The sequence below is a fragment of the Gavia stellata genome, chromosome 4 (assembly GCF_030936135.1).
Source record: "Gavia stellata isolate bGavSte3 chromosome 4, bGavSte3.hap2, whole genome shotgun sequence".
NCBI lineage: Eukaryota > Metazoa > Chordata > Aves > Gaviiformes > Gaviidae > Gavia > Gavia stellata.
The window spans coordinates 85622299-85765806 of NC_082597.1; the positions used below are offsets into that span (position 1 = coordinate 85622299).

A 143508-nucleotide genomic window follows, 5' to 3' on the forward strand; every position below is an offset into this window, starting at 1 on the left:
GGAGTCCCCCCAGGGCTCAGTTTTGGGACCGGTCTTGTTTAATGTCTTTATTGATGATCTGGATGAGGGGATAGAGTGCTCCCTCAGCAAGTTTGCAGACGACACCAAGTTGGGAGGGAGTGTTGTTCTGCTTGAGGGTAGGAAGGCTCTGCAGAGGGATCTGGACAGGCTGGATCGATGGGCCGAGGCCAACCGGATGAAGTTCAATAAGGCCAAGTGCCGGGTTCTACACTTCGGCCACAACAACCGCAGGCAACGCTACAGGCTTGGGGATGAGTGGCTGGAAAGCTCCCCCGCAGAAAAGGACCTGGGGGTGTTGATCGACACCCGGCTGAATATGAGACAGCAGTGTGCCCAGGTGGCCAAGAAGGCCAACGGCATCCTGGCCTGTATCAGAAATGGTGTGGCCAGCAGGAGCAGGGAGGTGGTCATGCCTCTGTACTCGGCTCTGGTGAGGCCGCACCTCGAATACTGTGTTCAGTTTTGGGCCCCTCACTACAAGAAGGACATTGAGGTGCTGGAGCGTGTCCAGAGAAGGGCGACAAAGCTGGTGAGGGGTCTGGAGCACAAGTCTGATGAGGAGCGGCTGAGGGAGCTGGGGTTGTTCAGTCTGGAGAAGAGGAGGCTGAGGGGAGACCTCATAGCTCTCTACAACTACCTGAAAGGGGGTTGCAGAGAGGTGGGTGTTGGTCTCTTCTCCCAAGTGACTAGTGACAGGACAAGAGGAAATGGCCTCAAGTTGCGCCAGGGGAGGTTCAGGCTAGATATCAGGAAAAAGTTCTTTACTGAGACAGTAGTGAAACATTGGAATAGGCTGCCCAGGGAGGTGGTTGAGTCACCCTCCCCGGAGGTATTCAAGGAGTGTGTGGATGTGGCATTGTGGGATGTAGCTTAATGGGCATGGAGCTGTGTGGTGTTGGGTGGGTTGGTTTTTGGTGTGTTGTGGTTTGTTGTTGTTGTGTGGTGTGGTTTGTTTGGGTTTTTTTGGTGGTGGTTTTTTTTTGGTTTTTTTTTTTGGGTTTTTTTTTTTTTGGTTGGACTTGATGATCTTACAGGTCTTTTCCAACCTTAGTGATTCTGTGATTCTGTGATTCTGTGAAAAGAAATTCTTCAGTCCTTCTTTACAGCTATCTTCCAGGAGCTTAGGGGCTCTGAAAGAGATGCAGCTGCCTTTTAGAGTCAGACGGCCACCTGGCCAGCCAACCGCTTACCCACATCAGCTTTATCAGCAACAACCTTCCTCTTCACTAAATGCCTGCAGCATTCCTTTAAAAAGTCACCAGCAACCTTTATTCACGTTCCTGGAGAGTAAAGCCGATCCCCACAGACAGCAGTGCCATAAACTGCATCGCACTGACCCATCAGCGCTTCCTCTCTTGCAGCTTTTTCAGCATCTGGGCTGATTTGGCACTTTCTCCCACAAAACTGCCAAAATGGAAGCTCAAATAATGCCAGCTATGGTTATTTTCTTCCCTAGGAGGCAGACACACGTTTTGAAAGTGACTGGACAGACAGCACCAGCCTCATGCTCAGAGCCCACTCACACAGCCCGTGCGTAGCTCACTCGGCAGCTGGAGGGCTGGATCTGCTGGTTGTGACTGCATGGACCTTGACTCCAGCAGGCTACTGATGGCTGAAAGCCTCCTTAACGCATCTCTCAGGCTCCACCCTTCATGCTTTGATGCCATCAAATGCATGAAACAGTGAAGTTCGGGGTCAGGTCTTTTAAATTTAGATTGCAGAAAACCATCGTTCAAGATCTGTAGTCTTCCTGCCTTCTCCAAAAGATACATTTGTTCTCCACATCATATTTGGGATTTCATGGCATCCACGGACCAGAAAAATCTGTATCTCATGGTACGTTTCTATGGCCCCCATGCTCCAGACCAGCTGAAGCTCTGACAGAAGAGGCAGCCCCTCCATCAATAAAGCATGCGTGTGAAGAACTGCAGGTAACACCTGCAGGTAACCTCAGGTGGAGCGCCATGAGTTTCTGCTCCAGTTTGGAAACATCAGAGTAGGTAAATGTTCCTGGAGCCATGAGTAGATGACAGGGTGACTGTGAGCCACAGATATGATACGGGCCAATGCATTCTTGTGTGTCAGGCAAGATATTTCCACAGGGAAGGCAAGCATTGTGCAAAGCCCTGGTGAGAACTCACCTGTACCACTAGGGATATTTCTCATTTCTCGGGTTCGAGAAAGACAAATTGCATCTGGGATGAAGGCAAATACAGACTAAGCAGCTGATGAGAGGTATGGAGGGCCTACAGAAGGAGACGACTAACAGGAGCAAGACAAAGGCTTGAGAGGGCTGCCATCACTTTCACGAAAGGGATCACGGGTGAAGGTCAAAGGAGGAAAAGAGCTACTGAAGTGCACGGAAAAAGACAGTCAAGAACACAAAACAATTTGGGACTTCTTTCCAAGAAGAAGACCTCACCATAAGCAGAGGAGTAGCAACTGTGCCTTGATGCATTGGTAAGGAATGGTGAGGAAATATGCTGCATGCTCTCTACATCTCTGCAGAGTTCATGCAGAGGGAACGGAAAGGCATGTCTATGGTGTAAATGCCCTTCTTTACCTAGTCTGGACGTGCAGATGAATTGAGAGGGACACCCAGCAGCTGTGCCCAGTGCATGGCCACCAAGGGCAGGGACAGCCCTCTGGGCCTCCAGGGCACGGGGATTGCCTCGGGGCCAGCACCCCAAAGGCCTTCCTCCGAAGGGTGCTGGGCAGAGGGGTGGCGGGCGGGGCTGCGCATGGCTTGCCCCGTCGCCCCCACGTCACAAGGCCACCACCTGGCAACGGCGCAGTCACAATGCCCTGGGACAGGATAAAAGGGAGCTGCTGTCCCGCTGCCAGAGGGCAGCCTGAAGAGATCCAAGAGGAAGCCCATGAGGAGACGGTGGAATTACTTGGAGAGGGGGCTGAGGGAGGAAGAGAGGAGGAGGTGGGACAAGGCTGCTGGAGGTTCTCCGCTGCCAGGCCAGCTCCCGACAGGGCCCCCTTCAGAGCCCATCTGATGGATGAAAATCCTGCCTCAGCCTTCAGGGAACAGACACCAGCTGCTCAGGAGATGAGAAGCAGCACCCAGGCCTGGAGGTGCCCAAGGCTCTCAGGCCTTTTCAGCTGGATAAGCAGTGGCAAGACCAAGGGACTGCCTTCTTGAGGAGCACTGCAGAGCTCGCCGTCCTCATCCTCTGCGGAGCCAGTGGCAGCAGCCGTAAGAAATGGGATGCAGAGGTGTTGCCAGGGGTCCCAGTGCTTTGGAGCACCCACTGGTGCCCTGCCGGGCGCGGGAAGGATTTTGCCCGCAGGGTCGATCAGGCCGGGGGGCCTTTGGCCACTGTAGGAAGCCCCTGAGGTGGCTCCAGGTTAAGGGAGAATAGGGCTGGGGCATCTCCTGGGAGGTGTGAGCAGCCTGTGGGAGGAGGAGGCAGGTCTTGCTCACATGCTCAGGGACTAGCCGATCGCCAGCACTGGGGTCAGGAAGGAATTTTCCCCTGGGGCGGATTGGCACCGGTCTCCAGGGGTTTTTTGCCTTCCTCTGCAGCGTTAAGCATGGCCACTTGTCAGGGCTCCTCTCGTCCCTTTTGGCTGGGTCTCTGCCTGCTGCTCATGCACCACGAAGATGGCCTCTCGTGCCCCGCAGCTGGGGGGAGGAAGGCTTTTTTTCCCCCCATGGTGGGCTAGCGAGTGTTCCCGGGGGTTTTTTGCCTTCCTCTGCAGCACAGAGCACCGCCACCTGCCAGGGCTCCTTTGGGCCATTTTGGCTACGTGCCTGCTGCTCCTGCTCCACGAAGGTGGCCCTCGTGCCCCACATCTGGGGGGAGGAATCTCTCTAGACTCCCAGGGCGGGCCCCCAGGGTGGCCCCCAGGGCTTGCTTCTCCTCCTCTGTAGCATTGAGCACAGCCCCTTGGCAGAGCTCCTCCGGGCCCTTTCGCCTCGCTTCTTGCCTGCTGCTCTTGCACCTCCGAGGCGCCACTCCTGCCCTGGCTTGCTCGAGCTCTCTTGCCCAGTGCCACTTTGGAGCGGGAGCGAGCTCTGCCCTTCCCTCGGCTCCATTTCCCCAGGGGCTCTTGCCTGCGCTTGGAAGGGCTCCAGGCTCGCTGCACCATCTGGAGCTGCCACTTTTCAGCTGTCCCGGCGTGCAGGACAAGCGGGCCCGAGAGCGCTTTTCATGCGTCACTGGCCAAGAAGCACAGCGGAGCAGTTTTTGGAAGGTAGAAAGTGTGCTTGTCATCGAGATGTGTCATCCTTTGGAAAATACCCCACGGTACCACACACCTCTTCTTCTTCTTCTTGTCCTTTTGTGTGTGGTCGGGACCGATGCTCATAGTTCAAGTTGTCACTCTTCAGGAACCAGGGACTGCTTGGCCTGTATTCCTGCTGCGACTTTCCGTGGCTCTGTGGCATTCCTTTGCCAGACAGCAAGGGCTGGTTTTTTCAAGCTAAACTGAAGAATGCATCAGCCTGCTCCTGGCTACACACGCGCGTTGTGTTAGCGCTAGTGAGCATTGGCTCTGCAAGGGGTTCAGAAAAAAAACATAAAATCACATAAAACCGCATAATAAACCTTAAAATAACAAACCATAAAATAACATACCATAAAATAAAACAAAGTAAACCAACACAAAGTGAAATAAAAAAACCTAACCTAAACTAAACTAAATTAAAATAAAATAAAAATAAGTAAATTAATATAAAATACATACAGTAAAATAAAAAATATAATAAAATTACATAATAAAATTAAATAAAGTATAAAATAAGGGAAAAAAGCAAAGAAAACGAACGTAAAAGAAGAGAAAATAAAAAGAGAAGAGAAGGGAAGAGAAAAGCGAAGAAAAAAGGAAAAGAAAAAGGAGAGAGGGGAGAAGGGAGAAGGGAGAAGGGAGAGAAAAGAAAAGAAAAGAAAAGAAAAGAAAAGAAAAGAAAAGAAAAGAAAAGAAAAGAAAAGAAAAGAAAAGAAAAGAAAAGAAAAGAAAAGAAAAGAAAAGAAAAGAGAAAAGAAAAGAAAAAAGAAAATATTTCATGGACTGAAATGAAAGAAATGAAACTAAATTAAATGAAATTATGTGAAATGTAATGAAATGAAGTGAAATGAAGTGAAATGACATGAAATGCAATGAAAGAAAGAAATGGAACAGAATGAAAAACTGAAATTAAAGAAATTAGCGAGAAGATAAAATTGAAGAATAAAATGAAAGAATGAAATGAAATGAAATGAAATGAAATAAAAGACTCAAATCATGCCATGAAATGAAATGAAAAAATGAAATACTGAAAGAATTAAATGAGAGAGATAAATGAAAGAATGAAACAAGTTACGTGAAACAATGAAAGGAACTGAAATTAAATAATGAATCGATATGAATAGATGAAATGAGTAAATGAAATGAACTCAAATGAAAAAGTTAAATGAAAAAAATAATGAATGACATGAAATGAAAGAATGAAATGAAATTAAATGAGATTAAATAAAATGTAATAATGAAATGAAATTAAAATGGACAATGAAATGATAGAACAAAATTAAATGAAAGATTAAATTGAAATGAAATAATGAAATGAGAGGAAATGAAAAAATGATAAATAAGGTGAAAGAATGAATCAAATGAATAAATAAAATGAAAGAATGAAAAGAAATTTAAATTAAAGAGAGAAATGAAATTTAAGAATGAAATGAAATGGAAAAAAGTGAAATGATGAAATGAAGGCATGAAAGGAAATGTAATAGTGAAATACTGAAAAAAGGAATTTACTAAAAAAATAAAATGAAAGAATGAAAATAAATGAAAAGATGGAAAATATATGTAAAAATGAAAAATGAAGAAGTATAATGAAATGTAAGAAAAAGAAATTACATAAAACAATGAAATGAAATGAAAAATGAAATGAAAAAATGAAATAAAATGAGAGAATGAATTGAAATGAAAGGATAGAATGAGATGAAGAAATTAAATTAAATAGTTAAGTGAAATAAAATTGAATGAAATGTATTTAAATGAAATGAAATAAAATGGAAGAATTAAAAGACAAACTGAGCTGGAATGAAATAATAAAATGAAATTAAATAATGAAATGAAATAACGAGATGAGATGAAAGAATGCAATGAAATTAAATAAATGATTGAAACAAGAGAATGAATTGAAATGAAAGAAAGTGAAATGAAAGAATGAAATGTATTTATGAAGGAATGAAATGAAATTAAATGAAATGAAATGTATTTATGAAGGAATGAAATGAAATGAAATGAAATGAAATGAAATGAAATGAAATGAAATGAAATGTATTTATGAAGGAATGAAATGAAATGAAATGAAATGAAATGAAGAATGAAATGAAAGAAAGTAATGACAGTATTAAATGGAAGAATAAAATCAAAAAATTGAAAGAAAGAAATAATACAAGTAAATGAAATAATGAAATTGAAAAATGTAATAATGAAATGAAATGAAACTAAATGAAATTAAATTAAATTAAAGAAGAAAATTAAATGAAAGAATTAAATGAAAGAAAATGAAGGAATAAAATGAAAAGAGAAGAAGGAATGAAATCAGATGAAAAAAGGAAATTAAATGACAGAATGAAATGGAATAATGAAAAAATGAAATAATGAAATACAGAAAAAATGAAATTAAATGATACAATACTATGAAATTCAAATTCAAAATGAAAAACAAAATTAAATTCAAGAATGAAATTATATGAAAAAATGAAAGAAGATAAAATGAAGACATGAAAAGAAAGGAAAGAAAAAATGACATTAAATAAAAGAATGAAAGTAAATGAAAAATGAAAAGAAAGAATGACAAAAAATGAATGAAATTAAAAGATGACAAGAATGAAATTAAATAGTGAAATGGAATGGAATGGAATGGAATAAAAGAATGAAATTTTATGAAAGAAGGAAAGAAGATAAAATGAAGAAATGAAAATAAATGAAAGGAAATGAAAGAATGAAATGAAATGAAAGAATGAAATAAAATGAAAGAATTAACATTAAGGATGACCTGAAATGAAAGAAAAAATGTAAGAATGAAATTAAATGAAGCAATTAAAGGAAATAAAATGGAAGACAGAAATACAGTCCAAGAATGAAATGAAATGCAATGGAATGAAATGAAATTAACTGAAATGAAATTAAATGAAAGAATGAAGTGAAAAAATGAAATAAAATTAAATGGAATGGAATTATTAAATGAAATGAAAGAATAAAACAAAAGTATGAAATTAAATGAAAAAATGAAATTAAATAAAGAAATGAGGAAAATATTAAAATGAGGGAATTAAATGAAATGTAAATAATTGTGTGAAATGAAGTGAAATGAAATAAAGTTAAATGAAAAAATGAAAAAATGAAAAGAAACAATGAAGGAAAATAAAATGAAAGAGTGAAAGGAAATTAAGCAAAAGAATGAAATGAAAAATGAAATGAAAGATAGAAAGGAAAGAATGAAATGATGAAATAATGAAGGAATGAAATGAAAAATGAAAGTTTGAAAGGATAGAATGAGATGATGAAATGAAATGAAACTTGAAATAAAATTAAGTGAAACTGAATTAAATGGAATTAATTGAAATGAAATTAAAAAATAAAATGAAAAGCTAAGAAATGAAATGAAAGCATGAAAAGAAGAGCAAGAATGAAATATTCAAATAATAAAAGACATTAATAATGTAATGACGTAAGAATGCAACAATTGAAAGAATGAAATGAAATAATGAAATTAAATTAAACTCTGAAAGAATGAAAGGAAATTATGAATTAGAATGAACTAACACAATTAAATGAAAAGGAAATAAAACCATGGAATGAAATGTAAAAAAAGAAATCATGAACAAAAGGAAAGAATGACATCAGGAAAGGCAATGAAAGAATGAAATGAAATTAAAGAATGAAAGAATGAAATAACAGAAATAATGAAAGAATGAAAGCACAAAAGCATGTAAGAATGACATTAATATATGAAAATAAACGACAAGATGAAATAAATCTAAATTGAAATAAAAAAGACATGAAATGAAATGTAATACTGAAATGAAAGAATGAAATGAAATTAATTGAAATGCAATGAAATTAAATGAAACTAAATTAAATGAATGAATGAAATTAAATGAAAGAATGAAATGGAATGAAAAAATGTTATTAAAGAATGAAATGAAATATAAGAATGAAATATAAGAAATGAAAGAATGAAATGAAAAATGAAAGAATGAAATAGTGACATAAAAAAGAAGCAGAGATGAAAATGAGAAAAAGAAATAATGAAATAAATTTCTTGCTTTTCATTCTTTTATTTTATCCTCTCATTTAATTTCATTTTGTAATTTAATTTCATTTCATTCATCACTTCTTACTTTCATGTTTTTATTTTTTCTTTTTTTTTTCATTTTTTTCGTTTCTTATTGTACTTCATAATTTCATTATTTCAAATGAAAGGAAATAAAAAGACATAACATGAAATGAAAGAATGAAATTAAATGGAAGATTGAAATGAGAATTACATTACAATTGAATTGAAATGAAATGAAATGAAATGAGGAAATAAAAATGAATAATATGGAAGAAGGATATGAAAGCATGAAATTACTTGAAAGAATGAAATGAAAGATTAAATGAAAGAATGAAATGAAATGAAACTTAAAAATGAAATAGTGATATGAAAAAATGAACTAATGACAAAATGAAATGATATAATGAAATAAGGAAATAATGAAATAATGATACAATAAACATGCCTGCTTTATAACTCTTTGTGAGTTGTGTTGTTTCCGCGTGTCAGAAGGAATCGAAATGAAAGAACGAAATGTAAAAATGAAATGAAATAATGAAACAATAAAGGAATAAGAGAATGAAATGAAAAATTACTTGTAATGAAAGAATGAAAAGACTGTATTATATGAAATGAAATGAAATGAAATGAAATTAAATGAAATAAACGAAGAATGGGTTGAAAGACTGAAATACAATGCAATGCAGTGCACTGAAATGGAAAAATTAAAGGAAATTAAATAAAAAATAAAAAATGAAAAGAAAGAAAGCAATGACAGGATTAAATTGAAAAATAAAAAGAATGAAATTAAAAGAATCAAATGAAAGTATTAAATAATGAAATTAAATGAAATAATGAACTTGAAAGAAAAAAAATAAATTAAATTTAAATTAAATTAAATTAAATCATATTAAATGAAACAAAACTAAATGAAATTAAAGACTGATATCAAAGAATGAAGTGAAAAATGAAGGAATTAGTTTAATTGTAATGAAATGTAACGTAATGTAATGGAACTTAATGAAATTAAATTAAATGAAATAATTAAAAAAGGAAATTAAATGAAAGGGAAATTAAAGTAAAGAATGAAGGTAAATAAAAGGCATGAAAATAAATGAAAGAATGAAATGAAAGAATGAAATAAAATGAAAGAAAAAATAAAATGAAAGAATGACATGAAAAATGACACGAAAGAACAAAATGAAATTAAATGAAAAATGAAATTAAAGAATGCAATGAAATGAAATGACATTAAATGAAGTAAAATTAAATATTCAAATGAAATTGAATGGAACAATGAAATGAAATTAAATCAAATCAAATCAAATGCAATGAAATTAAATTAAATTAAGGAATGAAAGGCAATTAAATAAAATTAAAAAGCAAAAGAAAGTAATAAGTATAGTAAATGAAAGACAAAAATGAAAGAATGATAGTATGAAATGAAAGAATGAATTCATGAAATGAAATCATGCGCTGAAATGAAATGAAAAAATGCACTGAAAGGAAATAATGAAATAATGCACTGAACTGAAATTAAACTATATTAAATTAAAACAAAACAAAATTAAATTAAATTAATGAAAGAATGATATCGAAGAATGAAGTGAAAGAATGTAAGAATGAAATTAAAAGTAATTAAATGTATCGTAATGTAATGAAATGAAATACTGAAATGAAATAATTAAAAACTGAAATGAAAGAATGAAATTGAATGAAAAATGAATACAAATGAAATGAAATGGAAAAAATAAAATGAAATTATATTAAATTAAATGAAGGTTGAAATGAAATGAAATGAAATGAAATGAAATGAAATGATGAAATGAGATAAAATCATAAAGTGGAATCATGAAGTGAAAATATGAAATTAAATTAAATTAAATTAAGTGAAATTAAATGAAATTAAAGAATGAATTGAAATGAAAATATTTTATTTCATTATATCATTATTTGATTGTGTTATTTATTTCATTATATCATTACAGTATGTCTTTATTTCATTGTTTCCTTATTTTATTATTCTTTTCATTATTTCTTTTTGTTAGTAGTTCATTTTCTCATGTCACTATTTCATTCTTAAGTTTCATTTCATTTCATGTCATGTCATTTCATGTCATTCCTTCATTTAATTTTTCATTTCTTTCTTTCATTTGATTTCTTTCATTTTTTCTTTCACTCTTTTCATTTTCCATTTTCTTTCATTTTTCATTTCCTTCTTTCATTTCCTTCCATTTCATTAAATTTCATTTTAATCTTTCATGTAATTTGTCATTTCATTCTTTAACCAGGGGTTTTATGGCGTCGTAGGGGAAGATAGGGAGTCAGACATATGCCACCCCTTCGGCGATTTAGAACGTGCAAGAGAAAAGCACCTTAGAGATGACCAGGAAGCGGCCCCAAGGCCCCTTATAAAGACAGAAATAAACGGCGGGGTGTGGAATTTGGATAATGAGGTGGGATTCCTGTGCACCAAGAACCGTTAAGACTGACCTTGCCATCTCCTGTGCGACCCGGGGGAGTGGAGACCCGCCTGCTAACACAGGGTGCAGGTAAGGAGGGGGCCCTGTGGAGGCAGGACAGCCCTGCGTGTGGTCAGCAAAGACAGTAAAATAACAGGAATCTGAGGGGTCCTTTGTTTCTTCAAAAGGCTTCGTGTTTGATAACTGACCTTTGCCTCATTACCGGTGAAATGCATATTACAACTCACACCCCTGCATATGCTAATGAAGATTACAGAGATCATGCTAAACATATATGACTATAGCACTCGTCTCTCCACCCACATCATGCTACACGTCACATTTGGGGGGAACCTCGTAGTTTTTGGGGATGAAAGACGGAGAAAAACGTTGTTGAAGTGGGAGAGAAGAACCTCAATACCTGACAGACCAGTCGACAGTCTTCCTGGGGGAGGGACGCCTCTCTGGGTACACGCTGCGCCTCTCACCCTCTGGGTGACAGTTATCCCCGGGTTCCTGTATTACTGTCAAGTCTGCTAGCAAGACTAACCTTAATTAGTAGCACTGTTGCAGTTAGTGAATTTATCAACAGCAATCTCGAATCTGTTTCTGTTGCTTTCAATAAAATAACTAATCTTGATTTCTGTGCACCTGCTCAGTGCAAGTCCTTTTGCTGGGGCTCTGATAAACGCATCAGTCAAAGTCCCGGGACTCTGACAGACAAATTTTGAAACTACATTCCTTTTAACGCAACACGATGCTGATGAGGAACCGGAAATAACGACCCGCACTGTTCCTTATTCCCCAACTCATGTAGCAAAAATTCAGGAGAAATATTCAAGAGAATCAGGAGAAACAGAGACAGAATATGTGTGGAGAGTCTCGCTTATGGACAGGGATCGCATAATGTTGTCTGAGGAGTTGCCCAGGAGTCACTCAATTATGGACGGAGAATGAGGTTTATGAACACAGGAGGGACTAAGTCTCAGGGAAACCTCTGAAGGGTGGAGGGACAAGGGGAACGGAAACAGCAGCATCCCACAGGCCCCTGTTCCCAAACCCATCAAAGAAGGATGCCGAACACTCGGGATGATAGGAGGCATGCTCTGTGGGCCGAAGGCATTTCAAAAAGGATTCCGAGGGGGTCATGGACAAATTGCCCGTGCCTAACCTGGAGGCATTAATCAGGACATGGAAAGGACTCCAGGAAAGCCAATGGCTCCCTCCTATCCTGAGGAAAAGCCGGAGCCAAACACCCTCTCCAATCCACCGCATAGGGACTTGATCGATTTAAGGGGCCCTGGTTTGGGAAGCTCCCCTTAACCTGTATGCCTGCACAGCCACCGATGCCCATAGAGAGGAGCATAAAATTGACACTCGGTGCGTTATCCCTTCCTTTTAAAACTGGTTCTCGTCGGACTGGGGTTTCTGGGTTTTTTTCTGTTCTCTTTTAGGAGGAAATATCGCAGAAGGTTAGAGAAGACCTACGATCAAACCTATAATGAACAGTGATTGTCAGCATTTGCAGCCGGCGTAGATCGACAGGCTAATAACTGCACTAACTGTAGCTGCTGGCTCGCTGATCTTTGCAGAATGTATATATTGGCACCACGAACGTTGGTTTGGGGGATCCTTTTCCTCTCCCTTACTGCCACAAGCGGCTGGGGAGATGAAGCCGCAAACCTTGCCTGGGAAATGATAAAGGGTTTTATGAGAATATGGGGGCAACCGGATCAAGGAGTATGTATTACTTTACCCCGAGCAGCTGAAGAGGGGCTGAGATTTTTCATGATGCCGGTGAATTTGAGTTTTATTTTGAACATGACTAATGCCACCTCTGTTAATTTTTGGCAAAGAACTGGACGACTGTAAACCCTAATAGCAAGGTACAATGGAAGGGGTAAGCCACTGATGGGAGGTCACATCTATGAAACATGGAAGGAGCCTCCTAATTTGTCTAGGAATGCCACATTAATGAATCTGCTCTGTGATGTTCCCAGGTCTTTGTTTAATGTAACAGTCCTGTCTCCAATAGAAGGATCAAACCCTTTGTTATGATGTGGCAATTTGTCTAGCAGTAATACTAATTTTGAAAACAATAATGGTCAGTATCCATGTAGACCTTATCTGTAGGATCTGATGCTCCATTCTCCGGAATCCTGATCCCTTTGAAGCCAACTATACCACAAAGTGGGAACCAAGTTGGCGCATACAACTCCCCAAGAGAACATAAAGATCTCCAAAAGACAGAACTAATCTGATCTGGGCCTGGTCTGGATCTACTATAATGCAACCACCCCAAGACCCTCAATTCAAACCACCCATTAGGGGGCCACCCAGTCCTCTTTTTAACTGTACCAAGGTAATGACATGTGACACTGGACCTGGAGATCCTCCTGAAACATGGTTTATTAGTAGGCTCAGGACCCTGACCAGAGATATGTGCACCTGTTGGGGATATGCATCAAAAGGGTGGCAAAATCAAGATTCACCTTGTACCACCACCAATAGCTCCTACATTCCCTCAGGTGGCATCCCACATATGCATTGTCCTATAAAGGGAACCCCCCTGGAGACAGAGCCGCAAATAACTGTCGTAAGGTTTGCTGACCATTATAATTGCAAGCCAGCTGTATACACGGCTCCTCTGGGATTGGCTTGGGGATGTTCCGATGGAAAGTTCTATTCGTATTTAACACTGGAAAAACATGCGGGATTGAAGTGTGGTGTTGGAATCCCCTCTTTGTGTCCCTCTAGAGTATTTAGTTTCACATCCCACTGCCACAGAACATGCATAGAACACGGTAATAACCCCACAGCACGGCCCGGGTGGGCGATACACGGAGTTGAGATACCTGACTGTTACACCCCAGGAATGGTAATTTCTTTAATGTTGGAAAACATGTTTATCCCATATCACAGAATCACAGAATCACTACGGTTGGAAAAGACCTGTAAGATCATCAAGTCCAACCTAAAAAAAAAAAAAAAAAAAAAAAACCACCAAAAAAAACAAACAAAAAAAACCCCACAAACAACCCACGCAAGCCAACCACCACACAACAACAACAAGGCACAAGACACCAAAAACCAACCCACCCAACACCACACAGCACCATGTCCATCAAGCTGCATCCCACAATGCCACATCCACACGCTCCTTGAATACCTCCAGGGAGGGTGACTCTACCACCTCCTGGGGCAGCCTATTCCAATGTTTCACTACTCTCTCAGGAAAGAACTTTTTCCTAATATCCAGCCTGAACCTCCCCTGGCGCAACTTGAGGCCATTTCCTCAACTTACCGGATATCTGCTGGAAGTACAACACAGCTGAGAGGAAACAGTCCCGGAGGTTCCTCGAGTGTGTCGAAGATAACTTCCTGACGCAGCTGGTAAGCGAGCCTACAAGGGAAGGTGCCCTGCTTGACCTGCTGTTTACGAACAGAGAGGGTCTGGTGGGAGAAGTGAAGGTCGGAGGCCGGCTGGGGCTTAGCGACCATGAAATGATAGAGTTTGCAATTTTTAGCCAAGTAAGGAGGCGGGTGAGCAATACCGCTACCATGGACTTCCGGAGGGCAGACTTTGCCCTGTTCAGGACACTGGTCGGGAGGGTCCCTTGGGAGACGGTCCTGAAGGGCAAAGGGGCCCAGGAAGGTTGGACCTTCTTCAAGAAGGAAATCTTGAAGGCGCAGGAGCAGGCAGTGCCCCTGTGCCGTAAGAAGAGCCGGCGGGGAAGACGGCCGGCCTGGCTGAACAAGGAGCTTATGCTGAGGCTCGGGGAAAAAAAGAGAACTTACCACCTCTGGAAAAAGGGGCAGGCAAGTGAAGAAGAATACAAGGACCTCGTTAGGTCATGCAGGGAGGGAATTAGGAAGGCGAAAGCCCAGCTAGAGCTCAACCTGGCCACGGTCGTGAGGGACAACAAAAAAAGCTTCTATAAATACATTAACAACATAAAGGGGGCCAAGGAGGATCTCCATCCTCTACTGGATGCGGCGGGGAACATTGTCACGAAGGATGAGGAAAAGGCTGAGGTACTTAATGCCTTCTTCGCCTCAGTCTTTAACAGCCACACCAGGTATCCTCAGGGTATCCGTCTCCCTGAGCTGGATGACAGGGATGGAGAGCAAAATAGGCTCCCCATGATCCAGGAGGAAGCAGTTAACGACCTCCTATGCCACCTGGAGACTCACAAGTCTATGGGGCCTGATGGCATCCACCCAAGGGTGCTGAGGGAGCTGGCGGAGGAGCTTGCCAAGCCGCTCTCCATCATTTATCAACAGTCCTGGTCAACGGGGGAGGTCCCGGATGACTGGAGGCTTGCCAACGTGACGCCCATCTACAAGAAGGGTCAGAAGGAGGATCCGGGGAACTACAGGCCTGTCAGCCTGACCTCGGTGCCGGGGAAGGTTATGGAGAGGCTCATCTTGAGGGCGCTCACAGGACACGTGCAGGATACCCAAGGGATCAGGCCAAGCCAGCACGGGTTCATGAAGGGCAGGTCCTGCTTGACCAACCTGATCTCCTTCTATGACCAGGTGACCCGCCTAGTGGATGAGGGGAAGGCTGTTGATGTTGTCTACCTGGACTTCAGCAAAGCCTTTGACACTGTTCCCCACAGTATTCTCCTAGAGAAGCTGGCGGCCTGTGGTTTAGACAGGTACACTCTTCGCTGGGTAAAAAACTGGCTGGATGGCCGAGCCCAGAGAGTTGTGGTGAATGGGGTGAAATCCAGCTGGCGGCCGGTCACAAGCGGAGTCCCCCCAGGGCTCAGTTTTGGGACCGGTCTTGTTTAATGTCTTTATTGATGATCTGGATGAGGGGATAGAGTGCTCCCTCAGCAAGTTTGCAGACGACACCAAGTTGGGAGGGAGTGTTGTTCTGCTTGAGGGTAGGAAGGCTCTGCAGAGGGATCTGGACAGGCTGGATCGATGGGCCGAGGCCAACCGGATGAAGTTCAATAAGGCCAAGTGCCAGGTTCTACACTTTGGCCACAACAACCGCAGGCAACGCTACAGGCTTGGGGATGAGTGGCTGGAAAGCTCCCCCGCAGAAAAGGACCTGGGGGTGTTGATCGACACCCGGCTGAATATGAGACAGCAGTGTGCCCAGGTGGCCAAGAAGGCCAACGGCATCCTGGCCTGTATCAGAAATGGTGTGGCCAGCAGGAGCAGGGAGGTGGTCATGCCTCTGTACTCGGCTCTGGTGAGGCCGCACCTCGAATCCTGTGTTCAGTTTTGGGCCCCTCACTCCAAGAAGGACATTGAGGTGCTGGAGCGTGTCCAGAGAAGGGCGACAAAGCTGGTGAGGGGTCTGGAGCACAAGTCTGATGAGGAGTGGCTGAGGGAGCTGGGGTTGTTCAGTCTGGAGAAGAGGAGGCTGAGGGGAGACCTCATCGCTCTCTACAACTACCTGAAAGGGGGTTGCAGAGAGGTGGGTGTTGGTCTCTTCTCCCAAGTGACTAGTGACAGGACTAGAGGAAATGGCCTCAAGTTGCGCCAGGGGAGGTTCAGGCTAGATATCAGGAAAAAGTTCTTTACTGAGACAGTAGTGAAACATTGGAATAGGCTGCCCAGGGAGGTGGTTGAGTCACCCTCCCCGGAGGTATTCAAGGAGCGTGTGGATGTGGCATTGTGGGATGTAGCTTAATGGGCATGGAGCTGTGTGGTGTTGGGTGGGTTGGTTTTTGGTGTGTTGTGGTTTGTTGTTGTTGTGTGGTGTGGTTTGTTTGGGTTTTTTTGGTGGTGGTTTTTTTTTGGTTTTTTTTGGGGGGTTTTTTTTTTTTTTGGTTGGACTTGATGATCTTACAGGTCTTTTCCAACCTTAGTGATTCTGTGATTCTGTGATTCTGTGAAAAGAAATTCTTCAGTCCTTCTTTACAGCTATCTTCCAGGAGCTTAGGGGCTCTGAAAGAGATGCAGCTGCCTTTTAGAGTCAGACGGCCACCTGGCCAGCCAACCGCTTACCCACATCAGCTTTATCAGCAACAACCTTCCTCTTCACTAAATGCCTGCAGCATTCCTTTAAAAAGTCACCAGCAACCTTTATTCACGTTCCTGGAGAGTAAAGCCGATCCCCACAGACAGCAGTGCCATAAACTGCATCGCACTGACCCATCAGCGCTTCCTCTCTTGCAGCTTTTTCAGCATCTGGGCTGATTTGGCACTTTCTCCCACAAAACTGCCAAAATGGAAGCTCAAATAATGCCAGCTATGGTTATTTTCTTCCCTAGGAGGCAGACACACGTTTTGAAAGTGACTGGACAGACAGCACCAGCCTCATGCTCAGAGCCCACTCACACAGCCCGTGCGTAGCTCACTCGGCAGCTGGAGGGCTGGATCTGCTGGTTGTGACTGCATGGACCTTGACTCCAGCAGGCTACTGATGGCTGAAAGCCTCCTTAACGCATCTCTCAGGCTCCACCCTTCATGCTTTGATGCCATCAAATGCATGAAACAGTGAAGTTCGGGGTCAGGTCTTTTAAATTTAGATTGCAGAAAACCATCGTTCAAGATCTGTAGTCTTCCTGCCTTCTCCAAAAGATACATTTGTTCTCCACATCATATTTGGGATTTCATGGCATCCACGGACCAGAAAAATCTGTATCTCATGGTACGTTTCTATGGCCCCCATGCTCCAGACCAGCTGAAGCTCTGACAGAAGAGGCAGCCCCTCCATCAATAAAGCATGCGTGTGAAGAACTGCAGGTAACACCTGCAGGTAACCTCAGGTGGAGCGCCATGAGTTTCTGCTCCAGTTTGGAAACATCAGAGTAGGTAAATGTTCCTGGAGCCATGAGTAGATGACAGGGTGGCTGTGAGCCACAGATATGATACGGGCCAATGCATTCTTGTGTGTCAGGCAAGATATTTCCACAGGGAAGGCAAGCATTGTGCAAAGCCCTGGTGAGAACTCACCTGTACCACTAGGGATATTTCTCATTTCTCGGGTTCGAGAAAGACAAATTGCATCTGGGATGAAGGCAAATACAGACTAAGCAGCTGATGAGAGGTATGGACGGCCTACAGAAGGAGACGACTAACAGGAGCAAGACAAAGGCTTGAGAGGGCTGCCATCACTTTCACGAAAGGGATCACGGGTGAAGGTCAAAGGAGGAAAAGAGCTACTGAAGTGCACGGAAAAAGACAGTCAAGAACACAAAACAATTTGGGACTTCTTTCCAAGAAGAAGACCTCACCATAAGCAGAGGAGTAGCAACTGTGCCTTGATGCATTGGTAAGGAATGGTGAGGAAATATGCTGCATGCTCTCTACATCTCTGCAGAGTTCATGCAGAGGGAACGGAAAGGCGTGTCTATGGTGTAAATGCCCTTCTTTACCTAGTCTGGACGTGCAGATGAATTGAGAGGGACACCCAGCAGCTGTGCCCAGTGCATGGCCACCAAGGGCAGGGACAGCCCCCTGGGCCTCCAGGGCACGGGGATTGCCTCGGGGCCAGCACCCCAAAGGCCTTCCTCCAAAGGGTGCTGGGCAGAGGGGGGGGCGGGCGGGGCTGCGCATGGCTTGCCCCGTCGCCCCCACGTCACAAGGCCACCACCTGGCAACGGCGCAGTCACAATGCCCTGGGACAGGATAAAAGGGAGCTGCTGTCCCGCTGCCAGAGGGCAGCCTGAAGAGATCCAAGAGGAAGCCCATGAGGAGACGGTGGAATTACTTGGGGAGGGTGCTGAGGGAGGAAGAGTGGAGGAGGTGGGACAAGGCTGCTGGAGGTTCTCCGCTGCCAGGCCAGCTCCCGACAGGGCCCCCTTCAGAGCCCGTCTGATGGATGAAAATCCTGCCTCAGCCTTCAGGGATCAGACAGCAGCTGCTCAGGAGATGAGAAGAAGCACCAAGGCCTGGAGGTGCCCAAGGCTCTCAGGCCTTTTCAGCTGGATAAGCAGTGGCAAGACCAAGGGACTGCCTCCTTGAGGAGCACTGCAGAGCTCGCCGTCCTCATCCTCTGCGGAGCCAGTGGCAGCAGCTGTAAGAAATGGGATGCAGAGGTGTTGCCAGGGGTCCCAGTGCTTTGGAGCACCCACTGGTGCCCTGCCGGGCGCGGGAAGGATTTTGCCCCCAGGGTCGATCAGGCTGGGGGCCTTTGGCCACTCTAGGAAGCCCCTGAGGTGGCTCCAGGTTAAGGGAGAATAGGGCTGGGGCATCTCCTGGGAGGCGTGAGCAGCCTGTGGGAGGAGGGAGCAGGTCTTGCTCACATGCTCAGGGACTAGCCGATCGCCAGCACTGGGGTCAGGAAGGAATTTTCCCCTGGGATGGATTGGCACCGGTCTCCGGGGGTTTTTTGCCTTCCTCTGCAGCATTGAGCATGGCCACTTGTCAGGGCTCCTCTTGTCCCTTTTGGCTGGGTCTCTGCCTGCTGCTCATGCACCACGAAGATGGCCTCTCGTGCCCCGCAGCTGGGGGGAGGAAGGCTTTTTTTCCCCCATGGTGGGCTAGCGAGTGTTCCCGGGGGTTTTTTGCCTTCCTCTGCAGCACAGAGCACCGCCACCTGCCAGGGTTCCTTTGGGCCATTTTGGCTAGGTGCCTGCTGCTCCTGCTCCACGAAGGTGGCCCTCGTGCCCCGCATCTGGGAGGAGGAATTGCTCTAGACTCCCAGGGTGGCCCCCAGGATGACCCCCGGGGCTTGCTTCTCGTCCTCTGTAGCACTGAGCACAGCCCCTTGGCAGAGCTCCTCCGGGCCCTTTCGGCTCGCTTCTTGCCTGCTGCTCTTGCACCTCCGAGGCGCCACTCCTGCCCTGGCTTTCTCGAGCTCTCTTGCCCAGTGCCACTTTGGAGCGGGAGCGAGCTCTGCTCTTCCCTCGGCTCCATTTCCCCAGGGGTTCTTGCCTGCGCTTGGAAGGGCTCCAGGCTCGCTGCACCATCTGGAGCTGCCACTTTTCAGCTGTCCCGGCGTGCAGGACAAGCGGGCCCGAGAGCGCTTTTCATGCGTCACTGGCCAAGAAGCACAGCGGAGCAGTTTTTGGAAGGTAGAAAGTGTGCTTGTCATCGAGATGTGTCATCCTTTGGAAAATACCCCACGGTACCACACACCTCTTCTTCTTCTTCTTGTCCTTTTGTGTGTGGTCGGGACCGATGCTCATAGTTCAAGTTGTCACTCTTCAGGAACCAGGGACTGCTTGGCCTGTATTCCTGCTGCGACTTTCCGTGGCTCTGTGGCATTCCTTTGCCAGACAGCAAGGGCTGTTTTTTTCAAGCTAAACTGAAGAATGCATCAGCCTGCTCCTGGCTACACATGCACGTTGTGTTAGCGCTAGTGAGCATTGGCTCTGCAAGGGGTTCAGAAAAAAAACATAAAATCACATAAAACCGCATAATAAACCTTAAAATAACAAACCATAAAATAACATACCATAAAATAAAACAAAGCAAAGTAAACCAACACAAAGTGAAATAAAAAAACCTAACCTGAACTAAACTAAATTAAAATAAAATAAAAATAAGTAAATTAATATAAAATACATACAGTAAAATAAAAAATATAATAAAATTACATAATAAAATTAAATAAAGTATAAAATAAGGGAAAAAAGCAAAGAAAACGAACGTAAAAGAAGAGAAAATAAAAAGAGAAGAGAAGGGAAGAGAAAAGCGAAGAAAAAAGGAAAAGAAAAAGGAGAGAGGGGAGAAGGGAGAAGGGAGAAGGGAGAAGGGAGAAGGGAGAAGGGAGAAGGGAGAAGGGAGAAGGGAGAAGGGAGAAGGGAGAAGGGAGAAAAGAAAAGAAAAGAAAAGAAAAGAAAAGAAAAGAAAAGAAAAGAAAAGAAAAGAAAAGAAAAGAAAAGAAAAGAAAAGAAAAGAAAAGAAAAGAAAAGAAAAGAAAAGAAAAGAAAAGAAAAGAAAAGAAAAGAAAAGAGAAAAGAAAAGAAAAGAAAAGAAAAGAAAAGAAAAGAAAAGAAAAGAAAAGAAAAGAAAAGAAAAGAGAAAAGAAAAGAGAAAAGAAAAGAGAAAAGAAGAAAAAAGAAAATATTTCATGGACTGAAATGAAAGAAATGAAACTAAATTAAATGAAATTATGTGAAATGTAATGAAATGAAGTGAAATGAAGTGAAATGACATGAAATGCAATGAAAGAAAGAAATGGAACAGAATGAAAAACTGAAATTAAAGAAATTAGCGAGAAGATAAAATTGAAGAATAAAATGAAAGAATGAAATGAAATGAAATAATGAAATAAAAGACTCAAATCATGCCATGAAATGAAATGAAAAAATGAAATACTGAAAGAATTAAATGAGAGAGATAAATGAAAGAATGAAACAAGTTACGTGAAACAATGAAAGGAACTGAAATTAAATAATGAATCGATATGAATAGATGAAATGAGTAAATGAAATGAACTCAAATGAAAAAATTAAATGAAAAAAATAATGAATGACATGAAATGAAAGAATGAAATGAAATTAAATGAGATTAAATAAAATGTAATAATGAAATGAAATTAAATAAAATGGACAATGAAATGATAGAACAAAATGAAATGAAAGATTAAATTGAAATGAAATAATGAAATGAGAGGAAATGAAAAAATGATAAATAAGGTGAAAGAATGAATCAAATGAATAAATAAAATGAAAGAATGAAAAGAAATTTAAATTAAAGAGAGAAATGAAATTTAAGAATGAAATGAAATGGAAAAAAGTGAAATGATGAAATGAAGGCATGAAAGGAAATGTAATAGTGAAATACTGAAAAAAGGAATTTACTAAAAAAATAAAATGAAAGAATGAAAATAAATGAAAAGATGGAAAATATATGTAAAAATGAAAAATGAAGAAATAATGAAATGTAAGAAAAAGAAATTACATAAAACAATGAAATGAAATGAAAAATGAAATGAAAAAATGAAATAAAATGAGAGAATGGATTGAAATGAAAGGATAGAATGAGATGAAGAAATTAAATTAAATTAAATAGTTAAGTGAAATAAAATTGAATGAAATGTATTTAAATGAAATGAAATAAAATGGAAGAATTAAAAGACAAACTGAGCTGGAATGAAATAATAAAATGAAATTAAATAATGAAATGAAATAACGAGATGAGATGAAAGAATGCAATGAAATTAAATAAATGATTGAAACAAGAGAATGAATTGAAATGAAAGAAAGTGAAATGAAAGAATGAAATGTATTTATGAAGGAATGAAATGAAATTAAATGAAATGAAATGTATTTATGAAGGAATGAAATGAAATGAAATGAAGAATGAAATGAAAGAAAGTAATGACAGTATTAAATGGAAGAATAAAATCAAAGAATTGAAAGAAAGAAATAATACAAGTAAATGAAATAATGAAATTGAAAAATGTAATAATGAAATGAAATGAAACTAAATGAAATTAAATTAAATTAAAGAAGAAAATTAAATGAAAGAATTAAATGAAAGAAAATGAAGGAATAAAATGAAAAGAGAAGAAGGAATGAAATCAGATGGAAAAAGGAAATTAAATGACAGAATGAAATGGAATAATGAAAAAATGAAATAATGAAATACAGAAAAAATGAAATTAAATGATACAATACTATGAAATTCAAATTCAAAATGAAAAACGAAATTAAATTCAAGAATGAAATTATATGAAAAAATGAAAGAAGATAAAATGAAGACATGAAAAGAAAGGAAAGAAAAAATGACATTAAATAAAAGAATGAAAGTAAATGAAAAATGAAAAGAAAGAATGACATAAAAAATGAATGAAATTAAAAGATGACAAGAATGAAATTAAATAGTGGAATGGAATGGAATGGAATGGAATGGAATGGAATGGAATAAAAGAATGAAATTTTATGAAAGAAGGAAAGAAGATAAAATGAAGAAATGAAAATAAATGAAAGGAAATGAAAGAATGAAATGAAATGAAAGAATGAAATAAAATGAAAGAATTAACATTAAGGATGACCTGAAATGAAAGAAAAAATGTAAGAATGAAATTAAATGAAGCAATTAAAGGAAATAAAATGGAAGACAGAAATACAGTCCAAGAATGAAATGAAATGCAATGGAATGAAATGAAATTAACTGAAATGAAATTAAATGAAAGAATGAAGTGAAAAAATGAAATAAAATTAAATGGAATGGAATTATTAAATGAAATGAAAGAATAAAACAAAAGTATGAAATTAAATGAAAAAATGAAATTAAATAAAGAAATGAGGAAAATATTAAAATGAGGGAATTAAATGAAATGTAAATAATTGTGTGAAATGAAGTGAAATGAAATAAAGTTAAATGAAAAAATGAAAAAATGAAAAGAAACAATGAAGGAAAATAAAATGAAAGAGTGAAAGGAAATTAAGCAAAAGAATGAAATGAAAAATGAAATGAAAGATAGAAAGGAAAGAATGAAATGATGAAATAATGAAGGAATGAAATGAAAAATGAAAGTTTGAAAGGATAGAATGAGATGATGAAATGAAATGAAATGAAACATGAAATAAAATTAAGTGAAACTGAATTAAATGGAATTAATTGAAATGAAATAAAAAATAAAATGAAAAGCTAAGAAATGAAATGAAAGCATGAAAAGAAGAGCAAGAATGAAATATTCAAATAATAAAAGACGTTAATAATGTAATGACGTAAGAATGCAACAATTGAAAGAATGAAATGAAATAATGAAATTAAATTAAACTCTGAAAGAATGAAAGGAAATTATGAATTAGAATGAACTAACACAATTAAATGAAAAGGAAATAAAACCATGGAATGAAATGTAAAAAAAGAAATCATGAACAAAAGGAAAGAATGACATCAGGAAAGGCAATGAAAGAATGAAATGAAATTAAAGAATGAAAGAATGAAATAACAGAAATAATGAAAGAATGAAAGCACAAAAGCATGTAAGAATGACATTAATATATGAAAGTAAACGACAAGATGAAATAAATCTAAATTGAAATAAAAAATACATGAAATGAAATGTAATACTGAAATGAAAGAATGAAATGAAATTAATTGAAATGCAATGAAATTAAATGAAACTAAATTAAATGAATGAATGAAATTAAATGAAAGAATGAAATGGAATGAAAAAAATGTTATTAAAGAATGAAATGAAATATAAGAATGAAATATAAGAAATGAAAGAATGAAATGAAAAATGAAAGAATGAAATAGTGACATAAAAAAGAAGCAGAGATGAAAATGAGAAAAAGAAATAATGAAATAAATTTCTTGCTTTTCATTCTTTTATTTTATCCTCTCATTTAATTTCATTTTGTAATTTAATTTCATTTCATTCATCACTTCTTACTTTCATGTTTTTATTTTTTCTTTTTTTTTCATTTTTTTCGTTTCTTATTGTACTTCATAATTTCATTATTTCAAATGAAAGGAAATAAAAAGACATAACATGAAATGAAAGAATGAAATTAAATGGAAGATTGAAATGAGAATTACATTACAATTGAATTGAAATGAAATGAGGAAATAAAAATGAATAATATGGAAGAAGGATATGAAAGCATGAAATTACTTGAAAGAATGAAATGAAAGATTAAATGAAAGAATGAAATGAAATGAAACTTAAAAATGAAATAGTGATATGAAAAAATGAACTAATGACAAAATGAAATGATATAATGAAATAAGGAAATAATGAAATAATGATACAATAAACATGCCTGCTTTATAACTCTTTGTGAGTTGTGTTGTTTCCGCGTGTCAGAAGGAATCGAAATGAAAGAACGAAATGTAAAAATGAAATGAAATAATGAAACAATAAAGGAATAAGAGAATGAAATGAAAAATTACTTGTAATGAAAGAATGAAAAGACTGTATTATATGAAATGAAATGAAATGAAATAAACGAAGAATGGGTTGAAAGACTGAAATACAATGCAATGCAGTGCACTGAAATGGAAAAATTAAAGGAAATTAAATAAAAAATAAAAAATGAAAAGAAAGAAAGCAATGACAGGATTAAATTGAAAAATAAAATGAATGAAATTAAAAGAATCAAATGAAAGTATTAAATAATGAAATTAAATGAAATAATGAACTTGAAAGAAAAAAATAAATTAAATTTAAATTACATTAAATTAAATCATATTAAATGAAACAAAACTAAATGAAATTAAAGACTGATATCAAAGAATGAAGTGAAAAATGAAGGAATTAGTTTAATTGTAATGAAATGTAACGTAATGTAATGGAACTTAATGAAATTAAATTAAATGAAATAATTAAAAAAGGAAATTAAATGAAAGGGAAATTAAAGTAAAGAACGAAGGTAAATAAAAGGCATGAAAATAAATGAAAGAATGAAATGAAAGAATGAAATAAAATGAAAGAAAAAATAAAATGAAAGAATGACATGAAAAATGACACGAAAGAACAAAATGAAATTAAATGAAAAATGAAATTAAAGAATGCAATGAAATGAAATGACATTAAATGAAGTAAAATTAAATATTCAAATGAAATTGAATGGAACAATGAAATGAAATGAAATTAAATCAAATCAAATGCAATGAAATTAAATTAAATTAAGGAATGAAAGGCAATGAAATAAAATTAAAAAGCAAAAGAAAGTAATAAGTATAGTAAATGAAAGACAAAAATGAAAGAATGATAGTATGAAATGAAAGAATGAATTCATGAAATGAAATCATGCGCTGAAATGAAATGAAAAAATGAAATGAAAAAATGAAATGAAAAAATGCACTGAAAGGAAATAATGAAATAATGCACTGAACTGAAATTAAACTATATTAAATTAAAACAAAACAAAATTAAATTAAATTAATGAAAGAATGATATTGAAGAATGAAGTGAAAGAATGTAAGAATGAAATTAAAAGTAATTAAATGTATTGTAATGTAATGTAATGTAATGAAATACTGAAATGAAATAATTAAAAACTGAAATGAAAGAATGAAATTGAATGAAAAATGAATACAAATGAAATGAAATGGAAAAAATAAAATGAAATTATATTAAATTAAATGAAGGTTGAAATGAAATTAAATGAAATGATGAAATGAGATAAAATCATGAAGTGGAATCATGAAGTGAAAATATGAAATTAAATTAAATTAAATTAAGTGAAATTAAATGAAATTAAAGAATGAATTGAAATGAAAATATTTTATTTCATTATATCATTATTTGATTGTGTTATTTATTTCATTATATCATTACAGTATGTCTTTATTTCATTGTTTCCTTATTTTATTATTCTTTTCATTATTTCTTTTTGTTAGTAGTTCATTTTCTCATGTCACTATTTCATTCTTAAGTTTCATTTCATTTCATGTCATGTCATTTCATGTCATTCCTTCATTTAATTTTTCATTTCTTTCTTTCATTTGATTTCTTTCATTTTTTCTTTCACTCTTTTCATTTTCCATTTTCTTTCATTTTTCATTTCCTTCTTTCATTTCCTTCCATTTCATTAAATTTCATTTTAATCTTTCATGTAATTTGTCATTTCATTCTTTAACCAGGGGTTTTATGGCGTCGTAGGGGAAGATAGGGAGTCAGACATATGCCACCCCTTCGGCGATTTAGAACGTGCAAGAGAAAAGCACCTTAGAGATGACCAGGAAGCGGCCCCAAGGCCCCTTATAAAGACAGAAATAAACGGTGGGGTGTGGAATTTGGATAATGAGGTGGGATTCCTGTGCACCAAGAACCGTTAAGACTGACCTTGGCATCTCTTGTGCGACCCGGGGGAGTGGAGACCCGCCTGCTAACACAGGGTGCAGGTAAGGAGGGGGCCCTGTGGAGACAGGACAGCCCTGCTTGTGGTCAGCAAAAACAGTAAAATAACAGGAATCTGAGGGGTCCTTTGTTTCTTCAAAAGGCTTTGTGTTTGATAACTGACCTTTGCCTCATTACCGGTGAAATGCATATTACAACTCACACCCCTGCATATGCTAATGAAGATTACAGAGATCATGCTAAACATATATGACTATAGCACTCGTCTCTCCACCCACATCATGCTACACGTCACATATGGGGGTAACCTCGTAGTTTTTGGGGATGAAAGATGGAGAAAAACGTTGTTGAAGTGGGAGAGAAGAACCTCAATACCTGACAGACCAGTCGACAGTCTTCCTGGGGGAGGGACGCCTCTCTGGGTACACGCTGCGCCTCTCACCCTCTGGGTGACAGTTATCCCCAGGTTCCTGTATTACTGTCAAGTTTGCTAGCAAGACTAAACTTAATTAGTAGCACTATTGCAGTTAGTGAATTTATCAACAGCAATCTCGAATCTGTTTCTGTTGCTTTCAATAAAATAACTAATCTTGATTTCTGTGCACCTGCTCAGTGCAAGTCCTTTTGCTGGGGCTCTGATAAACGCATCAGTCAAACTCCCGGGACTCTGACAGACAAATTTTGAAACTACATTCCTTTTAACGCAACACGATGCTGATGAGGAACCGGAAATAACGACCCGCACTGTTCCTTATTCCCCAACTCATGTAGCAAAAATTCAGGAGAAATATTCAAGAGAATCAGGAGAAACAGAGACAGAATATGTGTGGAGAGTCTCGCTTATGGACAGGGATCGCATAATGTTGTCTGAGGAGTTGCCCAGGAGTCACTCAATTATGGACGGAGAATGAGGTTTATGAACACAGGAGGGACTAAGTCTCAGGGAAACCTCTGAAGGGTGGAGGGACAAGGGGAACGGAAACAGCAGCATCCCACAGGCCCCTGTTCCCAAACCCATCAAAGAAGGATGCCGAACACTCGGGATGATAGGAGGCATGCTCTGTGGGCCGAAGGCACTTCAAAAAGGATTCCGAGGGGGTCATGGACAAATTGCCCGTGCCTAACCTGGAGGCATTAATCAGGACATGGAAAGGACTCCAGGAAAGCCAATGGCTCCCTCCTATCCTGAGGAAAAGCCGGAGCCAAACACCCTCTCCAATCCACCGCATAGGGACTTGATCGATTTAAGGGGCCCTGGTTTGGGAAGCTCCCCTTAACCTGTATGCCTGCACAGCCACCGATGCCCATAGAGAGGAGCATAAAATTGACACTCGGTGCGTTATCCCTTCCTTTTAAAACTGGTTCTCGTCGGACTGGGGTTTCTGGGTTTTTTTCTGTTCTCTTTTAGGAGGAAATATCGCAGAAGGTTAGAGAACACCTACGATCAAACCTATAATGAACAGTGATTGTCAGCATTTGCAGCCGGCGTAGATCGACAGGCTAATAACTGCACTAACTGTAGCTGCTGGCTCGCTGATCTTTGCAGAATGTATATATTGGCACCACGAACGTTGGTTTGGGGGATCCTTTTCCTCTCCCTTACTGCCACAAGCGGCTGGGGAGATGAAGCCGCAAACCTTGCCTGGGAAATGATAAAGGGTTTTATGAGAATATGGGGGCAACCGGATCAAGGAGTATGTATTACTTTACCCCGAGCAGCTGAAGAGGGGCTGAGATTTTTCATGATGCCGGTGAATTTGAGTTTTATTTTGAACATGACTAATGCCACCTCTGTTACATTTTTGGCAAAGAACTGGACGACTGTAAACCCTAATAGCAAGGTACAATGGAAGGGGTAAGCCACTGATGGGAGGTCACATCTATGAAACATGGAAGGAGCCTCCTAATTTGTCTAGGAATGCCACATTAATGAATCTGCTCTGTGATGTTCCCAGGTCTTTGTTTAATGTAACAGTCCTGTCTCCAATAGAAGGATCAAACCCTTTGTTATGATGTGGCAATTTGTCTAGCAGTAATACTAATTTTGAAAACAATAATGGTCAGTATCCATGTAGACCTTATCTGTAGGATCTGATGCTCCATTCTCCGGAATCCTGATCCCTTTGAAGCCAACTATACCACAAAGTGGGAACCAAGTTGGCGCATACAACTCCCCAAGAGAACATAAAGATCTCCAAAAGACAGAACTAATCTGATCTGGGCCTGGTCTGGATCTACTATAATGCAACCACCCCAAGACCCTCAATTCAAACCACCCATTAGGGGGCCACCCAGTCCTCTTTTTAACTGTACCAAGGTGATGACATGTGACACTGGACCTGGAGATCCTCCTGAAACATGGTTTATTAGTAGGCTCAGGACCCTGACCAGAGATATGTGCACCTGTTGGGGATATGCATCAAAAGGGTGGCAAAATCAAGATTCACCTTGTACCACCACCAATAGCTCCTACATTCCCTCAGGTGGCATCCCACATATGCATTGTCCTATAAAGGGAACCCCCCTGGAGACAGAGCCGCAAATAACTGTCGTAAGGTTTGCTGACCATTATAATTGCAAGCCAGCTGTATACACGGCTCCTCTGGGATTGGCTTGGGGATGTTCCGATGGAAAGTTCTATTCGTATTTAACACTGGAAAAACATGCGGGATTGAAGTGTGGTGTTGGAATCCCCTCTTTGTGTCCCTCTAGAGTATTTAGTTTCACATCCCACTGCCACAGAACATGCATAGAACACGGTAATAACCCCACAGCACGGCCCGGGTGGGCGATACACGGAGTTGAGATACCTGACTGTTACACCCCAGGAATGGTAATTTCTTTAATGTTGGAAAACATGTTTATCCCATATCACAGAATCACAGAAGCACTATGGTTGGAAAAGACCTGTAAGATCATCAAGTCCAACCATCAACTAACACCACCATGCCCACTAAACCGTGTCCCACAATGCCACGTCCACATGTTCCTTGAACGCCTCCAGTGAGGGTGACTCCACCACCTCCCTGGGCAGCCTGTTCCAATGCTTCACCACTCTCTCAGGAAAGAAATTATTCCTAATATCCAGCCTAAACATCCCTTGGAACAACTTGAGGTCATTTCCTCTTGTCCTGTCGCTAGTCACTTGGGAGAAGGACCAACACCCACCTCTCTGCAACCTCCTTTCAGGTAGCTGGAGAGAGCAGTAAGGTCTCCCCTCAGCCTCCTCTTCTCCAGACTGAACAACCCCAGCTCCCTCAGCCGCTCTTCATCAGACTTGTGCTCCAGACCCCTCAACAGCTTCATCGCCCTTCTCTGGACACGCTCCAGCACCTCAATGTCCTTCTTGGAGTGAGGGGCCCAAAACTGAACACAGGATTCGAGGTGCGGCCTCACCAGCACCGAGTACAGGGGCACCATCACCTCCCCACTCCTGCTGGCCACACTCTTTCTAATACAGGCCAGGATGCCATTGGCCTCCTTGGCCACCTGGGCACACTGCTGGCTCACATTTAGCCGGCTGTCGATCAACACCCCCAGGTCCTTTTCTGCGGGGCAGCTTTCCAGCCACTCGTCCCCAAGCCTGCAGCGTTGCATGGGGTTGTTGTGACCCAAGTGCAGGACCCAGCACTTGGCCTTGTTGAACCGCATCCAATTGGCCTCGGCCCATCGATCCAGCCTGTCCAGATCCCTCTGCAGAGCCTTCCTACCCTCCAGCAGATCAACACTCCCGCCCAACTTGGTGTCGTCTGCAAACTTGCTGAGGGAGCACTCAATCCCCTCATCCAGATCATTAATAAATATATTAAAAAAGACCAGCCCCAAAACTGAGCCCTGGGGGACTCCGCTTGTGACCGGCCACCAACTGGATTTGACTCCATTCACCACGACACTCTGGGCTCAGTCGATACCTGGCTGTGAGAGGCAATGCCAACACCTCCTTACCAACACCGTCCACGTCCACCACCAGTGCCAGCTCGTATCTCTTCACAGTGTTGGAACACAGGGTGACCTGGCGGAAGAGAAGACCATCAAATACTTCATCGCTCCCAAAAGCCATTGTCCATGTGTGGTGTTCTCCGGTTCTCCTTCCACAGTAAGGAAAAGGAGGATTTTGCCCTAATTCTTCTGCTGGTCCATGTACAGAGCACAGGCTCTGGCAGTAATAGAAGTCTTCTGACAATATCTGCTTTGTTAAATACACCGTGCAGTTATCAGGGTATATGCAAGCTAAATTAAAGCACAATTAGACTAATGCTCTACTCACCACTGTATTAAAATTAAGGGACCAATTTGTAATCTTGACTACAATAGCATAAATCCAGAGGAAATCTGTTGACTTGAACGGAATGAGTTCAGCTTTACGGGGGGGAAGCTGAGAGCAAAACGTGGCCCAGCAGATGCTGTGCAGTTCGCGGCTGCCAGAGCTTTTTCAGTCCCCATTGGACATCGCTGCAGTGAATACAGCTCCTTCTGCTCAACAGGACAGGAGAAATAAGACCAGGAAGAAAGGCAAACTGCTTTATACAATGGCATCTCTCTTTTTAACAGCCACCTTCTGTTCTCATTCTTCCTCTGCCACTTTAAATCAAAGAAATCGCTCTAAGCAGCTCTCAAAAACACAGGAGTGGCTTCTGAACTTGACTGTACGGTACAAGACCTTCCGCTTAGGATTCTGGAAACAAAACGGTGCTCCTTCCATAACGTCCCAGAGTAACCCAGCCAACAAAAGGCTAACGCTAATGCATATATCTTACTCGCATTATGCTAGCAGCACTAAAGCCCTCTCATACATCAGTGAAGCTTCAGCTCCACCTGCTGAAGCATGTATGGCCGGACTCTTCCCATACCTCGATATCCATGACCCCCTGGGAGCGGATGGTCCCTCTGCACAGTGTTATGGTAAATTCGGTTGGCTTGACGTAACCTTGGGCTCCCCTTCTCCAGGATGGGGGAGCGTTGTCTGACATTTGAACAAAACTGGTAACGCTGGGCTCTCCTGAGCCATCCCCAGGAATGCGAAGGGTGAAAGTCATGGGCACCAAGGAGGTGTTAGTGAGGTGACATGCCAAGGTGCGAGGGAAGCCTAGGAAAAAGACACAAATATGAATTTATGCGCCAATTATCCCGTGATTCCTGGTGTGAATATCCTGTTATGATAAAACTGCACCTGGAGGTTAGCTCTTTTCAGTCTGAATTAGAGCTAATTGAGAAGATAAGCAAGGAATTAGTCATCACTTAAGCTCCCTTTTATGCTGATCAGAGATTGCTTCCTCAGCAATGCCCACTCTTAATGATGCCGAACACCAGAATTTCATCTTTCTCTAACTGAGGACTGTTCTCACATGCCCCAAAAGCAGCACTAATTATTTCTCGCTTATGAGCGTGCATCCAGACAGACCATTGATTCTGAAAATTCAGTCCATAAAATTCCCTGTTAACTTCGTGAACACTCCCACAGTTTTCAATACATAAAAGCAGTGTATTGTCATCAAGGAGAAGCTCCAGTAAGAGAAAGGATGGATGCAGTTGGGTACCACAGCACGATGCAAAGCACTCTAATGCAGTTTCTCTAGGCAGCATCCTTAAGGCATCTCCTCTTTTGGGGTAACCAGACTCAGCTCGTGACAACTTGCAGCCCACTTCACAGGAGGCAAGCCTGATGCTTGCTTAGAAATTAGCAGGAACCATGTCTCGCCTTACCTAACAAACGGGGACATCACATCCACGCTGCACACTGGCTTTGGTTACTGCCCGCAAGGGTTTATATCACTTTAGCTTGGATACTTGCTTTTCATAATGGAAAAGCAGTGATACAACCACACCTGGTGGGAATGTGCTGCAGAGACAGGACATCAGCCCACAACCTGCTATGGAGTGGACATCTGGCTTGGCTGGCCAGCTCTGTGAGAAGGAGACATCTCCCATGGCCTGCTTACCAAGTGCTACTTGAAGGCAGGTGGGGAGGAAAACCAACTGCAGACACAGCAGGTAGTTCATCCATGCCCATCGACAGTGACCACTGCCCACCTCCAGCAATTACTCCAGCCAACAAAAAGGACAAACAGACTTCACAATCCCAAAGGAGACCGAAGTCTCCAGATGCAGACAACAGTCAGCAGCAGAGCTAAAAGAAGCAAAAATACAGTAGCTGCCTTCAGCTCAAAAGGCCTTATTAACGAAATCAGATTAAAAGGATGAATCTCCTATTACATAACCGTATATCCACCTGGTGCGTTTCTTGTTTTATTTATTCAAAAGGAAATAAAGAAGTGGCAGAGTGGTGCTGTAGGGAGGGGAGGAAGCAGCTCAGGGAAGGTAATGAGTTTTCTTAGAAAGTCCATGAACAGCATGAAAACACAGAGGCATCCTGGGTGCAGAATGAAAATGGCCCTTCAATCAATCCACAATTGATTTCACATTTCAACTTTATTGCATCTCAGTAAAAAGCCTTTTGTGAGACAGAGATAGAGAACCAGAATCTGCATTTTAATGGAGACGCTCTGGATGCTCAGCCACCAGCTCCATCAGCAGAGCTGGGCTTTCGGCAGGGAAGGAGGAGCCCAGATCTCAGAGGACATCAGTGCCCGATGCCGAGATATTGCTTGGGCATATTACCTGGGAGGTGAGAATTAGGTGCCCTCACAGCACTAATTAACATCTCACACTAAAGTTCAGGTGGGAAAATGGTGTCCTTGCCTTGCAACACGCACATTGACCCAGAGCAGCTACAGGCTAGCATGTGGCTTCAAATCCCTTCTCCTGCAGTCCCATCCCCCGGGCCCTTCTGGGACAAGGACTTTCACAGCCATTCTGCTGCCAAGCATTGGGAGCTTGGGGCTGAACAGACTATGAGGGACATCAGAAAATACTGACTTTCTGTTCCTTTGGTCCTATCTGACCTCATGATGGCACAACACTGCCTAAGCCACCAGCAGCCCTGGTTTTAACACCTTGAAGGCTGCTATGGAGGAACACAAGTGACATGCTCTTATGTGAAGTGCTCTGTTTTGGTAATGCACAGACCTCTCATCCTATGGTCCAAGCCCAGGGCACACTCACTGAAGGACATGTCACCGAAGCGGAGGGAAGGTACACTGAAATGAAAAGTCGGTCCGATGACACAGCCCCTGTGAGAACAAAGACAGGCAGAGAAGGCATTGGTTTGGTTAAAGAGAAATGCAAAGTGTTCAGCTTTCATTACCGCCCGGAAGGATAAACGCTGGTCTCAGAACCACAGTGGGTTTCAAATCAACCCGTCGCCCTTCTGCTCAGCATGGCTTCCATGTGGACAGGAGACAGCCAAAGCAAAGTGGTCAGCAGCTGATAGCTGCTGATGTGCCTTAAGGCACCTTGTCAGGCAGGGTATGCCCCCAAGTTGCTGCTGGCCTGATGAAGGACCCTGAACAAGTGATGGCTCCGTGCCTCAGTTTCCCCATCTGTAACGTGCTGACACAGAGGTCTCCACGCAAAAGTGGACCCATTGTACTAGCTTTGCCAGCTGCAGGTTCTCTGCTTTGGTATTTCTTTGCTGGAACTGGTGTTCCCATGGAGTATATGAACATCTTGTCCTCAGAGCATCTTGATCCATGCAATCATTAGGCATGCAGGATTTGGAGGCATGAAGCCAGGGGAGCTCCCAGACACCCATTGACACAAGAGCAACAACAGTTCTACACAGCGGACAGTTGAATCTTGGGGGAAAGGATCAGCTTGTCACCAGTGCACCAGCTGACACATCCAAGAGCAACACACGTGTCCAACCACCAAACATGGATGTCCTGAAGCCACCATACCCATCCTTAAATTCAGCAGCCAGGCTCCAAACTCCAAAAACTCACCAAAATCCACCGAAATCAGCACTTGGAGCTGCACAACAGTCATTAATTTATTTCATGGCTGATGCCAATTAATGCCAGCTCTGCCTCTTAGTTAAAAATCAAGGACCACAGTGAACGCTGCCTTCTAGTTTTAATCACAGGACTGCCACTGGGTCTGTTCGGCACATCAACAGACCCCAGCATCCCGCAGGAGGGACCTGCGTTCATCCGTGGTGTCCCATTTCCAGCATCCCTTTCTAAACACCAAAGAAACAAGCATTCAGGACCTTGTAAGGTTGGGTTCCTTCCCAAGAAGAATCACCTATGGTTTGGGCATCTTCTGATTGCATAGTTAAAAAGCACTCAAAAACTGACTTTCAGGAGTTTCAATCCAATACTAATTCTCGATTCTTGGAGCTGAAGCAGTTCCTGAGACTAAGTCAGGGAGCAAATCCCTGATGATGATGATGAAGTTCCCTCTCCAAGGACCTCACATAACCAGACCTAACCGCCCAAGCCCTAACACCTTGCTTTGGACACAGCAAAGGGAGCAGGCATGCTTTCTGCCACAGCGCTTGCCACGAGACGATGGAAAACCACCTCCAAACCAACCATGACTGGGGATCACGCTGGGAAACTGCCAAGGATGAGCCTTGCCAGGCAAGCAGAGAAATGATTGCCATTTCTGCTGAGTGCGCCGTATCTGGGCTCAAGGAAGTTAACCTGAATGACTGCCAGAAGGCTTGGGCAAGGAGCCAGCCTGGAGCCCCATGCACCACAGCTGATAATAGTACAGCTTGTGAGAAAACGGGGGAAAAGGCAGTGGTTTTGGCAACTACCGCGTTTTACAGTAGCATTAAATAACGCACTTGTGAAGGGAGATCAGGGTCCTTGCAGAGCATGAAGGATAACACAAGGTGGGAGAGGAACCACTTGAACACTCATCCCCATTCCTTCCTTTGCAGCCCGGTGTCCCACCAGCCAGCTCACCTCCATTCAAAAGAACTGGGAGTTTTTCTCCATGGAGGACTAAATCCAGTGCTTAAAACCTCCCGACGAGGGAGGCTCAGCTTGACCTGGTGGGTGGACATCTCAAAGGCTTTTGAAAAACAAACAGCTTGACTTGTGGGGCTGGAGATAAGGACTGAATAGGGATCCTTGAAACAAAGGCAAGGCAGAAATCAAGGAGGCAGATGACATGTCAGAAGAGTGGACTGCAATGGGAATTACTGCTGAGGGACAGCTGTACGGGAGCAGGCGGGGATGCTGGGGTACCCTCAGATGGGCTGCACAGGAGCCACCAGCCAGCAAGGAGGAATACAAGGATGGGGAAGAAATAAATAAAAAAGGACCAGCAATCCTCTTTCACTGAGACGGACGTGGTTTAGTGGGCATGGTGGTGTTGGGTTGATGATCTTACAGGTCTTTTCCAACCTTAGTGATTCTGTGATGAAGTCTGCACTGAGCTCAGGGCCGTGTTGGCAGAACGGGGCAGAGCGGCCACAGAGAAGGGGAGGACGTGCTGGGCACTGGGAGCCAGGGCATCAGTGGGGAAAAAAGGACCACTTCATCTGGTTGTGGGGAAGCCAGAAGACAACTATCCTGCTGACAGCTCTTTCCTGCCCCAGGAGCAAGGCCATTGCGGGGCAGAGGCAGTGGGCCCTACCCAAGAAAAAAATGTATTCTACCTGTGATAAGCACATCTTTAAAAGTGAAACCTGCCCTTGGCTCAAGGAGAAAGCTGCTTATGCAATAACATCCCGTGACCAATTTGGAGGAGGGACAGAGAAGAATAAATTATTTGATTGTGAAATGTTCCCTCTTGATTTCCAAAAAAAGCAGCACTTTCCCTCCAAACACAAAGCCAATATAATTGGTTCTCTACTGAGGTCAACAGACCTACTCACCACTCTTCTCTTGCAAAGTAATAACCTTGTTGTTCTTTTTTATCCATTTCCCTTACCTTACTGGTAAAATCAACTGCAGACTCCTTTCGTTTCTTTACTACCTTGATCTAGTGCCTCCCCACAGCAGCCGCCCGGGAGGCTGGCTGCCGAGGAGGCACAGCCAGCCGCAAAGCTCCAGAGCACCCAGCATCAGCTTCCCTGCCTACACCACGTTATCCCACCAGCCCATGGTTAAGACTAGCTGGGACAAGTTTGCATGCTGCTGTGCTCCTGAGAAGCGAGCTTGGCCTCTCCTATCATCAGCTTCCCCCTGCCCCCCCCGCCCCCTTCTCCCCTTTGCTCGGTGAGGATTATCTTTTCCAAAGGCACCAACCCATGGGATGATGCCCAAGTCCTTGTGACAGTACTTGCTGCAGAGCTTCCCGTCTCCCGCATCAGCACTTTTCTGGCTGCAGAAAGAAGGTACCATAGCACTCACTGCACAAGAGCCGGGAGGACAGCTTGTCCCAATGCATTAGCATGAGAAATTACATTGAGGCTGCTGCTACCCGTTTCGTATGGCTTATTAACAGAGGATTTCAAAAACACTGCTTCTGGCTGCAGAATCACCCAGGCTGGCCCCTCTCCAAAGCCCTCCTGGCCTTGCTGGGTGTTCAGTGGGACATCCCAGACCATCTACTGCCCAAAGCTGATACCATCACACTGTCTGCCATGGCCCAAGGGGGAATGAGCTACCTGTAGGAAGGAGTCACTTCAGCTCCTGGGTACCCACACAGGGCAGCAGGCATCTCCACACCTTTCCTGTCAAACTTTTTTCCAGCATGTGTAGCCACTTAAAGCCCCAGGGTCCTCACAGAGATGTCAAAGGGTCACAAAAGGAACCTGCTGCTCCTGAATTCGGTGCAAACAGTGTCCTGGAAAGTTACAGAGCCACCCTGCCTCAACCATGAAGGCAAAGCTGCTTCCCAGAGGAACCCAAGACTTCGAAAGTTAAACTGCGTATTGAGAGCAGAGGAGGCATGGTCATCGGTGGCCAGCAGGTCGAGGGAGGTGATTCTGCCCCTCAGCTCTGGTGAGACCCCCCCTGCAGCACTGGGTCCAGCTCTGGGGTCCTTAGCACAACAAGGACATGGACCTTTTCGAGCGGGTCCAGAGGAGGCCACGAAGATGATCAGAGGGATGGAGCACCTCTCCCATGAGGACAGGCTGGGAGAATTGGCCTTGTTCAGGTTGGAGAAGAGAAGGCTCCAGGGAGACCTTATTGCAGCCTTCCAGTACTTCAAGGGGGCTTATAAGAAAGATGGGGAGAGACTTTTTAGCAGGGTCTGTAGTGATAGGACAAGGGGCAATGGTCTTAAACTAAAAAGAGGTCAGATTCAGACTCGATAGAAGGAAGAACTTTTTTACAATGAGCATGGTGAAACACTGGCAGAGGTTGCCCAGACAGGTGGTAGATGCCCCATCCCTGGAAACGTTCCAGGTGAGGTTGGAGGGGGCTCTGAGCAGCCTGATCTAGTTGAAGATGTCCCTGCTTGCTGCAGGGGGGTTGGACTACATGAGCTTTAAAAGGTCCCTTCCAACCCAAACCATTCTATGAGTTCCTCTCGTGGACAATTACACTTTATTTGCTGCTGCAATTGCAAGGTTTAAACTGCAATCAAGGTGAAAAAGCCTTGGCTCTTAGTGTGAGGGTGCTAGGATCTGAGCCAAGACTAAGAGCTTAGACAACCCCTTTTTTCTCTGCTCCATCAAAAAACAAGGTAGGTGGGAGATGATTACCCAGAGATAGCTACAGATGTGCCCACCAAGCTCCTATAATTCTTCTCACCTGATAGTCAAGGTCACAGGCTCAGGGGATCCATTCACACTGAAACTGAACTCTTCAGTGAACTGCCCCAGGATGGTGGAACTGAAGGAGATCCGGATGACCTGGAGCCCATCCGGCAAAATGGTGCTCTCCTGGGGGAGAAAGGTGAAGCAGGAGCCCAGAGCTGTAGCTGGAGGGACCAAGTTGAAGGAAGCATTGATGGCTTCTCTGTTAAACAGGATCGCCTGCAGCAGCAAGAAAGCGAAATGGAAATACATAAGGAATCTTCCTTTCTTACTGAAGGCTGATTTGTTTTCCCGTTAAACAATTAACATTTGTAAAAGGCAGAAGATGCCATGTGCTGCTGCTTGCCAGAAGCCAAAGAAAATGCAACAGGACAAGTTCTGCCTTTGGGGTTTTTTTCATGCAACGCAGTGATAACTTCATCTAAACAGAGTCACGCTGCGTTTATTCCACTGACACAGAGCAGTCCACTTTGACTTGCAGTGCTCAGCATCAGTGAGTTGATTCAGACCCATCCCTAAGAGCAGCGAAGGGCGGTTGCAGCATTACTAGTGCATCATCACACAACTGCTTCTGCTCCAGATGAGCCCGGTCCTGCCAAGGGCAGAACACGTTCAGCTTCTGTTGCAGCCAACAAGTTTATTGCATGTAGAAGGCACCTCAGGCCAGCACTATAACCAACCAAGTGCTCCCCAACTCTGCTACAGCCTAGAATTTAGGTTTCAACTTAGGTTTCTTTTATTTTTTCTTTAATGCGATACTTTCTTAGTCTTTGCTCAAACAGACATGTCAGGAAAGGATGAGCATGAGGTGCATAGCAGCTCCATCTATTCCAAAGAATTTCTCTTTCCTAAAAATTCACAGCCACAACCTAAGATTTTACCATTATTAGAATAAACTGCAAATTTAGAACCAAGCTGTATTTTGTTGAACACTCGAGAGATCTACTGCCTCTAACAAGTGACACAATCCCGCAGCGTTTGTTGAGAGTCAGCTCTTTTCATGTTGGGTAAGAAACACCTGTATCTGCCTGTGAGTACCGGCACGCTGTTAGTCACCAACAAACCTACAGCAAAGCTGTAGAGTTTCTGATTGCTGCAGGGTGAAATCCTGCCATTTCCATGGACTTAGCTATCTGCTTTGAATTTCTTTTCTCTAATTTTTGTCCTTGCAAAACCTGTCAGAAAAACTGAGACAGAAGCATAGAAACATCCCTTGTTTTTCAATTTTGCAGCTGCTTTTGAAAATATTTATGTATTCAAACTCCACAATGGTAACTTGAAAACTACTCTCTCCTCTCATGTGTTTTACACCTTCGTTACAAATTGCACTTAGGGATCCTACACTGAGCTGGGGTTTACCTCCAGTCTAGCTGCTTAGGAAAGCACTAACAGCATGATCTACTTATTCACATTTTCTCAAGTAATGAAAATAATAAATTGATAGAGAGAGAATCAATAAAGTATCAGCATTAAAAATGCACAGACAGCACAAAATTTTGGTAAGAAAACACCTTAATGTGTCCTTCCCTGCCACAGTCAAGGTTTTGAAAGTGTCTGGCATGATGTATTGCCTCATTTTCTACCTCTTGCGCTTGCTCTTTTTTTTTTTTTGGAAGACTTGACACCATTGGGGGGAGGCAAATATATAGAAAGTGCCTTTGCTTTATTTCCCAAAATGCTTTGCTCTTTATAGAGCCAGAGATGCACCAAGTCTGAAGTGTGGTGAGGCACTGGTCAGCGAGGGGAAGCACTCCCAATTTCTTTGCTGGGGACAGCTCTGAGCCAGGAGGCTGCACGGCTTCCCTCCGACTCCCAGGAATCGGTAGGATGCACTTAACTGAAAACTCTTTGCAAGGGACTTGAGTTCAAACACAGTAAATTTGTTCCAGCTGCTTTTTAAGAGCCAGAGTACAAAGGTGCTTTGCATCTAGGGCAGAAACAAAAGCCTCTGGATACTTATCTTCTTGACCCAGTGGTGCTTTCCTGTGTCAAGGGGCTTTTTTGCATGAAGTCTCCCAGCTGACCTCAAATGGAGGTTGCCAAAAAGCAGGGATTAGGACTTCCTAAACATATATACCTTTCAGACCCCATCAAAAGTGTCCAGATTGTGTGAAACCCCCCAAATTTGACTAGTATGTCAAATATTCCCTGCTCACAACTGCCTCAGTTGCCAGAAATCCCACAGGTCCACGAGGCTCAGCGTTGCCCCGGGAGCCATGAGGATCCAGCCCAACCACTGTGAACCCCTCCTGCTCACCTCATAGCTGTGGGCTGATCCAACGAAAACCTTCCCGATGTCCAGCTGGTCAAAGTTGAAGCGGAGCCGGGGCCCTATGCCTTCCCCCTTGATGCGCAGGGGCAGCCTGGTCTCTCGGCCTGGGGAGAGATTGCCGTTTCAGTACAGTAATTCCCTCTGTTGTCCTGGATTTTCCAGCCTGCCTCAATGCTAGTCCCTGACTCCGGGATGGATGGGACCTGCTCTAGATGCTCCAGGAGAAGATACAGGACCCTTCTCGGCCCTCAGGAGATATGCCCTTGGGCTGGTTTCTAATTGCGCACCAACCCCTTGGGCTGGTTTCTAATTTAGCGAACAATTTACACCCTGAAAAAGCGATGCTGAGTTTAAAACGTGATCTCTGATTTTTTTCCCGCGCACTTAGACAAGCTCTGAAATCCATTCAGTGAAGGCACAAAGCTCGTGAAACAGAACTGAAGATAAAAATCCGCCATCTATACTGGAGACGACAGCACAAGAGCAGAGAAGTACGAGCCCAAGCAAGGCGAAGCTCCCTGCTAACGGCCATACGCACATCCGAGTGCTGCCTAGAGCAAGCAGAGCATCTCAGCCACTGCCTGTGCCCAACATACAGCTCCGTACTTGGGTGCCCCAAGGCTCACCTCCTGCAGCAGCGCCTAAATAACACAGGGCTTTACGATCTCCAGAGAGGAGAAGCACTCACCTATTCCCACCACGACACCAGAGCTCAGCTTTGTAAAGACACCTTAGCTGAAGCACGCTGAGCAGTTATGGAAAACCAACCTCCTCACTACTGAGATGAGATAAGTCATAAATATACCGCGAATACACGCATCCCTTGCTGCAAAGACAACCGAGACCGCAAGGCTCATAGCTAAACTTTAAGATGTGCATTTTCATCCATAAGTCTGCTAAGCCGACAGAGTGCAGGGTCTTCCAGTCTGAAGGCTCTTCTGAACCACCGGAGCAGCCCAAAGTGCCTGAATCCTAGCTGGAATTTCAGCTTGGGTCTCCCTGCCATCCCATTCTACTCTGCATGGAAAGCAAGTAGCACAAGGAGGAAGAGAGCACCCCAAAAGTTGTATACAACTTTCACTGTAGCTTTTGTGCAAAAATATTCCTCTTTCCTTCAAGTTCCCCTTGCGCAATGCTCACCGTTTATTGAAGAGTAGGGATTGAAGGTTGCTTTTAGAAAAAAGTCTTCTGCAGAGCTATTCGAGAATGTCCAAAATGACTTTTTATTGGAAAGAGCAGCCCAGGTGTGGCAACACAGCAACTAGATCACAACTTGAAAAAACCTTCCTGGAACAGCCTTTTCAACGATTACTGACTTTTTGATCTTGCAACCATGGGATGAGGATGTTTGATAATGTCCAAAGCCAGAAAGGAAGAGCTAGGGAGCTTTTGCTGAATTCAACATTTTTAGCGTGGATCCAGCCAAAGCCCAGCTGACAGCAACAATGAGAGTTATGTTCCACAGCTCAGGCGTTAACAGAGGGCTGTGTATTTCTATTTCTCAGACAACGTAGAAGAGGCAGTATGGGGTGCTCACTGTCAAAAGAATTCTCGATCTTGCATCACATGTGGCTTCATTTTAAAAACTCTAGGTCTAAGCCATGAAAGCTCTTGGGAAACAGCAAAGATTGCCAAGTGACAAGCTTTTGTCCATGACCTTGCTGAGACACACGTCCCATGGCCACTGTGATGGAAAAATCAGTGGCAGTTCTTCCCCTTCTGCAGTAGGTCCTCATCCTCTCCAGAAGGTCCAGGGAAACCATCCTTTCTTCTACCCCTACACTGAACTTGAAACTCTAGGAAATACCTGAAATTTTGCTCTTCCTCCTTCCAGGTGAACCTCAGAGTGGGCTTTTCCCAAAGGAGGAGCAGCAAACTAAACTACAGGCAGCATTCAGGAGAGCTGAGAGGAAGAAAGAAGAGAGGACATCCTCCTCTTTGCTAGGAGCTGGGGCTTTCAGGAGCATCCAGCCTTTGCCCAAGGCCTGGGTACAGCTGGCCTGTGGCCATGTCATGCTCCCACCATAACATGTCCCAGAGCACACAAACCAAGGGCATGGAGGAGCTACAGCCTCCTCATCCTCAATCCCAAATCCACACCTCGTACGAGAATCTGGATCTCAGGAGGAATAATACCTTGGCACATCATGGAGGGTGTACAATTTGGCACTGCTGCCTTGCTTTCAAGAGGGGTGTAGGTGGCCCAACAGCACAGGACTTGGTTGCCGAAGTCCTTAACTTCTGCTGCTTTATGACACTCAGTTTCTTGTTCACAGAACGTTCCCATGTTTTGTGACTGGTTTTGAATGTGATACTCATCTGACCATGTCACTAAATAGTTTCACGTGATGCAGGACAGATCTCTCACAAGGTAAGGGAGTGATTGTCATTTGGGATTTTGCTTCTCCCTGCAAGAGTGGCTCAGAAAGGAGTTTTGCAAGGTGCAACCCAATACAGTTCTGTGCGCAGACAAACCGAAAAATGAATTTTAGGTGTCTCAGCCCCCCACCATATGCTTCCTTCCAGCACTCACGAGCTCCAGCTTTATTTGCATGAATAACTAAGAAAGTTCATTTTGAGCTTAAATATTTGCCAAGAGCAAATTTCAAACCACTTCTTAACTGCCAGCTTTGCAAGTTGCCCAGTGCTGATTAGTTCCGTAAATGACCTGATCCAGAAGCATCTGCTAAGCAATTTATGGAGGCACCTGCAAAAAAGTGGAGGCCAGCAAAGCCCCTTTCCAGTGGGGCATGAGATCCAGCTGCACAATTCACAGCGCTACACTGGAGGAAAGCTTCCAAATATTCCCTGCGAGGGGCAGGCACACCATCTGCACGTCACGCTCCAAAGGGATGTGTGACTGGCACGCCGCTGTACGAGGAAGGCAGTCATGCTTCTTAGAGGAACCAAGAAGCAAGATTAATTGACTCCCTAGTTAAAGTTCATTGTTTTCCTCTTTAAAGTCTTTTCGCACCCAGGGACCTTGACTCTGGCACAGCTTCCATCCTGACGACACAGTGGAGCAGCTCTGTTTTGTCAGGGATGGGGGGTAGGTGCATCATTTAAATGACCTCCTCAACATCCTTTTCCAAGGAGCCAGTGGAAGAGTTTAGCTCTCCGGAGGGCCCATCAGGGTCTTTCAAAAGCAGGCCCCTCTTTCTAAACACACATCATTTGCCCAGCTCCGTTTCCTGTAACTCCCAGACCAGCTCAAGGCTTGCATGCAAGTAGTTTTCCCATTTCTCTGCAACGAAAAAGCTCTCCTGGCACAACCCCTGGAGATCCCTACAGCAAAGTGATAGACAGCCCCCCATCACCAGAGCAAGAATCCCAGAGCCAGGAGCACAGCACTGAGCAAGGAATCCCTTGGCAGCAACTTCTTAAATCAATCCTTGCCTTCCACAGCTCTAACAACTGCAGCTGGTGGGCAGGAAGACAGTTTGTTAACGCAAGCCCTCTGTAATTACTGTAGGCGGCATTTGCCAAGTAAACCCTGCGCAATTACTGTATAAATAAAAAGCTGTTTCATGACATTTGTGTCTGTCAGCTTGGAGTAGTAAGGAAAGCAACAAAGCAGCTGGGTTAGAGATTTCAGCACCCTCCAAAACGGGAGCCTGGATGCTGGAGGGCCACGGGCCTCGCACCTCTTCCTCTTCCATGGGGAAAACCATCATGTTCCCTGGAGGGAAATCTGACAGCTGTGTCCCACTCAAAAAACACCTTAAGCAGCACCGTGCAGAGACACAGAGGAAGGACAAGGTAACCCGAACCACGCAGCCTGCTGCAAGCATTCCCTGCACCGTGCTAACACAGCAAAGGGATCACCTCTAAAGGGCAAAGATGGTATAACTCGGGTGGGTCAACAACAACTGCCCCCAGAAGAAGACCTGACAGCACTTCTGTAAGACAGGATGAGCATAAAGCTTGTCTAGCAGACTGCTTGGACTCCAATTTCCAGGGAAGGCGTTCACCCTGCTGAGTACAGCAAGGCCTGTGCAATGGTACCCGTATGCACCATAGACTCCGAGCCACGAGGTGACAATTCCCACGCAGGGAGAGAAGCGTGGACTAGCCAGAAGTGATCCTTTCGCAGACACCCCGCGCTCAGCAGGGCTCAGTCACCTGAGGTCTGGCAGCATCTGGGGAGCGGGAGGTGATCCAGGGTCTGGGAGCACATTTGTAACTCAGCTCCTGCTGCCTCAGGAGTCTGATGATGCATCCGTTTAATAAAGACTCATCTGGGAAGTAAATGGTCTATAGGGGCTTAGTGCTCGTCCACAAAAGCTGTTCTGCTGTGTCGTTCTTTGGCATTCACGGGCACCTCACAGCAGAGGAAACGCTGGCAAACCCATGGCATGAAAGCTTATCCCTTCACTGCTTTGGTTGTCTGGGATCAGTGATCCAAGCTCGTAGCCAGACATCCCGAGGGCTGGCCGCGGATAGGAGACCACCTGGAAACCGCAGGGACAGCAGGCATGTGCCAGCCCTGACCTGCTGACCACCCACCCTTCCCAGCAACTACACGAGAACCGAGGGGGCTGGAAGACTATTTGTGCCTTGCTTTCACCGTGGGTAACAGAAGCAGGAGAAAGGAGCTGTACCTGAGATGTCACAGTAGACCGTCTGTTGATAGATTCTGGCTTCTCGGGCTTTAAAGGTCACCTTTATTTCAGCCGAAGAATTTGGCCAGACATCTCCCTCCTAAAACAGAAGCAGACAGCAAACCATTTATCTTCCAACGTTACATGTCTTGTTTTCAAGCCCAGCCCTGTAGCCTATATTTAGAGCATCAGTGAGGAGTAAGGAGCAAGCAACACTTGTCAACAAAATTTGTAAGAGAGTTTGGAAGCAGCTGCAAAAAACTAAGCCCCTTACCTTTACTGGCACCTGGTAGAAGCATTTTGTTAAATTAGGCCTACGACAAAGCAACCAAACTGGCAATCAAACTCCAGCAAATCAAGCAGGATTTCTTCAAAGGTGCTAGCCAGTCTATGGAAAAAGGACCTCTCTCCTGCAGACCTTCCCGTATAGCCCTGTATCACTATGGCTACGTGAACACTTCTGCTCAGATCACAAGAGACTACAGCAGGGAGAAGGGAATAGAAAGAGAACTTCATAAAAAAATGCAGTAAATCCCACTCCCCCATTTTACAGCACACCGAAACGGAGGCACAGCAAGGCTTTCACTCATCACAGAGTCCACCCAGGTTACTGCGGGACTTCCAATGCTCCTCTCAGGGCAGCGAAACCTTCCAGGAGCTCCCCTGGCAGGGCAGCACCATTAGCCCCAGGCTCTCCAAGGAGGTTCCAACATATGGAAGGAATAAGGGCTGAATCCTCATGGCCTGAATGCCCTCAAGTGTTCCGGAGAGATGTGGGAGATATAAACTTTATATTTCTAACTTGGATCATCTACAGGGAGCCTCGGGCTACAAAGCCTATATCCCCTTGAGTGCAGAAGCTGAACTGCCCAGGTTCTCCACCACCCCGGGACACCTGAGGTTTGTGTCAAGGGCAGGCAACAGGGATACCCCTCCTCCCCAGAGTAACATAAAAACCTTTGATAGTCCTCACACCACTCCGGTGGTGTACTAGCCCCAGGAGTGCACGACTACATGCTATTTCATAGTCCAGAGAGCAGCCTCTGCACATGCCCTGGGCTCTCTGCAGGCACTGAGCTCCATACCAAGGGCTGCCCCTCAGAGGAATCCTTTCGGGTCTTCACAGCTTTGGATTAACCTGGTTTGGGATAACAACGCCCACACTTAGCCTGTTCTCAGGGGACACTGCCTCTTGCCACGAAACCGCCTTGTGCAATACCAAGTCTGCTTCGATATCCTTTCTCTCTCTCTTCACCATGGGACCTGTCCCCATTGAACTCTTGCCCCCACCTAACCCCTGTCCCCCTGCCCCCCGTAGCACACACATCTGTAACAGGCACCAGGGAGCTGGACGCTGGCAGAGCCAGCAGCGATACCCTGCCTCCCGCTGCATGCCAGGCCTTGCACCCAGCAGGACATCTCAGATCAGCTCCCAGGGAGAAAACCATGCCCACCTTCATCTTTGAAACCAGCTCGCAGATGAAGGCTGGCAGAGAGCTGGCTACCCCAGCCAGGACTCGCTGTCCAAGGCTCCCTCTGCTTACGGACAAGTGGGCACAGAAGGCAGGAGGGCGATATCGGGGCTTTGCAATCTGCTCCGTCTGCCTGCTGGTCTCCATGTGGGATATGAGACCCTGGTTGTGACACAAAGCCTTAGTTGTCCTGGCCTCCTCCCATTCCTGCATCACCGTTGCTGTCGGAAGGGGAACCGGAGCTGGGTCAGTGCTGGCAGGGCATATATCCGACTCTGGAATTTGATCCTGGCCCAAGATAGCCCAAAGTGAATATCAAAATGGGGAACTGCCACTGCACCAAAAACCACAGCTTCAGCAAGAACCTGGGAGAACACTGCAAGTGCACATCTCCAAACAGCGAGGGAGTGGAAGTGAGTCCCTGCATGCGTTACTCGGAGTGCCCGAGATCCTGGTGGGATGATTTGCTCAATACCACCAAGACCACAGTGATGGCTGCAATGCTGCCGGGATCTCTCTGTACACTGTATAATTAACCAGTGCGGGACGGAGCCTAGAGCTTTGCACCGATGTCATGTCTTCTTTTACAACCTAAACAGACAAACCCCCCTTGCCGGGGAAGATGCCATGCCACGCTCCAGGAAGCCATTCAGTGATGCACCAAGATCCTGACAAGGGACAGATCTCCATACATCTGAGGGGCTGTTGGATCCCAAAGCACAGTCAGATGAGACGTCTCGAAGGCACCAGGAGGAAACAAACCTCCGGACTAGCAATAAAACCCAGCCTTCTGTATGCATCAGCACAGCTCTCTGGAACGATCCTAATGCCGCATCATTACTGGAGCCTTGCGCTCATATCCCCACTCCCAAGCAAACCTGCACCAGCAGTTAATAGATTCAGTCTCTTGGTCTCCCGATACAAAATCGCCATTCGGCAGGATCCAATGTATTTGGGCGGAAACTTTTGGCAGTACGTCCACAGATAGCTTCCCTCTCCTGTCAGTGAAGCTATAAGCCAGATCGTTTGACTCCAAAGGTGGAGGGCAAGAAGAAATAATCAGTTACACTTTATTCTACTATACCATAGCTAAAACAAAGTCTTTCAAGACATAACTATTCTGGGAAATTTCTGTCATTTCTCCCTTCATTACTGATGTATGTTAGACTATCAAACTAGAAAAATACTGTGAGTTATTTCTCCTGGGAAATTAAAATAGGCTGTTGAAGAGGTTCCTCACATTCCTGCTACCCCACAGGGAAGAAAAGAGCTGCTGGTTAAAAGGATATGCTTCACTACCCACCCTTGCAGGCTGATGCTACATGCATAAGAGCCTCGGGACGCCTCAGGAGCCAGCGGTCTGCCTGGGCTAGCATGTTCTCTATAGGATGGCAGTTGAGTCAGAGCACGAAAATCTACCATGGATGCTAACCAGGACAGAAATAAAACATATAGTGCAGCGAACAGGATATTGCAACGCTTCTGGCTTCATGTCAGTCTCAGTCAGGCTGCAACTGGCAGGTGGCAGAAAATACAGACAGTGGCTGTATGGTGATACAGCAAAAAAACTCCAGCTGTCTTACCCTGGCTTTGCTACAGCGTAAAGCAACGTGATACAGGAGGGGATAACACACCATGACTCACAGCTCCAGAAGTGATGTCTATGCAAGAGCCCAATCGTAAATACTTGCAGATCTTATTCCCCACCCCCACCCCCCCCACCCCCCCCCAGGCCCTAAATAATGAGAATCCACTAGATATCCACCAGCCTGAATAAGAAAAAGCGGGTCTTGAACAGCTGGGGATGACCAACTGTTGGCCAAATCCCCTACTTTCTTTTGCAGAGGGGGAAGGCGATCCACGGAATGGAAATCGCTGCTCAAAGCGGACAGAAAACCAAAGGCAGAGCTGGCAAGAGAAGTACCGAAATGACACCCAAAGCGCACCCTGCTAGTTCAGGGCACTTAGGAGAAAGGCAGTGCCAAAGCAAACATCTGCCTCTTCCCATAAATAACTGAACCCCTGGAGATAGTGTCTTCTGCCAAAAACTGAAGTGCTCTGTAGTAACCTTTCATTTGGATGGGGACCAGCTTGGTTCCCCAGCTGAGGTGGAGATTTGCAGGAACAAACAACACAGTTACCTCCCAGCCCAGCCTCTGGATCAACAACACGAGCAGCTTCATAACCTGGACATCTTGAAGACCACTTCCATCAGCTCAGAGCTAACACATGGCACTGAGGAGTCACTACCAAGCAGTCACAGGACAGGTAGGACTTGTCAAGGTCAGCGCAATGGTAACAAATCCTTGCCCTCCCTTTCCTCTGGTTTCCATTTCCAAGGAGTCAGCACCCACGGGTCTGCAATGTGACTTACAGCTAAGCTGTGCTGCGGAGGGTGCAGCAAAAAGCAAGGACCTTCTCCTTTGGTAGCCGCCTGGGCTTCTATCACAGCTGCTTCTGCTGACATAGCATGGGTATTTGCAAAAATAAATTAAACCAAATTCGAGATGCACTCAGAAAGTCAGAGTTGCATAACAGCTTGTTTCCCACAGGCTTGGACGGCTGCTCAAAATGTTCATGGTCACATGGTAATTCCATGTGACCTCTTTTTTGTAATTACTGTCACCAGCAAATTAACCCTATACAGACTGAAGTGACCTGCTGCAGCTTCTACAGATAGCAACACCTGGAAAAAACAGCAGCTAATGGTGCACTTACACAGCAAAGCTTCTGCACAAGCCCCACAAAGCCACCCTGCCCAGAAAGCATCTCCCAGACCACTATCCCTCCATCAGCTTCCTAACCTCTGGAAGCAATTGCTTCCTCCAGTCACTTGTTACAAGGGTTTGATTATTTTTATAGAGTGCTCTCAGACATCACAGGTGATAGGTGGGAAGAAGAGAGCAGCCACTTTGGGCCAGAAGGTCTGTGAGGCAGCAAGGTCCCAGCTTTGGGGGGGCTCTCCAGCACGTTTACACGGCAGTGCAAGAAGGGTGTCTGTCCAAGCTAAATGTTACAGGGCTGTCACTGGAGAGAAGGTTGTGGAAGTCAGTGGCGGTAGATTTGTAGATTCTACATTTGATAAAAAGGAGAAAATACTTGCTATCTTTTGAGGTAAAGACACCCAAATGTCAGGTGGGAGGCAGAAGACAGACATGAGCAAAACTCCGAGCGTGAAACTAATTGTTCCATAAATAATGGAATTAATGGAAATCAAAAGGTTGATAATGCTGGCCAAGACAGAGGGCAGAGACCCATGTAGTAGCCCACTTATATTCAGCCCTGGAGCAAACTGTGTAACATCACCATAGCCATTCAGGAGATGTTTCCACTCAAGACTTGAGGCCAGGCTTCACTTCATGTCTGTACATCATTACATGGAGTACCAGCACGCAGTACTGTGGGCAGCCAGACTTCGGGACCTCACCTTAACATATGTAATGCGTCAAGGGTGGGTCAAGCTAGTTCTGGAGACATACGCCAACTGTAACGAAGCAGGAGCCCGGGGACACACTCCAAAACCAGCTCTAATGCACTGCAGGATGCCCTTCATGCTCAGCTGATCAGCTCCCACCCTCCACAATACTCCTACAGCTCTTACTCTATCTCTTGGTCACACCATGCTGCTGCCAGCTACAGTGGTGTGCAACCGCAGCTGTGCTGACATTGGTGGCTCTTCAGCCTTAGATAGGCTCTAGGAATAACCAAGAAGAGAACACAATCCCCTTCCTTGAAAAAAACCAAGAAATTATTTTCACCTATTTTAAAAAAAGAAGAGGTTGGGCTTATTCTAGGGTTTACTCCACGATGAGAAGGGATTTTGCACTGCTCAGGCAGCAAGCATTCTTTGTCTCAGACCATGCAAATACTCAGAATCAGAGCTCTGGTTAATTGAAGGACATGGGGTTTTGCTTGCATAAACAGAAAAGCAAAGAATGTTCTGTACTTATGTACAATACAACTCAAAAAGACCGTTTAAACCCGCCAGTCTTGTGTCCAGGCTCACAGATGACCCTGGACGGGAGATTCCGACGTGGTGTAAGTCCAGGTTCTACGAAGGGATTGGTATTTCCATGACTAAACTTGGGCTGAGTTTGACCTCCTTTCCACAGAGGACCATTTCATTCTTCAGTCAATATGTGAACTGACAGTGCTCTAATACCCTTTGTTACTCCCCATACAGTATGCATAAAGGTGTGCCCTTACGTATAATAATCGATATCTCTGAACACTAAGAGCATTTATTTATAGCTCAGTAGCTCAGCTTTAGGGAGGCTCTCGCTGCCTGTCAGGAGCCTGCAGTTCAGAAGTGGTTTTTGTAACAAGCTCTCCCAGCCTCACTAGAAACCTGATGTTTTCTCTCAGCACATCAAGGCAGCTGATGCAGGGATCTGCCAAGTGACCTCATTCAGGGAGGAGGAAGAGGAGGAGGAGGGGAGGTTCTCAGCTACAGCTTACCGCCGGCTCAACGGTGAAGATATCATCGGAGAAAAGCATGTAGTCTCCTTGCACCTTTGCCCTCTGGTTCCGGAAGGTGCGGGAGAGAAGGGAAAGGCGTTCTCGGAGAGCGGGGTCCACCATGCATTCCTTGAGGAAGCAATCCGTCCTGTCCTCTTCCTGCCTCTGCAGCCTGCGACACAGTCTGCGGCCACGGGGAGAGACAAACCAAACAGATAATTCAATAAGCAACATATTTGCAGAGACTGCCGGGTAAGTGCAGGGGCAGCAACGCACTCAGGGAGGAACAGCAGCAGCTCAGCAAGGGGCTGACCCCGAGCCATGGGGTCCCAAATGGAACAGATGATCACTTCTTGCTCCCTGGCATGGCAGGTAGTTTTACTCCACACTCACAAGTTAAGAAGAGGTTTTGGAAAGCTAGCAGCCCTCAAGAGAGCCTCCCGGCTCAAAGCCACTGCCACAACTGATGGAGAATCCACCAACCTCAACTGCCTTTTCCCACCATAGAGCTGCTCGGGGGAGGCAGATAAAGATCAAGGAGCACCCGTTGCAGGGCTTCACCAGCAAGGGGAGAAGCAGCTGGGGTTCAGCTGCAGGTTACTAGCATCACTCTTTTCCCTTCCTTTTTGGACCTGTGACGATAAGGAAACAATCTCTGCTCTCTGTTCCCTATACGGCCTTCCACCAGAGAAGCCCAGAGCACTTGACAAGCAAACTAATGAATTCAGGCATCACATCCCCACGGTGAAATTAATGGGTTTATATGCATGCAAACAGAGGCCCTGAGAAAGGAAGGAACTTTGCCCAGCATCACCCCATAAAGAAGTCAGGACAAGCACCTCTGAATCCAAACCCTTCAGTCGAGCCTTGAACCACCTTATTTTTTCCCTTTTTGGCCTTCTCTCCAGAGCTGTGACACCGTTACTCTCTCCCTTACTTGGTAGTTGTAGCAGAAATCATTCTAGTGTTTAAAGATTGCAACCAAGAGATGAGAAGGCAGCACTGCTACAGAGCCGTTGCTTCCAAGCTGGCATATTCCTGTCCCCCCTTCACGCACCAGTCCCCTGGCCATCAGGAACCAGCAGATGACAACACGGTGGGGATGAGCAAAAGGCTCCATATCCAACAAATCGAGGCAGTGTGATATAAACAGGAGAGCGATCATCACCGAGCTAAATTCAAACACAATTAGAAAGGAAATACAGTCATGGATGTTACTAGCTGCACGCAGACAGAGCCTCGGGCAAATGCCGTCACCAGCGCCAAAAATACTTGTTTTGGCTAGCTCCCTGTGGAGAGCGATGGAAATGGTTCTCCGTGGCTGACCTGCAATGCCGCGCATTTGGGAGGCTTCCAGTCACTGAGATGAGCAACCCCCAACTCAACCTCAAGGGACAATAATTCCACCATTAAATCCCAGAAAGTCCTGCAGGAAGGAGACAATCCAGGTCTTTTTGAGTCACATCCCAGTGCAGGGTCCTGCCTTCTCCCATGAAAAAGTCCTCCCTGCTCCAAGACCTCAAAAGCTTCTCTGACACCAGGACAGGACAGTGGCCTTAGAGCTATGACCATCCCTATGACTTCCAAGTAAGGAAGAACAAAACGTCCTGCTCAGACTCTAAGACACAAACTGGCACGAGATCAAATGTAATTGGGAAAGAAAAATAAAAATAATCAGGTTGAAGTCTACTGGGGGGAAACCTGGTTGCTTCTGATGGGAAACAGGATCACTCAGAGTCCAGGCTGAGACAGGCAACTGGGAGAGATGGTAAAGGAATGGTCCAGGGAAGTACCAAGAGAAGGTCACGAGATTTTCTTTCAACACACTGAGCTTGCACAGAAGTCACACACTGTGTAATTAAAAATAGAGAACAGTGGAAAGCTAGTTTTGGCCTTCAAGGCATTTCTGACCTAATTACGTTGAACTTTATTTGCTCAGAAGTCCTTAAAAAGCACTCCACTTTAAGGCAGTTTCCTGATCAGCTATGGGTTCACACTAACTCCTATATACCTACATCCATCCAAGTCTGAAAAGTCACACAGGGTTTCCCTAAATCACCCAAGCTTTGAAGTGTCATTTCCAATTCACCACACCCCCCGCCCCGGGCTGTGTGTGTTTCTCTGCTGCCCAAAATGGGAATTTCAAAGCCTGAGCACAGACACACTTTGAAGAACCTGCCCCATCTCTCGCCACCATGAAGACACAGGTGACTGAAGCCCAAATGCACTTCCAGGTCCTGTGCTGCCCTACCTTCCCTGCAGAACCCTCCACCTCCAAACTCTCCCCAGCCTCGAAAGAAGGGCACAAATACCTCCTTGTGCTGGAAAACTAAGGCAGCGTGAGGCAATTAACACCCTACAGCAGGGTGGCCTCAACTTTCACCCTACCCTGCACATTGCTGGAAAAGGAGCCTGCCACCTTATCAAAACTGGAGTGGAAGAAACTGCAGTGACTATCGTAATAGTTATGTTATCTGCAGCTACATTACGTCCCAGGTAACGAGTGCTGACACTTTCCTCAGCCTCATGGACCCTCTGTAGCCCAGGGATATCTGGACCTCAGTGGTTTGTGCTCCCACAAACCATGAATTTGCTATCCAGTCCTTGCAACCAACCTTTCCTCCCTAAAACATCTTCCTCAGCTGGAGTATGGGTGGAACTGGAATGGGAAGTGCTGAGCTCCATTACCCTGAAGCTCAGTGACACATACCCTGACACTGAGGATGGTTTACTTGTCCTAAACCGTTCAAAAGCACCAACACCCCTGAGGCCACACATCAGTTTTACCCTTGGGCAGCGTATCTTATGGAAACGAATCTTTCAAACGAACCTCAGCTGCCGCTGATCCTCCTCTTCCTGCATAGGAAAAGCCTTCCACTGGAAGTGCGCTATGATTTCACTCTGATTGTGGATGACCACGGATCTCTGGTTTGACAGCGTGAGGTAAGTCTTCTCAACTGCCAAGGAGTCCCTGTCTAGCCTGATGTTGACATCTCCAGCTGCTCCATAAAGGCTTGTGTGAACATCCTCACCTGCAACAAAGCAAAAGGCAGTCTTTGCTCATCTCACTTGCTGATGAAAGTACAAGGAACAGAGCAAATCACAGGTAACAGAAGAAAGCGTTATAGCTTTTAGCTGTATTAGCAGTTCCACGGATCAGTACATTTATCACATCCTGATAGATATATGCATACAGCACAAGGATGTCCTGGACACCACCTTCAGCACCTAACTTCTGGGTGTGTTTGTAGAGGTCTATCCCCAAGGTGACAGCATTTACAGTGAGATTTTTCAGATGTGCCCAGGTGCCCTTTGGGTTGCCATCCCACTCAGGTCACAGGGAATTCTGCATCAAAGTCATTCAGGTGACTCTGAGGAGTCCCACCACGGTCACAGCTTGCCCAGGGTTTCCTGCAGGCAACACCACCAGTGGTGGGTCTCTCCTGAGGATCCCTTGTAACTGACAAGCAAAGATACCTGGGGACATGCAGGCAGAAAAGGGAGGTTCAGAGGAACAAGTGAAGTGACAGCCCACCGCAGGATGGCACGCAGAAGACAACCTCACTGTTGTAGAAGCAGTGCCCTCATTTGCTGTGGGTTTGTGAAGATACGTCAAAACGAGACTGGTGGGGCACAGCCCACACCAACCTGCCCATTGCAGACCTGCAAGCCATTTTTTCAGCCTGGATCCTGTTGCTTATGCCTGAGTGTGCAAGTCTACGCTGAATATTCCCAAGCTGTTCAACAACCAAAGCGAGGACATCTTTGCTTTCCAACTCAGACCAAGCTGAAGAGGAGCGAGCCCCTGGCTGTGCACATCAACTGATTAATGGCTGGAGTCTTGCTGGGGTACCTGCCAGCATTGCACCCTCCAGAACAGACTCCCACCAAAGGCTCCCTCATTTCCAGAGCTTTAAAACCTTCATTCTTCCCAACTATGGAACCTCTGGAAGTCAACTGAGCTCAAACTTCACTACCAAGCCCACTCTTCCTGTTGTGGGTGAGTGTTTCCCAGGTGAGATGCAAACAGCAAACATCAGACATGCTCTCCAGAAACAGCATTTCTAGGGAGTGGTGCTTAAAGCCTCAGAGCCAGCCCCAACTGACAAGCGCAGCAACCCGGCCATGGCCTGGAGAGCATCCCTCTGCAAAGGCAGAGCCTTCTCCTCACTGCAGGGCTTCCAGCAAGGCAGCCAGTGGATGGACCTGCCTTTAAAAGGCTGCCATGCAACAACACAAGGGGAGAGCTGGATGGACTGCTTAAATCCTAAGCCAGGCAACACAGAAGAATCACATTCGTTTGGGGAGTTGGGCTGGGGAATGAGGCAAGACTCACCCTTAAAACAGTAGATCTCTACAGTCATTCATTCATCTCCGCACATGGAGAATTCAGCCTTCATGCCTGTATAAGCCTCAATTTCTTTGCTCTTAAGGGAGTTTGGAGTGGCAGGGATTTGTGGCCAGAGCTGAGTTACGTCGGGAGAAAACCAGCAATGTTTCCAAGGATTGGACAATCTGCCTCCCATAACGGACAATTTAGCATATAAAAATAACTGAAGTTCAGAGGAGTTAGAGGCGGGTATGGTTTATAAGCATTACCTTTCCCCTGTGCTGAATCCTCGGCATACATTGGCAAGCAGATGAGCGAGGACCCAAGAAATGGGAGATAGGCACAGTGCTTTGAGCGTGCACAACACCGGTTTCTGGAAACACGAGCTAATCCTCCACAACCATCAAGACAAACTACTACAAAAGAAACACCATGAAAACTATCATCTCACTGTCTAAACCCATGGCCACGTGGGTCTTGAAGTATTGGGTATAGTTCTGATCTCAAAAAACAAGCTGAAGCGTTTGAAATTAAATAGAGAAGGGCAGAAAGTACAATTAAAAGTATGGAGCAGCTTCTGCATGAAGACTGAATAGGATTCCTCAGCCTAGCAATCATATGGGAGATAGATGGGAGAGGTTTGTAAAAGCATGAATGGCCTGGGAAATGTGAATGAGGAAAGATGTGTCAGGATTTGTCATAAAACAGGAACCTGAGGGCCTGAAATCATGTTATTAGTCAGAAATTACACAGAAGTAGTAGTTCTTTTCCAGGGAATATTCCTTCCTTTGCAACATACTGCCATAGGATGCTGTAGAGGCTAACAGCTATAAATCCAGAGAGCAACCGGACAAATTCTCGGGAGATAAAACCATCAGAAGCTCTTAAACAAAGATGAGAATGAAGCCTCCAGCACAGAAAACTGCTAACTCCAGAGCCCAGGGGAGAGAAAGCATATGCACTGCCTGTTTCTACACGCTTTGCTGAGCATCCCCCGTGACTGCTCTTCTGGAGATGAGCTGGGGATGCAGCCACCCTTACACTCCTGGCCGCAGGCACCAAGGACTCTTTTGAAGGCTGGAGGGCTTGCTGGAGCACCTTCTACCGCAAGGAGAAATATTTGACATCGTGCTGAAGATATAAACCCAGAAATGGCTCGGTAAAGTAGAGCGTGCACAGATGCCGGTGAGTCAGGAAGAAGCCGCAGATCTGTCTGCCAGGCAGATGAACTGACACAGAGAGCAGAGCTGCCAGGGTTGGCCAAGGGCGGCTGCAGACTTCATGTCTTGGGTGCCAAATTAGATGTGACAAGTCATTTAAGACTCTTGGTTGACCAATATATAAGTTTTTTAAAAAAATCTCTCTACTGTAACAGTGATGTAGCACTAGGCATTGCACTTGACAGGGTAATGTCCATGGTGTGTAGTCTGGGATGCTTTGCTGCCGTTAAAGCACATTTACTGAATCTAGATGTATCTGCCCTACCATTATTTACACAACATGATCTTATTACAGGCTGTCAATTCTTTCCTCCTTACACGCTTTTGATACACTTCCTACAGGCAGCAGGACACAGCGCTCACTCTGCAACCCGAACAAAGCAATGCCTAAACTTGAAATTAAAAGCTAGACTTTTTACACAGCAGTAGAGCAGACGCTTTGGGTTGTGCACTCCCGGACGATGCTCTTTGACACAGCAGAAACACCACTGTGTTTTATTCCACCATCCATCTGCATGACTATGGATGCAGGTGTCTTAGCACATCATTACTTTTCACTATGTTGAATCAAGAAATCTAGTATTGGGTCATCCTTCCTGAGGCTTATTCTGCAGGAAAAAATGTTTAAAAAGGGGAATTTACAGAACAGCTAAAACATCTCTCTGAATTCTTCTAATGCTACATGATCATCCCGGTGCAAGAGGAAATAGTTTTCAGAGTAGTACAAATTGTTCTTAAATAGAAAGACAAATTTGGTTTAGCCTGAAAGTGTAGCTCAATGAATGGATGAGCAAACCCTCGAACAAGATTTCAAAACAAATTTTGGGATTTATGAAGAATGCTTTCCTAGTATTCAACAGTAGTACTTTCCTTCATTGATCACTGCTCTAAATATTAGAAAGCTGGTAGCCAGACTGATTAGACCGAATAGAAACAAAACAGCACCCTGCTGTACCTCGCCTTCACTGAGATTATTCTTCCTTTATCCCTGTCACTCTCTCTTTGCTGAATTTGGATTTTAAATCTTTCTAGGAGTGCATGACAGTCAAATTTGGAGTATTTGGGTAGCATGGAAAGCAAGTTCAATTTCATTTGCCCAGTTTGTCAGAAGACTGTGCCTCACTCAGATGACTTCTATGAACGCAGCTGGAGACAGGTCCTGCTGCTTTTTCACTGAAATACCAGAAATGCAGTGAAAGCAGAGCTCGTCACTCAAAAGGGTGTTATTGTACCTCCACATCGATCTGCGATAAGTAATTCTTTTGCTCCCACTACTATCATGCTCAACTCCCTCACCACTGCCAGCACATTCTTGTTTTTCAAACAGCATGCAAAGGACAGCTATTACCACTCCACCAGGCTAAGTGATCTCTGGAAAGCTAGAGAAGTCACCTACAGCTGGATCCAGCCCTCCCCACCAGATGCTTTTTGCTGCACCTCCTGCAGAGCTACTGCTAGATCAGAGTCAGGAGCATTGCTCTGAGCCCTTTCACTGTCGGGAAGCTAATGGCATCACCTATGAGGTGCACTGGGTCTCCGCCGGCCTGAGGAAGGCAATCTGTCAGCCCCGACGCTTGAACTTCCAGCACTAGAGCAAAATGCAGAGCAGCGACAGTCATTTTTAAGTGTTTCTCCGAGGCGGTGCTCATGAGCCACCTTCAGACTCTTAAATCGTCATGTTATTTACTCCAGCCCTAGGAGCAGCTTGTTTAAAAACCTCACCACTAAATAACAGCTGCTGCTAACACGGGTGTTTCTAAAGAATCATTCCCAGGCTACAACAAAGCTCAGAGCATCCTAATCATTACCATTGCCACACTTATCGCTGTTAACGGCCAGAAGTCCCCGGCATGGCCCAGGCCTCAGCGAAACACCCGCTGAGCCCATGCGGCACATCGACAGAAGAGGGTCTCTACCCCAAAGACATTGCAAGGAACCGTAAGACAACAGATGGGGAGGAAGAGGGAGACGGAGAGCAACGACCAGCCGGCAGTGGTCTATGGGACAGGCTGCAGGCTCTTCAGACAGCTCTCTTGCACATTAAAAGTCATTTCATTGTCCATCAGGCTCTTTGTTGTGCATCCATCTGTAATAGAGCACCCAAAGTATTCCCCATTAGCTCCTCTGCCCCATGCTTAGGAAGAGCTCTTTGCCTCGTTATAGGATGAAATACTCCGGCACGGGAATATCTGGGAGCCAGCAGGGAGGCTTCGTTCTGCCCTGCGTGAAGGAGCCTCACAGAATGTATTGAAAAGGACAATAAAACTATCGGACGATGAAAGACAGTGCTGCCACGGGCTATTTTTAATCATTATTGCTACTACAGTAACGATACGCTGGGGTACCTGACTGGCTGAAACATTGCTTTTGGCCCACGGGGAAAATAGTGCAGGAACTTTCATTCTGATTGCCTGGCAGAGACATGCCAAATATACCACTTAATAAATCAATCACCCTTCAAGCTGTTCATCTGCTTCTCAGCAGATACTGATTGATCCACAAGGAAAGGAGGTTAATGAATGGTCAGTTCTGCCCTGAAACCCATCCAGAGTCAATGACACTTAAGAATGTATTAGTGATTTCCACTGATGATAGGGTAGACAAGCTGCGCTCAAGGATGACCTGCAATGAGACGAAAACCACCTTCTTCCAGAAATCTGTCATGTGCTAAAAATGGGATCTGCGGCGTCACATGGAAGTTTGTTTCTGTTTCTCCATGGGTTGCTTTAGCAGGGTTTTTGTCAGGAGGGGTGTTACATAGTTGTGGAGCTATAAAGCCATGCAAAAAAACCTCAAGCACAAATGAAGCACAAACCTCATTCCCCTTCATCTACCCTCAAAGCGATGGACCATCTGTCTTGAAACACGAGGCCCTGGAGAGCGGGCAAAGGCCATACGCTGTTTGCAAAAAGTACAACAACCTTACTTAAAACAGTATAAAAAATCATTCTTGCAAGCAGCGCTAGAAAAGGGGAACAAAGACAGGGAACAGTTCTTACCTATTAGCTGTTTTGACATAAACGAACACTTTGGAGACCAATTAGACTCACCCATCAATCTAATTGATTTGGACTATAAAAGCCTATAGCCAATCCGTTGGATAAAGTATTAGTTACCAATCCTCCGTCTGTTGCAACGCTGCTACTGTTAAGATGCAAAGTCAACATATAATTGCACAAACTCCTATTTACGCCTTTTTTTCACCTACAATATGCGCCTGCCTCCACCCACCTAGTCCCCACTCCCTTTGAAGCAGGCATACAAGAACATAAGTCAGTCAGAAACCAGCCGTACTGCTGGGAATTCTCGCAAGCAAAGGAAGAAAAGCACAACCTGCCCTCACCACCTGCCACAAGCAGAACGAAAAATCCCTTTGCAAAGTTGTTAAATGCCTGACGGCCCAAGAAAAAGCTAGAGAAGCCTCTTGTAACAGCTACAGCATCAGTCTGACTTACACCTTATGATAACATGGGAAACAAGGTCTTTATAAACTCACAGAATAAAATAAGTTTCTAAACATCTGCCAGCACTAAACACAAACAAAAGAAACTGCGTCAGTGCACTACAACAAAGCTTCGGAGTCAAAAGAGGCTGCTGCTTAGGAAGCAGAAGATTTCCCCAACTCTTAGCACTCGTAAGAAGCTAATATAAATCTTTCTGGTGTTGAAGGAACAGAGAATTGCACGAAGATGAACAACTACAGAGGCGAACAGCAACGGCACACAGCGGTGGCAATCAGAAGCTCAGGGTCTGTTGCCGTGAATTTAACTCAATAGTAGCTTAACGCCACTCATGGCAACATCTGAGCCCCCGTAAACACTCACACAAGACTAAGATTAAAGCCAGAAAACGGTTTTGGTATTCCCACGCTGGTATCCTGCACAACACAGGGACGACTCAGATAAATATCTAAAGAGGTAGCAAGTTTGCTCAGGCAAGCATTGAGCCTCCTCCGTTCTGGCTGAGGTCAGTACAAATTGAGAGCACTCAGCAACCTGTTTGAGTGATCTCAGGAAGGGAACATGCAACATGACAAGGGCTAAACCTCAGCGAAACCCTGCTGCCTACCCACATCCATCAGCGGATTTGCAAAGAAGAACAAAAGAGAAAGGAAAAGGCTTGATCTAGAGACTAAATCAATAGGATTTTCATTTCATTTTCAAACAAGTTCCTGGAAGTCACTGATTGCAATGTCAGCCTTGCAAGACAGATGACAAGACCCTTGGTAGAAAAGAGGTTCTTAAAGGAGAGAGAACAGAGCTATGCAAAGGTTGTTGTGTTCTCCAAAGTCTACACACAAACACAGATGAATAGCACAGCAAGGCAGTGCTTTCCTCAGATGCTTTATCCTTGTGGGTAGCTGAGATGTTCGGAGGTGCTGGCACACCCATGCTACGCTCACTTCTTCAGCCTCAAACAGTGAGAAACAACCAGGGCTGGGATTTAATGAGTTTCCTGCATGCGCACAGTGATCACTAACACACTGCCAAGCCCTTGCACGGGTGGCCTCATTTACCAAAGTAAGACGATTCAGCTAAACCCAGCATCGATTTTACCTGAAGAAAGGGATTCAGCATCCCGACACGTTTACATTCCTAGCTGGCAACACCACGCTGATCCACGTAGGAGCTGAACGGTCACTAACACGGTTGACAATTCCCCTTGGTCCATCTGCCGTACGACGTAGCCCCTACTACAATTTAGCACTGTGGCCAAGACACGCAGGCTTTCCTTCCTCCGCTGCCAGACAAGCACACCCGGTTCTGTAGTTACCCATCATCTTCACCAAACCCAAATGGCTCTAATACATCACATCAAACTCGCTGTCATTCCACGGGTGACTAAAGAGCTCCACGTCAGCTCTCTAATTAGTCAGTTTTTAATATGCCTTAATTTTTCCTGTGATCTCATGCCTCGTTTTCCCCGTTTGAGATGAAATGTCAGTGTTTTCTCAAGCTGGCAGTTTTTACTCATGGCTCCAGAGGCTGCTGCAGCACAGAAAAGCTGTCTGTGCTTAGACCAAGAAGGGCAGAGGCATCTCAGGGCAGTGGGTCAGGGTGTCCTACGTAGAGTAGAAGACCTAGATTCACCTCTGATAGCCCCCTGGAACCCTGAGCATTGCTGCCACACTCAGTACAGCCATTCCCATTCAGTTCTTTGAATCACAGAATCACTAAGGTTGGAAAAGACCTGTTAAGACCATCAAGTCCAACCATCAGCCCAACACCACCATGCCCATTAAACCATGTCCCGCAGTGCCACGTCCACACGTTCCTTGAACACCTCCAGGGATGGTGACTCCACCACTTCCCTGGGCAGCTTATTGAGATCCACCCAGAAAATTTTTTTACTATTTTTTTCTTCTTACATTGCCCCAAGGAAGTCGTATCTAGCCTACGAGCATTCGTGCTGGCTCAGAGGAAGGGGATGATCACAGATCTGCTAAGCACGCTCGCTCCAGACACTGGTAGGGCTAGCAGCTGTAGAGGCAGTCCAGCAAGCAGATCCTGGTCAGCCCAAACTGCACATTGTCTTGGCTCTCTGGTGCTCAGTACCGGAATCCCCTGCAGTGATTCTGCTCAGCGCAGCCAGCCTAAGCGCCTGGCTGTTGGCCAGCTTTCAGGACTGGCAAGGACCACAGGAGAGACTAGAGGGGCACTGCCAAGGAGGAGACATCTCAGGCCAGGGCTTGCTTCTCCACGCTGCAGCCTAGTGCTACGTAACAAAAGGCTGATGTCTTGCCTTACATCTAAAGTGAGCAGCAATGGGGAGGAAACGATGCTGGGGACCCCGTACTTTCAGGGCCAGACAGCAAAGCCCAGAAGCAGGGGAACAAGGCAGCCAGACCCTTCCCTGACCCAGGGCTGGGCAAGCTCAGCTCCACATCGTGTCCAGTACTGGAGAAACATTTAGCTGCTCTCTCTTCTCCCATACAGGAATAACCGGAATTTGGTAGAGAGCAAGTTTTGCTTCCCCAGGGCTCAGGAAGGCAGACATTACTTCATCTGCTTCCTACAGGGACAGTAACTAACCCAGTGCAGGAAAACTCCATCTGATTGACAACTACGGACCCGGAGGAAGACGCTGCCCACATCTTCTACCTGCTCTTGAAGTAATTAAGCAAGGAGCTGAGGCTGAGCTCTCCCTTCCTTGCCCTGGGTGTGCAGAGCCACAAAGGATGCTCTGAGTCTGGGTCTGTGATCCACATCAAACAAGCTGATATTCACTTTAGGAGACCTCCTGCTCAGGAACTGTCAAGCCCTCCCATAAGTTGTGTAGGAAGTGGAAGGAAAACAGGGTATTAATCTGCCAAATACCCAGATGGTTCCTCAGCAGGCTTTTAGCACGAGGCTGGAGGCTTCCAGCACCACTAAAACCACTGAGAACTATTCCTGAGCCACAGGTTCCCTCTTCTTCTGGGGAAGCTGCTTTCTGGGGCTCTGCACCAAGGGGAGACAGGACAGTAGTGGAGTAGACACTCCTGCCTGAGGGCTGGCTCTTCTCGGATGTGCCGTCTCCTAAAATTCACATACGAGTACTGGCTCTGATCTCTCCCCCTCGAAGAGGTTGAGAACCTGCCCCCAGGCTTTTGCTTCTGTGTTACAGTCTCACAGAGCCACCGAAGGAAAACGGTCTGCAGAATTACACTTATTACTGACAGCAATAAAGGCATCTCAATATATAGTGTCTGTCAGCCACGCACAAGCTCAGTGAGGCTTTGCTAATTACTGAAGTTTCCTGTGCTGACAAAGGCATCCCAAGGGATGCAGTGACTGATGGGGAATAAAACCTGTACAGAGGATTTTCAGCACCACACAACAGATCTCCTAGACTAGAAGCACATTGTAGCACCTTGCCACAGGGTGCCGGGGGCACTGCAGGCACCCACCTACAAGCACAGAATCTGGTCTTACACCTTGAAGGCCACCCATCATACCAGAGTAGGTACTTCTTGGAGACAGGAGTCTAATGTGAGTCAGGATTTAGGGAGCTCTGAGCAGAGAAGTGATTCTCCTTCCACAGTTCCCACCGTCTCTCCAGCACCTCCTGTCTCTGGCAGCCTCCTTTACTTCCGTGGAGGATTGCCATAGACGTTCAGGTTTCTGGGTGCTATGGGACTGGTGAGTTTGTTTGCAGCTCCGGCACAGCTCTGGGAAGGTGTCACGCATCTCCTTAACCACGTGTCCCTGAGCGAAGCTCACCCTCCCACCCCAAGCTTGTGCTATGCCGTCAGGTTGCAATGAACGTTCTGACTGCAGCAAATTGGGTTTGATGTACAAACACAGCAGCACTCAGGGCAACCAGCTTGGGTGCCTCACTTGAGAACTGCTTGAGAGCTACAAGAATATCTAAGCTTTATGAATAATGACTTGGTTGAAACTAGAGACTTAACTCCATAAACTTATTTTCCCACATCCACATGGGGTGGGCTAAGTGTCACCTGGGAAGGGCCAAGCCACCAACCAACCTTCAAGTGGTCCTGAGTGCAGAACCCTTTCCAAACCCGTACGTCTGCTTGGCATGCAGGCTTCAGAAACCCCTTCTGATACCATCATGAAGATGATGAATAGAGAGGATCACTAGATGATCTTGGAGGTCCCTTCCAACCCAAACCATTCTATGATTTATGATGATGAGGAGCCCAGAACATCCCAAGTCACCTTCATTTCAGGATGGGCAGGGATTTTTCACACCCAGACACAGGTGCATGGGGCAAGATGGAGGAGTTTGGACATGTAAAGCACCGAAGATCAAATTTTCCGTTGTAAATCATTATGCTTTTAGCAGCAAAGACACTACCTTCACACTCATCTGTAAAGTTTGTAGCAACAGGAATGTCAATATACATACTGTCTATTAAGGGGACAGTACCTACATTCCTAGCCAGGGCAGTCTAAAGGATGCACAATTTAAATCAACCAATTAATAGGAGAAGGGAAAATTGTGACTTACTGACATTGAAGAGCTCCACGTTTGCTTAAGCAATGCTAGAGACAGATTTGACCCAACTTCAGCAAAAATTAAATCAATGCAACATGCACCTGATCCTGCGTAAGTCACACTCACAACAGCATGATTTATTGAGAACTACTGCCACTTGTGAGCTGAGCAAGTCAATACAGATACACAGCAAAGCAAGGAAAATGCCTTCCAACATCCTAAACCTCTGTGATGCTCTTAGCACTTCTGTTTCGTAATAAACAGTCGGTTGGTGGCTCTGATAGAGCAACGCAGCTGCTTTTTGTATGCGAGTCACAGGGAGTCTGACTTAGTGGAGGACAAATTAGCCAGGGCTTGCCACGCGAGGTTGGGTAACATTTTCTGGTGCTCTGCACTACACCTGCAATAAGCAGCTTTTAAGACGGATTGATTAAATGTTTGGGTTTCACTTTAGCAATTAATCACAGCAGCCTTTTACTTATTTGTATGCTTCAACACTAGAGAGATAATCCCTTAATTATTCCCTTGCTCTCCTTCTTATTCCATGGTTTATTTAAAAATAACTGCAGTGTTGTACTGACAGGTGGGAATCAAATCCTAGGTTTATCTCCCAGGTAGCTGCACGTGTTCCTGCGAGATCGCCCATATCAGAGCCAGCAGATAGTTTGATCTCCATGGTCCAGCCATGCAAATTGCTTCGGCAAAGATTAACCACAGAGGAACTAGGTGTTTCAGTAAGAACAAGACTCAGGTTTTCAAAGCAAGCCATGAAGATCCTGGCCCTAATTATTCACTCAGTCTTCTCAGTCACAAAGTATAAACCCTACAGCCCTAACCTCTAGTGTTACTACTGATTTACCCCAGAGAAAGATCTAGCCCTCTGAATTTTATCCTATAAATTCTCTATATGCATACAAATGAGGCACTTTTTGTGCTTCTTTACCTGAAATTTCAGTAGTTCTTTCAAGAAAGTGTTACCCAAACCCATCAGCTTCTCAGAGTGAGCATAAACCATTCTCTGGGAATACGTTACTAACTGACAAATATTGAACAAAGCTGTGATAACTCAAAGCCACAAAGAGCATCTGGAAGATAAAGGAGCATTTTTATAACTTCTACAAACGCGAAACACTAAAATGTTCACTGCTGGGCTAAAGCATCACAGTATCACCTAGATTAGGACATCACGCTTCCCAGGACCAACATTCAGGGACAGGGACAAAATAAACCTCTCTTTCCAGCAAGAAAACGCACACCAAAATGCATTCATGCAACGGAGAAAGCGTCTCGTTCAGCATCACAAGATAACTCTGCTGAACCAAGGCCAACAGAAGCATTTTAACATGTCGCACCTTCTTCTTGAGTTTTTCCCACTCACTCCTAAAGCAACTTATAAAGCTGAACAGTATTTCTGTGGCCCGATCTTGGCTTCTCGTACCCTAGCCTAAATTTTACACCTATCTCGGGAGGCAGTGAGCACTTTCTGACAAATCCCAAGAGCCTTCAAGTCCTGGCTACTTTAGTCCTGATGTTGTGAAGCATGGGCTGTAGATGGGTAGAGGGCAACATGGAAAAAAAGGTCTGTAGCAAGACGATGGAGAAGCAGTACATGGGACAGAGGTGTGTAAGAGACAGCGGGCACTGGAGAGAGTCTAACAGAGACGTGTGTTCCCCGTGTTATGCTTCAAACATAGCGTTGTCTAGGAATAAAACCTCACGCATACATATGCAGGCTGCAATGGTGAGTCAAGGTTTCTCCCTCCTCCACTCAGCAACTCCCAGAAAAACAGCATTCCAAAATCTCATTCCCATTTGAGGGGATCTACTTTAACAACCCCCTCAACACCAACTATTCTTCACTTTTATCCAAGGTAAAGCTGGGGCAGGGCAGGTACACCTGGACAGGGAATTGAGGTGGCTGGGACAACGGGGAATGATGGTAGAAGACTGTCACGAGGAGGTGCTGGGTGCAGAACACCATGCTGACACCAGGGTCCCCCAGCGAGGGACCAGTGCACAGGACATACAGAACAAGGACAGGCTCAGCCTCTGCCCCTTATCTGCTCACTTCTAAGCACTGAAACATGCAGAGGTTTTGGAAGAAAATGTTTTAGAAGTTGCCCACAAAGCAAACTTAACATTATTCTGCTTAGAAAGGGCTCTGCTTTGAAGGACACAGAGAGCGTGCACCACGCAGCGCCCAGCACTTACCTGTGTCGTAGTGAACTACCAAGGACCTGGAATGGTCCCTGGTCTTCAGTGGGTGAAACTCCACTGTCACTTGCATGGCGTCACCAATCCCAAGAGTCCCAACGGAGGGATCGACGGAGAAAGGGCTGCAAGGCAAAGAGAGCTATCAGGACTATTGCGGGAGATTTGGGGACTGTATTCCTTTGGCAGTCTAGTTCCCTTCAGCTCACTTGCGCAAGCAAGGAGCAAACAAACCACAGCCAGCAGAAGACAAACAAAACATATAGGATCAGAAACAGAGCAACTGACTCCTGCTTCTGCAGAGATCCAGCCCTCAGAAGATCCTATGGCATAAAATGACCTCATCTCCCCCATGCTCTGCGTCTGATTCTCTGCAGCCTCAGGAGTCCAACTGCTAGCAATACGATCAGAGAACGGCTTCGGAAGAGCACAAAAATGGTAACAGCTATTTGCATGCACAACTTGGGGCTGATTTCCTCAGGAATCTGTCTTCTCCTGCCACCTAGAAACCTCACCTCAAAAGATGCAATACCTGTTCCAATGAGATTACAGCTTAGAAATCAGACAGAGAAAAAAAGTCTTTTCTGAAGACCAGAGACTAATTATGGTTTAATTTGCAGAATTCATTTTTTTCTTTTTACCTTGGAAACATTCTGTTTTAGCCTAAGAAAGGGCACATTTTATCAGCATTTCAATGAAAGATGCTCCAAGAAAATGAATAATCAGAAAAATCTGAGTGCAAATGCAGATCGGAGCAATCCCATGGCATGGAAACCAGACACAAAAGGAGTATCCCATTTACAGCCTGAATGATTAAATCCCTAGCGAAATGAAGCGCCATTAACAGGAGCATAGCAAGGCGAGTTTAACAGGAGGTCTTCTCTCTGTTCACAAGCAATGCAATCTGGGACTCCGGGTTGTAATCCAAGCTCGGTAACTGTTTGCCTGGCCCACCAGACAAAGTCTGTGCAATGTCTTGGAAATAATTATGAAAATGTGTTGGCATACTGTGGATTTAATATGAGCAGTTATGATTTGTCACCAGGTAAACAGCTCTTGGCTGATAGAAACAAAACTCGATGCTTTAATGCTGCTTAGGGCTAAGTCAGGTAAAACATGCTTCTGCACAACAGCAGCTCATGGCTCTTGTGCAGCCCCACTTAGAAAACAAAAGTTACTGGGTTTAGTGCTTTGCTGGTGGTCAATTTGTCACCGTAAAACCATGTTCTGGAGAGTTTACTGTGATTAGAGAACGCAATGCGCACACAGAAATAACGAGAAAAACTGGAGCCACGCGCAAGCTGAACTTTGTTCGCCTAAGTAGTGACAGCTGATGAAATTGCTGGAGTTTCTGCTCGTTAAGGAGATATTACTGTGATTAGGGGCCTGACCTGTTCCCATTACAACTAGTGAGAACATTACCGCTGACTAATGGAGAAGCATTGGGCCTGCAATGTTTACGTGCTGGACTTGAGACTTCTGAGAGAGAGGAGGAGGAGGAAAGACAAGGCACCACCAGCCTCAGAACCGGATTGCTCTACATGGTGCTGCACCTCCACTGGTGGTTACGCCAGGACTGCTGCAGGTCTCTGCTGGCGCGTGGGGGGGATCATGGCCTGCCGTGGGAAAGGCACGGATTTTTTTTCCCCCCCTTCTGTTTTTGCCAGAAGCGTTGCCAGAACAGAAAAGCTGCTAGCTAAGGAAGGGGACTCCTGGCAACACTTCAGCACTGCCTCCCATCCCATCATCTTCCTACTCCTTCCCCATGTCTAGGTACTCATGCCCTCAGATGGCTGGGATGGGAATAACACTCCTGCGGGTGACTTCAGGGGACGCCTGAGAAAGAAGTATCTTCCTATTTTCAAATTCTCAGAAGAGGATCTAGCCAAGTTCAGGACTCTGTTCTCAGGACTGAGAAACCGAGCACAAATCAGACACTGCATCTCCTACACCCCACCCCATGCTGTACCCACAAGACAACTCTGTTACTGCTGTAGCAAGAGCTCATTATCCCTCACATAGACCAGGTTCTCCAAGACCCAAAGATGCAAGCTCCATGGCTAAACCTAACTCCTCCGAATTTCAGTCAACATCACTAAGCTGTTCCCTGCAGCCTACAGATAAGAAGAGATACTACGGAGACATCCCTGACGCATTGTGAAAGCCAAATGAAGACCACTGCCAAGAGATGAAGCTGGCAAGCTAAACTTTGGCCTTTTATCCATAAATTGTGAGCTGTTCTTTAAGATAATTCTGGTCCCATTCAATCTACCCTTTTAATGAATCACTACTGCTCCCAAAAAACAGGAATGACAAGGCTTGCAGGTTTTTTTTAATAGCTTGTTTTCTTCCAACATGCTTCTTAACTATGTCCACTTGGACGTTTGTGTTGTTGTATGACACCTAAACTTTCACAAGCCCAGATCTCTCAATGGTACTTTGCAATCCCCAGCTTGTATAAACTCATCTAGCCACACCAATTTAGGAGTGACCTTCCCACCAGTACCTGCTGAGATCTTGCCTATTATTGCCCTTTAGAAAAAGATCAACGCTAGATTGGTAAGCAATTTCATAATTATATATTTTGGCATTTACATCTTGCTTACTTTCTCCACGCATCAGCCCCCCTTCTTTACAGAGTTGGGCAAAAGTTATGGCCCATGAGGACACCAAGGGCCAAATACTCCTGACGTAATTTAGAAACACAACTGACGAGTGAACAAAGCTGACAAGTCAGGCTCTCAAGCCACCATGCCACCTTTTCTCCTGCAACCAAACATTTAGCAAATGCAGTGTGCAGGGAGGCTGCAATATCCTTCCTCAAGTCCCATGCTATGTTTACCTTCTACAACCAAACTTTCTTTGGTCTACTGACCCCTTAATTTGTGTTATAAAATCACCTGAGTTTGGGAGAATCGATTTCATCCAAAGCTACCTCCAACCCCATGGAAGGCAGTAAAATCTACTGGTGATTGAATTGCCTCATCTGTCCACTAAGATCTACTGCAGGAAAAACCCAAAGATCATTTCATCTCAGTATACAATACATTTAGTAATGGTATAGCAGCCAAAGTCAAGCAGTGTCACTATTCCAGTAAACCCAGTCTGTTAGGTCAAAGCATCCAAGACTCCATCCCTGTGCTGAAAAAGCCTGTGTAGAGTCAGCATCCCACAGCTCTATCTTTCCCTCTTTCACTGCACCTAGGCTCTATTTTCATATTCTTGGATGGTCTTTGTACGTCTTAATGTAATTTTTCAATCCCATGCCTCCATGTAGTCTATGGGTACTACAGGGAGGGATGCAAGGGGGCTCCAAGCGCTGTGACTCGTAGAATAATCGTGCCCCTGTACTCAGCACTGCTGAGACCACACCTCAAATACTGTGTTCAGTTTTGGACCCCTCACTACAAGAAGGACACTGAGGTGCTGGAGGGTGTCCAGAGAAGGGCGACAAAGCTGGTGAGGGGTCTGGAGCACAAGTCTGATGAGGAGCGGCTGAGGGAGCTGGGGTTGTTCAGTCTGGAGAAGAGGAGGCTGAGGGGAGACCTCATCGCTCTCTACAACTACCTGAAAGGGGGTTATGGGGAGGTGGGTGCTGGTCTCTTCTCCCAAGTGACAAGTGATAGGACAAGAGGAAATGGCCTCAGGTTGCGCCAGGGCAGGTTTAGGCTGGATATTAGGAACAATGTCTTTCCTGAGAGAGTGGTGAAGCATTGGAACAGGCTGACCAGGGAGGTGGTGGAGTCACCATCCCTGGAGGTGTTCAAGGAACGTGTGGACGTGGCACTGGGGGACATGGTTTAGTGGGCATGGTGGGGTTGGGGTGATGGTTGGACTTGATGATCTTACAGGTCATTACAACCTTAATGATTCCGTGTGATTTGTGATAATTACCTGGGCTTTCAGAGCTTGGTGGGGACATTCCTAAATGGATCTTATCTCAGATTGATCCTCTCTAGACCTATAGCATGGCATAGTACAGTGTCTGTAACGTCAGAAAAAGGCAGTGCTGCCCTGAGATCTTCTAGACACCATTTTCAACTCAAATGTACTGGAATGACATTTATCTCCCTGAATGTCATGGAGAAGAAACTCATTATCCTGCCTGAACAATGAGAACGACAGAAAGAGACTTTCTATATTTATACTATTATTATTATTACCAAGCTATGCAGTTAAGAGCTGGGTATGGACATGCAGAGAGAGGACAGGCACAAAGCCAGACTGCATGATGAGTGCTTTTAGTGGGTTTTTTCCTTTTTCAGAAAGTGGTTAAAATGTGGCCATGTTTTCTGGTAGACACCATGGCAAGGGAGAGCTCTGAACAAGGAGCAGCAGAAGGAGGCTGTATTGGCCCCACAGATTCACTTAAGAGGTCTTCCTTCGAGTGAAATGCACAACAGAAAACGAAGTCCTTAGATAAATGAGTAACAGGCAGGGAACATCATGAACTGACCAGATGTAAGAGCCGAGCTGTCCATACTGACAGAGGAAAGGTTAGGATGGGAGATGGGCTGAAAAATGCACCGAAGGTGAAAGCAGATAGGTAACGCTTGATGCTATAGAGAAGGGAATCCAGAAAAAGGAGGCCAAGAGAAGCGATATGAGCAGCGCAAGGGACTAGGAAAGAGTGGCATCTGCAGCTGGCTTGCAAATGGGCAAGACCCTGAATTTTCTCAGGCCAGAAAACAAAAGTTGGGGCAACTAAGATAGAAGCTTCAATTGTGCAGATAGAGAGTAAAGGACAGAGGGCAGCTGATGGGTCTATAAACTTAGACAGATCTCTCATTCCCTTCTACTCCACTAATCCTCCTCCCTCTCTCGTATGCATGCATGTGCTTGTACGTATCAACACACACCAAAGCTATTATGTGATATTAAGAGTGCCTTTAACACAACACCGCATCCTTACTCAGCAGAAGTCAAGCATACATTCAACTTAAGCTGCTTAAATTCTCCTCTAAATAAGAAAGACTAAAACAGTCCTGAAATTCAGTCTGTAAGGCTGGCACTCCTTTCCCTAACTCTTGATTATGCATCTCATTTACACTGTAAGCTCTCCAGGACAGGTAACATAACTCGTTCATTTCCAAAGCACAGTTTTAAGTGTTCTGTGATAATAATTAATCACCAAGTTATTATGAAAGTCATTCAAAAGAATTAGTGACATTAAACCTTCACTACCTCTGTTGGTAATAATGATGCAGCCTTTGTCATAGCCTCTACAACAGGGAAATTAATCCCCTAACGTTAGTAGGAAAATGGCCTCTCTTGTGAAAGCCTCTGTAAATATATTTGTTCAAAGACAATTGCCAGCTAATATCTACCAGCCTGTGGAGCGGTGTATCAGTCTGATTCTCAAGCCAGCTTGTCACGCCAGCTGGGAGGTCAATTCTTTTCTGCTGGGGTTGCTAGAACCCCAGGGCTCACCTGGGATCTCAGTGGTAGGTATCTGAGCAACTTCTCATAGCACAAGCAGCAAGGAATCAACCATTGATCACTGCTATCAAGAGACTCAGTCAATAATGTGAAAGTTTACAGCTATGGTAGAGGGTCCAGAGGCACTCAGACAGCAAGAAAAGAGTTGGTGCAATGCAGTGATGACATGTCATACGGTACAGTCACCAGCACTGGCTGCAATGACCACTCCTGGCACACCACAGCCTCATCGCAGAGAGAGAACATGGTTGTTCTGGTCTTGGGCTGCAAGGGGACATCCTGACCTGGTCAACAGGAGGGAACACTCAAAATGTGCTGGAGGATACCACACTTTGGGGAGTGGTTGACATACTGGAGGGCTGGGCTGCTCCGAGGAACCACAACAGGCCGGAGAAACAGGCCGATGTGAACTTCGTGCAGTTCAGGGATGGAAAAAGGCAAAATCCTGGATTTGGGATGGAATAACCTCCAGCAGTGCAGGCTGAGCACTGGTGGGATAGAAAGCATTTCTACAGAAGAGGACCTTAGGGGCTGGAGCACAGGACAGGCTGAGATAAATGGGTTTGTACAGTCCTGAGAAGGAAAGATGAAGCGTGATCTTAGGGCTGTTCACAACCACGTAAAGGGAAGGTGTAAAGAAGATGGGGCCAGGCTCTTCTTGGAGATGTACAGTGTAGAATAAGGGAAAATGAGCATAAGTTGCTGTAATGGGAAATCTGAGCAGATATTAAGAAAAAAAATTGTCACCATGAGGGTGGTCAAACACTAGAACAGAGACCCAGAGCAGCGAGGGAACCTTGAAGACATTCAAAGCTCAACACAAAAAGGTCCGGAGTAGCAAGATGTGTTGCTTGCAAACCTGATCAAACTTTGACGCTGCTCTTGCTTTGAGCAGGGTGCTTGCTCAGATGAACTCCAGCGGTCCCTTCCAAAGTTATTCTACGATTTTAGCTTCTAAATCAGCCCAATCCCATTTCACATACTCCTCAAATTTCTCATTATATTTCCTATGCATCTGTGCATGTCTGTATAGGCAGATGGTAGACAGACAGGCATTAGAGGAACTCAACCTTTAAGAAAATTCCCAATGAAGAATTCATTATGACATTTTGCTGAACACTTAAAGCAAAAATAAAAAAGAGAGAGCAGAAACACAGGAACTTCAGAGTATTTAAAAAGAAATCCAAATGAAAGTAGGAGTGTCTTAATTAGAACAAAATGCTGATTATATTCAAAGATTTAAATCATCTGTTTGAAATTTCAAACTGGCTTTCAAAAGTTCATAATGAAATGGAAGAGATGACTGATGCCCTCAGCTGACAAGGGAAATCATATTAGCTTTTGATCTTTGTAAACATGCAATCCGGTTATTCAGAATTCTACTTTTTTGTGTAGTTTGAAACAAAACTTTCGTAATGTTTCCCATTGCTTTATTGCAAATCAGGACTGAAATACCTAATTGCTGAAGTTCAGAACAGTCTTAAAATCTGTATCAAGCAGGATTCAACATACGCTGCATCACTCAATAGAATAGTTGGCAAGTACACTGCAAAAAGACACTAGACTTTACTGGGGATTTATTTTAGTTGTGACAACCAGACCTGGAAATCCCAGAGGAAAACTGTACACTGATTTACAAGTTCCTGCCTATGCATTCTCCATGGTGAAAAGCAGCAGCCTGCTTAAAGAGCATCCTGGAAGCCTGCTTAAATAGCTTTGCCAGGCTTTGGTGGAAGCTCCTCTTGGACGCTCACGTTTCACAGGACAAAAGTTAAGAAGTCTTCTTTCGAGCCCTGTTTTCCTGGGGAAGAAATTGAGGCAACGCAGGTGCACCAAGTCAGACAGCGGGTCTTCGCTGCGTTCTTGACCTCAGCCCCTACACCGAGACCTCTGGGACCAAGCAACTCTCAACTCATTACCAGCCAACTGAACTGGTTTCCTTGCAGATGCGGTGTCAAAAAACTCGTTACCCTCTCCAATTCAGCAAACTGCAAAACCGGTGACTGCCTTCTGAGACCAAAAGGAACAGCACAGGCTGTCCGCAACAAAATTCATATCAGGCATTTGATCAGGGGACCACCGGAATACCCTGTGCTTGTGGCCTCCCAGAGCACGGGTGTATTTGGCTGAGAGTGGTATGCAACCATTTCAGAAGGTACTTACCATCAGCAGGTTGCAAGCTAACTACTAACATTCTAGCACTCTCCAGGAAACCTAGGGGAGATAAAGCTCTAGGAGAAAATGCTCCCAATCCATGCACCAGATTTTTGCTGCATCTTTTGCCTGTGCCCTCAGTAGCATTCTGCTTTGGGGCTGTACTGCAGTCTTGAAGCCAGTGTCTGCTCATCTCCACCTAAGAGCTCATTCTACTTAAGAATATTTTGGTCCCAAGGACCAGACAAAACCTACTGGAAAACAAAGTTCCTGGACCACACAGTGTTACTGTCAGGGCCTCAGTACCCTCAGCTTTCATCTGCTGATCTCCAATTGCTCAGAATTACTTGCTAAAATAGACACAGCTGCTGATAAACTCTTAAATGGCTCTTCCACCAGCTCATAGCTGGCCATTTCCTAACACTGCGTTTGGTCTACATAACCAAGCTCCCTAGAGCTGTCATCTGCCACGCACTATCCCATACAGCCCAAGGGCGGTCAGATTGCCTTCCTTTATTTGTTCTTTCAAGCTAACAGAATTGGTCTAGTGAGATGCTGTGCTGGAGACACCACTGCAGTGTAAAACTTTGCTGCAGCTTGCAGAGTTTTATCAAAGGTTGTATCATGCTTAAGACACCATAAGCAACTGCCAGACCCACATGTCCTGCCTGTTTCCAGCTGTGGCTGCAATACAGCAGCTCAGATGCTCTGATTCCTTTTTGTTACTGTTTACCAGCTATATTATCACACAACAGTGGTTTGCACAAGATGTTGAGTTCCTTTACCTCTGAGTGCTCATGCGGTAGCGGGCCTCCCGGTTCCCGATGTTGCGAACCAGCAAAGTTTTCTGGGTGCTGTACTTGACTGGACAGACACTGAAGTTCAGCTGGTCAGGGAAGTCCAGGATGGCTCGGGCACCTATAGCTCGGATCGGCACAACAAACTTTTCCCTTTCCGTGATGCAGGTGAGCTGGTGGAAGTAATCCTGCAGGGAAAGAAACAATCTCAGCACAGTGCATTTAGTACCATCCCCACGGCAGAAGGAAAGCTGCTGTTTTCTAGGACTCTAACAGGAGCATTCAATAATGTAATAGTCCTTTTGCCTTAATGACCTTTCAGTCCAGTAGCATGACCTGAACAGGGCTCCTAACTCGCAAAGAAGGAACAACCCCCTTGAGTCACCTGCTTTCCCAGCAAGCTGCCAGATCCAGACAAAATCATCTGACACTTGGATTCTGAGGCACCAAAATAGAGTCATTTCACGTAAGGGATTACAGCAGTAACAAGAACCTGCCTTGATCGCCACTGCAGACTATTAAAGGTACCACTAAGAACCCAGTTGTGCCACAGAGCCAACTCCAATCCCAGCAATGCAGTGACCTCCTTGAAGCTTGGCAGGAGATGCTCAGGTACATTTTCAGAAGGACTTTGCCACATGCACAATCAAGAGTCAGTCTGGTGAAATACTTAACAAGCTGGACATGATAATTGTTTTACATCAGCTGAGTGTAGGGTACAGGTGTATTTCCCACCCCTTCCCATAGCATTATGGAGACAAAGCTGGGGACACACACCCTTAAAAGGTTATCTGATCCATCTCCCCACCCCAGAACCAGCTCAGCTCTGTACCCAAACTACTCAAGAGATGTTTGACAAGTACTTGAAAGCACTAACAACTCCACCCCTGCCCTCAGCAGCCTGTTCCAGCTCTGCCCTAGGCTTAAAGAGAGCTCTTCCTCTGTCTAATCTCAATTTCCCTTTACATCTCCTCCTAACCTCAGGGGAGGCAGCAAACAGCTTTGCTTCCTCTCTGCTGCATGACTGATGTCTTCATCACCTCTCTTTTGTACAGTCTCCAGAATAAGCGACTTGCTGCCTTGCTAGCACGCCTACCTGAGGCAGGTCAGACATCCTGACCAGAGCAAACTCAGCTCTGCTATTTCCAGTCATCGGCTTGCTCAGAAAAGAGCCAGACAGCCCCCCCCCTCAAGCTGTCTGGCATTTAGCAGTAGGGAGGTGAATCAAATCACCAAAATCATTCTGCTGTAGGGTTGAGCAGATCGATCTCCAGATCTACGGTGTGGCATAGCTGTGCTGGAAGTATCACCTTGCCCCCCACTGAAAGCAGTGGTAAAACTGTTTAGTAGGGCCAGGAGCCATTACCTCCAGCAGCTCTTATTGACCAGTTGATAAAAGCTCTGCCTCTTAGCACTTACTTGCTGTCCTGATCTTTTTTCCCCTCAGTGCTTTTATCTCGTTTGGTATTTTTATAATTGTTGAAGCAGCAAGCAGACAATTTAGGATTTGCACACAGCAGCAAACCCCCTCAACCAGACAAGATTCGGATTCCTCTGCCCTTGGGATTTCCTGCTCCCATACCCACCCTCTCCAAGCCTGGAAGGGACCTACAGCAGCCAGATGAGGCACAGACACATAGCTACAGCTTTAGCACAACAGCTAACACCCAGCGCCTACCAACCACCTGCTCGGCTGGGGTTTAAGGTTGCAGTAACAGACGCGGTCACATCCAAGGTGGAAAAAGAATAAAGAAGGATCTTTTATTCTGGGTATCTCAAATATTCACACTGGATATTGCAGAAGGGCTTTTGATTCTCATATTTGGAAGGTAAAATACCAGGAAAGGAACTGCAGCAAACGACCTACAGACTGGAATATCATATTTCAGGAATGCGTTTCCTCTTCAGCAAGTCCTTCTGAACTAGCAATTTTTTACTCAACCTTGCAGCCTAAGCCCTCTAAAATAAAAGCTATGGGCAGTCCATGTGAATTTAAAGCACCTATTAGCTGGGTACTTCACATCCTGGACTGTTTAGATCCTCAGAAACTGCATTAGCAAATAAAGAATCCTATTTACTTTTTTTTGTTATTTTGGCCACACTACTGTAACAAAGGCATTGTAAATCCAATTGAAATCTGTGTGCCTTATTAAGTCTTGGCATGCCATATTGACTTATCTCTCCCTTCCAGATGCCAGGTAGACAGAGGAGGACACAAGGAGTTCAGATCAGCAGGGGGATAAAGAAAAAAGAAAACTTCAACAATTGGAGGCATTTGAGGGAAGTAAAAGGAAATAATTTTCAAGTCATTGTCATCGCTAAGGAGCAGATCAGCAGCAATGTAAGTAAGAGCCCAAGGAATCAATCCTCCCCAAAAGCAAGCACAGGCAGCCTTCCCAGCTCCGCTGCCGGTGAGGGGCACTGGGACTGCCTGCACAGCAGCGCCTGGGGAAGGGACTTCTCCAGGTGTGCGAAGACAAGGCTAAAGCAACAAGGATTTGGCCTCACAGAGACAACCGCGACCTCTGAGAGAGAAAGCTGCCTCTTGCCATTCACGGACACGCATGTTGTGTGCTGAGCCACTTCTCCAGGGACGCCCTGGGACGGTGCATCCTGTACAAAGCTTGACTCAAAGCACTTCAGCACATGCTGACCCTTCAACCGCGCTCTAGGACCCCAAAGTGGGACCTCGCAGCAAAGTTGAATGCAGCGTCAGGCCAAACGGGGCGGGGAAACCAAGGAAAGAGGGGTGCTAGGCAGAAGCTGGCTGCTCACACTGCTGTGAATCCATGGTCCCGTAAGCTTTTGAAAGCTGAACCGCCCTCCCCTGGAAGAAGATCAAGGCTGCAATTCTCCACTGCAGCACTGCCCTGTCTTACGAACTCTGCTATGCACTTACTCACAGTCTAGGGGTACAGTCCAAGCCAGTTTAAAATCTTGTTTGACTTTGCAACTGCAAACCCTTAGGAGGCTGTTTAAAACCAGGTCTCTAAGTAAACATGCCTGGGTGAGGGAGGGGTTGCATCACTTCTGTGGTTTAAAGACCATTGTGTTTAGATGCAGCTTCAGGCTATAGATTTTCATGAAAATACAACTTCATGCTTCATACAGCTCCGCTCTCAATTTCAGGGAAAATACAGTTCATTGTACAGTGGTTCCTCTTCTCTTACTCCCCTTTGATAAGCAGTAAGTTACAAGCTCTGGCCTGCAAAGCATCACCAATGGCATTTGAATTAGCACCCGCTGAAATTAAAGCAACTGCTTGTATCAAAGGTGTCACTTCAAGCTCTTTGCAAACTCAGGCTAACATTCATTACTGTCACAGGGATAGCAGCCTTAACTGCCCAGTACGCCAGCAAACTCGGATGTCAGTTTTACTGTAGAACCAATCCTAAACACTTCACTGGGTTCCTTGCAGCAGGCAACTGCAAAGAAGAGCTCTTTGTAGCATGAGGTAGCATAGTAAGTCAAATAGGGCAAGCTCCCTGCTGAAACCATGATACCATCAAGGCTGGAAAATAAGGGCTGTTAAAAGAGAGAAGGGAGGCTGGAGGATGAAGGTGGCTTCAGACGAGAAGGGGTACCCCTCCTCCTGCCTCCCTCAGCTACCAAGTCACAGGATGCTTTGAAATCAGTCCCTTCACTCCAGGTTCATTTTGCGCAGGGCCATTTGCCTTGATATTCTGCCCCTTTCCTCCTCCCCCGAGTGTTCTTAAAAGTATACTTGGAATAGCTTCCGTGTGCTACAAAACATCTAACAGGGCTGGAATGACTTTTAAAGGAGTTCATTTCAGTAATGCAATAACTCATCATCCTGTCATATTTCATATTAATCAATGAGCATTGATTCAGCCTCCACTGAGCATCGGTAATGAATTTTGCAGACCTTACCGACTGAACTTGGATTGCCTGAAAATATTGTATTGCTACAGTGAAAAGAGCAAGAGGACAAAACAGAATAGGCTGTGCTGTGGTTTTATAGTCTTCTTCCTTCCTTCTTCCTTTAAGATAATCTATTGATAAGCCTAAAGGACACACAAATGCCAGTATTTCTGGCCGTTGTTTATTTGCCAGTCAGTTCCACGATGGTTTCCAGTTAGGCAGAGACTGTCAGACCATCGCGCAAGGAGACCTGGGAACACAGGTGGCACGAGAACACCCCCGCTGTACAACCGGAGCCATAAAACAGAAATGCGTAAATCAAAAGCAGCAAGAACAACTAATTGCGTATGTTGCCCAACAGAAGAATTAGCATTTCATATTTGTAACACAAGTGCCAATAAACAAAGAGACATGTCAGCTATTTCTTCACTTTCTGACAGTCCAATCACGTGGCACATTCCCAAATGACTGCGAGACAATAGGAAACTGCTCATTTTTCAAGAAAGGCCTGCATGGCACGTGGCATTTCAGCCACTAACAACTCCCATGGTCCTTTTAGTTAGGGCTTAGCTGCAATTTTACTCCCTTGAATCGTGAGCGACTTCACTGAAGTCAGACGTACCCTGGGGAAGAACAGATTCAAATCAAGAGAATTATAGAAACCAGCTCCACACCAGGAAGACTCGCCAACCTTGACAGAGGGGTTTGTACCTGCATCCCGATTCACTGGGTTATCCACAATCCTGGTGGATCATGGAGCAGCAGAGAGGCAGAGGTTGTGCCAAGGTAGCACTCATAAGCCTTCCACAGCTAAACCACAGATATTCTGCATGCAAGCAACTGCAAGCCCAACACAGGTGGCTTTTGAGAACCATTTCCCAGAGCCTGCCTCTTCGCTAAGGGGTTTTCAAGGTGCTGTGCACCTCCTGACCATGCTACTGATGCATTTCTAGCTGAGCTACAGCACTCAGGTACTTCGCTGACTCACGCTCCACCAAGGACGAGACAAAATGTTCGATTTGTACAAAATTCTGATTCAGCTGTATAAACCCCCACGTGCTCCTCACTGAGCAGCACGCACCCCTCTCCCAGTGCCCTGCACAACCCCTGCACTGGGCACAAAACCCAGTTCAGCAGAAACCCGCCAGAGTGTCGCCGAAGCTGTGAGGAGGACCTCTCGCTGGCACAGCTCCCTACTCCAGACACTCGCCAGTTCAAGGGCAAGACAAGGGACAAAGCATTGGACATCAGTGCTCTTGGGGGTTATCTCACGCTACTTCTACTTGTGGTGATGTCTTGAAGAGCAGCACTTTGCCGCCCTTCATGGGCACCCATTTACCTCTTCCACCCCAAAAATTAACATTAATTTATACTAATAAATCACATTTTAAAGGCACCAGTGTACTTTGCAAAGCCTACCTCAGTGACATTAAGCTCTCGTGTCACTTGGGTAGCATGGAGAACTGCCCGAGGCCAACATAATTTTTACCCTAAATATTAATGATGTTAAATAGTTTCTCAGTCCCTCCAAAGGAACAGATTATTTCACAAGCATGAGGAGCCAGGCACCACAGGGCATTTCCTCTTTAGTTTTCTATATCCGTACTGTTTGAGGATATGACAAAGTGTTAAACTGAATCTAAGCTGCAAATGGAAGATGAGGAAACAGCTTTGCCCAAAGAGATGTTGCACTTCTGGCCTGGTGCAGAACCATCAGCTGGCTCAGAGCTATCTCCTAACCTTGCCTCTCCAACCAAGTCATGCAAAAAACAGTGCTAAGAGGTAGCAGGATGCTGGCAGAAGGATTCAGCCTGCCTGTCTTTGTCTGCCTGCAATGCTTCCTCCCTTCCGTGCCAGGTACTAAATCCTCTGTATTAACAAGCCTCCAGGTAACAGCACTGACCCTTCGCATCACAGCACTTGCCAGGGCCACGGCACTGATGTTCAAACCTCCAAGCAAAAGTATGTGTGGCACGGAATAGGTGCCAGGTGACAGAGCAACCACAATAACATGCATGAAGACACAGCGACAGTGGTATTACTGCCCACAGGCTCTGGGGTAAGGTGTCTGCCTGCAGACTGTACCTGCCCCTTTATTGCTATATGTGCTCTGCCAGGCAGATGTCTCACCGTCATCTGCAGCACATCAACCTCCTGCTGAGTTAAGGACATCTAGAGCTCAGTGTCTCTGCACCAGGCTGGCTCTCTGCCATGGGCACAGCACTCCCGCTCCCCTAGACTCGCAGCTGGATCGCAGGCAGGCAAGTATCCTCAGAGACAGCACGGCTGCAAGGCTTGGAAACACAGAGGATGAAAAAGCATCATCTTTGCTCCAGTCCAGAGCCAGGCAGGGAAGTGGCTGCCAGGTAGGAAAGAGAAAAGCTCTCTGGATCTACTCATGCCTCTAGGATTTTCCATAAGAATTAAACCCCTGCCATTGAGATGGCTAAACATCTTATCAACACCCCTCCCTGACACTTTCCTACTCTTCCACGTGCACCTTCCCTCACGAACGCTCAAGAAAGCACAGGGAGGGAAAGCACAGCCTGCGAGTCCCTGTGCAGCGCCTAGCAGCACCCTGCAATGCCAAGATGTGACCAGCTGCAGCCTGGAGCAGACCTCACAGCAGGGTGTGGACTAGAACCAATGTGCAAAAAAAGTGATTACTTTAGACATAACATTCAGCTGTCCAACTACTGCGTCCAACATGATACACATTAGGATGACAGCAGTTTTCAAAGGTGGTGGTCCTCACTCTGATCAGGCTCACTTTGGGTCCTCCAAATAACAGGTCACTTTTAAACAGACCTTTGTATTTATAATTAGTGGAGCAAACCCATAATTATGCAGCAACGGACAGATACTAGAAACCAACACCTTGAAAGGCTGCCCCAGCACAGACAGTAGACTCTGTTATCCCTGAAGCCAATAGACATTACATTAAATGTGCCAGCACTCCCAGTTCTAGATCCAGTGCAACCCCACCAAAACCAGGACAGTTCCACAAAACCCACACCAGATGCCCTGGTCTGAATCCGGCCCTGCAGGTGCAGCTTCCCCTGAAGGCACCAACCTCTTGGCACCTCCAGTCTCACCTTGTTCTCCTCAGGGGTGAAAAGGATGCGGAAAGTGGAACGCATGCCAGGTGCTACCTTACGGTACACATCCTTGGGGCCGATCAACTTGAAATAAGGTGAGCTCTCCAAGACGACCTTCACCAGCCGAGGAACCTGCAGGAAAGACATGAAACTATGACTTTGCCAGCTGTGGAAACATGAGGAGAAGAGACCTAGCCATGCCCTGGTGACATCCTTCCTCAACCACCTTTCCAAAGCACTTTTACCTCTCGAGGTACATACACATAATACACAAGGGTGGACCTGAATCCCTTCTGCCGGGGCAAAATAGCTCCAGGCCAGAGGCAGTAGGGCAATGCCCTGCTGTGAAGGAAGTGCCAAGCAGATAAGACACCAGCAGCATGGCGATACCATACCAGAATCAAGTCATCCACATAGTCAACAAACCCAGAGAACCTGCTTGCTTCTGCCTGCGCACATCCATGCCATCACACCTCTAAAGGGGGAATGTATTATCTGAAGGCAAAACAGGATGTGTTATACTGGGGCAAGGAAGAAATTCACTTCTAACATACCGGGTTTGAGCGGGGCAGTCAAGCTGCAATGCTACAGAATCGTGCAGGCAGACCAACAAGAGAAGGAGACCACAGACATTGTGGCCTTGCTGGGAATAAAAGCAAGCTGAAGAGCAAAAGGAGGAACACAGGAAAACAAAGAGACAACCCCACAAACAAGGAGATGGCTAAGAGAATTTAAAGGGGGCTGTAGAGAAGCAAGGAAGAAGCACGATACTCTACAAGGAAAGGCTGATGCAGAAGATCAGAGCAGTCAACTTACCACAATAACGGCAAGCCAGATGACCCCCCAGGCTGTGCCTATCAATTATGGGCTTCAAAGGCATTTTCTGCCCTGAGATACACGACCAGCACTGACTCACAGTGTGGTTTCATTACTAAAAGCCAATCTCAGCTCTCCAGAGGCTCTTGCTGCCTGCTGATTGTAGCCAGGCAGCTGCCAGTGCAGGCAAGGCAGATCTCTGGGCATTCCTCCCCACACCCGGGAGTCCCTGCAGGCACCCTGCTGCAAGTTTCTGCCCTCTGGGATGCCACAAACACAGAGACTGCACACAGGCATTTTCTAGCACACGGATATCAACCCCTGAGCACCAAATCTCATCTCAGAAAGTCTAAAACAGGTGATTTTGACTGACAGGCAGCTTCACTGAGAAACAACGAACCCACACGAGGCTTGGCAAAAGTGGAGATTCATTCTGCACCACCCACCCGAGCCTGATAACCCACGGCCAAGGCAGTCCTGAACTCTCCAAACGCCCTTTGCTCCCAGCAATGCCCTGGGGCAGCGAGTTCCCAGAGCCAATTTCACACTGCAGACAAACATTTTGGTCACCAAGTCCCTTGGGAGAGGAGTTAAGACCTTCAGCAAAAGCCACCCAGAAGACGTGAGGAGCAGCCTGAAGACAGAAAAGCACTTGTACAAAACACAGGTACAAACAGGAAGTAGGTAGCAAAGCGCTTCTGTATTGGAATGATTACAGAGCCTCTCTTTGGAATACACTTTGCTGTCAGCTGGATTTTGATGGAGCAGACAGCACCAGGCTACCATGCAGTATAAGTCAGTATGATCCAGAAGAATCTGGGAAACTGGTGAGAAAACTGAGACAGAGCACATGTTGCTTTTCTCTAGGACATTATCAAAAGCCAACGAAAGTAAAATGTAATAACCTCTCTTGGGACTATCATCTCTAAATTTGTGTACTTAAATATGCCAAGGATTTTCCTTAGAGCCGATCTTACTTTCACACCAGCACTATCCAATGGTTGAGGTCTTACTAGCTTCAAAACAAATTCGTTTTGGAAAAAAAATCAACAGTTCACACATTGCCTCCTCTTTACGGGGCATACAAATCCCAAGGTGCAGCTGTACAAGTTTAGGATTTTTTACTGGGAAAGGCAGAAATGTTGATGCAGATGTTCTTTTCCACTTGAGGAAGCAGGAATAGAGCAAATTAACTGTTTGCCTGTTGGCTGGTACTTGGCTAAGACAAACATTTTGAAGTGCTACATGGATAACGGAGGAGCTGAAGCCAAAAGACTTAGTGGGAATGAAGCAGAGCCATAGCGAAAGACAAACTGAGGCACACTTTAATCAGGAAAGGACACCTACAGCAAAAAGTGCCCAGAATCACTGTGGACCACATGAATGGTATCCCTGGGGCATGGGCATCCACGCTGCATCTTTCCAATATCCCCGAGCTGAACGCCAGACCAGGAATGGCACAGCACTCTCCAGGAATAACTGAGGGACCACGCCTGCATCCTCCCTTGCCAAAGGGTCTTCTTTTCAACCATGTCCCTGTCAAAACCTGGCATCTCACAATATACTTTGACTTCTCTTGCTGTTCCTCCACCTGCCATATGCCCTGACAGCGTTTTTTGTCCACCTGTTTGTTTCCCCCAACAGGTAGATTTGGAGAAGGGGATAATTCACCCGCTCTCGTGCACACTTCCACCTTCCCATCCTACCCTCCTCTCAGGGATACATCTTGCTCTTCAGTACAGAAGACTGTCTTTAATTACACCTTTCTTTTTCTGATCCTTCTCTGCTTCCAGTACACTTACTGCTAAGTGTCAAGAGAAACCCTTGCCTGTACAAAGTTCTCTCCCAGAGCACCTTCTAACTCAGCTCCTTTCCTTGCTCCTGTCTTTTCCCACCAGCTTGCTCTTGGCACATGCCTCACTCAAGCAAATGTTTCCCCTGCTGAAATTCAGAAGGTCTCAATTCTCCTCTTTACAGTGGAAGAAAATTGCTGATGTTTTTCAACTTTTCCCTTCTCAACTTCCTTGGGAAATCTCAAAACGATCACAATTTTTTCAAGTAAAGGTGGAGACCTTCAAGAGCATGTTACTGTGGATGGGCTGTGGTTCTCCAAAGGTAAAGCAGGGAGCCATGTTGCCTTAGAAAAACCTGGGCAGAACTGAATTACACTTAACAGGAGCCTAAAGTGGCCCCTAAAGGCCTCCCACTGCTCCTGCTAAACCAGTCCGTTTCCACTGCTGTTTCAAAACACCCTTTCTGGAGTGCTAACACCACTAATTCTAACTTATTCCAGCATAAAGCGGAGAAGACTCAACCCCTGTGCTCTGACAGTGAGCTGCAGAGGCAGCTAAACAGGTTGTGAGAGGCAGAGATGCCCTGCCAGAAACCAAAGTTAACCAAGGAGCCACCAGGACGTGATACACACTCGAGGTAAAGCATGAGGGCAGGTACGGACTGTGCAGCCCTCGACATGCCCCTCAGTCCGGGGCTTTCAAGGGGAAGGGTGCTGACTAGAAAAGCTCCTTTGGGCTAGATACCACCAACGCATGGCCAAAATCAGGGGAAGAAGCCCCAGCATGGGAATATTTCCACCATCTTGCAAAATAAAGGTGTTGAGACATTTTATTCTGACGTGTTGCGCTGCAGCAGATAACTTGCTATGCTGTATACCACATGAACTACACTGCTCTCCTCTTCCAGCACAGCATTGAACCTCCACATCCCAGCACTTACCTTGTCATTGTTCCTCAGAATCAGCGGCGCTTCATAGACCTCGCAGGGGACGTAGTTCTGAAACACCACCTCTGATGAAAAAGGCTGAAACAAGCTCTGTTCCAGGTCAACTGAGGAGAACTGGAGATGCAAGAGAGAGCAGTGAGAGGTTCAGCTGCTGGGAAGAAGATTCATGAATGAGATTCCTATATTGATCTCCAGTGAAGTACAGTCTCTTGGTGAGTACGTCTGCCCAGCTCTCACTAGGGAAACAGGAGCTCACCCCCCTGTGTTCTGAGCTCAGCAAAAGTTTCTGGACCACGCTGAGCGGGCTCAAGCTAAGAAGCTCTTTTGGGAGGTGTTGCTCCAGGTTTCCTTCTCCAAAATGCAAGGCAGCGCTTACCTCCAGCAAAGCCCTGTGCTAATGGGGTCACACAGCTCTGGAGCACTTACTGAAAGAGCCATGAACGCTCATGGAGCAAGCGAAACCCAAGAATTTACGTGAGACTCTGTGGGAAACCATTTTGGGATGATCTTTACTCTGAGACAGAGAGACCAAGTCCCACACATCCCCAGATATCATTTTTTGATATAGAGCCTAGAAATCAGTAAGAAGAGAACAGTACCAGAGAAGGTAAGGCCAACAAGAAAGTAACAGTAGTTAGGAAAAAGACATGTGACGTGAACATTGGATGGTGATAAGGTTCAGCTCTTTTCTCAGCATTACTGGGCAACTTGAGTAAGACTGGACTTGGTATCTCCTTTTCCCATGAGCTTTAAAAGGGATGCTTTATTGTATTCTATTATTGCTCTTAATTAACACCACTGCAGAAGCATGGCTGAAAACATACACAAACAGCAAATGCTTACAGAGCAGAGGCATTACTTAGAGGAAATTCCTCCCTGCTTTGTCTCCCCTCTTCCAGCTGCACTGTTCCCACTCAAAAGACATGGGCAGGTCTCCATGTGTGGCTGCGGCACACTGCCAGTTATTTGCGCACTCGTCTGACGCATTCCCAACCTCCCGTGCTGTCTAGGGCAATCCTTAACCAATTCGTTACAGGTCTCTGGCTGGCAATTTTCCACTCAACAGCCTACCTCAGTAATCTACCCATTTGGACTGCGTGTTGTACTGAGCAGTCCTGTAAGAAAAGCAGCTTTAAAGTAAACATTGATCCAGATAAAGCACCTCCATGTCACCTCTGCCCAGCATGATTCCCCTGTATATCTGGCACCCTGCAAATTCTAACACCCTGCAAGGTCCCACACACTGTTCCAACCCAAAGCATTAATGCAATTGGTTTTGTTAAATCTTGAATAATTACCGTAGGCCCTCAGCTTTCAAAGGCCAATGCTGCCACTGTTGAGGGAGTCCTATGACCCCAAGCATTTGCCAGCAACTGTACCGAAGCGAGATGTGACTATTTCAGCAGGAGGATGGAAAATGGCAAGCTCGCGCCCTGGCCTCCTGCCCCAGCCTTCCCCCAGTATCGTGCTTTAGCACTGGTAGCTAAATTCCAGCAAAACCCACCAAGTTCAGCAGAGGTTATTCGTATTGGCTACTAAGCATATCAGGACTTCAGTGTCTCACCGGGGAAAAATGTTTTACTTTTCCCCCAGCAGAAGGAACTCCACCACCACCAGCAGTTCACAGAATCACTAAGGTTGGAAAAGACCTGTAAGATCATCAAGTCCAACCACCACCCCAACACCACCATGCCCACTAAACCATGTCCCGCAGTGCCACGTCCACAGGTTCCTTGAACACCTCCAGGGATGGTGACTCCACCACCTCCCTGGGCAGCCTGTTCCAATGCTTCACTGCTCTCTCCATAAAGACATTTTTCCTAACAACCAACCTAAACCTCCCCTGGTGCAACTTGAGGCCATTTCTTCTTGTTCTATCACTAGTCACTCAGGAGTTTGAAAGGACAACAGGACCTAGTCACCGAGGTATTCAGAGAAGCTGGAGGCAGGCCTGTCACAAGCACGCACCCTCTTCAAATGTCATGAACAGCAAGGAAAAGGGCAGGAAAAGGCTACCTTTCGATGGGAGCTTTCACTCTTGTCTAGAAGCTGGATAATCCGGGGCCGCCTCATCTCCCGAGTGCTGGCCAGCCTCTGCACGGTGGTGAGAGACATCTCCTTCAGGAAGGCCGAGGGAGTCAGCTGAAATGCAAAACACCAGCAAGAGTTACACAAATGCCTTTGTTCAGAAAGGCTTTTCTTGTTCAAGTGCCACTGACGAATAATTTGTGATCACAGCCACTAGGATAGTCCTGGAAGTCCCCTAAGTTACCTGCTGAAATATTTAACATCAGTAAATTAATGATACAGAGCCGAACACACACACTCTAACCAAGTGACTCTGCCCCGTTAGCTTCTCCTTCGTGATTTGATGTGACATGTTTGGGGATTTCTGCTCTTTGGGCATTTGTTTTCTCTTTAGTTTTGCTGGATTGAGCCACTGACCTTTGAAGAGAGTGGCGAGGAGTTATCAGAAATCCCCAAACTCTATCCTTGCACAATGCTCACAACCAACACGTGTGTGGAGATGTCACTGGCTGGGCGAGTCAGAGGAAAGCAGAAAAACAGCGTTGTGCCAAGACTGACGTGGAGAGGAATGGGTCCAAGTTTTAGTTATTTCTTCTTAATTAGCACTTGTTTTCTCTCTGTTCTGGCCTCACAGACCCCTCTGCAAAAGTACACGGAGATATCTCCTTGACAGAGCCTGAGCACTAGGTCATCTCCAGTCAAATGAGCTCCAGTCAGCAAAGGGGACGTTTGTGGATGGGAAGGAGGAATCGCCCTGACTCCATTGCTGTTAGCAGGGCTGGATCTGTGCTCCACACAGGATATGAGATACAATAACTGTTTTGCAACCTGTTCTGTCTGGGACCAGCCACATCTCTTAAGTCTTCAGGCAGAGCTCGAGCAGCCCACCACATGCCCGGCTGCCTGGAGGGCAGGTACAGTCAGAGCAGCACTGGCAAGTATGCCTACGTGACAGAAGATATTACTGCCCACACAAAGAGGATGGAACGAAGCACACACTCACACTTCAGCTATTCCAGTGCAATGCCCAGGACATTCATTTAACTTGGCATCCAGGCAAGACTCTGGACCTTCCCCAAAGCGGCACGCACTCCATTCCCCACTGCACCATGACAGCCACCTCCGGCAGAAGCCGGGCAGCAAAGCGATGGGGAGGTGGTGTCCAGCTTCACAGTGCTGCTAGACAACACGAAGGGAAGGCGAAGGAGGGACACAGCGGGAGTTTCCAGCCCTAACACAGGTCCTGCCCGGCCACAGCAGGTACTTACAGTTACAGACTCCTCTGTCTCTCTGACTAGCTTTGGAAAACGAGGTGCTACCACTTTGCTCTGGAATCCATCAGCCATTTTGGAGGATCCCATGGACAGATGGATCTTGCCAGTGGCCATCTCTCAGCTCACCTGGAAGGAGCAACAATGGAACTTTGAAGCTCTAGAATCCCATTCATGGCAGACCCAGAGGACACACCCACGTCTCCAGGCTGCAGCATCCTTCCGAAGTGGAAAACATAAGGCCTCCCCACCCTGTTCCATGATTAGACCATATTTAAGTGGCACAGTCAAGATTCATAGCAGTAAAACCCCAGAACAAACATTCCCTGAGCCAAAACAGCCTTTTTCTGTGGGTGCAGTCCCACGAGCCGCAAACACACACCAGGGCCTGCTGGCATTTCTCACCTTCCCCCACTTCCATTACTTTTGGAATCCCATTTACTGGCATTATTAACCCAATCTCTAGTAGTAGCCAAACTGGCCTTTATTCCTCTTCACAAGTTTTCCGGTGGGAACAGAAGGAAGGTAAATGTCACTTAGCTGCTTCATTTGGCCAGGGCAGCTGACCTGATGTGACTGTGTGCCTGACCCTACTAAGTGCTCAGAGTACTATGAACAACCTTAAACCCAGGGATCGCTGCTGCCCCCAGCATTAATAAAATCAGACCACTTGCCGACTTTGCAAACCCGATGTCCACCCTTCGTGCAAGGAGCCTGGTGATGCTTCTAACTAATGGAGCGCAGAGTTCAATACTCTGATTAAGAACTACTGTTTCTCAAGGCTAATTTGGTTGGTTTAAGTTACAAAAATTATCCAGCAAATATGACTCCTTCCAGGCATGAAATTACCACAGTGCCCAAGAACATTTCTCCAGGGCGAATGAGGGCCCACATTTTCACTTATTAACACCCAAACTTAAGGCTCCCTACAGGCATTAGAGGCTGTAACAGCAGAAATAAAAGCATGAAACCGTTAAAGGAACATGAGCAATTAGCTCAAGTATAAATGCAAATATGTGACAGCCGGGCCACTGAAGACTTTATCCTAATGGCAGTTCTTCTCCAGTATCCTTATCCTACAATTAGCATGGGTTAACAGGTGCCAGGACACAACAGCTAAGACCACCTAGAAAAGCAATGAAGAAATATGCCCAGGACTGGGGTAGAAATTCCTAACACGTCTCAGGAAACCAAGATGTGTCAGAGCAGGGCGCCAAGCTGAAGATCCCCAAGGACATCTAAGCTTCAGCCTCCTCCCCAAGGCTCCCTTTACCCTGGTATCTACAGCTAAGCTACAAGTCTCTACCATCCCTGCAAGTTGCACAACAATTTTAGAACCCATTAAAAAACCTTCTACCTCCCCAGACTTGAGTATCACACAGCTGCTGCATCCCTGCTGTTGGCCCTCCTGACAACAAAACTGCCTCCTTCCTGCCCGCTGGCCCGACACTCCCTTAGGACAGGGAATTCACGCTTCTCCTGGAGGATTCACTTTGCGTAGCGCCCACTCTTGCTTCCTGAATCACCATGGGCTACTTGGTGGCTGTGGACAGCCTGCAGGGACAGGAGCTGGCCAGGGAGCCATTGGTGTGACCGTGCTCCCACCGGCGCAGCAATAACTGACACAGTACCGGCGGCTTCCGAGAACCCAGTGGAACCCCCAAGGCAACTGACAGGACTTGGGAACTGGGCTGCCCGGCGTCCCCTCTCCTCAACTGTTACAGCCTTGCCAGGCAGACCAGGACGATTTTACCAGGACCTCAAAGAAGCAGAGTTCAGAGCTTGACATTAGCTAAAGTCTGCTCGTTTCTCTGCTGCTCAGCTCCCCCTGCTCTAACGTGGCGAGATACTGCACTGGGCAGTGCTCAGGGTGCTGTGCGGAGAAGCTTCTCAAAACAGCAGCATCTCATCCTGCAAGCAGCATGATAGGAAAGGTCCACTAACCCACTAAAGACTGGAGGTTTACCACCTTAACCAGTTCCACACCAAGGGAACAGATGCATGTTCAAGCATTTGTGGCTTTGGGATTTCTTCAGCTCTAGGCTGGAGTGGAAACGATGCTTTCTGCCTTGAACTTTCTCAGTGGCATAACTGGTCCACTTGGTCTCATCTCTGGTGGTTTACAACGCCACTGAAATGCCTTGACAAAGGGAAACTGCTGGCCACAAAATACCTTCAAGGAGCTGCATGGTAGAAGTGACACGAAACCCATACAAGGCTTGCAAGCACCTGAGCACCCCAATGCCAAACCCAATGCTGGTACCTCGACCTGCTCTCATCAGCCCCAACAACCCTGCTCCCATGCTTGGCTGTGCTCCCGCTATCAAACTCACCGTCTGTTTTTCCAGCGCAAACCTTCCTGCCCACCCGGATAGACGGAGGGGGACAAAGCCATTCCTTAGTCCTGCTTGTCAGCGCAGACAAGGTCACTGCCACATCTCCTAGCACTGCTGCCTGGAGAAATCAAGCAAGAAAAAGCCTGACCTGCAAGCTAGCCGCTAGGATGCTTGAGAGCTAAAGAAAAGCCTTGGCTGGGGGGCTCTGCTCCCTGGATCACAAAGTCATTTAGCTAACGACTATTTAACATGCAATGCATAAGCAGTCTGCAGAGGAAAAAAATATCAGAGACCAAGATCATCTTCAAAGTGAAGGAAAAAGATTTGTTTCATGATGTGAGCTCACAGCTACCACAGACTCCCTGCTTCAGGCTAGGCAGAAAAGAAGGGTCTGCACAGGACCGCTCTGCTCCCAGCTATTTTTGGCCATGACCTACATTAGGGGTACAAAGTAGCACCTTCACCTTGTCTCTTTAGAGCAGCAATATTAATCTCTGAACACCACCTGGCTCATGATATGGGCTAGGGTCATAAGGCCAAAGTATCACTAGGCACAAGGTAGGTCTTCACACAAGCTCAGTTGTGCCAAGACCTGGAAAATTCAGAAGGCTCAGCAGCACAAATACAGGCACAGAGGGGCCCTTCAGGGCCCGTGAGCTTGGCAAAAGCTGCGCTGAGGAAAAAGTTAAGGTGAGCACTTTGATGCGGCCCTTAAGCATCCAGATCCCTTTGTGCATGTGTCCAACAGCTTCCCTCATCAAAATAAAACTAAACAGCTCTCTGATGACGCTGTGCTGAAAAAGACAGGAAATTTCTTGATGGACGTTAAGAAAAAAAACGGGAAGTTTCACCTAAAGGCACAGCTTCATATCTATACAGATCCTGTGGCTGGCACTATGCCACGTGCCAGTGCTCTTATTTCATGGGACCCCACGTCACTTGTGCTGAAGCAGCAGCACCAACCTCTGAGCTGGTCCGATACCAACCCATCGCCCTCCAAACTTAAAGGCTGGGGATACTCTGCAGATACTCTGCACTACAACACGCTATACACATCTTTTCTTGTAGCAGCAGAGACTAGTGGCTCAGTCTTGCTTCTGTACACAATAAATCCTCTTTCTTCTTTCTTCTGCAAAGATAAACCATCTCTCTCTGAACTAATTGGTTAGTTTGCCTTCCTATTACACTTTGCTGGAAGAGTCAGACAGGAGATCTGTTCAAAGTGAGAATCAGGATGCTATTGAACAATTTTGTTCAGCTAAATCTTCTTGCCCTGATCAGGCTTAGGTAGCAAGATCACATTTTGTGACTAGAAATCACCTGCTTAGCTATCATTACCATAGAATCAGCATCTCAAGGAAGCCAGGAAAGGAGAAGCACAATTTCCAGGACTAATCTCTTGTCCCTCCAGCCCACTGCTAAGTGGCTGAGTGCTTTCTAAATCAAGTCTTGCTACCCAGGAAGCATCACCCGTCACCTTTATAGTCCACTCCCTCTGTATTTTATCACTTTGGTACTGTCATCCTGCCATTTATTACAAAAGCTCTACCACAGCCGAGATAGTTAATAGGAGCCTAGTGTTATACCTTCCTGTTCTTTCTTTTAATAAACTTCAACTCTCAGCTAACAGTGAGGTGGACCAAGCTCCCTTCCAAGGGTCTGCTGGAGATTCCACAGCTCCACATGCTATAATTTACAACTGTGGCTCCTGCCTTAAGTATTTACTTCCATGCAGCCAGCAACTTTGGAGTGGAAAAGCAGAAACCAAAGGACTATGAATGGGTCCTCAGGTCAGGAGCAAGCGGCCATAGGCAGGGTCAGAGCTGATGATGTTCACATCCTGACCAGCTGCCTTCACCAGTCAGGACCCTGAGAGGTCAGGCATCAGCCGAGTTCTCTGACAAGCTCCTGTGAACCTCAAGCCAAGCCAAGCTCTTTTAATCTCAATTTTCAAAACCTTCCGAGTGAAATATTTATGCGTATTCATGCCCAGATCTCAAAGGAGTTTCAAGCTCTGGAAAAACATCAACACTAATTGAATTCAAAGGTGCTAAACAGCAGACAGGTAAGCAGAGGCAGGACTACCACCCCACGACCTCACTTTGGCTGGCTCCAGCCTCGTACCCAATGATCCAGCACACATACGTTACTGGCCGCCAGAACAGCAAATATTCCCTATTGACTGGATTACTCCTGTAACACTACAGCACTGGCTGTAACCCCGAGGTGCTACAGAGCAGACTTTGGCTTCACCGAGTTATTTCCCACCCTTCAGTCGGGGGCAAGGCTGGACAACCTGTTAGGAGCAATCTGCACCCGCCTGGAGTAGTCCAGCCTTTGGATTTTCCCTCGACGTAGACAGGAGTTGCTTCTCAGGAAATCACCTATGGATTTAGAAGGCAAGGAAAGGACAGTCAGGGGGAGTTGGCTGCGCAGTCGCTTCGAGCTAGGCCATTTGTTGCATTTTGCATCATAAGCCTTCACGGCATTTTATAGACAGAGCGAGAATAAATCGTCTTGTCCCTCATTTACAGACGGGGCCACACAAAGATTTAAGGCCAAAACATCCGAAAGCCCACGTGCGAGACGAGGGGGGCAAGACCAGCAGCGGCGAGGCAGGCAGCCTCCATCCCCCTCCACATTTAACCCACATCGGCATCCCATGGGGGAAAAAGGGAGAAGTTTGGGAAGGCTCTCCTTCAGGGAGCAAAGCTCGCTCCCCGTCCAGCCCTGGGGGGAAGAAGGGGCCCCAACTCCCCCTCCCCACACAGAGAAAGGGCTGCAGCCTCCGGGGGCACCTCACCCCGCACCACAGCCCCACTCTGCTCCACCTGCAACCTCACCCCTAAAGCCTCCCCAAAAAAGCACCCTGGGCACTGGCACCGCCTCCCGCTTTCCTCCGGGGAGGGGACACAGCCACCACCACCCCAGCACGGGGGGTCACCAGCGTCCCCCCACCTCTCCCCCCCGCGGGGCACACGGGGCACACTCACACCCCGGTCCCCGCTGCCAGACGGGCTGTTGCCCTCCTGCCGAAGGCAACCGGGACTCCCCAACACCGCCATGGCAACGGCCAAGGGCCGGGCGCCGGCAGGGGAGGGGGGCGCCGCCTTCGGGACAGGAGGGCGGACACGGACACGGAGGCGGAGGGGCCCGCGGCGCTCAGCGCCCGGACGGCCCCGCTGAGGAGCCGCGGCCGCCTGCGGTCCCCCTGCGTCTGCCGGCTGGCTGGAGGGGACAGCCAGAGAGCACGGAGAGAGCCCAGGCCTGCCAAAGGCTTCACGAGCTCACACGGCTTCGGCAGGGAGCCTCTGCCCCAGCACCACAGAGACCAGCTGCGCTTCCCTCATCTCTGGGGGCACGGGCACTGCAGAGGCCCGGCTAGCAGGGCCTCATCCCAGAGCAGGAACAGCCGCGCAGGGAACGCCTGCAATGGCCACGGCAAGCATGTGCGGGAATTGCCTCCAACACACCCTCCTCCCAGCTCCAGCACGGCCACATCCCTGCGGGGGTCACCCTGAAACAGAGCAGCCATTGGAGACACTCAGGGCAGAGCCCAAAGGGTTTCTCCCAGGGCTATCCCCTCTGCCAGCTCTAACATCAAGCAAGCAAGCACGCAGCACTGATCGTGAAAAGAGCCACACGCCACCTGGACACAGCCCGTGTGCCAACAGAGCCCAAAAATCAACTCACGCCCCACGGAGGTGCCAGCACTGCCCTCAGAAGGGACCATCTGCTCTTCTCCTGCTCTCTGGGTGATAACTCGCACCCCAGTCCCACCCGCTCCCCTGCTCGGCTGCCACCTCCCACCTCCCAGTCTGCCTGTGGCACGGCGCTCGGCACAGGCGACACCGATGCACAAACCGGCACAGCCAACCTCGTCATTTCTCAGGGAAGCGCTGTAATAAGTACACCCCAACAAGCACAGCCCAACAGACACAGCTCTACACTCTTCGCTGAAGCCAGGCTCCCCCTCACTCCCTCCCTGAGGAGCTCCAGATGGGCTCTGAGCTCCATTACTGGGCACACCGCTGGTCCACTCAAACAGATGCATTTCACCCCAGTGCCTCTGCCCAGCACTCTTGTGCAGGGTCTGACACAGGGCTGAAGGGAGCTCAGGGCTTGCACAGTTCTCCTCAAATCCCTCATGCCCATTTCAAGGCCAGAGATGCTTCTGCGACTAGGAAAACGGAACCGGCTGTTTCCATCATGGTGGAATACTCAGGTTGCCTCAGATGGCAAACAAGAGCACTTCCAAAGCAGATATCTGGAGGTTAATTCCTGCTTCATTGTGAGCATCAACGGTATTTCATTAAGAAGCCATCCAGGACACTTCAAACTCTGACTGAGCCTTGGGCAAATGCCACAGGACTGCAAAGTGTGAAATCATTATCTAAAAGAACAGGTCACCTGTTCCTCTTCCCCCCACTTGCTCTCCAACAAAAAGGCTCCTGCCTAAATAACTAGACCTGAGAAGACCCACAGCCGTTAACGCACTTCACCTGGGAGCACGTGCATTGCACTCCTGGGGAACACCAAGCCTTCAGGCAGGGCTCACCCTGTGCCACAGGACAGGCACATAGCAGAACATCTGCCTCTCAGCGTACAGTCTCTTCCAAGGACTGAGCGACAAAATACAAATGCACACAATAAAGTGTCACCCCTGGTATGCAGCACATCACCCTCCGGTGCCTTCAGCATGAGCACAACCTGGGCTCATCCTCCTCCCACCATGCGTCAATTCATTTTTGCCTTATGTTCCCTACACTGCCACAGAGACGAGCCACTCATTAACTGACGGAAATGCAGGGCTCTGAGGTCGGGTAGCCAGGGCAAGATGGGACCTGCAGTTCTTCCCAGCCACTGCTTTCCTTCCATCTGCCTCACATCAGCAAAGGCCAGCTTATTCACCCCCACTCTACCAGGTGGACATTGGGATATGGATCCCATAGCCTGGCTATTTCACTGTACTTTCTCATCTAGATTAAGACCCAGCAAGATCTTACAGATGTTGCACAAAGTTTAGGCAGGTTTTTTTTCCTAGACAGGTTCGATCCAAAGTAAAGCAGAATTCACAGTACAAGAGAAGCCTGGGACAGGGGAGCTCAAACATGCCAGACAGGGAGAAACATATGCTGACATTTTTTTATGCACGTGCCTTGACTCCAAAGCCTTTTTCTCCTTGGCTCCTCTTCCCACATCCCAACTCCCATACATTAACTCCCTTTATTTCAACTCCCGGCAAATCTCCATCTGCTCCTGCCAGACCCTGGGCTGGACATACCCAAGCCCATCACCTGGAGGGCAACTACACCAGCACACACAGCAACACGGTTTATCACTGTGGAAATTCCAAATGACAGCCCTGAAGAGGTCACCACTTGGGAAGAGCACACCAAGACACTCTGCAGGAGCTAATTTCAGCCACCCAGGCTACAGAAGCACAGCACCCAGAGGGCCCCAGCTCTATCCCTGCGCTCAGCCAGGCTCTTCAGCCTCCCTGCAGCACCCATCACTAGAGGGAGAGCCTGGGTAACCCTTGCAAAACCTGCTCCCAGCCCCGAGGGAGGTCAACTCCCTTTGCCGGGGCCTTAAACATCCAGACAAAATCCTGGCAGGCAGCACAGAATAGCTGATGCAGCCCCATAAAAGGGAGCCTCGGAGACCCTGGTGAGCAAGCTGAAGGGGACCGCTGCTCTCTGCAAAAAGCAGCTTTCATGGATTCTTTCGGCTTTTGCACACAAAGCCCTCAGTGGACTCTGGCCTTTTGCAAAGCACACGTTCTGCCAAAGCTGCTTAATTTCTGATGGCACAGAAGGTGAACACTGCAGATTATTACTTTTTCTAGCTAACGGGGACTTTGAGGGCTAGGAATACACTGCGTTCCCAGAGAGCACAGTGGGGAGGTGTTGCTGCAGCTGTACGCTACCAGCCAGAGTGCTGGCAGCTGAGCAGGGGGAGGCCACAGCCAGCTTGTCCCATAGCTTCTCCACCATAACCATGGCTCTTGGTGGATACAGACACCAGGCAGCCCTGCCCAGCTGCCATTTTTAAACAGCAACGGACCTGAAATTAAAATCAACATGGGTGTACGTACTTTGCAAACCTACACACATGGTTCAGGATGCCCTGCAGGATGTAGAAGACTGCAGCCACTGCTTTCTGACCCAGTCCTGGGCTTCACCATGCTTCGAGGTGGAAAAGTCATAAGATAGACCATCCCTCTCACAGAGCTTGCTGCCAGATGCACAGGTGTAGCTGAGACAGGGAAGATGACGTCTCTTCCAGGCTTCTTCCTCAGGACGGGGCTTATCAGTTCCAAGAACGCTTGCAAGCTAGCCACAAAATGATGCATCAGCCATCTTCCCCAGGGGAGACCCATGCTTTCAAAAAGAGAGCCCAGAAGCTGAAATTCACACCACCACGGTAGCTCAGGACCATAAACTCAGAGGAGGTACAGGGTTTACACCACTGCTCCTTCTCCATTCCTGGGGCTGTACATACAACCCCACAGGGACCAACAAGCCCCTCTCCCCTTGCCAACACCCTCTCTGCCCCATGAGCTCACCTCTGTTTTCCTTCACAATATCCAACTCTCACCATCAGGTTCACCTTGGAGCCACCATTCCCAATTCACACTTGGCTCTCAGTTGGCTGCCTGAGTTTCTGGCTCAAAGGACACATTTCAAGCAGCACAGACTGCAGCTAGTCCCAAGGAAGCAGAGAGGGGAGGATCACACTTGCACACAGCCCAGCACAGAAGCAAGCCACCCACCTCAGCACTTCAGACAAGCCACCCTTCTCCACCCTAGCAGGGTCTGACCAAACCAGGCTCTTGGCCCTGGTCTCCTTAGAGGCACAGGTAACAGTTAGTCCATGCAGGGAGCTGCTCTACAGGGCTCCAAATCCTTCCCCCCATCCCCTGAGAAGCGTTGTTTACATAGCTCTTACCCTCCTGCAGAAACAAAAGAGCATACAGCCAAGGGCAACAGGCAGCCATGTTGCATTAGTAACCTCTCCTTTGCTGCAGTGCTAGAGGGACACAGAGCACTCTCAGCCAGCATCCCCAAAAGCCCTGCTGCAGGCTCTGAGATGAGAGCTGACAGCACAGGCACTGTCTAGCTTCTGAACACCAACACCAGAGCCCCTGGGCGGGTTTGAAACAGGCACATCAGAAACGCAGCTTTTCTGTCACCAGTGCTGCACTCACCAGATCAAACCCACAGAATAACTGGACACGTCTGGCGTCTTGCAGAGGACAGAGCCACAGCAAAGGCAATGACCAGAGCTGCAATGAGGATCCAGGGAGAGCAGGGAAGTGCTGACACAGACAGCTTACACCATCACAGGGATGCAAATGGGAGCATCCACTACCCCCACTTCAACCCATAAAGGAAAAACTCCAGCACTTGGTTAAAGAAAGGAATACGACTGCAACACTCATTCATTTTAGATGCTATCAAAACTTTTCCTCCTGAATAACTGCAGTGAGATCATTTACTTAACTGCAACCTCATGAAGTGCCAATCATGAAGTCCCAAACAGGCAGCCCATAATCCTCTTTGTCCAAGCAGGGTTCATACTTGTTTCCTTCTGAAAAAAGGAGGACAATAAAGTTGGCCCCTTTCAGCCATGTTTCCCCCTGCCTTCCTCTGAGCAATGCAATCCCACATTGCAGGGGAGAACATTGATCCTTCCGGTAGCACAGACCTCAAGGCACAGCCCTGGGTTTCCTTTCTCCCTTTTTATTCCCATGCTGGGAATCCATTTTGTTTCCTCACTTTTTGCTTAGTTTACAGCTCACTTCAAAACCCTGAACTGCTTCTCTACTCCAGCTCTGAATCAAGACAAGATTTCATATGCCTACATTTTGGAGACACTGACATTAGCGGTACAGCCATGAAACCCGAAAAGAGTAAATTGTTTTTTCCCCACTGCTTTTTAAAACAAAGTCCTTGGCCCCAACAAGTGTAATGCTTCCTAGGTTTTCCTTTTCCTTAATACTATGAAACCATTTAATCCAGCCAGCTGTCCTTGTGTAAATGCAGAAGAAAAGAAGCCTCAAGAAGATAATCCCATTTCAAGGGGAATGTCTGACATAGAGGTTAGCAGGGCAGTAACTGAGGCTGTGATTGCCTGGAGACAATGCACAAGAAGATGGGTAGGCTCTGGATGAGGTTCAGGCAGCAAGGTACTGCCACAGTGTTACAGAACATCTCGAAACACAAGGTCACAAACAAGTGAAAAAGAATGGAAAGAATGGAAAGAAGATACTTCATAACAAATGCACCTGGCACTTAGACATATTAAAGATAAAAACTGTCTTCACTAACTCTCCACTAACGAGCAATAACGATTAACGCAAGGACGAATCTTAGAAAAATAGAATAGAGTGCCAAAATAGTGCCCTAAAGTTAACCTGCCTCATTATAATCTCATTGTAATGTGAAAACCACACCTCCTAGCTAGAAAACACCCCCAACCCAAATAAGCCCTCTACTCTCTCAGCATGCGTATTGAATTAAAAGAGAACCATATCTTTAAGATGAAGTAAGAAAGGTACTAACCAAGAGTTAATTTAGGGGTAGGATCAGTAGGCGTAACTAACTTTTTATTTAATGTTTTAAATACCTGTCACGATTTTAACACAGTGTGCATGTTAGGCACTGCAATAAACCAATGCCGGCTTTCTAAGCTATCATTTGGTTTGGAGAGTTTTCTTCGCTACGATTTTCCAGCACGCACCAGAGTGTTTTCGGGGAGGCCCTCCGATTCCCTGGTCGGGTGAGTTTCTGCGACAGCTCTCTGGGAGACTAACAACATCATTGGTATTGGCATTAGTATTGGTATTGGATTGGTATTGATATTGGTTGCCTGCAAGGAAGTCATATCTGAATTAAGTACGCGTTGTTGAGCTATTGGTATTGGTAGTGCACGACTGTGTAATCCGTACGCTACTACGGGGACGCCCGGAGCCTGGATTTTGGTTTGGCTTGGGCACACAAACGTGGTAATTTTATACAGTGGGAGATGGACAATCTACTGAAGGGGACTTCTTAAGCGCTCTCCTCTAGGGTGTATACTAAACCACTGGAGCAAGTTGGGGGGTGATCCCCTTGCTCGGAAAAAGCTGGTACAATATTGCAGTCATGGGTGGCCCTTGTATACTCTGGATGATCAGGAGAAATGGCCTAAGAATGGAAGTATAAGCTACAATACTGTGTTGCAATTAATGCTGTTCTGTAGATGCAAAGGAAAATGTCATGAGATACCATATGTGAATTTGTTCTTTGTGTTGCGAGATAATTATGATATACGTAGGGAGTGTGGCTCAATTGAAGGTGAAAGTGCTGTATTGGCACTAGAGGCAGAAAATAAGAAAACACCTAAGCGTTGTGGTTCAGCACGTAGCATCAGCAGGTGATGCAAGAAATATAAAGAGAAATGGGAAGAAGAGCAACAGGAGGAGGAATTTGAGATAAGGATAGTAATTGGGAGAGGTAATGGGCAAAGCATGGACTGGACAATGTTAGAGAGTGGGATGAATGGGGATTTCTGCTGTTGTAATTGTGGGTTTGATTTTGGTGTGGGGAATTCTTTTTGTTGCTGTGAGTGAAGTTTATAAAGATTGTGTGCCGAATGTGGATTTTAATGATAATTCTTAAATATGTGATAACAGATTTAAGAAGGGGAGAAGATTTCCCTGTAAAGCACAAAGGGCCGGAATATCCTTGGAGAAAGATGAGTGTGCTTTCTGTAAGCAGAAAGGACACTGGAAAAGGGAGCGTCCACAGTTAAGAGGACAAGGCCTGGAGGAAATGCCAAGTCAGGCTGTTAACATGATGACATTAGAGTCAGACTGAGGGAGACCAGGGGAAGATTCAGAAACCCTCCCCAACAGAACCCCTGGTTATAGTAAAGTTGAGGAATGAAAAAGTAAAATTTTTAGTAGATATGGGGGCCACTTACTCAGTATTGAATACAGGCAAGGCTAATTTGAGTAATCAAAGCACATCAATTATTGGTGCCACAGGGCGGAAAGAAAATAGGCTGGTTTTCCAGCCTTTGAAGTTTGGAATTGGGAAAAGGGTGTTTACCCATCAATTTCTTTATATTCCTAATTGCCCTGTGCCGCTATTAGGACGAGACATATGAAGTAAATTGAATGCACAAATTACTTTTTCAAAAGGAAAAATCCAAATCCATATTCCTGAAAATAAAGCTTTGGATCCTCAAGTTTTTATGTTACAGAAGGAAGCCGAGTTACAGGAAATACCAGAAGCAGCTGAAAATGCTGTAACCCCTCTAGTATGGCCTTCAGGAACACCAGGACAATCCCGAGCAGCAGAACCAGTAATCGTTCAGTTGAAACCAGGCGCCAGACTGGTAAGACAAAAACAGTATCCAATTAAATTAGAAGCAAGAAAAGGATTAGAACCATTAATAGAACAATTTGTAAATTTTGGATTATTAACAGAATGTCAATCAGAATACAATCCCCCGATCTTACCAATTAAAAAGCCGCATGCAGAAGAGTATACGTTGGTCCAGGACTTAAGGGCTATAAATCAAATAACACAGGACATTCACCCAATAGTGGCAAACCTGTATACTCTCTTGGCCACCCTGAAGGAAACACACAAATGGTTTACTGTATTGGACTTGAAAGATGCATTCTTTTGCCTTCCGTTAGCATCTGAGAGTCAGGAACTGTTCGCTTTTGAGTAGGAAAGCCCTACGACCGGTAGAAAAACTCACTTGTGCTGGACGGTATTACCACAAGGATTTAAGAATAGTCCTAGGATCTTTGGAAATCAGTTAGCCAAAGAATTAGAAAACTGGCAAAAGATGCATAAAAAGATCACCTTACTGCAGTATGTAGATGACACACTGCTAGCAGCAAGTAACAAGGAAGATTCCATGCAAATTACCATAGATCTCCTAAACTTTTTAGGGTTGGCAGGGTACAAAGTATCCCGGAAAAAGGCACAGGTCGCCCAACAGGAGGTAATATATCTGGGGTACACAATTTCCCAGGGCCAGCGTAGTCTTGGAATTGAAAGAAAAGAGGCCATTTGCCAGATCCCCGAACCTAGATGGAAAAACAAGAGCTCAGCGCATTTCCCGGAATGGACGCATGGTGTCGCCTGTGGATAATAAATTTCGGACTCACTCCCAAACCCCTATATGAAGCTGTACAAGGGAAAGGAAATCTCCTTTTCTGGACTCAGGAGTGCAGAGATGCATTCACAAAATCGAAACAGGCTTTAATGAATGCTCCAGCCCTAGGCATTCCGAATTTGGAAAAACCATTTGAATTATTTGTGCATGAAAGACTGCATATTGCCTCAGGGGTATTGGCCCAGAAGCTGGGATCCTGGAGAAGACCCATGGGATATTTTTCAAAACAACTAGACAATGTTAGGAAAGGATGGCCAGCATGTCTCCAAGCAGTGGCGGCTACAGTATTACTGATCCAAGAGGCCTGAAAATTGACGCTTGGGCAAAAATTAACTGTATTGGTACCCCATGCAGTTACAGCAGTGCTGGAACAAAAAGGAGGACACTGGTTGTCACCAAGCCGGATGCTGAAATACCGAGCCGTTCTTCTGGAACAAGACGATGTGGAGCTGAAAGTAACCACGATCCTGAATCCAGCGACCTTCCTAACTACTGATCCTGCTGGAGAAGAATTAGCACACGACTGTCCGCAAACTGTAGAACAGATGCACTCCAGCAGACCAGACCTGAAAGACCTACCAATAGAAAATGCAGACTGGGACCTGTTCATAGATGGTAGCAGCTTTATGCGGAATGGAACACAAAAATCAGGTTATGCAGTAGTAACTGGTAAGGAAGTGACTGAGGCCAAAGCTCTGCCATCTAACACTTCAGCCCAGAAAGCAGAACTCATAGCCTTACTGAGAGCATTAGAACTGTCAAAAGGTGAAATTGTTAATATATGGACAGATTCAAAATTTGCCTTTGGAGTGGTGCATGCTCACGGAGCCATTTGGAAAGAAAGGGGACTCCTCACATCTCAGGGATCCCCAGTCAAATACAGGCCAAGGATCCAACAACTATTACAAGCAATTAATCTACCCCGATTAGTGGCAATTATGCATTGCAAGGCACATCAAACTGGAAATAGCCCAATGCATATAGGGAACCACAAGGCAGACAGAGCTGCGAGAGAAGCAGCTGAAGGTCAAATATTGCTAGTTTTGCCAGAAAAGGTTCAGAGGTTGGGACCTAAGAGTCTGCAATATACACCAGAAGACAATCAATTGGCTAACCTACTGAAAGCAAACAAAAATCAAGAAGGATGGTGGGTGACTCCTTCGCACCAAGTAATAGTTACACAAGAAATCGTGTGTGAAATAGCCAATAGACAACACCAAGAAACTCACTAGGGAATTGAAACAATGGTGGAAGCACTAAAAACACAAGTGCTAAGTGTTCGAATGACTGCAGTAATTAAGAGCACAGTGAAGAAATGTGAGTTATGCCTGAAGAATAATCCTCACCTACCCTGAAGACCTTTACCAGGGGTGACAAAGAGAGGAAACAGTCCAGGAGACTATTGGCAAATAGATTTTTCCGAATTACCGCGGAAAAATGGATACCGAGATCTTTTAGTAACGTTAGACACTTTCTCAGGTTGGCCAGAAGCTTTCCCTTGTTGCACCAACAAGGCAAAAGAAGTAGTGAAAGTGCTATTTAAGGAAATAATACCAAGATTGCGGGTACCCATAGGACTATCTTCAGATAGGGGCCCACACTTCATAGCAGAAGCTGTTCAAAGTTTGACTAAAGCATTAGGGGTAAAATGGGCTCTCCATACCCCATGGAGACCTCAGTCAAGTGGAAAAGTAGAAAGAATGAATCAAAGCCTAAAAAGACAGAGAAGTAAAATTTGCCAGGAGGCTCAGATGAAGTGGCTGGATGCCATGGAGAGGTCAATACAGATTTGGATGAAAACCTAATTCTAACTTTGATACAAGGGTTTGGTAAAATGCATAATCTTACCAGTGTTACAGCATGCATCCCAATCCCTCACTTGGCCAGTCAGCCCATCCCATGGGGCACTATACCGGTAAATTTATCTTTACTAGAGGAATATGACAACATCACAGGAGCCTTTAAGCAGGCCAGTGTCTCTTATTATTCAAAGACAAGAAATGTAGACAGAGAGGAAGCCATGTTTTACAAGATGCTACTTTTTGGAGATCAGGGGACCACAGAACAGTATTTGGGAGAGGCTCGGAAAAACAACATCCCAAGGGATCACACCCCTTAGATGGCCATTTTCTGCAAATAGCATTGGCAGCCTCTGGCAGACAGGCCGCAGGATTACTGAAACTCTGTGTCACTAATAATACAGTACCTAACGTAACCACCGCTCCAGAATGTACTAACCTTAGAACAGAACTCAAAATTTGGACTAGACCTTTGGAAGGACATTGGAAATATATAGGGAATGTGGATCGGTGCTTTAATTGGGGAACGAAGGCTACTTATGTTAGCTGAACCAATTGGATGTGCCCCAATGTTCTAAATTAGAGTGAAATATCAATCCTAAATTCTACTTGACAATGATAGAATGTTGTAAAAACCAAAATTTTTCAACTAATGATTGTAAACAAGACGTTCCATCCCCAGGCTACACGACCTGGGTTACATCATATGGATATTGGACTACCTGACTACGACTTAGTACAATAACTAGACAAGTGATTTTAGGATTACTGACCTTATGTCCTATATGGAAAAAGAATCCAATCAAAGCTCAATATTGGGGACGAATTAAAAGAGATAGCGAGACAGAAAAGGACCCCGATACTTGGAGGGAGCCTTCTGCAGCAGTACAATTTGAGTGGGGACTCCAAAGTTTCCCATTACCAGGGCTTTACAAAATCCAATGTTAATAGAAAATCTGACTTGGCAGGTGGAAGCCTTATCGAGAGCCACTCAGAAAGGATTCCAAATTATCAACAAACAAATCCAAGCTAACACTAAAATGACATTACAAAATAGGCTGGCCTTAGACTTGCTATTAGTCAAAGAACAAGGAGTGTGTGGATATCTTAAGTTAGACAAAGAGCACTGCTGTATCCACATCCCAAATATCACTGATCAACTCCAAGAACAATTAGACAAAATGAGAAAAGTTGCAAAAGACAATAGAGCGATAAAAGAGGCAGCGGAAAATAATTGGTTTAACAAAATTCTCCAAGAATTAGGTGGGTGGTCTCTAAAAGGATGGTTAGCTACATTGCTGGAGGGAGTAATTTATGTGATCGTGATTGTGATTATTATAGGAATCTGCATAGGCTGTACTAAAAGAACCACTGAAAGAAACATACGGAAGTAGTAAAAATCTAACTACTTCAAAAGGAGGGATTGATACCAAAGAATTAAGAAAAAAAACAAAGTTGCCAAACCTAAACCATGATCACATACCAGCAATTAATGACCCTAACTGCATCGCTGAACTGATAACAATGATAATACCAGAACTTCAGACTGAACTAATATCTAAACCACTGAGAAGATTTGGTATCGACTATGCATAAGATAACTGATTTTTCCACAGAATTGCTTCAATAAGGCTCTTAGAAATTATTATTAATAATATTGATAGTATTAGGGTATTAATAGTATTATTGCGTGCATAATGAGGTTAGAATTTAAATATTTTATATTCTATTTCTTTTTCCAGGTTGTAAGAGGATGGGATAGATTTGAGAATGTGTGACAAGATTAATCACCTTCTATTTAGTTGGTGAAATCCAAGTAAGAAGGATTGAGACTTAGGGAAATTATAAAATATATCTGTAAGTTTCAAAGGGGGGAAATGTTACACAACATCTTGAAAAACAAGGTCAAAAACAAGTGTTAAAAACAAGCAAGAAGAATTAGAAGAATGTAAAGAAGATATTTCATAACAAATGCACCTGGCTCTTAGACATATTAAAGATAAAGACTGTCTTCACTAACTCTCTGCTAACTAGCAATAACAATTAACGCAAGGACAAATCTTAGAAAAATAGAATGGAATGCCAAAATGGTGCCCTAGAGTTAACCTGCCTCATTATAATCTCATTCTAATGCTAAAGAACACACCTCCTAGCTAGAAAAGCCCCCAACCCAATTAAGCCCCCTACTCTCTGAGCATGCGTGGTGAATTACAGGAGAACTATAAGTAAGAAAGGTATTAACCAAGAGTTAATTAAGGGGTAGAGCCAGTAGGCAAAACTAACTTTGTTAACTGTTTTAAATACCTGTCATGATTTTAACCCGGTGTGCATGTTAGGAGGAGAAATCCCCCATGCACCCAGCGCTGCAATAAACCAATGTCGGCTTTCTAAACTGTCATTTGGTTTGGAGAGTTTTCTTAGTTATGATTTTCGGTAACAGAATTTGGTGACCCTGATGGGTCTCAACAGAATCTCAACAGACCAGAGGAATCGTGAGGACTCCAGCACGCTTCGGAGTATTTTTGTGGAGGCCCTCCGATTCCCTGGTCGGGTGAGTTTCTGCGACAGCTCTCTGGGACACTGACGACATTGGTATTTGATATTAAAATTGGTATTGGTTGCTTGCCAATAAGTCGTATCTGAATTTAGTAAGCATTGTTAAGTTGCTGGTATTGATATCGGGAGTGCACTACTGTATAGTTTTGTGTAATCTGTACGCTACTACGGGGACGCCCGGAGCCTGCATTTTGGTTTGGCTTGGGCACACGTACGTGGTAATTTTACATAATGATAGTTAAACAATCCACTGAAGGGGGAATTCTTAAGTGCCCTCCTCTGGGATGTATACTAAGCCACTGGAGCAATTTTGGGGGTGATCCCCTCACTCGGAAAAAGCTGGTAGAATATTGCAATCATTGGTGGCCCTTGTATACTCTGGATGATCAGGAGAAATGGCCTAAGAATGGAAGTATAAGCTACAATACTGTGTTGCAATTAATGCTGTTGTTACAGGACATCTTGAAAAACAAGTGTTAAAAACAAGTAAGAAGAATGTAAAGAAGATACTTCATAACAAACGCACCTGGCACTTAGACATATTAAAGATAAAGACTGTCTTCACTAACTCTCTGCTAACTAGCAATAACAATTAACACAAGGACGAATCTTAGAAAAATAGAATGGACTGCCAAAATAGTGCCCTAGAGTTAACTTGTCTCACTATAGCCTCATTATAATGCTAAAGAACACACCTCCTAGCTAGAAAAAAGCCCCCAACCCAATTAAGCCCCCTACTCTCTGAGTGTGCGTGGTGAATTAAAAGAGAACTATAACTTTAAGATGAAGTAAGAAAGGTATTAACCAAGAGTTAATTAAGGGGTAGAGCCAGTAGGCAAAACTAACTTTGTTAACTGTTTTAAATACCTGTCATCATTTTAACCCGGTGTGGGAGAAATCCCCCATGCACCCAGCACTGCAATAAATCAGCATCAGCTTTCTAAACTGTCACTTGGAGAGTCTTCTTCGTTACAATTTTCGGTAACAGCTTTAGTAGGGAAAAAAAAATCATCTAGTTATACTACTGTTCTCTTCAAGTAAGAGAGATCTACATAAATTGCAGCTACACGGGGTTTCTTGGTTCATCTTTTTTATTTTCCTCACAGGACAAAGGTATTATAGATGGGAACAGTGCTGGACGGAAAGGGCCCCTCTCTCCCAAGGGCCAAGGTCCACCCCCCAGGACACATTTCAGGGCTGCACCACCCTCCTGGGGAACAAGTTCTCCCCAAGGCCCAACCAGAGCCCGCCCAAGCTGCAAGTCTGGTTTTGCCCCTTCTTTTACACAGGCTGCCACAACCCAGAGAAGTCCGGCTCCACTGGCCTTCCAACAGCCCTTAAGTAGCTGGAAACTATTCTCAGGTCACTCCCGGGACTCCACAAGCCCAGACACCTCAACCTCTTACCTTTACTTCTCCTCAGTAAAAGGCATTGATTTGGAAAATACTCAGGGGAACAGTGCCCAGAAATTAACAACAGCCCTTGTATTTCCACTTGTTCAAGGTAAATGCAGGTTAAGCATGGGTTTTTTTAGAGAAAATACAGAAAAAGCTCCCAGCAGTGAGTTAGTCTAGAACGTACAACACACAGTTGAAATGACAAATAAACTACACATCTCCCTTCACCTTTGCTAAATTCTTTTAAAACACAGAAACTTTAGCATACCTGCGAAGGAAGTATTTTGGCAACCGCTCCACTACAACCACGAGAAACTCTCAAACTGAAGCTAAGCTGCTCACTCGCAACAGGCTTCTCCCCGCTGCTTTTGGAAGGGACTTTGAAGGAAGCCTTGCTTTCGGTCCGGCAGTCCCGATCGCTCTTTCTCTCTGGTACCACACACCTCTCTTCAGCTTTCGCTTGACATTCCTCAGACACAGGCTCTCTCGCTTGGTCTGCTTTCTGTCTTTCACTTGCAATATTTGTCTCTTCGTCAGAAAGGAAGAGACAAAAGATCTCTTGTCTCTTCAGAGGCGATGGGTTTTCTTGAGAGACATCACCTTTTTCCCCCTCACGCCCAGGAAGAAGTTATCTCCAGAGAGAGATAACATCCAGCCGATGCTGTGGCTCCTCAGTGACAAGGCTTTTACTCTCGTGCAGCACTTTCCCTGGAAGAAAAAGCAGGTTCAGGTTAAGTAGCTCAGTCTCAGCATTTGATTCTCCTACGGACGGAGAACAGCTGTATCAGAGACTGTGTTCAGATCTCATCCACGTGTGAATCCAGGAACCACAGCAGCAGCAGCAATCACAGGCACAGCCGAGCTCTCAGCACCCACCCACCCACCCCACCAGCAGAGACCCAGGCACCCCTCTCATTACCAGCTCTGCAGAACCAAGATTGAATTGTGCAGGGGCTGAATTCTGCACAAGAATTCAGCAGCTCTAGAAAACCAGACCACCCCTGAGAATCATTCCCAGGGACGGAGGACCAGCCCACCATGCCATCCTCCCCAGAAAGCACTTGGTCCAGGATTGGAGCTGTGGGACACTTTCCAGGCTTGAAAGACAGACGTGAACATGAATCACTTTGATTCAGCTCAGAATAAAAGCCACAAGTGTATAAAGGAAACATCTCCTTGCTGTTCATCAACCTGCCCTCAATCCTGCAAAGTCTCCGACACATGCCTGGACTTACACCCGTGGGTAGTCCTCTTGACCCAGCGACAGCATGAGAGGGACGAGGAATACAGAGGCCAATTCACTTAAAAACCTTAAAGCTGGTGAATTGGGGAGAGTTGGGACAAGGTATTTCTACTTCTTGTTTAGACTCATGGTTACATTTGATCCTCAAAGCTGAAGGCCATCTGTGATCTCCCAAATACAACACCAGCAGCACGCAGACATCAATCCGTCTTACCTGAAATTCTTATTCCGACACCGACAGAGGATGTGACCTGAGCAGCTGAGGTTTACAAGAAGTCTGTGCGCTCAACAGTGAAGTGACACAGGATATACGTCTGGACCCGCATCACCTGAAAGGAAATTACTCCCCGCTAAAAGGCACAGAAGGGGTCCAGAACTGGACTTCAGTTTCAGGGGGGAGTGGGGTTTTTTTTTGGGGGTGGTGGTGTTACACAAAGACGTACCTGTCCAGTGCCAGTGCCAGCAGAACACAAGCTGGCGAGATCTCTGTTTCAAACGTGTTTGAAGCCATTTTCAGCACTAAACGAGCATCGCAAACACACGTCGGTGAAGGATCCACAGCCGTCAGGAACTAAACGAAGTAAATCAGACACGAATTTCATACCTGGGACGTGAACTGGGGCTCCTCGCCCCGCGCACCCACCCCGCGAGCAAACCCGAGGGGTGGCCCGAGGGAAGGAGGCAGGGCCCCCCTTCTCTCCAGCACCTCCAGCCGGGGCTTCTTCCGCAGCCGCTCCCCAGCCCCGCATCTGCTCCGCCCGCCCGCCCGCCCCGCTCCGTGCCGGAGAAGACCTTTCCCGGACGCCGTCCACCCGGGAAGAAGCGGAGCCGAACCCCCGCGGGAAGGCGCCGCCCCCCCCACCTCCGCCGAGCCGCGCCCGCCCCTCCCGCGCCGGGGAGGGCTCCGGCAGCGCCCCGCCGCCCTCAGCGCGGGCCGGGGGGCCCGGCGGGACCGGCCCTCCGCGGCGGGGCCCCTCCTCGGGGGCGGCTCTCCCGCCGCGAGCCCGCCCCGGGAGCGGGCCGGCGGGGCAGGGCGCCGGCCCCCGCCGCCGCCTCGTCGGTGCAGAGGCGGCGTCCGCGCCCGCGCCGTGCGGGAGGGCAGTCTGCGGACCCCCCGCGAGGGGCTCCGCGGCCCGGGGGGAAGCGCCGGGAGGGCAGCCGGCAGCTCCCCCCCGCCGCCCCCCCGCGTCTGCAGCGCTGGCGGCCGCTCGGCCTGAAGAAAGTCCCGCGCCTTCCCGGCGGCAGCGCGCGGCCCCTCCGGCGCGGGGCAGAGCCCCGTCCCGACCCGGAGCCGGACGATCACTGCGCACGCGCAGTCCCACGCTCCGCGGCGAGGAATGGCGTGAGAGCGGCCGCCGCGCCGGGGGCTGAGTGCGGAGCGCAGACGGGGCGTACTAAGGGAAGTACGCGGGGGTGCTGTCGTTTGTACCAACTATTATAACCCATGGGAACTGAAATTTGTGTTATTGTGGCTATAATTGACATTTTATGATAGTCATTACAATCTATATACTCAGGAAGGTTTATGCCCAGTACCGTGTATTCTGTGAAAAGTGCTTCATTATACAATTAATGTTGTTGTAAGTTGGGTGAGTGTTTGAGTGAGTGAGGCACAGTCGGACTGCGGGGCGAGTGCGGAGTCCTGATCCGCGGTTCCGTGTTCTCCGCGAGGAGAGCGGCCGGAGACGGACGAAGCGTATGACGGACTGTGTTAATCGAACCGATTGTTAACCCTTGTTGTCCTATACGCAGGTATCAGGATTTTTCATGCAACCCAATATATGTTTTTGAATGTTTTGGTTGTAAACAGAACGTTTGAGTACAGTTTGGGGACGAGACGATTTTTGGTGTAGTGGGCGTCAAGGAAACTGGTCTAAATGGAATAAGATTGAGCGCTCAGGCCAGCTTAGGCAGTTGCTTTGTGGAAATATAAAAGGTATAAGGAATCGGTAAGAATGTCGCTGGTATGTGGGGGGGAAATGTAGAGGTAGTGATGGGTTTATTTGGCGTGGAGCACGGACGAGTGTCTGTCTGATTTGCCATTGGTGTTCCTTGTTTGTTCGTGTTAAGTGTTTGGAGTGTCATAAGTACATTATTTCCTTTTCGATAATTGTCTTGAATTTCGGTGCATTCGCTGTGGGGCGAGTACGCCCTCGCGTCTTTTGCCTTGGATAGGGCAGTATTGCTGTCAGTTCAATCAGGTTGTGTTCTTAGGCTGAGGAATAAGCCCTGCGGGCAGGGTGTTCATTATGGGAGGTAAACAAAGGGGCGGAATCTTGAAAAGGAGCCCTCTAGGCTGTATTTTAGCTCACTGGGAGGAGATAGGAGAGCTGCCAGGAGGAAGAGTGAGCAGAAAGACTTTAATAAAATATTGTCATCAATGGTGGCCTTTGTATAAATTGGATGATGAGGAGAAATGGCCCTTCAGTGGAACCTTGAATTAGAATACCTTGTTGCAATTGATGTTGTTTTTGAGGGGGAGCCGGTACCGCGTTTCCCGGATGGGGGGAAGCAGGGAAACGTCCCCGCGGCCTCCCCCAGCTGGGGAGGGAGCTGGAGCCCAAAAAAACTGCTGTGACGAGGCCCGAGCGCGGTGCTGCGTGGTGTGTGCCCCAACCAGCGCCCAAGGGGGCCCCTCCCGCCTCAACGGTGCTTCTCGGAGGCAGCAGCCCCGCTGCTCAGAATCACAGAGGAAGGGCAAACCCTGTCCTTGATTTTATTTTCTCAAGGTGAAACCTATCAACCAAGCTTTAACACCTACGGATGATGATTTTGTAACAGTAAATGGAGCTACTGGCCAAAGTGAAAAGGTGTACTTTTTAAAACCTCTTTAAACTAGATTGGGAAAACAATTAGGAATACACAAACTCTTATATGTGCCTAACTCACCAAAACCTTTATTGGGGTAAGACTTATTGGAAGAACTGAAAGCGGAAATAAAATTTGAGAAAGGAAAAGTAGAACTTCGAGTGGGGATGACCAGCTAATTGAACTTCTGAGTCTGGCCCTCATAGATACTCCTGTTAGCTCAGAAGTGCCTGAGGAAATCCAGAACCAGGTATATCCAAGGGTATGGGCCTCAGAAATACCAGGAAAAGCTAAAATATTAGTTTGTCTGCAGTTCGGTCCTGGCTGGAGAATGGAGCCAATGTTCTTGGAAGAAACGTAGGGGAGGGCACACACAGACACAGGCAGGAGCCTCCTCTTTGGAGAAAACCAGGGAGAGACAATGCAAAGGGAAGGTCAGAAGGTCAGGTCAGTCCCCTTGAGACCACATTGCCTCGGGTCCCTGGAGGGGGACGTGGATCGGGGACGGGGCTGGGAAGGGCTCTCGGGAGAAAGTCATTGCTAAAACTCTTCGAGGACCACGAGTTAGTTCAAGTGATGGAGAATGGGGAAATCCTGCATTTCGGGGCCTGTGGGGATCCGCAGGGTGCTGCGTGTCTGGTCCCCGCCCCGCGGCGTGTCCCCAGCACGTGTCCCTGTGTCACAGCAGCCCTCTGTGAGGCGCCGCGCCCTGCAGTGGTGTCACAGTGGGCAGGCTCTATATCTTCCCAAGGGGGCTGGTGCTGCCCCAGTTTCTCATGGCGTTCGCAGGAGGAGGACCCAGAGAGAGCAGTGCGTCCATCTGGGGGATCCTGCTGCCCTGAGGAGGATGAGAGCACTCAGAGGTGAGGGGCTGGCGGGAGGCTGGGGGCTGATGCCTGCTGGGGGCTGCGTCCCCGTCACCTCTCATCCTGCTGCCAGGCACCTCCGAGAGGGCTCTGGCTCCATCCTCTCCCTGCCCTCCGTGGGGCAGCTGGGGACTGCTCAAAGATGACCTGACCCGGCCGGCTCTTGTTGGGGCTGCCAAGCCCCAGCCCTCCCAGCACCTCCTTGCAGGGCCCCATGTCCATGTCCCACCCGGCTCAGGGTCCCCGTGCTGGACGCACTCTAGCGCATTGCTGCCATTCTGTCACTGGGGAGCCCAGAATGGATCCAGTCCCCCAGTGTGGTCTTCCCAGTGCCGCAGTGAGGGGAAGACTCCCTTCCCTCATCCCAATGACTGCCCTTTTGCCAGTACAGCCCAGCACAGGCTGTTAGTATTGGGAGAGGCTGGAAGATCCTCCCCCCTCCCTGGTGCAAAGCCCTGCAGCCAGCAAAACAATTTCTTTCTTTTCTTCCAGCTCTCTGCTCATGCATGTGTTCCCAGTCCAGCCCTGCACATCCTGAGGATGGAGGCAGGGCAAAGGAGGCTGTCCCTGAAGCCAACACTACCTTTGCGGCCATTGGGGCTTCTCTGCTAAAGCGGCTGCAAGACCATGAGGTGAGACAAGGGGGCTCGAGGGCTCTCCTCCAAGCCCTTGACTTCCCCAGGTGCTGTGGCAGAGGGGGATCTCGCCTGATGGCACTTCTGCCCTCCTGCAGGCCCTTCATCCCCAAGCGCCGATCCTGCCGCTCCAGCTGGACTAATGCCACTGCTCCCTCCCTCCTTTCCCTGGGAGCTTGCAGTGCTCTCCTGGACAAGGCAAAGCCTCTGGCATAAATCCCAGCATCTCTCCAGCACCTTTGCCCAAGTGTCCAAGGCCCCACCTTAGCTTTGGTTCCAGAACTGTCCCAGTGCCTCCCCAGCACGAGGGGAGTGACACTGTGCCCCAAGGTGCAGGGTGTTCATGGCTTCCCCTCCTCAGGGCATGGTCTCATTCCCACGTCTTCCCCTTCCTCGCCTGGCACTGTCCGTCTGACCTCCACCATCCCCCATCCTCAGGACCGACTTCCTAGGCTCCCGCACGGCCTTTTACCCTGGTGGAATCAACCTCCCTGTCTGGCTCTCTGGTAGTGTTAGAGGTGCCGCAGAAGATCTTGCCGTTCCCCATGGCTGTCCTGACCGATGCCTGCAGCGCGTACCTCATGCCCGTGTCACACAGATGATTTGGGGGGCAGTAGGTCTCTCTCGTGGGTCCCTGACAACGAGGGCAAAGCAAGTCCATCACTCCCCTTTGTTGTCTGTCCCCAGGGTGACCGAGTGGAGACATACCGGGAGCTGGAGAGTGTCTTGCAGGGAGACGATGGCAGTTTGCAGAGCGGTGTCGTGAACCGCCTGATAGCAGAGGTGTCCAGTGACATGCGAGCAGCCCAGGTGAGCTTGTTCTCTTTCAAGGCTGCCAAAGCAGCCTGCCTCTGCCCCTGTTTTTTGGGGAAATATAGAGCAGCACAGAGATGTTCCTCAACTATTCAGACCCAGCGGAGGTCCTGAGGGGACTCGTCCTTATAGGGAATTTGAAGAGGAAATGCAGAGAGTAGTGCAGAGAGGTGGACGCGGGGCTGTTTCTAACTGAGCGAGAGCTGGGTTCAAGCTCACTTGAGGAACAGCCCTGGGAACCCACCAGCCCCATGGAGATGCCCCAGGGGGTCTCAAGTCTGTGTCAGTTTGTTCCTGGCATCTCCGCAGAGAGGGAGAGAAGGCAGCAGCACACGGCTGTGTCAGGGAAAAGCCTCCCTCGCCTCACTGGGGAGCTGCTCGCCTACCCCAGGGTACAAGAGGCAGCAGGCGCCCGGCCTGAGCAAACTGCCCCGTGGGGTCTTGCAGGTGAGGCAGGGGTGTTCAGCCTGTCCGAGTGCCTCAGCCTTTTTCTCGGGAGTGTTTAACTTGTGGCACTTTTTCAGGGTGTGACAGATGATGTGAAGATGGCTGCTAGCAACGTCCTGGTGGCTCTGGCCCGCTCCCACTTCCACTTTGTCATGTCCGAGCTCCAGAGCCACCTGAAGGCCATGGGGAAGGTCCCTGATGAGATCGTGCTCCTCACCTTGGGCAAAATGGCCCGCAGCTATGGTACGGCACCCTGGGCCTCTTGGTTTGGGTAGGGGTCTGTGATAACGGGGAGAAGGCATCATCCCCCTTCCTGAAGGCTCTGTGTTGAACTGAGGGGCTATGAAGTTACCGTGCCTCCTTGCTCTGTGCCAGGGCTGGCCGGCAGCTCTGCCTTACTAGCCCAGTCCTGGTTCCTGGAGGGTGGGAACCCACTGGAGACAAACCCGCAGGGTCTCTGCCCCGCACTGTCCTCCCCATTTCCCTAAAGGGCTTTCCTGTGTCCCCCTTGGGGAAGGCAGCCCTCCCCACACCCTCTGGCATGTCCCACATGGCCCAGCAGCCCCAGCCTTGCCAGGGATCGACCCCGGTCTCCCGTGTCTCTCACTGACCCTCTCGGTCCCTCTGTCCCTGCCTTCTCTGCAGCCCTGCGGTGCATCCCCTTCGTGGGAATGACGCTGCTTGCCCTGCGTGCCATGCTGAGCCGGGTGGGGAGTGGCCGGATCCTGCGCGCTGTCTGCAGTGGTGAGTGTCCCCTCCTTAGCTGGGGTCCCAGGGTCAGGGGCTGGGGTGGCCTTTGATGCCTCCATGTGATCTCAGAGGGAACATGGCAGGTGTCAGCCCACAGCGAGGTCAGGCCTTGGCGATCCCAAACCTCTGTGAGTGTGCAGAAGGAGCGGGAGAAGCCCCGGAGGTTTCTGTGGGTAGGACGCGACGGTGCTGCACAGGGGAACTCCTGGGTCCCTTCCCATGGCTTCTGTTCCCCTGTTTCCCCTGGGAAATACTGGAGGGGAACAGGCCATTGAGGAGGAAAAGGATGGGGAGGAGGAGAGAAACAGTGGGGTGTTTGAAACCAGACACCTCAAGGGCACAGCTTGGCCTCAGATGCAGATCTGGTCCTGGGCTGAGCCCTGCCGAGCCTGGGACCATCCTTAGAGCAGGCTTGGGTGAGGGTGCAAGGTTCCGTCCCTGCTGCAGACTCTCACGTGCTGCCCTTCCCTTTCTCCTGGTGCAGTTCTGGAGCAATGGTCAAAAGGGGTCAATACATACTTCGGCAGCCGGGAGCAATGCCCCTTCCCTCGCAATGTGGAAGCGCAGCTCTGTGAAGACATTTACCCAGTCTTCTGTTACGTGTTGGTAAATTGGCTGGGCTGCGAGGAAGAAGAGGTAAGAAGTGCTGCTTTCCACGCCTGGGGCCACAGCGGGGATGTCCACGTTGGTGGGTCTGTCTGTGGCTGGTGGGGTGCGAGCAGAGGGGTGAGGGGAGGGAGCGGTCTGAATGAGAAAGCATCCCAGGCCGGGAGCCTGCTGTCACTGTGCCTGGGGCTGGAGGCTCTCTGGCAGGAAGCAGCTGAGTCCTGGGGCCTTTCTGCAGGGAGGGCTGGGGTGCGAGCGTGGGGAACTGCTCTCTCTCCTCTGGAGTGAGCCCTTCTGCTGCAGGGCAGAAGGGAAAGGGAAACCCCTCCCAGTGGGAAGGGCAGACTGGTGTGCAGGCGATGCTGAGTGCTAGGCAGACCTTCAGCCCTCCAAGCAGAGCCTCTCCCTTCCCTCTTCAGGACAAGCAGGCTGTGCTCAGGGCGGTGGCTGCCATGATGGAGGTCCTGCTGCGTGAGGAGCAGCACCGCGAGCATGCCTGGGAGCAGCTCCTCTGGCTGCTGCACCAATCTCAGGAGGTCCGAGACACCTCCCGGGTCAACAAGGTGAGGTGTTGCGCAGGGCCCGGCGTGGCTGCTGGGGTGGGTCTGCGCGAGTGCCCACGAGGCACTGGGGAGCTGTGGGGTGCCAGGAGGAGCTGGGAAGGCCTTAGAGAAGGAACAGGGAGGGGGAGAGCAGAGGAGGCCTGAGACTTCCCCGCACTCTTTGGGCAAGAAAAGAGAAATGCGGGGAGGGGCCAGAAGGGAGGCAAGAGTCCCCGGGGCTCGTCTTCTCAGGAAGGGAGGCATTGCCATCTCTGTAGCGCTCTGTGCATGGGAAGAGCTTTGCCCTAATGCCCAGGGCCGTGTCCAGTCCCGTCCAGTGAGGGCTGAGGTCTGATGAGTGGGAAGTGCCGGGAAACGGAGTTGTCAACAGCGGGCTCTGTTCAGAGGAAAGAGACCCTGCCGATGCTGCTCTGAGGGGAGGGCAAACAAGAAGCCCCATCCAGGAGGGTTTGTGGTTTTCCCTGGGAGCTGCTGTTAGGGACTCCCCTTCTCCCAGATGTGCCTTTAGGTAGCTTTAGCCTCCTCTTCCTCCCCCGTTGTCTCACAGACCTTCCTGCAGGCCAGGAACACGCCAGGATTTGTGAGACAGGTGCCACGTAGGTTCCTTAAGGCTGCAGGAGGCCTGATCCTGGCTGTTCGGAATGGGCCTGAGGGGCAGCCCTGTTCCCACAGTGATTTCCCTCTCAGCCAAGTCGCAGCAGGACTCTGGGAGAGGAGGGCAGAGAGCACCCTTTCTTTTCAGTCCCCCTCAATGCTGATGCAGATTTCTTTAAAACAGACCTTGTTCCCACAGCTCCCTGACGTGACCAAAGAGCCTGGCCTGGCCCCTAAGGCAGAACTTCCCCGCTGCATCGCGCTGCAGGGTAAGGAGAGGAGACTGGGCGATCCCCCGTCGTGCTGTGGCGGCTCTCTCCCTGTCCTCGGCAGTCAGAGGCAGCTGCCTGCTAGTGCAGAATGCGATTTCTTCCCTGCAGCACGAATATGCCCTGAGGAGACGGGCATGTTTCTGCACTCCCCGGAGAGCGGTGGGAGCAAGGCCGGTCGCGTGGCAGCCCTGGGCCTGCTGGGAGCGCTGGCCCACTCTGACGGTCAGTGCCATGGGCCAGGGACAGAAGGCAGGGGTTGGGGCTGCTGGGCTGAGAGCAGGAACGGGCTGAAAGCGGTGCACCTGCACCCAAAAGGAGCTGCAAAGAGCGGGTCCCCCAGCCGAGCTGACGCCCTGCGACAGGGCTCGAGCTCTCCTCCGGCAGTTAGAAATGGTGGCACACCAGGGATGATGCTCCAAGCTCAGTAACACGGGCAGGCTGGTGGGTGGGCGGGTGGGCTGCTGTGCACAGGAGCTGCTTGTACCCAAGTCATTTCTCACATGCTCTGTGTTACCATATTACCATAGCTTTCAGTCCCTATAAAACAGCTGTGCCTCTAGAAATGGAGTCCCTCTGGCTATGCCGCTGCCTCCTGTGAAGTCAGAGTCAGGCCCCGCTTTTCTGTCCCGTTGGTGTGCGAAAAACTTGGAAGCTTCTGCCATTGGGGCTCTACCTCAATGCACACCTCTCCATATCTCTTCCAGCACCTGCAGTGAGAGAGAAGCTGCCCCAGGTGATGGAGGCCGTGGAGTCAGTGTGCAACCACCCCAGTGCCCAGGTGAGCTGGTTTGGGAAGGGACAGTGCCACCAGGGGAGGCAGAGGAAGCCTTTCCCTCAGGGCAGAGCTGGGGTGCCTGGGGAAGTGCCGGCGCATTGCCCAGGCAGTGGGTGATGGCTCCTCCCCGGGGAGAGCTGGCAGAGTGGAGCGGGGAGGTCGCTGTGCTCTGTGGGGCAAATGCCCGTCCAGCCTGGTGCTAAAGCCCAGCCCTGATGGCCGGAGCGAAAGCTTCTGCCGTGCGCTTGTCATCTCTCCACGAGCCACAAAGGCTGCCCCCAAGCAAAGGCGGCTTCCCTTTGGATTTTGAACAGGAGGACCGTAACCACGCTCTCCCCTGGCAGGTGCGGAGGGCAGTTCTGGAGTTCATCCGGGAGCTGCTCAGCTCCGGCTCCCAGAGCTGCTGGGCATGGGATGTGGTGGAGCACATCTTCAACAAGTTCAGCCGGACCTCAGGCAGACTGGTAAGGGCAGAGCAGGACACCTGGGGCTCCCAACGGTACCTGGCCTGTGCTGAGAGCTCCTGCAGGCATCCTTGAGCATGAAGAGCTCCACGCTGCAGGGCCATCAGCGCTGGCACTGCCATTGGAATGACCTCCAACTGGCTGTTCCTCATGGGTGTCTGTGCTGATGTTGGTGGAGATGTCAGTGAATGATGAGGGTTTGCACCCGGGCGTGCCACCTGGGACTGTGGGGCTGCCTGCGCACCCCACAGGCTGAGCTGTGCCCACAGACACCTTCAGCAAAGCTGCCTTGCAAAGGGAGGGGCCTTCTAGGGACAGGATTCTCCATCCTTAAGCGCTCACAGACAATCAACAAAACACAGCCAGTGCAGACAGATGGGCCTGGCTAGAGGATCTTTCTGTGGTGTTCTCATACTCTGGTCCTCCAAAGCACGCCCTGCCCATCCAATAGCAGTCTGGGGACCCGCATCCCTTCTGGCAAGGGGACAGGCCGTCTGGCAGTCCCTTTGGTGAGTGTTTCCAGCTGGGTGCTCAGGAGATGAAGGATGGGCATGGCTGAGCCTTTTGCTGACATGCTGAGGATCTTCCCTCTGGCTAGAGCCTCCCTCCAACGGGGGGATCTGTGTGCGTTGCTTTGCTCCAGGGCTCGGGGAGGCTCTGCTTTGTCAGCAGGGCAAAGGAAGGAGCCAGCTTCTCCTCCACATCTGTCAGGCTGGGCGTGCTGCTGCCAGGGCTGGCATCAAACACAGCCCTGCTGAAGGGCACGTTCCTCACAGTGGCACGACAGCAGCATTTGGGCCCTGGGGAACCGTGCAGACAAGCAGTGTCTCTCCCTGATCCCAGGCTTCCTAGTCCTTCCCAGGGTCCAGGAACTGGTTCCCAAGCTGGGTCTGGCTGTCATTGTCCTCCTTCAGGAGGTCAGTGCTCCTGGGAGGTTGGCGCCTTGTCGGTCGGGAGCTGAGAGTAACAGGGGTTTTGCCAACTCTGTCTTACAGGTGGCAGGAGGCCTTTTTGCCTGGGTAACACCGGAGGAAGGAGCTCTTCGAGCCCTGTGTGTGGACATCCTGGGCTCGCTGGACGTCTCTCTGAGAGGGATGACCAAAGTAAGTCGCCCTGTGCCCTGCTGCTGTGGCCACTTCTTGCCTTCAGGGCATTTTTCCTCATGCTTCCCCATGCTGTGAACCTCTTCCCTCACATGTGCTGAAGCACACAAGGCTCAGGGAGACGCAGACTGTCACTTTTGTCTTCGAGCTGAATAGAAATGCTGATGTGGTGAATTGCCTGGTTCTTCTCTGCAGCTCCTGTGGCCGAGGCTGCTGCAGTATGTGGTGCCAGCCCAGTACAGCGGCATGCTGATCCCGCTCTCCCGCTGTCTCCGAGCCCTAGTTGAGAGACGGGAGAGCGCAGGGTGTGAAGAAGATGAGGAGGACCCGGATACCCTGGACTCCCAGGAGCGAGGTAGAAGCTAATGGGTTCAGCCAGGGGCTTGGCCAGTCTGTGTCTACATGCACCCTGCCAGCCCTCAGCAGAAGCCTGGGAGAACCAAAGGGCGGAGCCAGGCTCTGCTGCTGGGCATGAGGGGCTCTGCCCTGCATTGCCCCTTGCCCAGCGCAGAGGCCTGCCTCTCCTGCTCGCAGCACTCTCCTGGCGAGCTGGGGCCCATTCCTGGCCATGCTGGAGCTGCCTTCATCTCATGCTGGGCAGCCCTGTGGATTTCTCCCGGGTCAGCGCTGTGGCAGCACAGCTGCTTTCAGCCCTCAGCCCTGTGTGGGGCATCGGAGGCGCGATGGGCAGGGCACGGAGGGGGCTTGTTGGCTCACCCAGCCTTTCTTCCTCCCCACAGCCCGGCTGCCGGCTCCCCAGGCCCTGCTGGCTCGACTGCTGGTGAGTAGTGGGGCCCGGGGGAAAGAGCTTTTCTGGCCAGGGGTGGTGGGGGAGCCCAGGGCAGAGATGCTGTTGAGGCCAGTGCCGGGATCCCCCAAGGAGGAGGCAGTGTGCCTGAGACTGCCTGGGCCTGTCCGGTATCCCACTCCTTTCTTGGGGCTAGCAGCACCCCGGGTGCAGGAGCGGCATCGAGCTCCCTCCATCCCTCCATCCCTCCCTCCCTCCCTCCCGGGAAAAACTGCAGCTCTGGTGGCAGGAGTGACCCTTCTCTCCTGCCCTCGCCTAGGTGGTGGCAGCAGCTCCTCACAAGAGCGGTGAACGTGCCGTCGCTGCCTTGCAGCTGCTGCAGGCCCTGCATGGCAGGATACACCGAGCCTTGGGGGTGGTGTGGACTACCGAGATCCCCCTCCTGCTGCAGTACTTGGAAGGTAAAGTGCGGGTGGGGAGGGAGAGGCTGGGGGGAGGGAAGGGGAGCAGGAAAATGCAGCTTCCCAGCGTGACGGAGGAGAATTGTCCCCAGTTCCCCAGCACTTGCTCTGCAGCCTTTCCCCTTCCAGGGAGCCAAAGCTGAGGCTGGGGGCAGCCAACCCCCAGTGTCGATTTGGCCCAGGGGATGGATGGGGCTGTTGATGTCCTTTTGGAGGGCAGGTCTTGGCGGCACCCCCATGTCCTGGCCGGGAAGGTGTTTGGGGGAGGGACAGGACTGGTGCTCCTGGAGGGGGTGCAGCCCCTGGCTTTGGAGAACCAAGTTGCCAGGCCAGGCCAGGTTTGCAGCAGCTGTCCTTGGCAATAGCCTGGGAGAAGGGCTGCAAATGGGCAGAAAGTGGTGGGTCATTAAGGAGAAAATGTGTGTTGCCAATGCACGCTGGCACGCAGTGGTCGGAGTTGTTCTGGGAGCTGCAGTCAAGCAGTGGGGATCTGCCGCAGTCAGCGCGTCCTTCCACAGCTTGAATCAGTGGCCCTGACAAATGTTCCTGGGATCCCTCCTGTGTCTTTGGCCTCACAAGGGCTTTGGTGTAGGTGCTTGTAGGCCCTTTCTAGCCTGATGGCCTGGGAATGTTGGGAGGTCTGACCGCAGAGGAGACCACAGGGCTCGTCTTTGGTGTGAGCTTAAATAGCAGCGAGGGCTTTTGCTTCCTCTTGCTTTCTAGGGAAAACCAAGAGGTCCCTGGACTCTGCAGAGTGGGAGCATCGTGTGCTCAAGGTACAGCATCCTTGGGGGGTGTCACAAATAGAGGGGGAGAAGAGGGAACAGACAAAGTTGTGGGAGGAAGCTCGGGGCTGCCTGTGTAGGCAGCAGGAGGTGGGGGCACCTCCTGAGTGCCCTGTGCCTCCCCCCGCAGTAGGTGCCTGCCCGCTCAGAGGAGCTGCTGTCTGCGCACGTGCCACGGCTGATGGCTAATGCCCTCTATCGCTGTGGCACACGCCTTAGCACTGCCTCCTCCTCTATGTCTGGCATGCCGGGAGGGTCTCGCCTGAGGTGTTAGGGGAAGAGGGAGGCTGGTGAAAAGAGGGCTGGGTGGGGCAGGGGAAGAGTCTGCCGTTCCCAGTAGCTCCCCTCAGCAGTGTCCCGGGACATGCGAGCGTAGAAAGCATCCTGGCCAAGGGCAGGGGAACACTCGCTTCCTCTCTGTTCCCCACAGTTCCTGCGAGCGTCGCTGGAGCCCATCGAGGACAGGGCCTGGACCATGGGCCTGAGCCAGGAGCTGAGCCAGCAGCTGGGCAGCTCTGCCCCCGGCTCCTGGGAGAAGGTGTGTCTCCTGCCCCGCGCCAGGGCTGGGGCTCTGCCCACACAGGCGGTTTTCATTGCTTCCCCTTCTCTTGCCCCCAAAATGCGCCTCCCTGGGCTACTCCAGTGGCTGGCTACCACCAGGGGTGGTCGGGTCTGTCTGGGGCCAGACCTTTCCTGACAGGTCGGGCCGTGACCACATCTCGGACGTGGCCTCTTCTCTTGCAGCTTTTCCTGTACAAGGCCCTTGGGACAGTGCTGGCAGCTTGTCGGGATCTCAGACACGTCCAAGGGCAGGTGCTGAGGTTCCTGCAGGAGACAAACCCTGTGGAGCTGTCTGAAGCCCAGGTGAGGTGATGTTCCTGTCCTGCGCATCCCCTGCCTGTTCCTGGGGGAGAGGCAGGGCTGCTCCAGACCTCGATTTCCCCCATGCTGCCATTTCCCCCTTGCTGCAACGTCCTGCCTGGCCATTGTTGCTGGCCATGGCCGAGTGCCTGGGCTGGAGCCAACTCCCTGTTTCTCTGTGGTTGCAGGGAATGGTTTCTGTTGTGTCCCACACGGCTGAGAGCCACTTCCATCTGGTCTTGGACACGGTGACCATGTTCTCCACCGCTTTCACTAGAGGCTGGTTTTATCAGACTTCCATGGGCTGGAAGGTAAAGGAGCCAGGGTTTCCCTGTTTGGCTTTCCTTTTTTGGCCTTCTTTCACTTCTACACCTGCAGCAGCTAAATTGTGGCAGCTGCCTTTAGATAAGCATTCGTGTAAGAGCTAGCCGAGACCTCTGTTTCAGAGGGGACGTCCTGACATTGGGGCCCCTGAGGTGTCTTTGGAGAGGAGGGGGTTTGACACCGGGTGGATCAGAGCCACCCAGCTGGGGCAGCTGCAGCGGTTGCTTGCTTGCAGCCACCTTGCCCCTGACTTAACTTCAGCAGGAGCTGGCGACAAGGGGGTGGGCACGGTGTGACACTCTGACCCTTCCCCAAAGCTGAGGGCCAAGAGCAGGAGCCTGGTGAAGTCTCACTGGCTCTGCTCCCCACCTGGGGGCTGTGGGGAAGCCTTTCAGGGCAGGGCAGGGCCCTACAGAGAGAGCGGTGCAGCCTGGCCTGGGGAGGTGAGCAGAGTGGGCTCATCTGCACCCCTGACGAGCACGGGCTGCGTGTCTGAGCAGGACCGTGACAGGCTCTGTCAGATACCTTTCCACAGAAAGGTTCCAGGCAGCTCCCCGACCTCTCAAATCAGTGGTAAAAGAGCCAGCAGTGTGTGCGATGCTGGCTGCACCTCATCCCCATCCCCATGCGAGATCCCAAGCTGTGGGATGGGAACAACTTCTGGCCCTGGAACTCGCAGCTCGAGGAGTGGCTTGGGGAGCTGCTGGGAGGTGCCCAGGGAAACAAGGAGCTGGGGAGGGTGCAGGGCAGGGCCTGCTGCAGGAGCCTGCTAGAGTTCCGGGGCTGACCTCTCCGGCATCTCTGTTGACACAGGTACAGCAGCAGCAGAAGATGGAGAGCGCCCAGGCCATTCGTGCTGCTCTCATGCGCACCTACAGCGGCATTGCACTGCGTGCCCCCAAGGAGCAGCTGCTCCCCCGCGTGGATAAAGAAATTGTGGGCAACATCCTGCAGCTCTCCAGAGCTAAACAGAGGGTAGGAGCATGGGGCGTGCAGGGCAGGGATGCTTGGGTGTCCCAGCTCCAGCCCCTTGGGGCTGGGGTGCACTGAGGTGGACGGTCCCTTTCTAAAGATCTCCCAAGGAAGGGTTTGTCCTCAACGTCCAGATCCAGCCCCCCATGGGTTTCCCCTGCCCATGCTCTTCTTCCACCTCTCAGCCCTTCAAAGAGTTGAAGGGGTGCTTTGCTCTCTTTGGCCTCAGGACTTGCAGCTCAAGCTCGCCCTGGTGCAGAGCATCACCGAGGTCAGCTGTGCCATCCAGGCTGTGGGCGACTGCGGCAGCTTTGAGCTGTCCTTAAAGCAGGAGGCAACGTGGACCTTGCTGGTGAGTGCCTGTAGCCGGGGCGGTCGCACGGGGGAGTTTTGGGCTGTGCCATCGGACTCCTTACCCCAGAGGCACGATGGTCTCTGGGCTTCACGTGAGCTCCTGGAGCTGTGTCCGGAGCTGGTGGGGCTCTTGAGTGCTGGTGCTGGGTGGCTGTGGCTGGGGAGCAGGGTCCCTCCTGCAGTGCCTTTGGGGATGCGTGGGGGTGACGGGGCAGTGTCTGCCCAGGCCTGGCAGCAGAGCCTGTCCCCAGGGGAGGCGGGAGGGCCGTCCCGTGCCCCTGCCAACTCTGTGCTTCTCTCTCTGGGACTTGCAGGACTGGATCAAGGGGGAGCCCTGGGACTCCCTGGTGTACGGAGTGTTCCAGGCCCTGGAGGAGTTGAGGTGAGGTTTGTTCCTCGGGCTGTGGGGACTCCCAGTGTACCCCATCCCAGCTGGCTGGGGCAGCCCCAGTGGCCTTGAGCATGGGGCCGGGAGCTGCTGGGGCTGTGGAGTGGGAGGGTGTTCCCCATGTCGGGTGTCTCCCACAGGAAGGGAGCCCCCGAGGTTCCTTAACCTGGGGGCAGGGGTTTGCCTGCTGCCTGGGAGGAGGCAGGAATTGCTGGCGCTGAAGGCAGTGCTCGCTGGCATGGGCGGGGGTGTTGGATTTGGGGCCCTCGATTAGGAGGAACCCAGGTGTGGTTTGAGCCACTCTGGAGACAGTTAGTAAATCTCCTTTCTGTTTTCTCTTCCTTTTTCCTCTGTCCAGCAAGCTGAGGCCACCTCTGAGCAGGGAGGAAAATCGCAAGCTGCTGGCAGTGTGCTGCCAGACTGTCTTGTCCTGTCCTTCCAAGGAGCGGATGAAAAAGGGCAGGGGGACAGTGAGGGCAGCTGTGAACATGCAGGTAAGCACCAGCCAGTGCCCGCCCGCCCCTGGGTCAGGATCCCACCTCAGTGTGCCCCAGCAGCCCCCATGATGCGGAAACTCAGCTCTGCTTTCCTGCTTTCAGCTTCTGCACAGGAGATGCATGGAAGACCTGGGCAATCTCATAGAAACCCTTCTGGAGGCAGAGGAGACCTCTGCCTGCTTTGACGACGTGGTCCATGTGAGTAGCCGTGGGGCAACAGGGAAAGGGTCATGGGGGCAGAGGGTTGAGGCCTTAGAGGGTGTTAGAGTTGGATACCTTTGCTACAGGAAAGTGGGGCTTTGGCTCCTCACTCTGAGGCTGTGCCTCTGGCCGGGGCCAGGGGCTGAGCTGGGGGACGGGAGCGCCCGGCCACTGCAGCCTCTGGCCAGGCAGAGCAGTGGGCCCTGATGGAGGGAAAGCCCAGAGCCAGCCCTGAGCTGGCTGAGAGCAGCCTGGAGGAAGGCTGGAGTGGGGAAAAGCTGGCAGGGAAGCAACAACGGGCTCAGGGCAGAGGCGGGTGGAGGGAGCGAGGCAGTGGAGGCAGCAGTGCCAGTGCTTAGTGGGGCTGGGGGCCATGCTGGGAAGGGGCCAGAGAAGGAGGGAGGGGGAGAGGGATCTCCGGGAGAGAAAGATGCCTGTTGTGTGAGAGATGCACCCTGCCTCAGGTCCTGAAGGGCTGGCTCACCTCAGCCAACGAATGGGAGCGGGAGAGAGCCCTGCAGGTTTGTGCCCATGTGCTGGGAGCTTGCAAGGAGCGATTCGAGCTCATGGTGAGTAGAGCCCCCCTGCATGCCCTCGTGCCCCCTTCCCACCATTCATGGCCCCGAAGGGAGCTCTGCCCAACTGGCTGCTGGATTTCAGGGCACCTGGGATTATGGGGCAGCCCTTCTGCCTGCCCCTCTGCCCGGTCGCTGCTCAGGGAGCAGGATGGGCGGTAGAGGCGAGCAGGTGCTGGGGCTGCCTGTGACCTTTTTCCTGCTGCTCTCCCCTGCAGAGAGGACGTCCTTGCGAGCAGTTCGTCTCCTTGGTGGGACTGCTGGCAACTCTGACCAGCGACTGCCTGGCCACGTCCTGCCAGAGGGCATGGGTCTGCCTTGGCTACCTTCTCCAAATGCAAGGTGAGGACAGCGGACGCTGATCCTCCCTCCCTTCCCGGCCTGGCACCACTGGGATCCTGCAGGGCCAGGCCCCGTCCCCAGGAGGGAAGGGGGAGGCAATGTCCTTGGCTGGTTTTCTGCCCCCCACCCTGTTAGCCCTCTGCCTCCCCGGCCATCTCAGGAAGGATCCCTGGGAGAGGGTCGCTGAGTCCCACCTCCCAGGCACATATGTGAGGTTGGCTGATCAGGGCCATCCCCCACCGCTGTCTGAGAGCAGGATGTTGTCACCAATGTTGGGGACTGTTCCCCTCCATGTCTCTTCCCCCTCCACATTCCAGGAGAGACAGAGGGTGGTCAGACAACTTGCTCGGATGAGGTCCCTAACATTTCGGAGGGTGCCTTCCCCCTTGCTCCCTGCCTTGAGCCTGGAGAAACAGGCAACTCCCCAGGCAGTCTCCAAACTCATCGCTGCCAGGGAAGGAATCTCCTGCCGAGCACAAGAGAGGAAACCAATTTGCTGCCCAGAGCAAACGGGGCAGGGAGGAGGGATCTGAACTGCAGGCCCAGGGCGTGCTGCAAAGGGTTGTGTTTGAACCGTTTCCTCTTCAGGCAGCAGGTTCTGCCTGTGCTGAGGCAGTCACGGGGAGGTTTCCTGCCTCCCAGAGACGATGGTGGCCTGTGTGGGAATAGGGGACACAGCTGCTGGGATCAGAGGCCAGTAGCTGCTGAAACCCTGAAGCCCCAACAAATGGTTCGAGGAGGAAGAGGGCTCTTTCCAGCCTGGGATTTGTCAGCCATTTATCAGGCTCAGGAATTCCTGCTGCACTGAGTTCAGGAGGGCCCTGGGTTTCCCTGTGGCTTTCACTGCCACCCCTTGGGTTGTCCTTTAGCAGTATCTGGGGCCAGCAGTTGGGTTTCTGTAGACGTGACTCCCCTTTTCTCCTGGTGTTTGTTCCAGCCGCAACCATGAAGGTGGTGCCTCAGGCAGATGAGATCAGGTGCCTTTGTGAGGAGCTGAACAGCCCAGACACCGAGACTGTGGTGGAGACCTGTACCAAAATAGCAAAGGTAACTGGCCCCAAAAGAGCGGGGTGGGGGCCCAGCTCCTGGGCTCCTGCACATCTCCCTGCTCCCCTCCAGAGTCTCTCGTCTCCAGAGCAAGCTGTCCAGGATGGCTGTTGTTAGCAAGTAGCAGGAGGCTTTGAGACAAGACTGTCCTTTAGGCATGCTGGAGCAGATACCGTGTATGTGTGCGTGTGCGAGTGCTCTTGTCAGAATACAAATTTGGTACATAATAAGCAAACATCATGGTGGGGGAGACACTTCCCAATCGGGTAGCTGCATCAGATGTAAACAGCACCGTATGCACAGCAGGAGGAAAAAGTGATTTCCCCCTGCATGACTGCCAAACTAACAGTCCTGTCAAGTTTCCTTTCCATTCTGAATTGCTGGAGCAGAGCTGTGACGTGGTCTCTCCTGTTCCTGACTTCTCTCCAGGCTGTTTGCAAGTGCATCCCTCCAGCACAGGCTACGGACTTTCTGACTGTGGTCCTGGACAGCTTCCTGCATGTCACACCCGCGTGTGTGAAGCCACTATGGAAGTGGGTGTTCATCTTCCTGGTGGAATGCAGGAAGGAAATACTGCAGGAGGTAAAGGAGACCTTTATTTCCATTTGACTTTGTCTTTTCTCCTGTTGGCTGTTGCACAACACCCTGTGCAGTTGGCATGGGCTCAAGAAATGCCGCCTGTGTGCCAAGCCAAGGGGCTACTGAAGGAGTCACATGCCCTTGCAGAGGCCCTGCAAGGCATCTTCAGGGTCTCAAAGAGCGTGTTTGGTTTTGCTCTTGCATCGCTACTGACACGTGGGGAGAGTTATTCAAGCGTTGGGTGTGAAATGTGTCCTCTGTGTGCACAAGGGCACACAGCTGCTCATACAGTTGGGCCCAGGGGCATGCAGTGACTGAGTCTGTGCGTGTGAGTGTGTGTATGCGTGCACATGTGCATGCATGTGTGCGTGTGTGCACAATTGCCAAGAGCACACCCAGCTCCAGACGTGAGCCAGGGTCAGGCAGGGTGGAAGGGGTGAGGTTTCGAGCGAGGTCTGGACCCTGTGTCACGGGAGCAGGCACTGCTCCTGTGCTGAATGACTGTGTCTGGGCCCCGCAGGAGGGGGTAAAGGATGCACTGAGCCCTTCTTTCTCCTCTTCTTCCATTCAGGTGCCAAAAATCCTGAACACCCTTTGCACCTACATGCAGCAGAGCACCCACAGGCCCTTCCTGCTCTGGGCCGTGTTTGTCCTTGCCCACTTTCACCTGGAGCCCGTCATCAGCAGCCTCCTCCAGAAAGGTCTGCCCATGGACAGGTACGTGCACTACCCACTTCCCTGCTGTAGTCAAACAGAGACCCCACAGCTTGCGTGCACTTGGGGGGGGTCCAGTTAAGAAGCAGGTCTTTTTTCTGCCTGAGCTGTCTTGAGTGTTGCAAGACTGCGTGCTTGTGTCTCGGCCGTGAGCGGGGCGTTGTAAGCCCCACTGCAGGCGAGGAGAGGGTTTGAGGGCACTGCAGGACTGCGAAGATATGGGCTCAGGGGTGAACATCTGTTCCCTTGCAGTGACACAGTGGAGCTGTGGAGGAGCCTGGGGAGAAGCACCATTCGGATTCAGGTCCTGAGGTGCTTAGCAGAGAAACTAAACAAAGCAGGAGACAACTGCCTGGGGACCGACGACTCCGCTTGTGAGCAGCACAACCATCAGACTGCTCTGGAGACTCTGATGGTACGTTCAATGGCATACACGTTTCTGCAGCTTTGCATCTGCTTTCTAACTCCTACTTTGGCGCGAGGGAGACAGGTGCCCTTTGTAGATGCCCCTGGAGACTCCCAGGGCGCTGTGCTGGGCCGGCCTCAAGCAGTGTGGGGAGCCGGGACAGCCTTGCACTCCTGAGCCACAAGGCTGTCACAGAAGTGACAATTGCGGACAGTAACCCCCCTGCCCCAGGCAGGCAGGGGAACCAGGCTGGTGGGAAAAGGCCTTGCCTGAAGAGGTGCTTCATGGTCACGTTTCTCTGCAGATCACCCGTGCCATCTCCGAAGTGGTGCTTGCCCTGAGGAGCACGGAGGAGCTCAGGCAGCTGCTTCCCCACCTCCTTCCCAGCCTCCTGAGGTGGGCCAGTGAAACGCTGGGCAAGGAGAGGCTCCTTTCCCCCATGAACGGCTGGAGACAACTGTTCCTCGAGGGCCAGGTGCTTGAGGAGAAGCCATGCAGGTAAGGAGACGAAGGGGCAGATGGAGGGGCTGGCTTTGGTTCCCCTGGCCAAGGCACGTGCCTTGGCGGGGCTGAGGGAGTGCTTCACCTGCCCCGCTTCCTAGATGTGCAGACCGGTCGTCGTGGTTGGTTTTACTTCTGCTCCTTCATGGGGAAACTCCAGCTCCCAGGCAGGAAGGTCTTAGGCAGCTCGTGCTGTGGACGGCTGTCATCTTGCCTGCTGCATACCCTTGCATGCACACCAGCATTACACTCCCTCCATGGGCCCCCGCTGGGAGCAGAGGCTCTCGTGGGCACTGGTGTCATTCTTCACAAAATGCTGGTGGGAAGAGGTATTGGGTGCTGCCTTGGCAAGTATCAGGCATGGAGTAAGCCTAGGAGCGTGGGTTTTCTTCGGCTTCAGTGGGTTTGCGGCATGACGAAAATGCCAGTGTCATTAGCTGCAGTGTTGAAGGCTGTGAAGCATCATTTCAGGGATATTTAACTCTGCTAAAGATAAGTCTTCCCCTAACCTGCTGCAATTTGAGATTTCTTTGGATTTGTGGTGGTATTATTATTGTGATTTGTTTTGTTTTGCTGGTGTTTGTTTATTTTGTGTTTTGTTTCTTCTGCCAGGATTTTCCTTTCAGCTATAGAGTTGGTGCTAGGCAAATGCATGGCACAGAAATGGATGCAGCTGCTCATGAATTGGGAAGTGTGGGCTCACCTGGAAGACCCCCTGGCTTACCCTGAGGGGGTGCGTCTCCTGACCAGGTAAGAGCCCCAGGGATGCATGTGGCTGCCTCCTGCGGAGCTGTGCCCAGGAAAATGCCTGCCGCGACCCTTCTGGCGTGCCTGGGAAGCCGCCCTGAGCTAAAGAATAGTGTCTGCATCGGTGCACGTGAATTCTGGCGACCCAGCCTTTGGCCTTCCTGGGTAACTGTGTGTTCCTCGCTTGTGTCCCCTGCGCAGCGTCCTGTTCCAGGCTGGGCTCGTCTCCCGCTCTCTGGTGAAGAGCCTCTTCCCATGGCTGGATTCCTGCTCAGTTAAGCTGCGGGTGACAGCTACAGCTTTCTTTGCTGAGGTAAGGCAGGGGGTGGGGAAGGAAGGGTTCAGAGGGTTTTAGTGAGATCCTGCTCCTTGGGATGTCTTTTTTTGTGGGAAGATCCCTGGAGAAAAGGTCCCTGGAGCGGAACGGCCAGGGGAATACCTGGCCGGGACCAGGTCCCCATGGCACTGCCTGTGTTGTTACAGCTCTCTTGGAGCTGCAGGACAAGAAGGACCCGCAAGTGAGGCAGGCGCTTAGAGGAGTCTCTGCACGATACCTGGCCCCAGCCAGCACCAAGGAGTTAATTAAATAAAGCTCAGCACAAGATGCCTAAAGGGCAGTGTATCTTTTTTCCCTGATGGCACCCTTGTGCTTGGTGGGACCACACATGGGCGACGCCGAGGCTGGGGGCTGCCAGCTGCACGGCCTGTCTCAGATCTTCCCAGGCTGGGGACAATAGAGTCATGCTGGGACAGACCCCAGAGCAGGGGTCTCCCCATGGGGTCCTGGGGCCTTGCCGTGCCCTCCCACTGCCCATGGGAGGATCACAGAATCACAGAATCACTATGGTTGGAAAAGACCTGTAAGATCATCAAGTCCAACCTGAAAAAAAAAAAAAAACAAACCCACAACCAAAAACACCACCACACAACAACAACAACAAGCCACAACACACCAAAAACCAACCCACCCAACACCACACAGCACCATGCCCATCAAGCTACATCCCACAATGCCACATCCACACGCTCCTTGAATACCTCCAGGGAGGGTGACTCTACCACCTCCCTGGGCAGCCTATTCCAATGTTTCATTACTCTCTCAGTAAAGAACTTTTTCCTAATATCTAGCCTGAACCTCCCCTGGCGCAACTTGAGGCCATTTCCTCTAGTCCTGTCACTAGTCACTTGGGAGAAGAGACCAACACCCACCTCACCACAACCCCCTTTCAGGTAGCTGTAGAGAGCGATGAGGTCTCCCCTCAGCCTCCTCTTCTCCAGACTGAACAACCCCAGCTCCCTCAGCCGCTCCTCACAAGACTTGTGCTCCAGACCCCTCACCAGCTTTGTCGCCCTTCTCTGGACACGCTCCAGCACCTCAGTGTCCTTCTTGTAGTGAGGGGCCCAAAACTGAACACAGTATTCGAGGTGCGGCCTCACCAGCACCGAGTACAGAGGCATGATCACCTCCCTACTCCTGATGGCCACACCATTTCTGATACAAGCCAGGATGCCGTTGGCCTTCTTGGCCACCTGGGCACACTGCTGGCTCATATTCAGCCGGGTGTCGACCAACACCCCCAGGTCCTTTTCTGCGGGGCAGCTTTCCAGCCACTCATCCCCAAGCCTGTAGCGTTGCGTGGGGTTGTTGTGACCCAAGTGCAGGACCCGGCACTTGGCCTTATTGAACTTCATCCGGTTGGCCTCAGCCCATCGATCCAGCCTGTCCAGATCCCTCTGCAGAGCCTTCCTACCCTCCAGCAGATCAACACTCCCGCCCAACTTGGTGTCGTCTGCAAACTTGCTGAGGGAGCACTCTATCCCCCCATCCCCTTGCTACTCCTCCCACCACAGCATGACCACCTCAGGCACCAGCAAGGGCTGGCGCAGGGAACAGCCCAGGACAGCCCTGACCATACCACCACAGCAGGCTTTGCCCCTCCGGTGTCCTGCCACTCTGAGACCCCCCACAGCACTTACCCAGGGACACAGTGGGGCGGTAGCAGGGGAAAAGGGGGGCACTGGGGGGAGTAGGGGGCACTGGAGGATGGGTGGGGGGGACCAAGGGAGGCACAGAAGTTTACAGGGATGTGGGCAGGGGACCGAAGAGGGGCACTGGGGGACAACTGGGGAATGTCGGGGGATCTTAAAGGGGTGGAGCAGAGGGACAGAGTGTAGCAGAGGCGTCTAGCTGACCCATCGGACCCCTGCCCAGTAACACAAGCCCCACTGGTGCTGGTCCCCAGCCCCGGCGGGCCTGGGCATATCTGCGTGGGGCAGGGGCAGCTCCACACAGGGAGCCCACCAGCAGAGATGCGGTTTCGTCCCTCAGGCTGCTGGGCACCCTGGCCCCAATGCGAGCCCATGTAAGCCTCTGGTCCCCTGTCCTGGGGGTCCCACCATATGTATGATCCTAACTGAAGACTCTGCAAAGTTTGCTCAAACACGTGTTCCCGCCTTGCACAGTCACGTTTCTTGACAGAGGTGAGGATGGAGCTGGAAGAGGGAGTCGAGCCCATGACTGGGTGGAACACCAGGCCTGGGGAGGGTCCTGCTGTGGAGGGGGCACCAGCAAGGGCCGAGGTGCTGGGGGTTTCCCTGGGCACCAGCTGTGCTGAGGGCTCTGGTAGTCCTGGGAGGTGAGTGTGCCAGGCACGGGGCAAGCGACTGAGCTGGACCTTCTCCAGCAGCAGGCATTTGTATGAGGGGGGCTCAGAGGGACCCCTGTCCTGCCCCACTGCTGCAGGTCAGTCTGAGGCACGTGTGAGCCCTGGCTCCCTGCACATCGGGCTTTGCACTGCCCTCAAATGGTCTGAGCCTCCTCCCAACCCCACAGAGCTTCTCAGCCCTGCCGGTAACTCCTATTTCCCCCTGACTTGCTGCTCACATGGACCAGACGCCTTGGTTCAGCTGCATCTCCTGAAAGAAAGCAAAGGACCAAGAAGCCAGAGACATGGGGAGAGAGGTCCCTGCAGAGTGGAGTCCCTGGGGATAAATGTCTTTGGGGGAGGTCTCTCATATCAGGCCAGGCCCAGAAAACAGATGAACCTGTGGGGTGGGAAGGTTCCAGTAGGCAAGAGCTGAAAGGGGCTGAGCTCTGCCTGCTAGCCTGTTTTATGAGCTCTCCTGACAGCAGTAACAGCAACTACAGCAACCCCAGCAGCCGCTGAAGACGGGCTATTTACAGAGCACAGTCTCCTCTGAACAAATACAAGCGTAACTCTTGACACCTCGCTTCCCCCCAAGCAGCCCCCTCCTGCCCCACTCCTGGGAGAGGAGCAAGCTCTGGGCTGGGTGGGGGGGCTGGAGGGAAGCCTGTGACACTGGTCCACAGGGACCCAGTGCCCCCAGGAGCCCCAGGCCAGCACAGCCCCAATCCTGCAGCTGCGGTCCCCCAGGGCACAGCCAGGCTGCACTGTCCCATTGTGCCACACCCCCTCCGTGGGAGGTGAGGGGTCCCCAGGCACTCCCTGTGCATGGAGGGCTGGGGGCAGCCTAGGCTCTTGGGGTGCTGGGACCCAGAGATTGGGCTGTCGGACATTCCCTGCTCCAGGAGCAGAACGGGTGCCATGGGTGACGCATCAGATGTGGCCGTCCCTGTTGCTGCTCTCAAAACTTCAGGCAGAAATCCCTCCAGAGGCCAGGACAAACCCCACCTCAGCTGCGGCATCCCCCAATGGCTAACAGATTTCCCTGCCTTCCCACCACAGGCCGGCCCTGTCACCCTGAGCCCCAAGGAGCAGCGATGGGTGAGGGCTCTCCGGCAAGGAAGGAGGGGTGAGAGGGGAAATTTGCTCATCCAAGGGCTGAAGGAAGGCTCTGGGATGCACAGTGGCTTCCCCACCCGTTGCACCCCAAGGTGAAAGGCGAGGGGCAGAGCACAGCTGGAGCCAGAGGAGCACAGCTGGAGCTGGGGCTACCTGACTAGTCAGGGATGGAGGGAGAGAAGGGTGTGTGGAGGGATGTCTGTGACTTTTTCTGGGAATGCTGTCTCAAACACCCCCCCCCAGAACTAAACTAGGGCCATGCCTCCCCATGCTCCTTGCTTAAACTTCCCACCCTTTGACAGAGCTCCTTGATGCGACCAGCTGGTTTCCAAGGCTGAGCCTGGCACAGGACGGAGGACAGTTGGGGTCGGCCCCTTTTGGATCCTCAGAGTGGAGAATGACATCCTTAACTGCATCAAGAGGGCAGATGCGGAGAGAGGGATGATACTGGAACAACGAGGTTGGAGAGCTGCCTAAGGTCAAGACCTGCAAGCAAGACTAAAGTAAGCCCTGGCTTACCCAGGTCACCATGGGATGGAAGGGGACTCTCTGCGGAGGAGCTCTCCTGGACAGATGTCCCCACCACAGACATGTACAGCTCCTCCAAGGGTCACTCCGGGTGTCTCGGCAGCCTTTTCCGGAGCCTTTTCCTCAGGGATCTGGACAAACCTATAACAGAACTGACCATAGAAGGGAAGGAGTGCAGGTGCCACTTCTGGGGGCAGGGATGACAAGGTTTCAGTCGGAGTCGGAGTGCCCTGTAGTCAGCAAGATGATCTTTTCTCAATTCTTTACTCTTGCCCACCCCATCCCAAAACCACACCTGAACCACCAGCTGCCTCCTCTGGCAAGAAATAGGCAAGTTGAACTACAGAAGCATTCTGAAGAGGAGAATTATTTTGTTTAAATCTCGATTTATACTTGGTTAGTAATTCCTTATCAATTATTCTGATTATTAATTTTATTTTCACACAGGTGTTTTTCAACATTTAAGAAGATGCAGCTGTGAGAAGCGCACAGCACAGAGCAGCCTGTGACAGTCCCCGTTGTCTCCGTAGGATGAGGAGCAGCCCCAGGAGCTGCCCTTGGGCAGAAGGACGGCGCAGGAGAAGCGCAGAGTAGCCGCTGCAAGGAAGGAACCTGGGACTCGCCGAGGCTGCCCAGGGATGTGTGTCACTGGGGCAGGAGGGCTGGGTCAGGGGTTGGGTACCGGGAAGGGGCAGCAGCAAGGCTGCCTTAAAAGCCTGGGTGCACAGGGGACCCCAGAGAAGCACCCAGGAGCGGTCACCCAGCAGCGAGGTGACAACCGGCAGGCTGGCAGCACATCAGGCGGTACAAGCTTGCAGAGAAAAACGATGGCAATTAGTGACATCGCATTTATAGCCATCAACAGCCACAACATTACTGCAGTTATTTCCAGTCTCTGAGCAAGTGCTGCTGCCGCATTTCCCAGTTGGAAGCACTCCCAGCTTCCCAGCACATGGAAACTTTCATCACATTCCAATTACTTCTTGTACCTTAATGACTTCAGATTTCTGCTCTGCCCGCAGGTGTAAGGAGACTATTTTCTGAATGTTCGAACTCGAAAAACCAGACTTGGTCTTTTGAAAAACGTGCAACTGAAAAGCTCACCGCAGAAACGGAACTCTCTCCATCCTGGAAGCCAGAGGAGCAGCAAGGCTCTGCAAAGGCGCTGGGCCCCAGGACACCCCCGTGCCCACCCCCAGCCTCTCCCAGCACCCGCGAGCTGTGGAAACCCGTCCCGCAGGCAGAAGGCAAGAACCCGCCCGGGGCCAGCTCTCGCCTCCCGGCTTCGTGCCGGCTTCTGATGGATGCACCTTGGCTCCGGGAGCTCCCACCCTCTGCAACACCACTCTGAGGCTGCTTCATCACCCTAAAACCACCCAATTCACGTCACCACAAAGAGCAGCAAGCATTGAGCGTGTCCTTTTTTCCACACTTGAACTAAAGGGCGGAAATTAACTTTCCCTCCGTTCATCCGACCGACAAACCCTACGGACACAACGTACCCTCACGGACACCAAAAACCTGCCCCGCCGCGGCCCCGCCCGCCCTCATGAATATTCATGAGCCGCCGCTCAGGCCGGCTCCGCCCCCGCCGCGGGGAGCCCCGGCAGCGCGGCCCGGCGGGGAGCGGGGCCGGGGGAGAACGGGGCGGCGGGGGGACGGGGACGGGGACGGAGCCGGGCCGCGGGGCCGCGGGGCGGAGGGGCGGAGGGGCGGGGAGCTGCGGGGCGGGGGCTCCCGCAGGGACACGCTGCAGCGGGGCTGCTGCCCGCCGCCACGGAGCGAAGTGCGCCGGGAGGAGGGGCCGTGTGCGGCAGCGGGACCGGCACCGAGACACGGCCTCTGCCGCGGCTCTGCCGCTGCCACCCGTCACTGGAGGAGCGCTGGGTAACGACTGCAGCATCGACGGCGTGACTATCCAGAGTCCTCCCCCTCCGCAGGATGCCTCCTGCCCCCTCTCCTCCTCCTCTTCCACTTCTCCTCCTCCTCACAAGCCCTTGTGCTCAGGAGTCCTCCTCTTCTTCCTCCTCCTCTTCAGGAGTCCTCATCTTCCTCAGGAGTCCTGCTCCTCCTCCTCCTTTATAGCAGTCCTCCTCCTCAGGAGTCCTCCTATGTCCTCCTCAGAAGTTCTCTTCCCATTCAGGAGTTCTCCACCTCTTCATCAGGACTTCCCCTCCTCCACCTCCTCAGGACTTCTCCTCAGGACTTCAACAGAGTTCTCCTCAGGAGTCCTTCTCTTCCACCTACAGGAGTCCTCCTCAGGAGTCCTCCTCTTCCTCAGGAGTCCATCTCTTCCTCCTCCTCAGGATTCCTCCTTCAACTCCTCAGGAGTCCTCCTTCTCTTCCTCCTCCTCCCCCTTCTCAGGTGTCCTCCTCTTCAGGACTTCTCCTCCTACACAGGATGCCTCCTTCCTCAGAGTTCTCCTCCTCAGGAGTGCTGCTCTTCCTCAGGAGTACTCCTCCTCAGAACGCCTCCTTATCTTCCTCCCCCTCAGGAGTCCTCTTCCTCCTCCACCTCCTCCTCCTCAGAAGTCCTCCTTCACCTCCTCCTCTGGACTTTACCTCTTCCCCCTAAGGAATTCTCCTCCCCGCCCTCTTCAGGTGTCCACTCCCGCTTTCTCCTCAAAAGTTCTCCTCCTCCTCAGACCTTATCCTCCTCAGGAGTCCTCCCGCTTGTCCTCATGAGTGCTCCTTCTGCTCTATACAAGTCGTCCTCCTCAGGACCCTTTTCTCCTCCTCCTACTCAGGACTTCTCTTTGTCTAGGTTCTCCACCTCAGGGGTCCTCCTCTTCCTCCTCCTCCTCCTCAATGGTCCTCCTCCTCTTCCTCCTTCTTCTCCTAAGTAGTCTTCTTATTCGTCCTCCTCCTCTTCCTCAGGAATCCTCATCCTTCTCCTACTCAGGTCTCCTTCTTGTACAGAATTCTCCTCAGGAGTCCTCGTCCTCCTCAGGAGTCCTTGTCCTCTTCCTCCTTCTCCTAAGGAGTTGTCTTCTTCCTCATCATCATCAGGAATCCCCCTTCTCCTACTCAGGACTCCTTCTTGTACAGAATTCTCCTCAGGAGTCTTTGTCCTCCTCAGGAGTACTCCTCTTCAGGAGTCCTCCTTCTATTCCTCCTCCTCAGGAGTCCTCCTTCACCTACTCAGAAGTCCTCCTCTTCAGGAGTCCTCCTCCTTCTCTTCCTCCTCTTCAGGAGTCCTCCTATGTCCTCCTCAGAAGTTCTCTTCCTATTCAGGAATTTTCCACTTCTTCATCAGGACTTCCCCTCTTTCTCCTCCTCAGGACTCCTCCTTCAAAAGAGTTCTTCTCCTCAGGACTCCTCCTCCTCCTTCTCAGGAGACCATCTCTTTCCGCTCCTCAGGATTCATCCTTCAACTCCTAGGAGTCCTTCTCCTCCTCTTCCTCCTCAGGAGTCCTTCTCCTTCTTTCTCCTCAAGAGTTCTCCTCATCCTCCTCAGGAGTGCTCCCGCTCATCCTCATGTGTGCTCCTTCTACTCCATACGAGTCATCCTCCTCAGGACCCTTCCTCCTCCTCAGCACTTCTTGTCTAGATTCTCCTCCTCAGGAGTCCTCCTCCTCCTCAGGAGTCCTCCTCCTCTTCCTCCTTCTTCTCCTAAGGCATCGTCTTCCTCCTCCTCCTCCTCAGGAATCCTCCTCCTTCTCCTACTCAGGATTCCTTCTTCTACAGAATTCTCCTCCTCAGGAGTCCTCGTCCTCCTCAGGAGTACTCCTCTTCAGGAGTCCTCCTTCACCTACTCAGAAGTCCTGCTCTTCAGGAGTCCTCCTCCTTCTCTTCCTCCTCCTCCTCAGGAGTCCTCAGAAGTTCTCTTCCTGTCCAGGAGTTTTCCACCTCTTCATCAGGAGTTCCCCTCCTTCTCCTCCTCAGGACTCCTCCTCCTTCAGAGTTCTCCTCTTCTCGAGTCCTCCTCTTCCTCCTAGAGGAGTCCTTCTATTCAGGAGTCCTCCTCCTCTACCTCTTCCTCCTCAGGAGTCCATCTCTTCCTCCTCCTCAGGATTCCTCCTTCACTTCCTCAGGAGTCCTTCTCCTTCTCTTCCTCCTCAGGAGTCCTCCTCTTTCTTCTCCTCCTCCTCAGGCCTCCTCCTCCTACACAGGATGCCTCCTTCTTCAGAGTTCTCCTCCTCAGGAGTCCTGCTCTTCCTCAGGAGTACTCCTCCTCAGAACTCCTCCTTATCTTCCTCCTCCTCAGGAGTCCTCTTCCTCTTCCTCCTCCTCCGCCGCCTCCTCCTCTGAAGTCCTCCTTCACCCCCTCCTCAGGTGTTTACCTCTTCCCCCTAAGGAATCCTCCTCCTCGTCCTCCTCAGGAGTCCACTCCTTCTTTCTCCTCAAGAGTTCTCCTCCTCCTCAGGAGGCCTTATCATCCTCAGGAGTCCTCCCGCTTGTCCTCATGAGTGCTTCTTCTACTCGATAGAAGTCGTCCTCCTCAGGAGCCTTCCTCCTGCTCCTACTCAGGACTCCTCCTTTTCTAGATTGTCCTTCTTGGGAGTCGTCCTCATCCTCAGGCATTATCCTCTTCTTCGTCATTCTCTCCTCCTTCTCCGGAATCCCCCTCCTTCTCCTACTCAGGACTCCTTGTACAGAATTCTCCTCTTCAGGAGTCCTCATCCTCCTCAGGAGTACTCCTCTTCAGGAGTCTTCCTTCTCTTTCTCTTCCTCAGGAGTCCTCCTCCTTTTTTCCTACTCAGAGTCCTCCTCTTCCTGCTAAGGAAACCTCCTCCTCAAGAGGAGGACTCCTTCTCTTCTTCCTCAGGAGTCCACCTCCTCTTCCTCCTCAGCTGGCCTTATGCTCCCCAGGAGTCCTCATCCTCATGAGTGCTCCTTCTACTCTAGAGGTGTCGTCCTCCTCCTCCTCCTACTCCTCAGGACTCAATTCTTTGTCTCGATTCTCCTCCTCAGGAGTCCTCCTCCTCTTCCTCCTCCATCTCCTCAGGAGTTTTCCTCCTCCTCCTCCTCCTCTAGACTCCTTTTCCCCTTCCTCATGAGTCCTTCCTCTTCCTATGGTGTCCTCCTCCATCTCATCTATAGGAGGTCTTCTCCTCAGGTGTCCTCCTCTTCCTCCTCCTCCTCCTCTAGAGTCCTCTTCCTCATGAGTCCTTCCTCTTCCTATGGTGTCCTCCTCCATCTCATCTATAGGAGGTCTTCTCCTCAGGTGTCCTCCTCTTCCTCCTCCTCCTCCTCTAGAGTCCTCTTCCTCATGAGTCCTTCTCCTCCTATGGAGTTGCCATCATTGTCATCCTCCTCCTCCTCCACAGTCCTTTTCCTCTTGAGTCCTCCTCCTCATCTTAAGGAGTCTTCCCCATCCTCCTCCTCCTCTGTTGGAGTCCTTGTCTTCAGGTTCCCCTTTCATACTCCTCCTCAGAAATCCTCCTCCTCATCCTCAGGAGTTATCCTCTTCCTCATCGTTCTCTTCCTCCTCCTCTGCTTCCGCCTCAGGAGTCCTTCTCCTCCTTTTTCCTGGAGCCCTCCATGCCCTCAGGTGTCCTTGTCCTCCTCCTCCTCTTCTTCTTCCTCCTCAGGAGTTTTTCTCCTCTTCCTCCCCCTTCTCCTTCTCCTCAGAACTCATTGTAATCCTCATCCTCCTCAGGAGTTCTCCAGGCATCTCGTGGAGTCTTTTGACCTCTTCTTTAGGGACATGAGATCCCAGGTAGCAGCCCCAGACTCCTCCAAGGAAGCTACCCGAGATGTCTTTTCTCTCCTTTAAAGGAAACTCTCTCCTCTGGGATGCACCCGAGACTCCTCCCAAATATCTCCCAGAGAGTTCTGACTTCTGATTTAGGGACGTGGAATCCTGGGTAGCAGCCCCAGACTCCTCCAAGGAAGCTACCTCAGATGTTTTTCCTCCTTTAGAGGAAGATCTCTCCTCCGGGATACGCCTGAGACTCCTCCCAGGCATGTCCCAGAGTCTTCTGACCTCTTCTTTATGGTCCTGAGATACCAGGTAGCAGTCCCAGACTCCTCCAAGGAAAATTCACAAAATATTTTTTCTCTTTTAAAGGAAGATCTCTCCTCAGGGATCTGCCCGAGACTCCTCCCAGGCATCTCCCAGAGCCTTTTGACCTCTGCTTCAGGGACATGAGATCCCGGGTAGCTGTCCCAGACTCCTCCAAGGAAGCTACCCGAAAAGGTTTTCCTTTTTTGGAGGAAGCACTCTCCACCAGGATGAACCCGAGACTCCTCCCAGGCATCTCCCAGAGTGTTTGGACCTCTGCTTCAGGGACCTGTGATTCCAGGTTGCATCCCCAGACTCCTCCAAGGAAGCTTCCTGAGATGATTTTTCTCTTTTAAAGGAAGATCTCTCCTCTGGGATCCACCCTAGACTCCTCTCAGGAAGATCCCAGAGTGTTTGGAGATATGCTTTAGGGACATTAGTACCCGGGTAGCAGTCCCAGACTCCTCCAAGGCAGCTTCCCGAGTATATTTTTCTCCTTTGGAGGAAACTCTTTCCTCTGGGATCCACCCGAGACTCCTCCCAGGCATCTCCTGGAGTGTTTTCACCTCTGATTTAGTGATGTGAGATCCTGCGTAGCAGTCCCGGACTCCTCCAAGGAAGATACCCAAGAAGTTTTTCCCTCTTTTGGAGGAAACTCTCTCCTCTGCGATCCACCCAAGACTGCTACCAGGCATGTCCTGGAGTCTTTTGACCCCTGATGTAGTGACGTGAAATCCCAGGTAGCAGCCCCAGACTCCTCCAAGGAAGCTTCCTGAGACATTTTTTCTTCTTTAGAGGAAGTTCTCTCCTCCGGGTCCACCCCAGACTCCTCCGAAGCAATTCCAGGAGTCTTCTGACCACTGCTTCAAGGACCTGAGATCCTGGGTAGCAGCTCCAGACTCCTCGAAGGAAGCACCCAGAGTATATTTTTCTCCTTTGGGTGAAACTCTCTCCTCCAGGAACTGCCCAAGACTCCTCCCAGGCATCTCCAGGAGTTTTTTCACGTGTGCTTTAGGGAACTGAGACCCAGGGTAGCAGCCCCACACTCCTCCAAGGAATCTACCCAAGATGGTTTTTCCTCTTTTGGAGAGCAGAGTGGATGGGCAGAATCACCTCCCTTGACCTGCTGGCCATGCTGCTTTTGATCTAGCCCAGGATACAGCTGGCTTTTGGGCTGTGAGCGCACATTGCCAGCTCATGTCCAGCTTTCCGTCCACCAGTACCCCCAAGTCCTTCCCTGCAGGGCTGCTCTCAATCCATTCATCCCCCAGCCTGTATTGATACCGGGCATTGCCCCGACACAGGTGCAGGACCTTGCACTTGGCCTTGTTGAACCTCATGAAATTCGCATGGACCCGCTTCTCAAGCTTGTCCAGGTCCCTCTGAATGGCATCCCATCCCTCTGGCGTGTCATCTGCACCACTCAGATTGGTGTCATCTGTAAACTTGCCGAGGGTGCACTTGATCCCACTGTCTATGTCATTGATGAAGATATTAAACTGCACTGGTCCCAGTATGGACCCCTGAGGGACACCGCTTGTCACTGATCTCCATCCGGACATTGAGCTGTTGACCACTGCCCTCTGGATGCGACCATCCAACCAATTCCTCATCCACCGGACAGTCCAATTCAGAGAGAAGGATGTTGTGGGGGACTGTGTCAAAGGCCTTACAGAAGTCCAGGTAGATGACATCCAGAGCTCTTCCCTTGTCCGCTGCTGTAGTCACTCCGTCATAGAAGGCCACTAAGTTGGTCAGGCAAGACTTGCCCTTGGTGAAGCCATGCTGGCTGTCTCGAATCGCCTCCCTGTCCTCCATGTGCCTTAGCATAGCTTCTAGGAGGATCTGTTCCATGATCTTCCCAGGCATACAGGTGAGGCTGACAGGTCAGTCGTTCCCAGCATCCTCCTTCCTGTCCATTTTAAAAATGGGTGCAATGTTTCCCTTTTCCCAGTCACCAGGGACTTCACCTGGCTGCCGTGACTTTTCAAACAGTATGGAGAGTGGCTTGGCAACTACATCAGCCCATTCCCTCAGGACTCCGGGATGCATCTCGTCAGGTCCCGTAGACTTATGTACGTCCAGGTTCTTCAGGGGGTCACAAACCTGATCTTCTCTTACAGAGGGAGCGACTTTGCTCCCTCAGTCCCTGTCTTGCGGTCCATCCACTCGAGAGGTGTGGGAAGAGAAGTTGCCCGTGAAGACTGAGGCAAAACAGTTGCTGAGTACCTCAGCCTTCTCCTCGTGCGTTGTTACCAGTTTCCCAGTCATGTTCATCAGGGGGGTACGCTTTCTTGGACCTTCCTTTTCTGGCTGACATACCTGTAGAAGCCCTTCTTACTATTCTCTGTGTCCCTTGCCAAGTTCAGCTCCAGCCACACCTTGGCCTTCCTGACCCCATCCCTGCACAACCGGGCAGCGTCCCTATACTCTTCCCAGGATACCTGTCCCTGCTTCCACTGCCTGTGCATTTCCTTCTTGCCCTTTAGTTTGACCAGCCGGTCTCAACTCAGCCATGCCTTCCTTTCCTCATTTCTTACACCTGAAGATTGAGAGCTCTTGCACTCTCTGGAAAGTGTCCTTAAAGATCTGCCAGCTCTGTTCTGCTCCCTTGCCCTTGAGGGCAGTTTCCCAGGGGCTCCTATTGGCTCATTCCTTGAACAGCTGGAAGTTTGCTTTCCTAAAATTCAGGGTTCTAACTTTACTCTTTGCCTGACCCACATCCCTCAGGACTGTGAACTCCACCAGTGCATGATCACCGCAGTCCAGGCTGCCTCCACTCTTAATGTCACCAATTAGCTCAATTGCATTGGTGACCGTCAGGTCCAGTATCGCACCCGCTCCAGTG

The 143508-nt window shown here is 48.5% G+C and overlaps 2 protein-coding genes across 2 annotated transcripts; one reads left to right on the plus strand and one right to left on the minus strand.

The window, feature by feature from the left end:
* Positions 1-28021: 28021 nt before the first annotated feature.
* Positions 28022-88828, minus strand: LOC132316920 (hydrocephalus-inducing protein homolog). Its single transcript, XM_059816736.1, has 15 exons — positions 88709-88828; positions 87429-87554; positions 85407-85526; positions 81855-81989; positions 74866-75065; positions 66488-66612; positions 53616-53817; positions 50786-50969; positions 44856-44955; positions 40240-40358; positions 37978-38201; positions 33485-33552; positions 31273-31508; positions 30334-30434; positions 28022-28064 (listed from the first exon to the last, which is right to left on the minus strand). The coding sequence occupies exons 1-15, from the start codon at positions 88826-88828 to the stop codon at positions 28022-28024; spliced, it is 2103 nt and encodes a 700-aa protein (XP_059672719.1).
* Positions 88829-113496: 24668 nt separating this feature from the next.
* LOC132316921 (maestro heat-like repeat-containing protein family member 2B) lies at positions 113497-125201 on the plus strand (the record flags this gene model as incomplete). Its single annotated transcript, XM_059816737.1, has 22 exons — positions 113497-113529; positions 114220-114342; positions 114870-115035; positions 115438-115536; positions 116027-116178; positions 116568-116711; positions 117505-117574; positions 117686-117799; positions 118282-118355; positions 118697-118816; positions 119812-119919; positions 120115-120274; positions 120660-120700; positions 120987-121128; positions 121852-121904; positions 122344-122451; positions 122658-122777; positions 122963-123085; positions 123912-124073; positions 124300-124422; positions 124739-124806; positions 125171-125201. Coding segments are annotated over exons 2-22 (2193 nt in total), but the record flags the coding sequence as incomplete, so codon positions are not given.
* Positions 125202-143508: the final 18307 nt, after the last annotated feature.

Excerpts from the sequence above, each read along its gene's own strand:
- LOC132316920 (XM_059816736.1), bottom strand. The coding sequence starts at position 88,828 with ATGGCCACTGGCAAGATCCATCTGTCCATGGGATCCTCCAAAATGGCT. Across the intron at positions 40,359-44,855 it reads GGTCTACTGTGACATCTCAG|GCCGAGAGACCAGGCTGCCC; the intron begins GTACAGCTCCTT and ends ATCTCTCCCCAG. Across the intron at positions 28,065-30,333 it reads GCATTGCCTCTCACAGCCAG|GCAAGGTTTGCGGCTTCATC; the intron begins GTATCGACTGAG and ends ATCATTTCCCAG.